This window comes from Rosa chinensis, chromosome 4 (assembly GCF_002994745.2).
Source record: "Rosa chinensis cultivar Old Blush chromosome 4, RchiOBHm-V2, whole genome shotgun sequence".
In the NCBI taxonomy this organism is placed as follows: Eukaryota; Viridiplantae; Streptophyta; class Magnoliopsida; order Rosales; family Rosaceae; genus Rosa; species Rosa chinensis.
In genome coordinates, this window is record NC_037091.1 from 16,543,475 (window position 1) to 16,687,653 (window position 144,179).

At 38.1% G+C, this 144,179-nt stretch overlaps 8 protein-coding genes across 11 annotated transcripts; 3 read left to right on the top strand and 5 right to left on the bottom strand.

Moving 5' to 3' along the window:
• Nucleotides 1–22,559: 22,559 nt before the first annotated feature.
• Nucleotides 22,560–47,653, bottom strand: LOC112200915 (AP-5 complex subunit zeta-1). 2 transcript variants are annotated; one of them, XM_024341926.2, is made up of 17 exons: nt 47,546–47,653; nt 30,288–30,401; nt 30,034–30,177; nt 29,471–29,562; nt 28,612–28,708; nt 27,961–28,004; nt 27,490–27,578; nt 26,591–26,682; nt 26,360–26,506; nt 25,665–25,812; nt 24,979–25,055; nt 24,201–24,272; nt 23,927–23,989; nt 23,724–23,851; nt 23,447–23,606; nt 23,052–23,262; nt 22,560–22,789 (listed from the first exon to the last, which is right to left on the bottom strand). In XM_024341926.2, the coding sequence occupies exons 2-17, from the start codon at nt 30,399–30,401 to the stop codon at nt 22,743–22,745; spliced, it is 1,725 nt and encodes a 574-aa protein (XP_024197694.1). In that variant the 5' UTR covers nt 47,546–47,653; the 3' UTR covers nt 22,560–22,742. The 2 variants fall into 2 exon arrangements, with proteins under 2 accessions (XP_024197694.1, XP_040375170.1); XM_040519236.1 differs by lacking the exon at nt 47,546–47,653 and having other exon boundaries at nt 30,288–30,464.
• Nucleotides 47,654–54,283: 6,630 nt separating this feature from the next.
• On the top strand, nt 54,284–55,369 carry LOC112198894. Its single transcript, XM_024339989.1, has one exon. The coding sequence runs from the start codon at nt 54,284–54,286 to the stop codon at nt 55,367–55,369; it is 1,086 nt and encodes a 361-aa protein (XP_024195757.1).
• Nucleotides 55,370–57,514: 2,145 nt separating this feature from the next.
• LOC112198895 (probable polygalacturonase At3g15720) lies at nt 57,515–65,323 on the top strand. The gene is made up of 10 exons (XM_024339990.1): nt 57,515–57,739; nt 62,241–62,387; nt 62,659–62,787; nt 63,060–63,230; nt 63,464–63,493; nt 63,578–63,785; nt 63,884–63,965; nt 64,115–64,226; nt 64,318–64,440; nt 64,991–65,323. The coding sequence occupies exons 1-10, from the start codon at nt 57,515–57,517 to the stop codon at nt 65,321–65,323; spliced, it is 1,560 nt and encodes a 519-aa protein (XP_024195758.1).
• Nucleotides 65,324–68,953: 3,630 nt separating this feature from the next.
• Nucleotides 68,954–79,614, top strand: LOC112198896 (probable polygalacturonase At3g15720). Its single transcript, XM_024339991.1, has 10 exons — nt 68,954–69,103; nt 76,531–76,677; nt 76,950–77,078; nt 77,351–77,521; nt 77,755–77,784; nt 77,869–78,076; nt 78,175–78,256; nt 78,406–78,517; nt 78,609–78,725; nt 79,282–79,614. The coding sequence occupies exons 1-10, from the start codon at nt 68,954–68,956 to the stop codon at nt 79,612–79,614; spliced, it is 1,479 nt and encodes a 492-aa protein (XP_024195759.1).
• A 34,030-nt stretch (nt 79,615–113,644) lies between these two features.
• On the bottom strand, nt 113,645–114,926 carry LOC112198897 (protein fluG-like). Of its 2 annotated transcripts, XM_024339992.2 has the most exons (4): nt 114,633–114,708; nt 114,089–114,245; nt 113,899–113,994; nt 113,645–113,754 (listed from the first exon to the last, which is right to left on the bottom strand). In XM_024339992.2, exons 1-4 carry the CDS (start codon nt 114,647–114,649, stop codon nt 113,665–113,667), a joined length of 360 nt encoding a protein of 119 aa, XP_024195760.2. In that variant the 5' UTR covers nt 114,650–114,708; the 3' UTR covers nt 113,645–113,664. The 2 variants fall into 2 exon arrangements, 1 of the variants encoding a protein (XP_024195760.2); XR_005809164.1 differs by lacking the exons at nt 113,645–113,754; nt 114,633–114,708 and adding an exon at nt 114,810–114,926 and having other exon boundaries at nt 113,787–113,994.
• A 17,508-nt stretch (nt 114,927–132,434) lies between these two features.
• On the bottom strand, nt 132,435–133,811 carry LOC112198899 (aspartic proteinase nepenthesin-1). Its single transcript, XM_024339993.1, has one exon. The coding sequence runs from the start codon at nt 133,809–133,811 to the stop codon at nt 132,435–132,437; it is 1,377 nt and encodes a 458-aa protein (XP_024195761.1).
• Nucleotides 133,812–135,086: 1,275 nt separating this feature from the next.
• On the bottom strand, nt 135,087–136,543 carry LOC112197438 (macrophage migration inhibitory factor homolog). Its single transcript, XM_024338112.2, has 3 exons — nt 136,201–136,543; nt 135,844–136,044; nt 135,087–135,419 (listed from the first exon to the last, which is right to left on the bottom strand). The coding sequence occupies exons 1-3, from the start codon at nt 136,309–136,311 to the stop codon at nt 135,384–135,386; spliced, it is 348 nt and encodes a 115-aa protein (XP_024193880.1). The 5' UTR covers nt 136,312–136,543; the 3' UTR covers nt 135,087–135,383.
• Nucleotides 135,907–141,960, bottom strand: LOC112197437 (RNA-binding KH domain-containing protein PEPPER). 2 transcript variants are annotated; one of them, XM_024338111.2, is made up of 7 exons: nt 141,449–141,960; nt 139,935–140,193; nt 139,386–139,534; nt 139,052–139,306; nt 138,222–138,416; nt 137,722–137,946; nt 135,907–136,044 (listed from the first exon to the last, which is right to left on the bottom strand). In XM_024338111.2, exons 1-6 carry the CDS (start codon nt 141,833–141,835, stop codon nt 137,731–137,733), a joined length of 1,461 nt encoding a protein of 486 aa, XP_024193879.1. In that variant the 5' UTR covers nt 141,836–141,960; the 3' UTR covers nt 135,907–136,044; nt 137,722–137,730. The 2 variants fall into 2 exon arrangements, with proteins under 2 accessions (XP_024193879.1, XP_024193878.1); XM_024338110.2 differs by lacking the exon at nt 135,907–136,044 and having other exon boundaries at nt 137,379–137,946.
• Between the last annotated feature and the right edge of the window lie 2,219 nt (nt 141,961–144,179).

Consider the following 144,179-nt stretch of genomic DNA (forward strand, 5'->3'; position numbering starts at 1 on the left):
TAAGAAGTAAAACGATAACTCAACGGCGTGTCCCACACGCCAAAATTATTCTCGAGTCAATAATGATTCAGCAAGGAAGTTCAATAAGGAACTAATATTCCATCGAAATCCCATTTCAACAATCTTTTCAAAAATCTCATTAATAAAATAAATAGGAGAGAAATAAACATTTCAATGACGTGACCCCGCACGCCATAAAATCTTCAAATAATCATATAACCAAATCCATTTCCGAAAATAACCATATGCTCGAAAAAGTAAATTGATAAATAATTAGAGCATATTCAAATAAACAAATGCATGCATCATTTGCTTAAAAACAAAAGTCCACTCACAGTACTATTCCGGTGATCACGCATATGAGTTCCTTCGTCGAGCAATCGCTCGGTACGTCACCCTGTACATAATATATTCCGTGAATAATTATTCCACAAATTAATACAATTCCTCAAATCCATTCCTTATAATAACATCTCCACTTCTCCTCGGATGTAACCCAAAAGATACTACTAATACCAATTCGTTAATTTAAAGGTTCCAAGGCAGAACCGAGAGATATCCGACGGCCGGATTCTCGTAATTCGATAATCGAAACCCTAAACTTCAAAAATTCATAATTAATTCCAAGCTTCTCCAAAATTCACCAAATTTCATATACAAGCTCTACAATATTTATAGGATTTAATGAGCTAAAAACTGGAATTAAAACACAGCCCAACACGCCTCCACGCGCCGCCAACAGTGGCAGCGCGTGGGCCCCACTCGCCGGCGGCCACTACCTCCGATGGCCACCATATTTTGACAGCAGCACCTACTCAACACACTGATCGATTTTCTCAACTACAACACAACCCAATTTTACCTTTAAACAGTCGAAACCGGCTGGTGAAATTTTTCCAGAAAATCCCAAGAACCCTAGGATTTGAAATCTTCGATTCGACCTCCACACTGAAAATCTTCACTCGAGGATAGGGGCGAAATGATCCTTGGCAAAAACCGATCCTTCGACGCCAGTTTGGTGGCCGGAGATGGCCGGAATCGCCGGAAATCGACGAAAATCTCAAACTGCTACAGTAAACTTCTCGGCCTTGGTTCGCCGTTTTCCGGCCAAAACTCGACGATTCATCACCGCAGGCGCGTCCAGGAGGAGGAGACGAGTCTTCTGACACCAAGCTTGCACCACCAGGTGGCCGGAAAAGAAGAGAAGGCCGGAGCTGCAGATCGCCGAAGGAGAGAGGAAAACGCGGGGAGGAGGAGAGAGAGAGAGAGAGGAAAAGAAAGTTACCGGCCCCCAACAGTAAAAATTCAAATTTATACTTTCTACCAATAAACAGTAACTTTACTATTTCGCTTGTAACTTTCACATACGAACTCCGATTTTTACGTACCACATATGCACGCGCTCGGTTTAACGTTCTCTACAACTTTCATGAAGAACATTTTCTCAAATTTTGACCCGAACAAAAAGTCAACTTTTAGGGCCACTAAAAGTATTGAAACAAAGTAAAAAGTGAAAGTAATTGTCGTTTACCGTCCAAATGACTAGTAAACTGGTAAATTGAGGTACGGGACGTTACACAGCTAGGCGGACCTCACAGAGTTCAACTGAGCTCAACATTGAAAGAAAAACGAGTAAATTGATAGAGTACCAAAATGGAAGAACTTCAAGCAACAGGGACAGCAACACACGGACTCGGCCAACGACCCATTTCTAGTCTACATCTTCCGGAGTGAACTCATTGTAACCTGAAATGTAGGGGTGAGCATTTCGTCCTTGCTAGCCCAATAGGGGATCGATCCCCAACCTTAGTTAGGTTTGAAAACTAATAAGTAAAACATAGCTACTAGAATATAGATTGTGCGCATTCGTAAAGTCGTGTAAAACAAATGCAAACAAAAACAATCGTCGTTGTCCTTTTTTAGGAAATCATATACAACATGCTTCACACAACTTGGAGCTCCGAGATACTTACCTACCAGCTAAACTAAAACAATTGGTGACCGACCCGGTTCGTCATCCTTCGAGAACCGGCCAACTACTATGTAGTCCTTGTGAATACAAGTAGCAAAAGTGTCCATTTCATGGCCCTGAGTGTCCTATGACTGGTTCACCGTCGGTACTTGTGATAACCCAAATTTTTTTTAAAGAAATGTAATATAGCTTTCAAGAAAGTCCTTGAATTTAGAATTTAATTGGGGAAAACTAAAAATTGATTTAGTTTCAATATAATAGTAATAATTAAATAAATCAATAGTGTAAACGAAACAAGTAGCAAAATAGGAGATCATATGTTTGCTGACAAAAGAAAAGAAAATAACTAAATAAGAAATGAGTTTGCAAGAAAGGGCAGCATCTAGAGGAGATGGGAAGATTATAGAAAGAGGAGGTTCTAGAGAAGAGTCGAGAACGGTATAGAATTTGGGAGAAAAACCCAGAATTGTCTCAACTCCTTTGTCTCTTTCGGAACCGACTCATTCCTCCCTTATATTTTTTTTAAAAGAGTTGGGGGTACTCAGGGAAGGAAGAGAGAGAGAGGGGGGGGGGGGGGGGGGGGGGGGGGGGGAGAGAGAGCGAGAGAGAGAGAGAGAGAGAGGAATCTCGTGTTCTTCTCTCTTTCGATCTCTCATCTTGCTCCACAGCAATCCACCTCTATGCATGTCTTTTTATCATCTCGGGTTAAACAAGAAAAGGAAGAGATAGAACCTTCCCAATAGGGGTGAGGTGACGATCTGTTCAGGCGTGATCCTATGAAATTAGGGATAGCCTATGCTTCTCCTCCGATTGCAGTATTAGAATTGGGTAATTGCTTGTGTTCACCCAATTCCATTTTAATGGCTAGTAAGGTCTATACTTTACCTTGTGCTTATAATTATACAATTTTCATGTATGGGAACGTTTAATATGCAGAGTGATTATATAAATACGAATAGGATTGTTGTTATGTTAACAGGTTGTGAGAGTTGAAATGAAACTGAAATGGATTGAATCTTTGTGAATACTAATGAACTTAAATCCGGTTAGGCCTAGGATATAATTAAGGAGGGATCGAGTTCCCTTGGGTGAAAGACCCTAAACCTGATTGGGGCTTGTGGATTCGAGCGGATAATTAAGTAGGGATTGTGCCTCCCTAGGGTGAAAGATCCAAAACCCAATCGGGAATCCGCTTAGTACGGGGTGTCCTCAGTGGCCTTAATATGAGGTTGTCCACTTGTTCGGGGTGTTCTTGATGGCCTTAATTCGAGAGGTATTGGGTCTAATCGGGGCAAAGAGAAAACTAAAGAGATGTTGTTTGTTAATTTCGAAAAGCATGGTGACCTGAAAATGTTATGGTCCGAGTCAGTTAAGATAGTGATATGGGTGTATAATTTACTTGATTATTCATTAGTCACTTCCTAGGTCAGGGTGTGACAGTACTCACCTTTCCTCGACGAACATAGGAGCACATCCCCCTCCAGAGGTTCACGGTTATCGACACCGTGGGATCCCTAGGAATCAACGCGTCTAGGTCCCATTCACTTTTAGGTCACAATTACAAACGTACAATGGGTACAGTATCTCAACATGCAAGTCTAGCCTCGGTTTTCGCAATCAACAATTATCAGTTATGAAAACACAGGTATCATGAGGCATCGACTAATGAACAATAAAAAACGTACTTGTAGGCAACATACTATTATACTAGAGCATTCCACGTATATTGAAAAGCCTCTAACAAGGAAGGGACAGCTCACCCTACCTGGAAATGTCGGCGTATTCCACACTCTGGTGCTTTCCGCTTAAGCTTCCTTAACGATCGTGTTTCCTAAACCATTACTTAGTTTGTAAGTAATTATCCAGGTAAACAACATGACCAACTCTAAGCAATCGCGCATACTAAATCCTTTTTATTTCAATGAGGCCATTTATTATTTCTTTCAACTTTTACCAATTTGGAAAACTAACTTCTTTCTTAAAAAGGAAAATGTCTTTGTCGCTCCATTAAACTATCGCCAATCCGAGTGACCAAAGTCGAGTCGATCCTCTCGTTTTACAAGGTCGGTCAACCTTGGTCAACTCTCAGAGTTGACTTTTGACTTTGACTTCTGACTTTTGATCCAGTATCCATTTATTTACCATTATTTCTTATTTATTAAAAATAAATAAGTAAATAATTTTAAATAAAGTTTTACTTATACTTTTACCCCTTTTACTCCTCCTTTTCACTTTTTTACTTTTACCTTGATTTTTACCTCATCAATTTCACTTTTACCTTTTTACCGAATTTACCTTTACTTTCACCTTCTTCACTTTGTACCACTTTACCACTGTAAAACTCATTTAATCCAACTTTCACTTATTTCTTTATTTTTCTTTTTTCTTCCAAAAACAAAGATTTTCTTTTCTTCTCCCTTTTTCTTTTAACAAATTACATATAAGTTATTGACAAAAGATTACTTAACAAATACATCCTTTAAAGATTGAATTAAACATCTAAGGACTAAATCTTACAAATAAGGAAAATCTGCTCTCCACTTACCACATGTCATGAGTTAATTTACTTTTTTACCCTTAACTACTTCTTTTGACTTATAATCCCTTTATAAGGACTAAATCTTACAAATAATGACAATCTGCTCTCCACTTGCCACATGTCATGAGTTAATTTACTTTTTTACACTTAACTACTTCTTTTGACTTTTTTTTTGGCTGAGAATAATCATTTTATGTTATTATTATTATTATTATTATTATTTTCTGAGAATAATCCCTTTCTTCTTTATTGCTAAACTTATCCTTGGTTCAATAGCAGCTTCATTTGCAGTAACAGTAGCAGTATCAAGAGCAATAGCAGTAGCAGGAGCACTAGTAGACCTGTAAATGGACCGGATTTGGATCGGATCGACCTAAATCCAAACCCGTTTACTTAAAAAAAAAATTTGATCCAAACCCGCTTCGTTAACCCGGCGGATCATTGATAGCTCGATCCAAATCCGTATCCGCCGGATTAACGGATACCCGATCCGCTAATCCTACCCGTTTATAATTTCAAATATTTTAAAATTTTAAATAGTAATATTAAATTAATATCATGATACCTCATAAGATATTAATAAAATATTAAAACAACATGAAAAGTATCACCAAAAGTAGAATTACATTATCAAAATTCTTAATGCTTCTTCGAATCTTGGGTGATGGACTGTCCCTTAGATTTCTACAAAAAATTTGTATTAGAAATTCTTCATATTTTATATTTTATATTTAAAAAAAAAAGTATATTAATAAAAAATAATATTTTATTATTACAAAAAAGGGGCCGGATCATTAACGGATCGGATCGACTTAAATCCGTATTTGATCCGTTAAATAAACGGGTTAACGGATTCGGATCATTAACTGATCAACGGATCAAAATTTTCGATCCAAACCCGTCCAATAGCCACGGATCTGGAGCGGGTCCGGATCAAAATCCGGTCCATTTAGAGGTCTAAGCACTAGCCGTAGCAGTAGCAGTAGCATGAGCAATTAGATATGTCTATCCATGAATGACAGATCAATTCAATTTGAACACTAGCAGATCATATTATTGACAGTAGCCGATCATATCGTTGAACCAAATTGCAGATCATATCACTGAATAATAGCAGAGCATATCATTGACATAAACTATAAACTATATAGTAGCATAGCAATCCAATTTAGCAGATCATATCATTGAACAGTAGCACAACAATAGCATATCATTTACATAAACTATAATTGGCCTTTCAAAAATCCTTCCTAACTGAGGAGCCTTCCATAGAGTGGATTTGCTTTTAACAAATCTAAATGCATTTTTCACTTGGGGAATTGTAGACACGGTTGTATTAAGCATTTAACTTCATACTTAAGGTAATAATAATACAATACTGATGCAAACCTAATGATATAAACCTTGTCAGAAGTGGAAGATCTGAAAACTACATTATGGACGAGATTCGAATGGAATTTGGACATTATAACTATAGTGAAACTTTGAACTATAAGTCAACGCACACTTCATATATAGAAAATCTGGATCATTTATGTGCTTGTTTATCTAGGGAAGGACCGCAGGTATAGCATATCTAAAAGAAGGGGAAGAAACATTAAATAATTCAAGTTCTGAATTTCACTCGATTTTATTGAGAAACTTTTACTTCGAAACGGAATCAGTGACCAAAACATGAACTAGTTAAAAGATCTCATTGTTCAACTTTAAGTTCCCTTATAATTTGTATATACCATTGAGGACCTACAAGTACTTCAATTCTATTTTAAATAATTTGAACCATTCTATTAACAAAAGGCTCTATCAACGAAAGGCTCTTATTGTTCAACTTTCAGGTCCCATATATTCTGTATGTACCATTGAGGACCTGCAAGTATTTCTATTTAAAATAATTTGAACCATGCATTCTATCAACAAAAGGCTGTCATAGCATGGTAGAGTAATAGAATCTGAAGGTGCTATAGTTACCGTGATATATATATACACACACACACACACACACACACATACCATGTATTGTTTAATTTCCCACACTTCCTTAGCAAACAATTTAAAGATACTAATCAAAAGTGCAGAATTCAAGCATCACAGAGAAGAGATTTCTTCTGCACATATATGGCAGACAACGATCCAAGATGTGTCATCTCTACTAGATTAGATAAGTTAAACATCCAAGATGTGTCATCCCTTTTGGAGTTATATACTATAGTGCTATGCCTCTTGGCAAATTTCAAGCAATTTAGTATTGCTACTTTCAAAAGGAGAGGTCGAATAAATGTTCATACATATTTTCACAAACACTTGGTGTGCACACTTCAGTGCACAACATATTAAGCTAAGAGAAAAACCAAAAAGAAACTACATAGCTCTCGATTGAAATGCAGCAAGAACAAAGCGCTAGCAACAAGAAAGCAACACTAGCACCCATAAATCAATAGAAGTACAAGAATAGAAATGCAGTAAAATCACCACACAAATAATCAGACAAGCATTTTCGCTGCTACTGCTAATTCGAAGAAACATGAAGTAATGAAGGCAGTGAAATTGGAGTAAGGGCATACCTTCTCGACCTCTATTGAAGCCAAATTCGAGCTGAGCATAGATTTAATCGTAGCTGCTACTGCTTTGGCGTTGGGTTTTCTGTTTTGGCGTTGGCTCCATCGTTTGGTTTAGGTTTTCATTGGGTCAGTGGCAATACCCGTAAATTATGATGAAACTCAAGCATTTTAGTCATTTTTCATTAAAATTAGGAGTCAGGCCTGCATCATTTGGCTTTTGGGCCTGAGCTAATGTCCTTATTTATATAAATCTTTTTGAAGGTGGGTTTTCTGTGTTTATATCTTTGGTCAGGTGCTACTATGTAATTTTCTATTTTTCTTTTTCTTTTTGTCTAATTTACACAACAAAATCACCAAAATCTTCAACACCAATTTCCAATACTTTGAAAATTAAACCAATAAATTCCTACTAATTAAACCCTCCTCAAATATCCAATTTTCACAATTTTCCACCAACAAAAATAGCTCAACAAAATCAAAATCAACCAAACAAATTCCAAAAATTCTAGGGTTTGTCCAAAACCCATTCCTTACCCTTTCTTCTTCAAAACTCACGGCCTTTTCCTCCTCCTTGGCTTTCTTCACCTACAAATCCGTCCAAAAACAACATCACAACCAAAAACTCGAAACAAGGTTGCATGGGATAGATCCTTACCTCAAATCCTTGCCAAACCCGTAGCCTAGCCTCATGGTTTAAGGGAAAATTGGGTTCACGCACCAAAATCACAAATCAAAATCAAAAATTCAAATTTGGGATGAAATAAGTGTAGATCGGATGAATAGAGGCTAGATTAGGAGGAAGATTACCTTGATTTGAACTTAGAATGAAGAAATAAAAAAAAAACCCCAAAATTGGCTTCGGGTTCTAGGGTTCTTTTTGGAGGATTGAATGACCAAATTTAATTATTTTGGTTGGAGAAATGGGAAGAGGGAATGAAGAGGAGAAAATCTGGAAATTTTGGTGCGGATTGGGGTTCCGGTGACGGTGATGGCTTGCAGCGATGGCGTCCGACGGCGTCTGGAGAGAGAGGGAGTCGGATGAGAGAGAGGGAGAGAGAGAGAGAGAGAGAGAGAGAGAGAGAGAGAGAGAGAGAGAGAGAGAGAGAGGAAAGTGAGAAAATGATGTTTGAGGCTAGGGTTTGAGGGAGTGTGATGCTTATATACCTCCCCCCTTTAATGAGTGCGAAAAATCCAATTTGCCCCTCCTTTTGGGCCGAGTAGGCTTAGGCTGCTCCATTTTCATTTTCCTCTTAATTTCCCTCAAGCCCGCTCCGAAAATACAACTTCAAACATCCTTATTTCTCTGACACTTCACCGAATCCTTTTAGGAAAATTTTCCGGGCTTGTCCTAAACCTCGATACTTTAAAAAAAAGTTTCCTAGACCCAAATTGGATTTGCTCTAAATTCTTAATCCTTCAAAATAGCCTCAAAGTCTTAACCTAATCGTGAATACTTGTCTACCTTACGAATACGTAGTCTCATACATTATACGATAAAAATAAAATAAATAACAAAAAGTATGGGGGTCTACATTCAGCTAATCCTGTCGTCGATCGGTATTCTCCTCGTATGGAGACTCGTCTTGTCCTGTACAAATAGCACTCGTAAAAATATAATTGCAGGATGGGAATTTAAATTTACGATAATTAGAAATCTAAATTCTAAACATCTCCTTCAAACCCAACTCCTTCAATCTATGTTGAGAGGTGGACGACCAAGACTAGGCACAGGACCACCAGGGCATACCTTCAGTCCCAAGTAGACGACCAAGGCTACTCACGTAGTCAACTAATAGAAGGAAAAGATATGCCCACTTGAAGAAAACAACCCCACCACTTTATACTTGGATTTCAATGGAACTTCCGTTGACTCGTTGATGCCGAAATTGGCATCATCAAATGGCGCCATTTGTGGGAACCTTGAACGCTTGGCGCGTGTTCACTTGTTTAGTTAAGAATGAAGCGTATGGTATGCCGGAGAGACCTTCAACATCTAGAGCCTTACCTACGATGACAAATGAAAGACGAAAAAATGACAAATTGGGTAAGGGTGGACATCCACCTATGAGGACGAGCGCAAGGTCGAGTATACCATGCTTGCAAGGAATAGAAGAGAACAAGTCCACCAACCCTTACCACTACAAACCTCGGCTTCCACCTTCTACACCAACCGGAGCCTGGACACTCAATGTTCATATCTACAAATCTTTGTCCACATGTCTCCAGTTCAAGGAAGGTAGCCCACTCTTGAGCATGATGTTGTTGTTTGTGTACTCCCCCGACATGCCACTGATGAGGAGGCCAAAGGTAACCATCGTTGCAACGACAGACACTTTGATGATTTGGCAAATATGAAGCAACCATCACCACCCAACCATCGCCACGCAAGGCTGACGAACACAATTGATCATCATATCACCCCTGGTAATCATTATCATTACTGGAGGGTGACGACCTGATTATCATCGTTGGAGTACCACCACTTGAATTTAAGCTGGGAACTGATGATCATACAAAGTTTGTAGATTTGCTTAATGGTGTAGTCAAGAACTTCACATGCAGATCATGCACGCTACCTGGCATGGAGCATCTCTCTACTAGAAGTCCAGCAATGGCCCTACCTTCAACATCCAGGTCACTAGATGACGACCCACCAGTACGCGTAGGGACATCCAATGCGCTTCATCAATGCTGATATGCTTGAACCACGATGCTCACGTGCCACGGAGATTCAATTGACTCTCAAGAATGGACATGACTTAGCCTCACCCTCCACCTTTATTGGTAATTTCAGCATCCACCATCGTAGGCCTTAACCAACACCTAACGGGACAAGGAGACGATGGAAATACTATTGATGAGCATGTTGCTAAAAATTGATGTTATAGAATGAGGTGAGGACAAATCGAACCTTGAAGACATGAGGAGACAACTTGAGCCATGGACCAGACCCCTGGAGGTCCAACATAGAAAGACTATGTTTGCTCGTTGGATAAATAATCGATGTGGAGATCTCGTACACGATGCTCATCAACCCTAACAAGAAAGTTGCAAGTTTGATCAAAGACGATCGATCAACCTCATCAACACACCATCACCAACAATCCACAACTCTTACACAATGCTGGCATCAAGATTATGGGACTCCAGTCCACCATCCTTTCATGATCAGGAGGTTGAACTCAATTGGGAACACACCTATTTCCTAGACTTTGCTGGTATGCCAACTCCCTAAAAATCTTATGGCTGCACCACCAACGCAAAGATGTCGGAAAATGACGAGCTTCAAAGCGTAGTAATCCTTACTGTAGACTTGGCGATGTCTATCAAATGATGACCGCGCACTAGTGAGAGGATGCCATGCTGGTGTTCATTCGATGATCTCAACTATTTTACTAGGACTAGATGACGTTGATTAACCAGCACAAAGACCTTGAGCATCCACCGCCTGATCATATTTCAATGCTCGAATAATCTTGAAATTTGGCGCTGCTAGAGTGCCACCACACGAGCCGAACTCATAGAAGGATTTATGAGTCTTGCATGAATAAAAACAATACCCATTCACCAACATAGCGAAAAATCAGTGGCTAGGAGGGCCAACCCCAGAAGAAGAAAGAGCTTTCAACCCACCATCTTACTGCCCTTAGACCTGTACTCCCACCAAACGGGTCTCGACGTGCCACTACCCAACTGTTTTGTTGCCAAAAGCCTGCATCAAGAAAATGCCCACATGGAGACATCGTCCGCAACAAGTCACATTCAAAGGAGCAAGCTACACCTCAAACGGTACACCCTACTCTAAATTAATTATTAGTCTTATAAGAAAGCATGATCGCATGCACCCCTTATATCCTCTTTAAGGATTTCCTTGATATGCCGAGAGTGATGAATCTTCGAGCACCAATAGGATCACGTTAGCCCTAGAGAGCTGGGGGCTCAATTCTATTACGTGTTGATTTTTACATCTTATATGGCGTTCTATGTATCTACTATATGTATCTCTATGCTATTTTCATGCTATAAATCTTGTTGGGATCAGAATTTGCACAAACGGATTAGCTTGAAAATGTATCCATCTATTCAACAATTCGGCAAAGACCCCCGTGCTAAGCATATGACTACTTAACTTTGGTTACGTCAGCTCATTACTAATGAACCTGTGTCAATGCCCAGATGCGGACCAAGTGGGGTACCAGTTCCACAAATCTATCTATATATAAACTCCGAGAAATTTATTGGAACATAAAGGTATAGCTATCTCAACAGAAGTCCATCTAAGATAAAGGTAGTAGTAGTATGTATAATAGACATCCTTGGTATTCCAACACCCCAAGGAATTGAGCAACAGGATGAAAGAGTCTCGCTAGCCAAGATCAATTCACAGAGTGCCCTCAATATCCAACCCACTTGAGACACCAATGAAAGAGTCTCGCTAGCCGAGAACCAATTGACAGAATGCCCTCGAGCTCTAGCTCACTTAAGTCACAGGTGAGCAAGTCTTAACAGTAGAGACTAACACACATAGTGCACTCGAGGTCCAACTCACTTGAGTCGCCTGGTGAGAGAGTCTCAATGGTCGACACTCACACTGAACACTCAAGGTTGGTCGACTCCCAACCACCACCACTAGTTGTGGATACTTTCATATCAAACAATAGTTAGAGGTCTTACACTCCCTTATAAATATGCTAATAGTTTAGTTGGATTGGTAAAAGTAGGGACAATGCACTTAGGTGCAAAATTAGAGCCAATAGTTAGAGCTCAATGGGAAACAAAAGGAAGACATTTAACCTATCCTCACTTTTGTCAAGGATGTCACCCTTCTTTCTATTGGAGATCAGTCACCAATGAGTTCAGTCTCCTATTGTGGACCTTCGACATTCAAGGTTATCATCACCCCTAGTCGAGGATGTCGTCCTAACCCACTCAGGACCTTCATAGTTCAACCTTCAAGCTACAATGATGTTAATCTATCAACTATAGAAACACACATCCACACAACAAGGTTAACTTCTTTTGCAATCTACTCTTGAACTTTCACTAAAAACCACATACTCAAGCTTAGATTCATCAAATTCTTCCTCATATTGAGTTCCCTACCCAACATAAGCCTTGGCTGGCCAGGGAACTGGGGGCTTGTTGATGTCATAATTTGGTTCGACAAATACTTTTGACTTTTCAACCCATTCCATGTAGGACATGTTGAAATGTCAAAGAGTCCACATAGGAATCTGATCTTTCAACGCACTTAAACCTTTCATCTAGAAAGAAAAGAAATTCTTAGACATAAATAACCATGACTAGTGAGATTCCTAACCATGGTATTCTACGTCTTTAACTAAGGACCTCCATCTCTTAAATCTTGGACGGTCACCATGTGATCGACTCACCAGCTTAGATGACAAGGCAAAAGCATATCAGGACCTGACTACCAGAGAATCATAATCCAAAGTAATCAAGAGTTTCGACCCCCATGACCAAGAGTTCAAACCCCAAGCATAGAAGCCACGACCTCCAAGGTTAAGTCCTCGACTATCAGGATTACTCTTAGACAAAGATGTTGCAAAGGAGACATAATTAGCTAAAATCAAGGACCTCATCTTACCTACTAGGCCAGGTGTCATGCTCTGATGGCAAGTATGGTCCATGAGCATAGCCTATGAGTGATGTTAGGGGAAGAGACCACACAGTGGTGCAACCTGTCACCAACCTTGTCAAACCCATCATGGAGTGTCAGCAAGCACAGAGTAGGGGCTGACACCCCGATTTTATGGGATTGAGCCCATGCCTTTCCTTTCCACCTCAACCACTCTTCTCCTATAAATACCAATCCTTTACAAGCAGAAAGAGGGGACTTCAACTCTCTCTTCTCTCCCAAAGCTATGTCAAAATGCATAGTCTCTTCTCTCTCTTTCTCTATTGACATGTCAACTTCATTCTTATGTCAAAATACTTAAGCATTATTCTTTCTTCTCCAATGTCCATAAATGTTCAAACACACATATCTAACTTAGGCATCAGTGTGTGTTTAGCCGGCCTTAGGCTGGTCCTCCGATAACCTTCCATCTCTTCACATTTGCAGGTCATTTCCATAGAGGTCTGCCAACTCGAGGCAGTGGATGCCCCGCATCAGGTCGAAGATATTGTAAATCCAAACTGGATGCTTAATAGGAGCTTGAAATACGTCCAAGTCACAGATTGGATGCCCAATGTCAATTGGAGGAATTCCGTGACGTCAGGTGATGGGAGCCTGAGACCAAACTATCAGCTTCACCCAACAAGAGAGCTGTTATGATGAACCTCCTCCAACTTCAAGTGGTGGACGTCCAAAGTCATGAAGAAGACGATATAAGCCCGAGCTAGACTATCAGTTTCACCCAATAAAGGAGCATGGAGGCCCAACACCAGGTGAAAGAAGTCTGAGGTGAGGTTACCAGTTTCACGCAACCAAGGAGCAAGGAGGCTTAACATCAGGTGAAGGAAGCCCGAGGCGAGGCTACCAGTTTCACCCAACCAAAGAGCATGGAGGCCCAACATCAGGTAAAGGAAGCCCGAGGCGAGGCTATCAGTTTCACCCAACAAGGGAGTTGGACACCCAACGTCAAGTGGAGGAAGCCCAAGGCGAGTTTATTAGTTTCATCCTACAAGGGAGTAGACAACAAACGGTCATAATTCCATCTATTCTCAAGAAGGAATGGTAAAGGCCTTCCCGCCTCACTTAAGAAGAAAAGAGCGGTGTCCAAGGCCAAGTTTCCAATCTTACTCAAGGAGGTCAAAGGAAGAGGACCATCGAGGTCTTACTTCAGTAGTTTGGTTACAAGAGGTGGACGACCAAGACTAGGAACAGGACTACCAGGGCATACCTTCAGTCACAAGTAGACAACCAAGGCTACTCACGTAGTCAAACTAATCGAAGGAAAAGATAGGCCCACTTGAAGAAAACAACCCCACCACTTTATACTTGGATTTCAACGGAACTTCCGTTGACTCGTTGATGCTGAAATTGGCATCAACAAGGGTTTTGACATCTACGTTGTTTATATTTCAAGGGAAAATGTCTATTTACCCAAATTTGAGCTACACTAACCCCATTTACCCAAACATCTTACAAGATTGCCCACTTGCCCAACAAATTACTTATTTTTTGCCCTAATACCCAATTAAATTATTTTATTATTATTTTTGGGACAATTTTGCCCTCGCTCTCTTTGTCAATTAGAGAAAGAGACTTCGCGAGACTCCGGTCGCCGGTCACCTAAATCCGGTGACTGACCACGAGAATCAGATCATAGGCAGCTGGAATTCGGCAATCGGTGACCTGAGTCTGGCGTTAAGTTTTATTGCCCCCAATAAAATTTTATTTGGGGTTAATAAAAGTCTCCGATGACCTCTTTGCAAACTTCCCGCAACCTCCGAACCGGTGACCGGAGTCCGATGTTCTATTTTATCCCCCCCCCCCCCCCCCCCCAAAAAAATCTTTTTATTACCCCCCAATAATATCCAATAAACATTTTATTGCCCTCCAATAAACTTTATTGCCCCCAATAAAAATTTATTAGGGGGTAATAAAAGTCTCCAACAACCTCCGCCCGGTGAACAGAGTCCAACGACTGGTGGCCGGATTCCGGCAGCCGGTGACTGAATTTTGATAGTAGTATTTTAATGCGATGTTTTAATAGTTATTTCCTCATATTTTACTTAGTTATTTCCTTAAATAAATCAATTTTAATAAAGTCTCTATTTTTAGGTACCAAGGAGCAAATGGAGAAGAAATGAGCTTAAAGGCAAATGAGAAGCAAGGGAACGTTGAGAATGATGAAGGCAAGGCACGAGGGCTGCAGAAATGAGCTGAAATGAAGAAATGAAGTTTTCCTGGTCCAGCCAGGAAATCCTGGTCCGACTAGGAAACCCGATCAAAGTAGGAAACATGTTCGGAGAAATGAAGAAAAATGGCTAAAAATGCAGAGTCCTAGTTGGACTAGGAAACCTACTCCTGCCAGGAAAATGAATCCTAATGACACAAGGAGTCCTAGTTGAACTAGGAAAGCAAAAGAAGATTCCGGAAGGTTCAAGAACATTTCATGTGAAGAGTCCTCGTTGAACTAGGAGTCCTGATGACAATAGGATACCTGGGTGGACTAGGAGAGCCCAAGAACAAGCTCAAAATATCCTCTACAAAGGTGATATGGATTGGGAGTTATTTTTTACAAGAAAAGAAGGTTAAAAATCAAATTTGGAGTCTGTATTAGACATAGACTGATTTTGGCCGAATTTCAAGTATATATCTGGATAATGACATCTCAATTAAATCCTAAATGCATCTAGACATGATTGTGGCCAAAGGGAGACTTCTACATATAATGAAGGAGAATTTCAATGGATTACAACATGCAGAAAGGTTGAAAACAGGTTCAGATACATTCCTTGAATTCCACATTTCATTCTTAGCTGAAATTGAGGAGATAAATCAGAAAATAATCATGTATATTTTTGCATTTTGGAGGCTTCCCATTGGTTGGATGACACATGAAGGATGACGTGGAATTATCTGATTGGCTAATGATGTGTGAATCAATCAGATAATTCCTAGAAATTAAAAGAAGGATCCAGAAGCCCCAGACGTCTCCTATATATAGATGCACCCTGCAAGCCTCATACACCACTTCTCCCATAATTCACACACCAAAAATTCTCTCCATTCTCTAGTCTTCAGAAGCTCTGCGTCTCAACCAAGGAGGAGAAGAAGTCATGCAATACATCAAGATCCTAGCCGCCATCCACCCTTGTGTCGTCCCGAGAAGATTGCTTGCTTTCAAGGATCTTTAAGTTCTTCGTCTCAAGGCTTTGTCATTCATCTTCCACGGTGTATTTCATACTTTCTTTTTTTTTCATTTGTAGAGTTATGAATTCTAGTTAACATGACGTTAAGGGCAAAGTTTAAAGCTCGTTTATATGTTTTGAAATAAAGTTGTGATTTCTATTTTGCTTATGTGAGATTGCTTAATTGATTTTGGATTACAGAAAACTTTTGCATGTTTATGTTCTTTGATGGCCAACTTAGGATATATGCATGTAATTGGTGCTAGATTTAGGTAAACAATTCACCTAATAGTTTTGTGACTCTAAATCATAAGTAGTAAAGGCTTTCGACAAAAGTCGAAATCAATTCAGGAGGATATTGCAAATAGATGAACTTTTTCATACTAGGTTGTGCACTTTGGTTGACATCCTTTCTTTGTTCTTCATGCGTTGAATATGTTTTGAGTAGCTAACTTTTTAGACTATGATTGCATGTTCAATAGGTTTAATTTAGGTGCTTTCACTTAGATTAAATATTCAAGGAAGGTAAAAAATGGGAAATCGTTTGCTTATTAACATTTCACATAGTCAATTTTTTTCTCATAACATAGATAATCAACTATAGGAATTGTAATTGGATTTCATCTATATGATTGTGGTTTTTATCTTTATTCCTTGCGTTTCACCCCTTGTATATTTATTTTACATTTTTTTTTTGTTTTTTTTTCAATTTAAAAATCTAAAACCCCCTATTTGTGTTTACTTGTATATATTTCTATTTTTTGTTTTATTTTTGTAAATAATACTTTATACTTTTATTAATTATTTACTTGTTTATGCAATTACAAGTGTACTCTCAATCCCCGATTTGAACGATCCCTACTTATTCTATACTAACGATGACATTTTGCAGGGTTAAATTGTGTGCTACTTTTAGCATATCAAATTTCGGCTGCCGGTGACCGAAGTCTGACTAAGTCTCCAATGACTTTTTAATTATTTGAAGGGCAAACTTGCCTTTTCACATTAAAATTGGGTTAGTGGGCACACAAATATTTTAGTAGAGTAAATTGACATTTATTGGGCCCAAATTAGGTAAATTGTCAAGAGCCCATATTTCAAATGACAACTTAGCAATTTGTTACACCCCACATCCGATTTACCCTTTTTACTGAGTTACACGAATTTCTGTATGTTTACCATTCGCGGTTATAGTTTTAACGTTTAGGGGGTGGCTAAAAGTTGACTTTTTATGAGTTAATAATTTGAGAAAATTTCCTTCTTGAAAGTTGTAGAGGACGTTAAACCGAGCACGTACATATGTGGTACGTAAAAATTGGAGTTCGTATGTGAAAGTTATAGCTTAAAATGTGGAAGTTACTGTTCATGGTAAGAAAATATATATATGGAAAGTTACCACTGTAGGTTTCCATTTTCGGAAACCCACGGTAACTCTCCCTCTCTCCTTCCCCGACTTCTTCCCCTTTCGGCCTGATTTTTCTTCCATTGATTTCTTCCCTCTCCGGCCGACCCACGACAAAATCCGGCCATCCCCAAGCTCGTCTCCTCCCCCTTGACGCATTTGTGGTGGTATTTTGGGGAGATTTGGCCGGAGGAGCTCGATTTCATAATGGGAAGGATATTGTAGCAATTTGCGAGTTTTGCCGATTTCCGACGATTCCGGCCATCTCCGGTCACCAAACCGGCGTCGAAGGTCGGGTTTTTGCTGGAGATCATTTCCCCTAAGGCCTTGCATTCCAATTTGCAGTGTGGAGGTCGAATCGATCAAACCCGATCCTAGGGTTCTTGATTTTTTTCTGGAAAATTTTCACCGGCTTAATTGGAGCTATTCCAGGTAAAATTGGAACTTGTTGTAGTTGAGAAAGAGATTGGGTCTGTTGAGTAGGTGGTGCTGCCAAAATTTGGTGGCCATTGGTGGTGGTTTTCCGGTGGCGCGTGGAGCTGCAATTTATTTACTGCTTTGGCTCCATAAATCCCTTAACGATTGTAGAATTTTATACATGAAGTTTGGTGGAAATTGGAGGAATTACGAATTGTGTATAAATGGATAATAATCGATTTACGTGAATTCGATCGCCGAAATTCTTTCGAATTCACTTTAGAATTTATATATCGATGAATGAATGTTGTTGGAATATTGTGGAGGGATTCGTTGTGAATTAAGGAGTTGGACTTTGAAGGGGGACGTTTTGAATTTCAATTTCTAATAATCGTAAAGTTAATTTCCGTCCTGTAAAAATATATATTTATGAATGCTATTCGTACAGGACGAGAGGAGTCTTCGTACGAGGAAAATACCGAGCGACGTCAGGATTGACTACATACTGTGAGTGGACTTTTGTTTTTAAATAATGATGCATGCATTGATTTCTTAAAATAATGCCCTCGTTATTAATCATATTATATTTGAGCAAATGATTTGATTTTCGGAAATTGATTTCGGTTTATCTTGGGGATTTGTTTTCAATAATGAGTTTCAAAGGTTGGATATGATTTATTATATTATTTGACTAATTACTTATTTCCGAGATAAGAATCTATGATTAATTTCGGATATTATCTTTTTGGCTATGCGCGGATTCAGAATTTATATCCTACCTTATTTTCAAAATATCCGCCCAAGTGAAATATTGGTTGTTATGGATTTTTTCTTACTTACTATTTTGAGATTGAGAGAAACCTTGGCGTGCGGGGTCACGTCTATGCACACTTGGATTCTTATCTCGTGAGAATTGTGGGGAAGCTATACGGATTTTTGAGCTTTCGATGATGTTTTCCTCACCATACTCGGGTTATTCGTTTAGGTCTCCTCCTCACTTACTTTGTGTTTGTGAGTGGCAGTTGAGGTAGCCTTTCTCCTCCTCACGTGGGTGACAGTCGAGGTAATGTTCTCCTCCTCGCACAATCTATGTGAGTGGAAGTTGAGGTTATTAGTTCTCCTCCTCGCACAATCTATGTGTGAGTGGCAGTCGAGGGTAGGTAGAGCCTGAGAGGCTCCATTCCCGTATGGTGAACTCTCTTCCCCATATCCTTTTATTGTTGTTCTTGACTAGCGGGGCTAGTCGGTTTTTCTTGAGCGGAGCTTCTCGTGGTTTTCTTAATTATTGCATGCATCGGGAGTTTTATTGATATAATTGTGGAAAAGTATAAACTCCTTTTTCTTTTCAATTATTTATTTTTGTCCACTCACGCTAATGTTTTTATGTACTTTTCCCTGGGCCCTTCGGTTTCAAATGCCCAGATTGCAGTATTGCTGCTCGGCATACGAGAGTGAGCCATAGTGACCGCACCTGCTTCCGCCATCACATTCTGTAGGTTACCTGTTTAGCCTACTGTACTCCTTGTCCATTTACATTCCCAGAATGCTCTGATTACTATGGGATATGTGACCCAGACTTGTATGAATTATATTTGAGGTCTATGACCTAACTTTGGTGATTATGGTATCTTTTACCTTTTGGAGATTATGTGCGATGTTATTATCTTTGATATGGGATTTGTTGAATTATGGGAGCAGGGTGGCTCCAGGAGTTGTGGTTGGATCATTAGAAGTGAATTTTGGATTTCCGCAGGTTATTGGGTTGTCCATTTTTAGGGGAGGTTATGCCGAAATTTTCGGTAAACCTTCTTTAAAGGTGGGTCCCGCATGGCCACTTCGGATTCCAGGGTGGAATTCGGGGCGGACCCTGTCACAATTTGACCCTTTGATTGTTCACTGGCCACTTCTAAGCAGTGGACAGAAATGTGTGATGACCAAATTCTTATCTTGGCTTTGATCACTTATGCAGAAAACATCATTCAATAAATACATATGCTTACATTAGAACAAAAAGAAATATCTCTCAAACATCAATGGCTTCAATTGATGCAATGGCTGCTCGTCTTGCTTGCTCTCTTGCAATCGCTGAAGGGAAGAAATCAGTTGACCTGCGTCCGTCAAAGGGTTTACGATAACAAGAACCTTTCATGATTGGGAAGCTTCTCAGAATGAGGGACTATACATGTAGATCCTTTATGGGCATGTTCCAATATGCCTGGAGAATCAATGGAACACTGAGGGTTAAGGAGATTGGTGAAGATGACAGGGTCCTATTCTCTTTTTCAGATTCGACTGATAAGGCTAGGATTTGGAAGGGAGGCCCCTGGGGTTTTAACCAAGCCACGATTGCTTTAGCAGATTATGATGGAGTCGGCCAAGTTCGAGAGGTTCAGCTGAAATCATCCTCCAACTAGATGACGCTGCTTGGTGTCCCTCCGGCTATTTGATCTGAGTGCAAGTCTTATTTGGAGAACCTTGGGTGAGTTCAAGAAGTAAGACAGGTCTACATTTCGAACAAGAGTTTTGCACAACAAGAGAGAAGATGATGCCCAGCGAGATAAGAGGTCATACATCACGTACGGGAGGTTGTGAGATCATGTGAAGGAGGCCATGCATCACGTACGGGAGGCCATAAGATCTCGAACAGGAGGTCGTGAGATCGTGCAAAGGAGGTCATGCATCATGTATGAGAGGCCATGAGATCTCGCAAAGAGGCATTGAGATCAGGCAAAGTAGGCCTTAAGATCAGGTAGAAAAGGCTTTGAATCATGTACGAGAGGCCATGAGAGATCTCGAATGGGAGGCCGTGAAATTAGGCAAAGGAGGCTTTGAATTGCGTATGAGGGGCCATGAGATCATACAAAGTTGAGATCACGCACATGAGGTCCTGCATCATGTTGAGATCATGCAAAGAAGGCCATGCATCCGTATGAGAAGTCATAGGATCATGCCGAGAACGCCATGCATCACGTAAGGGAGACCATGAGATCTTGAACACAAGGCCCTGAGATCATGCAAACAAGGTTATGATATTAGGCAAAGGAGGACTTAAATACCATATGGGGGGCAGCCAGATCTTGCAAATGAGGCCCTGAGATCAGGCAAAGGTGGCCCCGAATCCCGTATGAAGGGCATCGAGATCTTGTAAATAAGAGATCATGCAAAGGTAGCCATGAATCCCATACAGGAGGCACCGAGATCTTGCAAAGGAGGCTTTGAGATCAGGCAAATGTGGCATTGAATTTCGTACGGAGGTACCAGATCTCGTAAAGGGGGCCTTGAGATCATGCCGAGGTGCCATGGTGTCATGCAAGGTGACCAAGAGAGTTGGGGCAAGCAACTTGACTTCATACATGTGATTCTCATAGACGGCACCAAATGTTTTTATTATAATCCGGAAATTAAGGAAGAAACATCATAGAAATAGATAGTGACACAAGAAGTATAATGGCCCATCTCATCCTAGAGGGAGACTTGTTCACATAGAATGTTTCACTAGAAGAGTGGCTAAATAGCCATTATAGTAATATAAGTGGAGAAAATTATATATCAAGCCTGCCTTTCTAAATATGGGAGGGTTCCTTTTTATTGGTAAGGGAGGTCCTCTCCCTCTTACATATTTCTTATGTGAGACGTAACAATAATATTACTTGTCTTGAAGGCATTTGGAGAACATGGGAGGGTGGCCTAATTCAAGGACTTTAAAATCGAAATTTTCGCCGAAATATCGGCGAAATTTTCGTTTTCTCGAGTTGGCGATATTTTCTCTAGATACCATGATAATTTCGTGCGATATTTTGGAGATATCGCGATATTTCCGGATATTTTGGAAATTTGGACGAAATTCACGAAATTTATCCTTTTGTTCCGTGGCCCAACAGCCCAAATTGGGCCCAATCTGCCAATTTGGAATCAAAATTCCGAAAAAAGGAACAAACCAACCTCAAAGAGGTTCGAACCTTGGTTGTGCCTCATACATTTAAACAAGGAAACCAATCCAGCTGGAGAAGGAACTTGTAATTATTGGAATATCGTTATATATATTTCTTCACAGATCTTATCTTTTTTTACCTTTCCCTTTTCAACAGTTTATTGGGTAGTTTATTTTATTGTAATTAATTAAATTTATTATTTTAAGTACTTTGTACATGAATAAACTACTAATTATTTTATTATTTTATGTACGAGAATTAGTAAAGTATCAAGATTATAAATATCCACTAAATTAAGTATCAATAAATGTCTACTCAATGTATAGTTGTGTACTAATTCCCTTTAAATTACATTAATTTATTATGTAATAATATATATTAGTAAAGTATCAAGATTATAAATATCCACTAAATTAAGTATCAATAAATGTCTACTCAATGTATAGTTGTGTACTAATTCCCTTTAAATTGCATTAATTTATTATGTAATAATATATGTTTAATATATAGTTTAAAAAAAAAAGATATTTATTCAGAAAAAAGAGAGTAGATAATTGATCAAATAGACATATTCTAAAGTTTCATTTATAATTTTTATGTTTTTCTCTAAGTTTTCATAGTTTCTATCGAATTTTTATCGATATCGATACTTTCTCGATGGAAATGGAAATTTCCATTTTTTGAATGGTCGATATTTCCTCGATCATCGATATTTTAGTCATTGGCCTAATTACAATTAATTACATATTGGCTTATTGTTTTAACAACCAGTTATTTTTGTAAAGTAAATAATGGATAGTCTTCAGCTCAAAAAATTTAAAAAAAGAAAAAAAAAGGTGTAAAAAGATTTGTACCCAGCACCCACAATAGTTACTATTTGGAAATCAAGTCTAATTGAGAAAGTCTTTAAAACAAATTAAAATGAATGCCAGTTACATCAAAGTACTTCTGTACACGCAAGTAATCAATATAGTCAATGTTATCTTTAATAAAGCAAGGTACTTCACAAGATAATATACAATAACGAAATCTATAAATTTGTATATTAAGACTGTCAATACATATCACAAATTCAATAAATTGCAAAATTAGGCACCATTCATCTTGTAAGAATATCTGAAAAGAAAAATTCATGGAAGGGTGGACCTGCAAGAAGGTAAAAGTGAAATCCATGATAAACAGGTGATGACTAGAATATCTTGGCAGCAGTCAGCTAATGGTGGATAAAATTAGTAACTCATGCTAGCTAGGATTTCTTTTATTTATATCAGCCTCGAGCAAATAGTTAAAGGTGCAGACCTATTAATCCAGAAAAAGATCAAAGAAAAGGTGACATATAGCATGTAGAATGCTTTCAACTATTTTAGAAGATTGAGTAAACTGAAAGGTTTTGATGAAGAATCCTGACCTTCTTGTTCACCAAGAATATAGAATGGAACATGTGCAATCATCTTTGTTGCGCCCTCGCTCCACTTTACAGTACCTGGCTTCTGCATTTGTCCATGTGAAGGTCGTGAAGGCCCCAAGACAGACGAGGAAATTGCGGGTTCATTTATTAAACCCAAATAATCACAAGCCCGTCTCCAGACCCTCACATCCGATATCCGAGACCTAACTACCTGATGATGCAAAACCATGCACTGAATATTAGCTGATGACAGTAACTTCTCCAGCATATTAGACTAGAAAGAAAGTTCAACATCCTCTCTACTACGGAAATTATATATTTTTGTAGCAGCAAATATAGAGGCACTATTCAGGTAGGGAAAAAGTTATCGCGTATGGTCAAAACTATCAATTAACCTTGCTCAAGGAAAAGCGTGCCCTGGGCAGCAATTCACGATGGTTGGTTGCCAGCTTTGCAATGGCTGTAATAACAAAACATAGAAGCCTCGACTGTGATGACTTTCTTGAAGTTTGGTTATCTGAGCTCAAGGCAGACTCTTGCCGTAGGCCTACACGACTTCAAAACAGAACACAGAAAAAAGAAAAAAGAAAAAGAAAAAAAAATCAGCAAATAAAGTACTCAGCAATGACAAGAACATATACCAGACATAAGCAAAGGCTGTTTTATCCGTACCTAGATGAAATGCTTTCATACAGGAGTAGCTCTAAACTCTCAAAGAGCTCACGAGCTGCATCTTTGTGAGATGGTCCACCCCCACCATGCTCTCCAATAGCCCAACACAATTGTAATGCCAACTCTTCCTATGATAAAGCAATAGCTTTAACAAAAAGTAAGATACCTGTTCACATTAGAGAACAGGGAGATTATCAACTGACCTTTTCAGGGCTGTCATAAGCTTGTCCACTATAAGCTTCTGCAAGCCTGTCCATTATAGGCTTCTGCAAGGATTGAAATCAAAGTGGAACTCTGTCAATGAAGAGATTTTTTCTATTACTTGGCAGTTTTCTATTTTGCCCTAACCAAAAAAATAGAAATCATTCCTTACAAGCCTTGAGAACCATGCCAATGGTTGCTAATAGTTGAAAGTAACACATACAGGTTAAAACAACTGGAACTGTTATGAAGCAGATATTGTGTTTCCAACACTACCTTCAAAAGCGCAATAAAATCTGGGGAGCGCTGAAAGGCGGCAAGCATGAATTCTAAAAGCCTCTTACGGACCTATAACAAAATTCATAATCTCACATAAGAATCTCCGTATCTTGGAAGCTCTCATATCTTATAAATTTATGATCATAATTCAAAGTGACAAATAAGAGAATAAGCATCTTGTGATTAGATTTTAAGCATTCAACCAAAAACATTCATGAAATAAAAGTACAAATGATTTCAATATACCAACTGGTCCCAATTACTTTCACAATTGGATCATCATTCTAAACCATCTTCCTGATTTGAAATACATAAATTTTTTGCACTCAAGATATGAACAGATTCTGGTCATAACATGTATATAATATGAAAATAAGTATTAAAGAAAAATACTAATAACGATTTTATACCAAGGTACCATCATGAACACCACTTAAACCAATAAATTGAAATGTAAGCAAAAAGGATAATGCCAATAAGTCGTTCATGTTCTTCCAATTAGAAAATCATGCTGAAAACAGGCTCCAATCATCATATTATGCCTAAAACGGGTCAACAGTCTCATGACCCTATCATGGAAGGCACTGTTGTGATGCCAGCCAAGGACCCTTAGAAGTTCAGAACAGCAAGTTAAATGAAGTTCATGAGACAATTAGTCTGTTTCAAGCATCAAAAGCATATGGTTTGTACACCAATAACTTACATAGAAAACCAAAGACTATTACCACAAGAACAACCTCAGAAGAACATATAAAACAAATATTTAAATACACACCTCATAAGAATAAACTTTGTCAGGAAATATTGTACCAGTCCTAGACATGAGCAGGGGAATCAATGCGCAGATCAAAGCTGGCATGAGAAAGAGAATTAAATATGAGGATAGCCATATGAAAGAAGTATTCTTCTACATAAGTATTCTGCAAATATTAGGTTTCCTAAATATTGATTGATAGCAAACTCAATTGTAGACTTGGAGCTATATATATATATATATATATATATATATATATATATATACGGAGGCGTTCCAAAGAGGACGTCCGCACTTTCGTTAAAGTGCGGACGGCGCTGCTGCAGCTCGGCTCGGGGCGCGACGGAGCAGCGAGGGTTGCCGGAAGGACGCCAGGGGTCGGGCGGAGCCGTCTGCAGTAGGTGGAGTCGCCGGCGACGTCGTTGGAGGGCTGCCCAGAAAACCTGCAGTTGCAGGTCGGGTTGCTGCCCAGAACCTGCAACCCCGACCTCCTCCGACCGTGAACACTGCCCAGAACAGTCCAAGATGCCTCTGGCCTCCCTCCTACAAGCCGCGCGCCGCCGCCGCCGCCGCCTGGAACGCCTCCGCTGCATCGCCGTCCGCACTTTAGCGAAGTGCGGACGTCCGCTTCAGAACGGGCCTCTATATATATATATATATATATATATATTTTAAATCCTTTGGTCTGAAGAGCTAGATTAACTTACAGTTATTGACATCACGCAATGCTATAGAAAAGTACAAATCAAGAAGCCGCGGTGCCATCTGAAGTATATATTTCAGTCTATCAGATCGAGGGGTATTTATTGCAGCCTGTAAGGCTGCGACTATCCCAGGAGAGGTCAAGTGGCGTTCCTGAAATGTAACAAAAACGTAATTTGATCATATTTTAGAAAATCCATATATTAATAATACCCCATCACTCAAGAAAGCATCAGTAAATCTTGATTTGGATGTTTCTCAGTGATTTAAAAGACACACGTTAATGGGGACTCCCATTTTCAACAAATATATATCATGAAAGTGTAAAAATTGTTGAAAATCATCCGCCACCCCAACCCCCCCTTAAAAGAGTCTTAAAGACCATGTCCACAACTTGACATAATTCCTTGTCATTACAAGAAGACCGTGATCTTATGAGGTCATCTTTCATTAGGATTTTGTTGAAGTCATAAAATGAGTCTAAAAGATCATTTCCACTACTTTACTTATTTCTTCTCACTACAAGGCAGGGCTTTTTGAGGTCATCTTTCATTCGGATTTTGTTAAAGTGATAAAAAGAGGCACATAAAACGCTGTTCTGCTTCAAAAGCATGTCAACATGCCTATTCTACCATTTAAGACAAGCAGATACCAATAAGGGGAATGCTGTATTGCTATCAAAGAGAGAGAAAACTCTTACAGCGATGCCATCATTTTCATCTTTTAAAAGGTCGAGGAACAGAGGGTCAGCAACATCTATTGCATTGGTGTCCTCTGACTCAGAGTCTCCCCCTCCATCTCCTATTGTTGAACCAGTATAAGCTTCGTCCATAAGCGCCAGCAGCATCTGCATTCACATAAGAGCAGGTATTGTTAATTGCATCATTTATGTGGATGTGGAAAAACTAATTTAACTTTGACATTCAATAACCTCAGGAGCTGAACTCTTTTGCATTGAAGCTATGCTGTTTCCAACTAATGATCCTGAGCTCCTTTCTACTTTCTCCAATGCCACTACCAAAACTACCATAGTTGAAACAAAAATCATCAATCTGAAGTTCCTTCAAGGAAAAACTCAGGAAACTAATTTATCATAAACTGCACCCACCCAAGACCAAAATCATGCTGATTCCAAAGAGCTTTATCCTTTAATAAAAGGGAGAAGGGAATTAAAAAAATTTTTAAAAATAAAAATAAAAATAAAAAACCTAGAAAAATGAATGATCTAAATGAGATTAAAAATCTGTAAACCCCAATCATTTCATCATTCTCCCAAGCATAATGAGCATTTGTGTATACAGTTATAATTTCCTTGGTGTATTCCTGAGGAGGATTAACTATATGATTCCAAATCATCAGAAGCAAAAGGACCGCATACTTCATAAGCTAAGTAGTCGGAACTTGCACTTCACATGTGGCTTGAGAACTCTAATTATTTTTGTTAGGGAAACACATGCTTGAGAAGTTCACAAGTATTTATGATAGATAGAAGTCACAGAACAAACTAACTAAATCACCTTTTTTTCATACATAGTAACAGCATTTGAAAAATGATAAGTTACGATTAAAATATCGGCGTTGACAACTCCATTGATGTATGTTAAATTTGACTGCCAATATTTCTTTCATGGCCAATATTTTGATCCTCAAAACAAGGGATTTGGGAAAAAGAACCAAATAACTCCACAAATTATAGAGAAAGCCAACAAAGAAAATATGCATTCATACATGATCCAACCACAGTGGAAGCTGTGCAAGATAAAATGAATCAATAGATAATGCACCATAAAAGAAATAAGAGGAATACGTAAGCAGAAAAATCAAACTCACTTGGCAAGTCCACTAACGATGGAAATAACGGAAGAAAAGACCCTGGGGACATCAATCCTGGAAACACCTTCAAAAATAATTTTTCTAACCTGCAAAGCAAACCCCATACATGACGATTATTGGTTTTTCTTTATGTAGATAATTACTTGGTAAAATCATCTATAAGCACAATTACTCTAAACGAGTTTATTCACTAATTTGTATACATGGATATTCACAAGTGTCTGCATCTAGGTGCCATCAAAGACTGACATCTTGGATCATTATAGGAGATGTGATACAACAATATTAAAAATAATAATTATATATATATAATATATATATAGAGGCCAGGTCTAGACTCTAGAGAGAACTGCACAGAAAATCTCTTTTGCGGATGTCCTGTGCAGAACTGGCCTATATGCATGTGTGTGTGTAACAAATAATATATCTTTCAGCACTAAATCAAATTAGATGTACAGAAGAACTCACCGTTCCCCATTCCATGCAATCAACTTTAGCATTAAGGGAAAGAACTGCATACACATTATTAATGTTAGATACACATTTGATAAAGCTATTTGACAACAATCTTCTATCTGATACTTGCTGATATTTAAAGAATCACATCAAGAGGCATAGCAGAATACAAAACAAATGATTCTCAAAAAGTAAATATAAAATAAAACAGGGAAAACAAAATAATATAAAAAACATAGATGCAATCATACAAGTGAAATATTTGACTATAGTGGCTTTGATGCTGTTTCAATACATTTGGATTTCGAGAAGATTTACAACGATGAGGCTATTGGGAAGCTGCAAGCATCATCAACTTAACAGATCCCTGAGCAACACATGTACGATACACCTTAAAAGTTTACATCAAAAGTTATGACCATGGTGCAACTGTTTATCTTTTATACTTTCGAGCACTAATGGAAGTATTGTGCCTTAGACATCTGTACACTTCAATTATTCGTTAATATAAGTATGACTTGCAAGTAGCTGCAAAACAACTATGCAAATGGTATTTCTGTCCACAAGTTATGCAGTGTCAGGAGATCGACTATACCGAAATCTATCTCATAGCTAATATGTACTACTTTCTTGTGCACAAAATACTATAGATTTGAATCATACCTGAGGCAGTAAGGTAGGGAAAGAAGTTAAGAGCTTTTTCTTGTTTACATTCAGAAAGTCAAGGGTTGCTTCTGCAACAACTGGATCTGCAAACTCACTGCAACCAAATTAGAAAATTTGAATGTCTGACAATCAACCTATCTGGAGCTAGATAATATATCAAAGAAATAGTAAATTACATAAGCAAGACAGGAACTCACTTCAACACAAAAATACCAAGTCTTACAGATGATACTTTAGTTAGCAATTTATTTTGAAGTTATCTAATTTTATCTTCCAATGAGCCAAAGAATCTAGAGAGTACTTTGCAGATCATTATGCTTCCTTGAGGACTTCCTCTTCCGCTGCCTGTTTTAACACTATAGACCCACACCATCTACCGAGGGATTCATAGTTGGGATCCCAACTGACATGGGTTCTTGGATGAGTATAGAGTTAAACGGAAATCTGCATTAATCATCGGCATTGAGATATGCAGAGAACATGTTGATTTAGGTGCATAAAGTATATTATTCTTCATTCATCACCATTATCAATTGACTCCGGTATTGGAGTTGCATAAAAGGGACTAATTTTAATGTTGGGGAAGTTTTGAACCATAAATGAATGCATAAGAATATTTCTTTTTCATTTTATCTTGCAGAATTTCTAGTTAGCAGAACACTGGGTTATGTTTCAAGGAACTTATTCTCCTCTTCTGGTAGCAAGTAGCAACCAACTGGTTACATAAGTCCAAATTTCCAGTCAATATAATAACAAGCTCATTTATCTGATAAGACTGAACAACAACTAATTACTAGATAAAATAAAATCATAATTTGCATTCAATATCATATCTGAAATGGAGAACATCATTTACCGGCTCAAGCATGAACGGAAAAATGTCCTGAGACTGGGATCAGCATCATGCAGAACCAAGTCTCCAAAATCAAGGCAAAATTGAAGAATGGCCTGGCAGAAAAATCAGGGGAAAAGATGTAAGCAAAGCATCCCAAGGAAAATGTTACATATATACTCGCAAAGGAAATAGCGGCACAGGGAAAAAATAAATGCAAGATGGTATATATTACACTGCACACTACGTTACACCTAATCGACACCGGAAGAAGAGGTCTATTATTTTATTGCCTACAAACATGCAATCCCAAGAGACAAACAACTTATTACTAAATCATCCAGAATGCTTCCGCGTCGGAAATTCAAATGAATATGAAACCTTAAGCATTCCATACATTTTCTGTATCGTCTAACCATTCCACAAATACTACTTCATATTGATCAACATGACACAATCGAAACCGAAGAGCCACATTTTCAATTTACCGTCGTATTGTTCCAAGTCTTAAACGAACAAAGTTACCACAGCAGTAGAAACAAGAATACACATAAAATTTAGGGGAAAAAAAAGAAAAAAAGACGAACCAGCAAGAGGAGGCCATAAGAGGTGGTTCGAGATTCAGAGAGCGAAGCGACGGAGCGTTGAAAGAGCTTGTTAATCTGCGGATAAACCCTAGCCACCAAATCCTCTGAATTCTCAGCTTTACACAATTCATATAGCTTCTTCACCTAAATCAAAATCCAATTCACCAATTCAGTTCATATCCAAGTCTCTCCCGACTGAGCTCATTACCGAGAAACGCAGAGAGAGAGAGAGAGAGTGCTGAAAGAGGACTCACGGATTGGAGAAGAGCGGGATCAGAAGCGGGATTGTTGGCGGCATTGGAGTCTCTGGCGCTGTTTGATAAGGTTCTCAGATAGAAATCCCACTCGCGGTTGTCTCTGTCCGCCATTTTCTTCTCAAAATCAAAAATCCAAAGCGTGCTTCTTGCTTCTCGCAAATCAGAAGTGGAACTGGCAATAACACCGACTTGTATTTGGACGGCAGGTCGTTTAAAACAGTGATTTAATTTCGAGCCGTCAGATAAAAATTGTTATGAAAAAAAAAAATTAACAATGTCACAGTATTCCAATAGATTTCTAGACTCAAGGACTAATCTATTTATGCATGTAAAATGCTATAACTATGCATTGCAGCACAATGGCCTAGCTTCTTTGATAACTTCTTGAGTCAAACGTGGTTAAATAGCTAACTCATGAAATTCTCAACCACTAGACCACTTACAGTGGTTCAATCCAGGATTTAAGAGTAAATAATTACAAAATTCTCAATAACCTGGTGATCGCGTGATCATGACCCGTTAGTTTAGAGTCGTGTTCACCAAAACACTAGGTTTAAGATTAAAATATTTAAAATTCATTTAAATCTCAATCTTTAATAATTTTTTTCATTTGTTTTCTTAAAGGGAGAATCTGTATGTGCTGGGGCCATTTTCTTCAAATAAATAACCATTAAACAATCACAAAATTATAGGTGGTTTGTTTTTATGTGTCACAATAGTTCTATTACTACAACTTTTTAATCTGTCTAGTCGAATGCAACAGAAGGATATGTAATGGTCATTTTGGCATGCATTAATGAAATCCACATTTCTTTCAAAAAAAAATGGGGTAATTCCCGCATACCCAAAAATCCTTGGTATTTTTCCCAACTGCCCAACACTTTGGTATTTCACTATTGACAAAAGACAAAGACTAACATGAATAGTTTTAACAAACAAATGCCCTCTGTATCCTATGTTGACCTTAGATTCTTCTACCGTTCTATTCAGTCAAAAGGAAACAATAAAAAACATTAAAACAAAAACAAGACTAGCCTTCAACATGCCACATTTCGCCTAACGACTTCCTGTCTAAACGGCTACTCACAGGGCGGAATCACTGCTGCTTGTCCTAATTTTTCTGTTTTGAAACTGATTCTTTTGGCTGAACAGTAAAGCTTTAGAACTTAAGCTTTCCATGGGATGCATGCATTCGAATATTAAACTTTGACATAGTAACTATGCATGATAAAGATGAATACGAAATGTAAAGATAATGACATAAATATTTTATAAGTTAAAGAAGTGGGTGAACATCCATCTGAATTTATTTATTCAAATCTACATACAAACTTTGAACAGTCAGAGCCTCATTCTCAGGTAAACAGCAAAAGCTGTTTAGTTATTCATAATAATGAGAACAGTTACTTACTTGTAATGGAAGCACACTACTTCACACCTAGATAGGAAGGGAAGCACACTGCTATTTTCCTATTTTTATTATCAGAGGAGTTTTTCTGATCTAAACTTCGAATGCCTTCTAAGAGAAGCTGAAGCTCCTTATATAGGGAGCGAAACTCAAACTAGAATTCAAAATACAAAAATGTACAGGACAACTCCGTGACTTCTGCTTTTCGTAGTGCTCCTGCTGGTGGAGGTCGGTCAGGGAAAAGCAAAAGGAAAAAGTGAAATGTTTTTCACTTAACCTTTTCTTTTTGAAAAGGAAAAAGCAAAAGTAGCTTTAGAAAAGTCTAAAGTTCTACAGTTGCTATTTTGGTGCTGATTCTTCACCTGTAGCTTCACATGTTCTCGTCCGTTTCAGAATGGTGGCCAAAGACAAAGGAGTTGTTGTCTGTCTGGGCCATGCGAGTTGTTGTTGCATTATCCTCGACGTCTGTATCAACATACATCTTGTAGTGGTTGTCATTTTCAAGCTTTTCCACCCAACGCATGCATGCCATTGTCGAGTCTATCTCTTTTCTGGTTAGAGATAGGAACATATCGCTGCTGACTACGTCAGGATGATCGTAAGCAGTGATAATTGTCTTTTCTCCTGCTGCCAGGAATGTGTTGTTGATGTCTTCAGAGATGATCTTTTTGATGTAGTCAAGAGCCATGGCCTTCATCCAGGGAATGCTAGAATTCGGTTGGCCGTTGTATGCTACACAGGCTGGTTGAAGATATCTTCTTTGAATAATTCTCACATAATGATATGGAGGAATATATTCAACTTCACCATCTGTCTTCTGGATCCATTCAGGAGGTGTGGATCTGAACTTCAGACGAAGCATACAGTTGTCTTTTCTGATGTTCTTGACCGTGTTGACAATAATAGGCGGCAAGCCTCTTAGATCATCATTAGTTTTAGTCCATAAATTATGGACAAAACCATTTTCAACAAGCCAGAGCTTGTGTTCTTGAGGATGTTCACTCTGAACATTTACCAGGTATCTTCCAACATATGGTCCTGAGACAATAAAGAGGGTTGGAGGAACTAGGTTTTCAGGATTGTGCCTTCCTATCAGATCATGGAATTCATACCAATCTGATTCATTGAGTGCTATGATAGGGACCCTAGCACTTTCTGGACTTTCAAGGAAGGATAGTTTTTCTTTCCTTACAGCACTCTGCTGTGTATGAAGCTCTTCACCTTGTGGTCTACCATTCTCGTAGAGTTCTTCAGCTAATGCAAACAGAGCTGGGAACATTAATCCACTGCTTCTTTCTTGAAAGGCAAATAAGAGATTATCCAGGATTGCCTTCTGGTGATATGCTAGTCTCCTGCCAGTTCTGAACACAGGAGTATCAAAAGTTCTTAATTCGTAATTAAAAACATTTATAACTCCACTAGGAGTTGGTCTGCTTTTTGGCAAAGCAGCAGCCGTCAACGGTCTTGATGTGCCTTTACCGTCTGCCGTTTGAGACGGGCTAGCCAATCCTTTACCCTGGGATTGATCAGTTGAGGCCAAGCCTTTTGAGCTTAGCAGAAACCTTTTAAGGATTTTCTCCTTGGTTTCTTTTGGATCTTCTTCAGATTCTTGTTCTTTCCCAGTCCTTCTGCTTCTGGGATTACGACCTTCGTCGTCTTCTCTTTGGCTGAACATTGCCAGTTCTCTGGTCAATGCGTCTGGAAGATAGTTCTTGTTTCCTGCAATTAATTCAACAGTATAATCATATTGGTTAAGAAACAATTGCCAGTTGGCTAATCTTCCTCTATCAGCAGCTTTGTCAAGTTTAAAATTTTTAAAATTCTTTACTCTAGCACAATCGGTGCGGACAGTAAAGGTTTTTCCCAGATAAGCTGGAGAATTTAAAATTGTTTTCTTGACAGCTAAAATTTCTTTTTCCCCTGTGGGATAATTCAGTTCTGCAGGGCTGAACTTGCCACTACAAAATTTGCAGATCTTTTCAATGTTAGTTCCAGGCGCTCTCGCCAGAACAACACCGGACCAGTAATTATCACTCGCATCTGTCTGGAGGATAATTTCATCATTCTCTTCTGGTTGTTGAAGAGGAGGGAGGTTCTTGCAGAGGTCTTTTATCTGCTTCACGATCTTTTCATCATCTTCTGTGAAGTTCCATTTTCTTTTGGAACTTGTCTTGGGAGACAACATTGCTGTTAACCCTGAGATTCTAGGGATGAAATCTCTCCCATAATTTATGACACCAAGGAATCTCTCTAGACTCTTAGCATCAGGGATTTTGTCTGGGAACTTCCAGATCTTTTCAAGGATGTGAGGTTGGAGCTTTATGACTCCATTCTTGATGTTTATTCCTAGGAAATCAACTTCATCGAGGATAAAGAAGATTTTCTTCTCTCCTAGGATAATTCCATGCTGGACTATCAGCTTTGCTACCTCGTGGAGGTGCTTCATGTGTTCTTCTCTGTTTTTGGAGAAGACCAGGATGTCATCTATGTAGACGACGCAGAACTCCGCTACATGCTTGAAGATGTTGTCCATCTTTCTTTGGAAGATTGAGGGAGCTTGCTTTAGACCAAAAGGCATTACCAGCCACTCGTAATGACCTTGTGGTGTTCCAAATGCAGTGAGAGGGATACTATCTGGATGCATCTTGACCTGCCAGAAACCCGACTTTGCATCGAATTTCGAAAAGACTTTAGCTCCTCTGAGCTGGTTGATCAGGACTCTGACTTGAGCGATCTGATATCCGTCTTTGACAGTCTTCTTATTGACATCTCTATAGTCAATAACCATTCTAGCTTTTCCTCTTAGATTCTCTGCATGATTTCTCACGTAGAATGCTGGAGCATGATGAGGGCTAGTGGAAGGTTGAATTAATCTCTTCTTCAGGAGATCTTCGATATCACTTCTGAATTCTTTTTGATCTTCCTCTTTGTACTGAGGAATGGCTTTGACATGGCAGATAGCATTCATGTCATGCAATCTCAATTCACAGACCACTGGGTCTTTTTCCCAAAACTTCTGAGGATTTGTATCCACATTCTGCTCGAGTAGTTTCTTGATTTTGTCAAGAGTGGGAGTTTGTTGAGACTCAAGCTTGTTCTGAAAGTGCTTGAGGTTGTGCTCGTGGATGAAACTAGCTTCTTCATCTTCACTAGCTTCTTCTTCTTCTTCTGAAGATTCTTCAACAAGCAGTTCTTCTTGTTGTTTGATTTGGAGTATGGGTTGAAATTTGGGTTTGTAGGGGGTAAGATCACCACTATTCTGTTGCGATCTCTGATACTGAGTAGTAAAACCGGGACCGGCCACACTGAATGCCTGTGTGAGGCGGTCAGCCCAGAACACCCGTTCTCCTTTTCTGAAGCCTATCGCTTCTTCATCCTGAATGAATCGTTGTTGGAGAATAAAATCATTGCCCAACAAGAAATCAGATCCTTGGCCTTCAGATTGCCAAACATTCTGGATGATAAATGTTCCTCCACCAATGGTGATATGAACATTTTTTGCTACTTTCTTCATGGTGAGATGACTTCCATCGAATGTAACACCAGTAGCTGACTTTTTCTTGTCTTCGTTCCAGAGTTCTTCTGGAATTGCAAATCTCTTTGCAACAGTAAAGCCTGATCCATTATCTACAAAAGCATGTAGATGATATTTCCTGTGATCAGGGAACTTGAGTCCGATCTCTATGTAGTTGCTGTATCTACTTGTAGAGACGACTTTCGATTGGTGAGGCTCATTTTCTTGAGCTTGTTCCGTTGGAATGAATGGTTTACATTCTTCTGGAACATTTTCCTGAGTGGGTGATTTGTCATCATCATCCCAGTCTGTAGGAGTTATTTCCTTGCTGTCTGGATTATTGAACTTGCCGGAAGGTTGGCCAAGTAGATCCCATGTACCAGTATCCGCAGCTATCTCTTGTCTTTCTAAGAGATGAACATTTTCTGGTATTTCAACCAGTTCAATATCTTCATCGATTGTTTCTTCACCGATGATTTCTTCCTTTGTTTCTGAGGAAAATGGTTGTTCCATAGTCGTTTCTTGGACTACAGTTGCTGCAACATTCTTTGTTTGTTCCATGGTTTCCTGGAACAGAGTTTCAACTTCTTTCGCTTTTTTCTCAGCGAAATACTCTTCATATTCTTGCTCAACCCATTGGCTGACAAGACCATTCTTGGTTTTTCTTCTTGCTTCAGCTATGAAGCATTCTTTGTGATAAGTCTTTTTAGACTCTTCGCAGAACATAGGGAGACCATTCTTCTCGTGACATAAGCAGTAGTCACAGACGAATGAACCAGGGTTGACCTGATAAGAAGACATGAAGGATTCTGTCTTGCTTTCTTCCCAGTTTTTGACTTTCAAAACGTTCATTTGTCTGGATTCGAAGTACTCTACTTCAGAATCTATCTCAGACTCTTCTGATGAACTTTCTTCTTCTTCAGACCAGGCAGAATAGACTGACCTGTCGTCATCTTCATCATCAGAATAGGCTATTTCGTAGCCTTTCATGTTTGCTACCTCTACTATTTGCTCATATTCTTTAAAGAGAGCTTTAGTAGATCTGTTACCCTTTTCCGGGCATTCATTGGCATAGTGCCCTTCAGCTTTACACAACCAACATCTGCAAGCTTTCTTGCTAGGTTGTTTATGCTGCTGAGTATTCTTCTTTTTCTTGAAGAATTTCTTTTTTTGATCTTCATCCTGTTGCTTCTTGTAATTGGAGCTTTTCTTGAATCTCCAATTCTTTTTCTGATTACTCTTTTTGAATTTTTTCGAGTAATACTTTTCTTTTTTCTTCTTTCTGTGGAATTTGGATTCATGACATCCCCAGTTTGTGGGCATATCCAGTATTCCGTAACAGAAATTTTCAACTCCTTTGAGTTGCTTCTTGGCCATCTTAGCTCTAAGATTGGCTTTGCATTGCTCCTTCAGTAGTTGCCGGATTCTGTCGGCAATTCCTCCAACTGAAAATCGTTCAATTGGTTTTTCAGCTATGCTTTCTCTCACAGCTGTTCTCCATGGTTCAGGGAGCTTTCTGTGCAACAGATTAACTAGATCAGTATTCTCTAGTTCACCAATTGTACAGTAATATTCCTGAAATTCATTCAGGTATTCTTCGAAATATCTCATGTCACAGATCTTGAGAGCATAGATATTCGACTTTGCCGTTTCTTTGGCTTTCTCACTCAGATTTGAGAGATCTCCACAGAATTGATCGTACAGGGGTACTGCAAAATCATACGGAGACTTTGAATTTTTTATCTCTTCAAGCCAGTCTCTTCCTCTGGTAGTTTCCTTGAAGGATAGGTAGTACTTTTTTGCTACGCCGGTGAGAGTAGTTTCATAGTACACCTGCAAATCTGGTGCTTCAAATTTTCCAAGGGTCAGTGCAGAAGCCATCATCAGGCTATCTACCCATTGGTCAATAGTTTTTCTTTTGTCTAGACTCTTGTCTAGATTCAGCCAGATGCCATAGTTTGTGATCGGAACTCTTGGCAGATTGTCCTCGGGGACGAATCTTTGAGAATTTCTCTCTCCTTTTTTACCCGTGGGGGCTTTCTGAACTGGGAGTTTTATTTCCCTTGTTTCTTTTTTTATGAAAGTTCTGGAGCTTCCTCCTTCTTCCATTTCAACATCTTGGTAAGGAAAGACTTTTCTCGTCTTTCTGCATTTGAATTCTTTCATTTCTTCGATTAGTTTTTCTAATCGTTCAGGACTTTCACAATTCTCAGCTTCTTTGTAAAGATCATAGAGCTTCTCAGCTCTGAGCATATGGACTGGTCTGCATAGATCAGCTTCCAAATCTTCTTCTGATATTGGTTCTTCAATAGTGGGTTTTGTACCACTGACACCGGCTTCTCTGGTGCTGTAGCTTCTCAGAAGATTGCTGTTTATCCTGATGTTTTCAGGACAGACATCACTTTTCCTGTGATCTTCAAAGTTGAGGCTGATTTCTCCAGTGCGTCTACTCTCGTAGATCTTTGCTTTTGCTCTTTCCGGCAGCTTTTTTGGACCGGACAGTTTCCATTCAAGAGGAAAAGTTACTTCATTCCAAGCAACCTTGTGAATCTGCTGTGAATGGTTCTTCTGGTTGGTGAGGAATCCAGTAGTGAGACCAGGGATGTTGGAGATCCTTGTCTTTGGTTCCACTGTGGTGCTCATCAGTTTATAGTATACTCTGTATACTATTGCCAATTCTTGCATTTCTTCTTTCATTGAGATCCCGTCTGTCTTGACTCTCAGTCTGAGGCAGTGGGCTGCATCTTTCAAGCTGGTTGAAAAGTTGGGGAAGCAGTTGAAATATGCTACCTGGTTGCATAATGACGCTTCTAAAGTCCCAAACAGACTAGCTTGGAAGTTTGTCAGTCTGTTGTCTTGCAGGACACATAGGACTGAACAGTTGATGCCTTCTCTTGCCAATAGTTTTATGCCGACTTGGACTGCTCCAATGTGCATAAATTGGTAATGCTTTGCTTGTGCTCTGGCAACTTCAGCAGGGGTGATCATCAAGAGATCTGTTTCTCCTGTTGTTGAGGGGGTTGTGAATTCAAGTATTTTGAAATGATGGCTGTCCATCAGGTCAAATGTTCCCCGTCGGTAGATCTGTTTGAAATCTAGCTTTGGAATTGAGGAGTTTTTTACCTCATGCTCGATTTCATTGTATTCAAATTCTTCAGAATTTAGGAGTTGAACTCCTTTCTTTTTTCCAAAGATGCTTAACATCTTCATTTCTCTTTTTTCTGTATTCTCCGGATTTTCATACCGGATACTAGTTTGACTAGTAGATGGTTCCAGAAAAATCATGTTAGGAACACGATTTGAGTCTGGTTTCTCTAATGGTTTGAACCCATTAGTCTTCTTTTTTACTGTAGGCAATTTCTTGTCCTTCAGTATAGATTCCAGCGTTTTTTGCTGTTCTTTGATTTTTCTACTGACACTTGTCAGTCTTTCTTCTTCCGTTTTTGGAAGATCTTTGATATAATCCAGTTTGTTTTCCAATCTTTCTAATTGGTGGATTATAGCAGGTATTGTTTCTAGTGTCGACTGACATCTAGATATTTCTAGTAACATCTTCTGATATTTCTCATCAGAAGCTTTTAGTAGAGAATTTATTTTCTCTAGTAACAATTCGGACATTGTCCCCATTAAGGAGGGGTTCTCCTTTGAGCCTTTTACAAGCTCTGATACCAGTGATGTGCGGATCTAACCAATGCTCAAATAATTCAGAGGTTTTTGTTCCTCTTCCAGAACATATAGGAGATTTTCTATCTCTTCTTCTATCTTATAGATATTCTAGTCTGAAGTCTATAAATAATATCCCAGTAATTGGGAGATTCTCTATCAAGGTTGTCCCGATAGGTTTTTAATTTTCTCAGTTTTTCTCTCTCTTTCTGCAGTTCTTTAGTAGTATGTTTGCATATAGCAACAAGCTCAAGTCTGTCTACAATTATGAATAGTAAATTGTACTGTTTACCTTTCGAATTAGAGGATGACTGTCAGCTTCATACATATATTCAAATGAAACAAACTCTGATGGGCCCACCACGTTTCTAAAACGACATATATAAATTTATGAAAGAGACATATGCAGATGCAGACTCTAACAAACCAAAACAACAAAGGGGTATTAATGGTAGGAATTTTGAAAAGACGGGTAGGTAGGAAAGAAAGTGAGAAAAGTTGTGTAAAAGGGAACAAAAATAATACACTGGGGTGTATGAGAAGTATTTTCCCAAATTTGGGGTGTATGAGCATTAACCCAAAAAAAATTCTATTATGATTCACCAACACTACTGCGATGGTGCATTTTGTTCAATTTTTTTCTTCTATTATGTATAGATCTTCTTCTTTTATCAATTGTGACTAATTTTTTTCATCAATCAAATCATAATTCGCTTTCATCTTAAATAAAATAATAAAATAAAAATAAACAGAGCAAAGGATTAATCTGTGTATTTTCTTATAGTAGCGTAAAACAGCATATTCCTTAATTGGTCAGTAGGGTTTCATGTTGTATATTTCATATAAGAATTTCCGCCAGAGCTTTAAGCTCTAGCTTGGTGGTGGTGGAGATCTAGAAGTATAACAATTGGGGGTGGTCTGGAATGGGTTCTCGGACCTGAGCTTAATTTTCCTTACTTTCTTGCCTGAGCTAAGGCAAGGGCAAAGATAGGGTAGATAGGGGCTTCGACCATAGAGTCTGGGCTCTTACCTCGGTTTATTTCCTTCTTTGTTCTTTTGGACTATTTTAGTAAATTAACATTTTTTCTTTTGCACAAACATATAAAATTGTTCCTCTTTTATGTCAATGGCAAGCCTCCTTCGATTTCTTATGTTGTCTCGATGCATTGGTGAGTTGACTACAGTCCACTGGGAGCTCATGTATTGGTGAATTAGTTGTGTATTTTTTTTTCTTTTTTTCACACTTATTGAATAAATATGCTATCAAGTCTGAAATAAATTTATTTAATAAGGACTTTCTCACTGTAGGTTGAAAATGCATGGCAGTCTGCTCTTTTGGGAGTCTAAACTCTTATATATGTAATTTTTTTTTCAATGACTCTGTGTAGTCGGCGAATATATGAATTTCATTCGGTCAAAAAACAGTATAAGGAATTAAATTCCAGAGAGTGGGTAACTAAAATTCCTCAATATGTGTAGTGTCTTTTAGAAAATTAAATGATAGAGAGCCACTTGACAATTGTTGGAACGAAAAAAATTTATGTCCAAGAAATTTTAATCCTCTCCATTGTAACAAAAATGCATAGATTACTTTGGCTTGAATGCTATGTAAAAACAAACAAAACAAAACAAAACAAGAGAATGTCCTACTTTTCAAGGTAACAAACTCTTTTTTTATAATTCTATAATTCTTTCAAAAACAAACAAAACAAATGTTTCTTCGTTTGTGAAAGTTACAACCAGATTCTAGAATGTATGCTATTAACAAACATGCCAACTCTATTCAACAATATTAGTTTAAATGAACGACTATTTAACATGTTCAACTCATCTATTTTGAAACACCGAACCCTCAAAGTACGATCAATTTTATTGTAGGGTGATTTAAACATAACGTATCACGTTTACATAGAATTATACTTTTTAGATATTTAGTTGCATGTCATTCGTTGTTAATCCCAGCAAAGTTGATTGTATACATGCATTGCCAACTCGAGTGAGATTATCAGAAGGCTACGAGGAACTAAGTGTCTATTGTATTATTGTCTAGTAAACTTGATCCTTTGGAGAACATTTACAATGGCATATTATTAGCAATAGCACGGACTATTTCTTTTACCTTCTTTCTAAACTAGTCCAAGTATATTAATAACATTTTCCCTTAATTTTTCTTTTTTACAGGGTCTATTTTCGCTACTTACCTCTGTGTTGTTTTCATGGATTGTTGCTTCACCTAGATTTGGCATTGGGCCATGTTATGGCCAAAATCGTACTCTTAACATACTTGATTTTAGTGCCTCTGGTGATGGCATATCAGATGCTACTGAGGTAACTAACTATCCTTTCATTAAACTCATCCTACATGTTATTATGTTGTTGTTTTTTTTTTTTTTTTTGCAATGAAACACATTAATTTAGAGTCACATATTACATATATTAGTATAATTAACGATTGACACATTACGTATAATTATCGATTGACACATTACGACTTGTGTTTTAAGTGGAGTAACATTTTCATTACCTTTTGTACAACTCGTGAACACATGATATTTATGCTAATTGCATTTCTAATTTATATACAGGCTTTCTTAAATGCATGGAAGACACTTTGCGAGACTGGCCAAACCCTAAACATCCCCGCAGGGAAGACCTTTGTAGTCAAACCTCTTCAACTTGTAGGTCCATGCAAATCTAATAATGTTGGAATTCAGGTAATTAAAGTGTGTGATTCGTATCTTTATTGTAATAATGTTCACACAGTCACCAATGACCCACCTTTAGATTTAATATCATGATTGACATTTAAAGAATAAATTTTAAATATTTTAATCTCAACGCTTAAAATCAAATCCAAATATGAGTGACCACAAAATTATTGGTCACTTGATAACAACGATGTGCTCATCATGGATCTTTATTCAAGTAATTATTTATTCTCAAAATTAAATTGCATGAATAATATTTTTACGATCCCTTGTATCAAATTGATGGGAATATTGTCGATCCATCCACTCTTAGCGAATGGGCAGACGCGGGCAAAATCGGACAATGTTGGCTATGCTTTCTAAATGTGAAGGGCCTCGTCATCAAGGGGAAAGGACTTATAAATGGCAATGGTCCAATTTGGTGGAAACAAGAAACCCAATCCATAAATGTAATAAGTCTATAATTTCCTAGTAGAAACCCAATCCATAAAAATTAAATCTTAGAGCTAAATTAACAAATTGATGTGTCATATTATAAAATAATATATGCCTATAATGGTACCACGGTCTGATAAAACTGTATAAATTTTATATGCAATTGCATGATATGCATTCACCATTTTGCCGTTATTTCTGCTGAAAACAAAAATGATTGAATGTTTGGTTTATTTGTTTATATCAGGACACTGACATGACTTGCAAACCACCTACGGTAATATTTTTTCTTCACAAATGATTGTGAATTTAGTTTTGGAGTTGTTAAGAATTATTGTAATAATATGTTTCTTCCTTGCAGGCTTTAAACTTCCACAAATGCGACCAACTTCAATTATCTGGATTTACTTCCCGTGATAGTGCGAGAGCCCATATATTTATACATAGCAGCAGTGGTGTACGTATCTCAAACATTCACTTGAGTGCACCGGAAAAAAGCCCGAATACTGATGGCATTGACATCTCTTTATCAAGCCAAGTGACCATACAAGACTCTTTCATCGGAACTGGTAATTCAAGTTGAAGTTACTCTGATTCTCCTCTTTATTGAATCAATAAGCTAGCTCAACTTAGATTATTATTTTGTTATTTCAATTAATTACTACAGGTGATGATTGCATTGCAATTAAGGGAGGCTCCTCTTTTGTAAACATAACTCATGTAACATGCGGACCAGGTCATGGCTTCAGGTAGCTAAAACTCCAGCCTCTTTTGTTGGTTATATTGGAAAGAATCGAACCTCTTGACCTAACCTAATCCTAAATGTAATGTCCCTTGAAAAAACAATGAGAATTATTTATTACATGTTTATGATTTTAACCCTGTGTGTTTTCTCTAGTGTGGGTAGTTTAGGACAAGATCCAGCTACTACAGATAATGTCGAACAAGTACACTTTCAAAATTGTATCTGCAACAAATCTACAAACTGTGCAAGAATCAAAACATGGATGGTACGTAATTCTATCAAATTCTTAATTACAAATCTCGTAGACATATTCTATATGTTTCTTTCTGATGCTTTCTTCATTGTTTTACTTAAAGGGTGGATCTGGATATGCTCGGGCGATTTTCTTCAGACAAATGATCCTTTAACAGTCACAAAATCCTATTATAATTGACCAACACTACTGCAATGGCGGACATAATTGCCCAGCTAAGGTAAAAGTTTCATATAGAGAAATGCTTGATTAAATTGGAATTAAATAATGTAAATAATTAATTTTAAAAATATATAATTTTATATAATTGTTGATATGATCAAATGGTAAAATTCTCCTCTTTTACCATTGTAAGTAAGATATTTTTTTTTCAATCTGATCATATATAGTTACCGTTCGTCTAAAATAAAAATGAAGCAAGGAATTTGTGTAGTTTCTTAAAGTAGCAGAACAATACATTCCTTAATTGGTCATTTACCACTAAAGAAAGCTAGTGGAATGATCTGAATATCTAATTGAAAAACTAAAACTAGAAGATCCCAATCGGAAACGTACATGTTATACGGGGTACATGCTTGTATTAGATATATGCATGTTCACCGCATAAAGCAAGAACTCATGTAAGGAAACATTTTGTACGAAAGAGGGTTTTAGTATCTATAAGTTATCCTAGCTTTCATTTTGATGGTACACTATCACAAACCATCACAAGTAATGATTGAGTTGCAGATCATCTCATGCTTTTTTTTTTTTCTTTTGTTATGAACAGACGGGAGCAGTGAAAGTTAGCAATGTAACATTCAGTGGCATTACCGGAACTTCATCAAGTGAGCAAGCAATAACACTGGATTGCTCCGACTTGGGTTGTACCGATATCTTGATGGATCATGTCAACATAACCTCCGCATCCGGACTGCCACTTCACTCTGTGTGCAACAAGGCCAGTGGGAAAGCTAGTTTTACTTCACCTCCAATTCCTTGCCTATCGTCGAATGGATCTTTGTCATCAGTGATTGCACCGATCTCGGTCAACTTATTAAAGCCAAACCATTCTTATTTGAGTTATATCGGAATTCATGCCCATAAAACAATCGAAGCTTAACTATACTACTAAATTTGAGGGTCATAGCCTAATATTTGAAACAGAGGGGTATCTTTTTTAAGTTTAATCTAAGAGTATAGTTTGTAGGAATGCAATTATGATTCCTGAACTTCATGTGTAGATGAACCAGAATGGTCATCTACCATATTTATATCCGTTGTATATTTCTTATGAGGGTTAACCTCTAGTAATAAAATGTTCAGTTCTGACCAAAAAAGAAATCTAATAGTATAGTTTTTCTTCTAGTTTGTCAGCGAATTAATATATTATACCCACTGTAAAAATAATTTTGATGCCATCAATAGTACAAGTGTTACTCTAATATTGAACTACTTTTGTGCATCGATATATAAAGAAATTTTCAAAACTTTATTGATTACTGAACCTTAACCATAGAGAAAAGAGTAATGCTAGGTGAACCGTCTTTTTGGGTACCACATTCATCCCACCTTATCTGGTGGCTAATACGTACAACACAAATCTTAACTAGTTTCATTAAATGATGTGGTCGTGCCACATTAATTAACTACCGTAAAAGATGGGATGCAGGTGGTAACTAGCATTATTCTAGAGAAAAAAATAATTCTATGCCAACCACTTTTTTGGGTACCACATGTATCCCACTCTATGTGGCAGCTGATGTAATAAAAAACCCTACCTATCGCAAAATATAATTAAATCGTTGTTGTGTCACATAAAGTGAAATGCATTTGGTATCTAAACAAATGATTTACCTAGTATTATTGTTGGAGTTGCTCTAAGAGTGTGTTTACTAACCTTGCTTCGAATTGAGAAGCAGTTGTAGAGAGAAAAGATAGGAAAATGATGAAAATGAAGTGAATATGCAAGTTACAAATTCCTCTTATATGTCATTGATCCAACAAATTTTAATCAATTTTTTTTTTGGATGACAATGAAACTCCCCACCCCACTCTTGATGTCAGTGAGATTTGAACTCATGACCTCCACGGTGTTAATTAGGCTTGCTAACCAATAGCCCACGGCTCACCAACCATCATCTTCACTGTAAAGAAAATATTGCATAGTTTTAATGGGTGGGAATAGGGTGCAAATTTCTTTTGCACAGGTAACCCTTTAAAAAGGGCTACAAATTTAATTGTGTAGGACCACTGTTGTATACCAAAAGATCAGCAAGCACAGAGTACTGACACCCCTATTTTATGGAATTGAGCCCATGCCTTTCCTTTCCACCTCAACCACTCTTCTCCTATAAATACCAATCTTTTACAAGCAGAAAGAGGGGACTTCAACTCTATCCCAAAGCTATGTCAAAATGCATAGTCGCTTCTCTCTCTTTCTCCATTGACATGTCAACTTCATTCTTATGTCAAAATGCTTAAGCAATATTTTTTCTTCTCCAATCTCCATAAATGTTCAAACACACTTATCTAACTTAGGCATCGGAGTGTGTTTAGCCGGCCTTAGGCTGGTCCTCCGATAACCTTCCATCTCTTCACATTTGCAGGTCATTTCTATAGAGGTCTGCCAACTCGAGGCAGTGGATGCCCAACATCAGGTGGAGGATATTGTATGCCCAAGCCAAAGTGGATGCTTAAGAGGAGGTTGATATACGCCCAAGTCACAGATTGGACGCCCAAGTCACAGATTGGATGCCCAATGTCAATTGGAGGAATCCCGTGACGTCAGGTGAAGGGAGCCTGAGACCAAACTATCAGCTTCACCCAACGAGAGAGTTGTTATGATCAACCTCCTCCAACTTCAAATGGTGGATGCCCATCGTCATGAAGAAGACGATATAAGCGTGAGCTAGACTATCAGTTTCACCCAATAAAGGAGCATGGAGGCCCAACACCAGGTGAAGGAAGCCCGAGGCGAGGCTACCAGTTTCACCTAACCAAGGAGCATGGAGGCCAAACATCAGGTGAAGGAAGCCTGAGGCGTGGCTACCAGTTTCACCCAACCAAGGAGCATGGAGGCCCAAAATCAGGTGAAGGAAGCCTGAGGCGTGGCTACCAGTTTCACCCAACCAAGGAGCATGGAGGCCCAACATCAGGTGAAGGAAGCCCGAGGCGTGGCTATCAGTTTCACCCAACAAGGGAGCTGGACACCCAACGTCAAGTGGAGGAAGCCCAAGGCGAGTTTATCAGTTTCATCCTAGAAGGGAGTAGACAACAAACGGTCATACTTCTATCTATTCTAAAAAAGGAATGATAAAGGCCTTCCCGCCTCACTCAAGAAGAAAAGAGCGGTGTCCAAGGCCAAGTTTCCAATCTTACTCAAGGAGGTCAAAGGAAGAGGACCATCGAGGTCTTACTTCAGTAGTTTGGTTACAAGAGGTGGACGACCAAGACTAGGCACAGGACCACCAGGGCATACCTTCAGTCACAAGTAGACGGCCAAGGCTACTCACGTAGTCATACTAATTGAAGGAAAAGATAGGCCCACTTGAAGAAAACAACCCTAAATCTGGTGACCGGCCACGAGAATCCGATCATCTACAGCTGGAATTTGGCAATCGGTGACCTGAGTCTGGCGTTAAGTTTTATTGCCCCCCAATGATACCCTATAAAATAGTAGGAATCTTGGGTCAACTAGGAAACATGTTCGGAGAAATGAAGAAAAATGCAGAGTCCTAGTTGGACTAGGAAACCTACTCCTGCCAGGAAAAAGAATCCTAATGACACAAGGAGTCCTAGTTGAACTAGGAAAGCAAAAGAAGATTCCGAAAGGTTCAAGAACATTTCATGTGAAGAGTCCACGTTGGACTAGGAGTCCTGATGATGACAATAAGATACCTGGGTGGACTAAGAGAGCCCAACAACAAGATCAAAATGTCCTCTACAAAGGTGATATGGATTGTTGACAAGAAAACATGGTTAAAAATCAAATTTGGAGTCCGTATTAGACATAGACTGATTTTGGCCGAATTTCAAGTATATATCTGGATAATGACATCTCAATTAAATCCTAAATGCATCTAGACATGATTGTGGCCAAAGGGAGAGTTCTACAGATAATGAAGGAGAATTTCAAAGGATTACAACATGCAGAAAGGTTGAAAACAGGTCCAGATACATTCCTTGAAGTCCACATTTCATTCTTGGCTGAAATTGAGGAGATAAATCATAAAATAATCATGTATATTTTTGCATTTTGGAGGCTTCCCATTGGTTGGATGACACATGAAGGATGACGTAGAATTATCTGATTGGCTAATGATGTGTGGATGAATCAGATAATTCCTAGAAATTAAATGATGTGTGGAATTATCTGACTGAGCTCATTACCGAGAAATGCAGAGAGAGAGAGAGAGTGATGAAAGAGGACTCACGGATTGGAGAAGAGTGGGATCAAAAGCGAGATTGTTGGCGGCATTGGAGTCTCTGGCGCTGTTTGATAAGGTTCTAAGATAGAAATCCCACTCGCGGTTGTCTCTGTCCGCCATTTTCTTCTCAAAATCAAAAATCCAAAGCGTGCTTCTTGCTTCGCCGGAACAAATCCAACTGGTTTTCCTACCATAAATCGAGAACGAAGCTCGAAAATTAGAAGTGGAACTGGCAATAACACTGACTTGTATTTGGACGACAGGTCGTTTAAAATTGTGATATAATTTCGATCCGTCAGATAAAAATAGTTATTAAAAAAAAAAAATTAACAGTGTCACAGTATTCCGATAGATTTCTAGACTCAAGGACTAATCCATTGATGCATGTAAAATGCTACAACTGTGCATTGCAGCACAATGGCCTAGGTACTTTGACAACTTCTTGAGTCGAACGTGGGTAAATAACTAAATCATGAAATTCTCAACCACTAGACCACTTACAGTGGCTCAATCCAGGATTTAAGAGTAAATAATTACAAAATTCTCAATAGCCTGGTGATCGCGTGATCATGACCCGTTAGTTTAGAGTCGTGTTCACCAAAACACTAGGTTTAAGATTAAAATATTTAAAATTCATTTAAATCTCAATCTTTAATATTTTTTTTCATTTGTTTTCTTAAAGGGAGAATCTGTATGTGCTGGGGCCATTTTCTTCAAATAAATGACCATTAAACAGTCACAAAATTATAGGTGGTTTGTTTTTATGTGTCACAATAGTTCTCTTACTACAACTTTTTAATCTATATAGTCGAATGCAGCAGAAGGATATGTAATGGTCATCTTGGCATGCATTAATGAAATCCACATTTCTTTCTAAAAAAAAATCTATTATGATTCACCAACACTACTGCGATGGTGCATTTTGTTCAATTTTTTTCTTCTATTATGCATAGATCTTCTTCTTTTTTTTCAATTGTAACTAATTTTTTCATCAATCAAATAATAATTCGTTTTCATCTGAAAAAAAAAAAAAAAAAAAACAAAGCAAGGATTAATCTGTGTATTTTCTTATAGTGGCATAAAACAACATATTCCTTAATTGGTCATTAAGGTTTCATGTTGTATATTTCATACAAGAATTTCCGCCAGAGCTTTAGGCTCTAGCTTGGTTGTGATGACCTGGATTTCTGTTATGTAATTTTGGTAATTAATAATGGATCAGTTGTACGAATAATTGTTTTTGTGCTTTATTCGTAGGTTGTATGTGAAGTGGAATGGTTTTCGTATGTGTAATTATTCAAATTTCACAGTTTAGGGGGTCGTGTGAAGTTTGACTTTTTATACGTCGGGATTCTCAGAAAACTTCCTCACGAAAGTTGTAGAGAGCGTCGATACGAGTTCGTGGATATGTGGAATGCGGGAATTGGAGTTCGTATGAGAAAGTTATGGCCATTGGAAGAAGTTTCCATTTCAGTATAATTAGAGAAAAATCAGAAATTCTTTCATAATTTCAAGTTTCCATTTCCGGAAACCTTTTTTTTCTCCCTCTTTTCTCTCTCGGTCGATACCTTCAGTGTCTGAGTTTTCCATCTGACCCGACCCGAACCCAGCGACCTGACCCGGCTTTTCTAGCGAACTGCGGCGGTCTCTGGAACTTGATCAGCTGGTTCGCCTCCTTCGTCTGGTCGTCCCTGTGGTGTTCTCTAGCGGCGATATCCATAGTGTGCGGCGCAGAAAGGCAGAGCAGGTTGGTGTTTTCGGACCCGATAGGAAAACGTAGCTCCAGCCACCGTACGGCTTCAAGTTTCCTTCCTTGGCTTCGTGGGGGTCGTCTGAGTCGATCTATGGTGTTTGTTTGGATCAATCTACGTGGAAATCGGTTCAACTCAGTTTGAGCAAAAATCCAAAGCTTGTGAGGTTGTTTTCGATCCTTTATGCTTGTTTTCTGACTTCGAGCTAGTTATGAGAATTCACAAGGATGCTTAGATGAAGCTTTTTTATGTTGGGAGTTTTGGGAAATATTGAGTTTTGGCTGGTGGAGGTGCGCCACCGCCTGTGGTGGAGATCTGGTGGCTTTCCGGCCATTTAGAGAACTGTTTTTGGTGTTATATATGTTCTACTCGTTGATACGAGCGTTTCGATATATAATACGCAAATTTTGGAGTTCGTATGGAATTGTTATGATTTTTGCAGTTTCATACCGATCGATTTATTTGATCCATGAGGATTCGAGCGTCCGATCAACTTGTGGATTGCTCACATCGATCGTGGACGTATTCGGGAGACTTTGGGAGGTCTCGGACGTGGTTTTGCCTCGATTGGCGCCACCATGGGGATTTTAGTTCAAAACAGGGGTTTCGAACTTAGATCAAATGTGAATCGTTACTAAGTTGGAACTGTATGTGATTAGGTACTTGACGAAGTATTTGGACGGTTATTTCATGGATTGGCTGCTTTGTGCTTTATTGAAGACGCAGCGGGAGTTCGAGGTGAGTAATCTCACGAAGTTCATTCACGAACGGGCTTACCATATCGTTTTGAGAGTTATTTAGTAACTACAAACTATAGTTGGTATTAGTAGGCATTCCTGAGCGGATGACTACATATATATATATTTATGTGAAATATATATGTTTTGGTGGTTTGTGGATTTATGAAAACAATATGCATGAATTGATGCTCTTTATTGTTTTGTGTTATGGCTTTTCAGAAAACAATGATTGTGGAAATGATTGATTTCGATTGTTTTGAAAAGTGTTGAGATTCGTGTAACATTTTGGGTCCAATGCGACTCCTTAAATGCTTAATTCCAAGGGACTGAAAAGTTCGAGGAACGAAGGTCTTTGACCTTGGGCAAAATATCAGGTAATCACGTCTTTGGCCGGACGAGTGGTTACATCTCAGTTAGAGCTCTAGTCTGTCTGCCATATAGGTAATTCATGGGATAACGAGAATTGGTTATTGATAACTCATGACATTACGGGTTTTTAAGGGGACAATGTGCAAGTTGTTTTCCTTATTAACTATTTGATAGAATTCAATTGTGAGTTGTTTTCTATGGTACGATTTTGGTACAATTGATAGAAATCAAGGAGTGAGTTGCTTTCTATGTTATATTGATAGAAATCAAGGAGTGAGTTGCTTTCTATGTTATATTTATAGAATTCAAGTGTGGATTGTTTTCTATGGTACGATTTTGGTACGATTGATAGAAACCAAGAAGTGAGTTGTTTTCTATGTTTTGTTTTAAAAGGAACCAAGGTGTATGTTGTTTTCTTTTATTTCGATTTGACAGGAAATCAAAGCGTGAGTTGTTTTCCTTATTTCTGGTGTGAGTTGTGTTAACTGTTTTGAGTTACTCATAAGGGCTTGCAAAAGCTTACCGGGTTATTTGTTGTGTGGCAGCCCGGTGCACCATTGAAACGGTGTAGGGGTTAATCCTGCAGGTCAAGAAAATCGTGGCTGAAGTTGGGGTTGCATACTTGCAGCGAAACGGTAGGAAGCCAATCTTGTGACTTTACCGTTATTTTGGACTTCCGTTGTAGTAAGCTCTGAGGAGCATTTACGTTTTATCTTGTTGTTGACAATTTAATTCGTAAGCTTATGTAATATATGACTCTGTGGTGTGGGTCAATATTGACATAGTAGGTTCAGGGCATCAATATGTGTGTAGGTAAAGGGAAAAAGTTTTCAGGTATTTTGTATTGATGGCTGAACGATCGCGCATGTATAATTATGGGATTATATATCCATTTTTATTTGTGTTAAAAGTTAGGGGCGTGACATATTGGTATCAAAGCTTAAGGTGCATATTCGGTGATAATCAATACTCCTCGAGTGATGGCCCGTCTGCAGCGGATCCCCATCTGATGCTCTTCGGTATTGATATAGTCATTGGGTATGCAGTGAATGTTGGAATGTGAGTCTTCAGGGTAGTGTTGGCTTAGTAAACAAAGTGTAGGAGCTTAAGGTAGCTTCTAGGAGTTAAAATCTTTTGAGGAATGAGGGCCTTTAGATTTAACTCTTATTTACGTAGGGGATAGAATTGTATCCTCTGACGTAGTGTTGTGGTTGATCGAGTCATAGCATTGATTTATACTTGTGTTTGAGAGTTATACAGGTATTAACCATATGCTGTTATGCTCCTTAGGTGATGGATTCTCAAGGAGGCAGAGCTAGGGGTCGAGGTAGACCCAGAGGCAGGGGTAGAGCCCGAGGTAGGGGCAGGATTCCTCCTCATATTGAGGAGATGTTCGAGAATGATATGGAGGCATCAAATGTTGAGCTGTCTGTTCCACCTGTTGTGGAGGTTGCAAATGTTGTAGATCCCACTCGTTTGTCAAAGTTAGCAAAGGAGATTTCGAGATTGGGAGGAGTCCCATTTCAGGGAGATACGGATCACATGTTGGCAGATCAGTGGATCGAGAACATGAAGACCTACTTCGAAATGGTCGTTTGCGACGACATTGAGAAGAGGAAGATTGCCACATTTATGCTCCAAGGCGATGCACGGGTGTGGTGGAATGGCACACAGAGAGTGATGGATGTGTCCACCTTGACCTGGGACGGTTTTGTGGAACTGTTCAGGAAGAAGTACTTTCCGCCTTCTCTGAGGGAGCAATTGGAAAGGGAATTTGTCTCGTTAGTCCAAGGGACTAAGAGTGTGAGGGAGTATCAGGCTGAGTTTGATAGGAGCATAAATGCGACAAATATAGTGTGAAATCCCTTACACTTTTCTTAGTTAATTCCTTGTAAAAGTTAGTTTTAACTTTGTTTTCTTTTTAGGTTGTTCGTGAATTGATTCAAGAGAAATAGGAGCTTATAGGGAGAAACTAAGCCATGGACCATGAAGTACTAATGCAGAGGACTAAGTTTGATCAACCTTTTAGCCAGAAATTACAAGGGAAGTCCACGGAAATCGTTGTGCAAAACAGTTGCTGCAAAGCAGAAAACTGTAGTTTCAGAATCAGCTTCTTGGAACGGTTTTGAGGAGCAATTCTTGCATCATTCCAGCTGCACCTATGCAGAAAGGGCCAGCGATTATTGAAGACATGATGTTATACTTCAACTAGAGCTAAAGAAATGGTCAGAAGCATCAACGAGACAGCAGGAAATCAAATTCAAAGTAGGCTTCCCAATAAGGCAGAAACTATCAGCTTTTCACGAAGGTTTTTGAGAGATCTTTTCCGGCTATTTAATTGGATTTTTTCCAGAAGGTTGTTGATCAATGTAGAATATATGATGTCATAGAACACGTGAGAGTCAAGAACCATCCAGAAACTTGTCAAGACGAAGTCGTTCCTTGTCCAAGAAGGAAGCTTCAAAGTCAGAAATTGAATCCTAGTAAAAACAGGACAGTTTGGCCGAAATCTTCTATGGACAGATTTCTTGGGCATTTTTGGAAGGTTATTGCAGCTGAAAATATGAAGGAGAGTCCTAGAATGATTCATCAAGAATTTGGGAAGATTAATGAGCCTTGAAAGTCATTTAATTGTGCACCAATCAGAGTAATCCTCAAGCAACTAGGGGAGGCTTTCAAAGCAGAATTGGAAAAGGAAACTTGGGCTGTGTATTCCACATATATAGAGGCTCTGAACACGTTGAAAATCATCATCCTATAGCGCTATCTTCTGCACACAAAGTCTAAAATTCCCAAGTCTTCAAGAAGAAAAACCGTGCAATTCATCTTCCATCTCCATCAAGCTTCTGCCGTGACCTATCTTGAAGGAGTGCTTGCATCTAAGGCTGCCTAAAAGTGAATTCGTGGCTCTCATATTCTCCGTTTTACGGTTTTTATCATCTTGTAATCTAATACTCATGCTTTTATTTGTTGAATTTAAGACGATGTGTGGCTAGTCACTTTTTGTTAGGGGCAAGGTTTGAAGCCCCAATTATGTAGAACATATATTTGTTTAAATTTAGTTTCTTGATCTTTGGTGTGGTCTGGTTGTTTATCTCTGATTGATTGAAGACTTTTACATGTGTTTGTTTTATGGTGGCCAACATAGGATTTATGCATGTAATTGGAGCTAGATTTAGAAAATAATTCACCTAATCGTCTTGTTTTCTAATCCACAAGTATGCAAGGCTTTGGACAGAAGCTGAGGTTTTAAACAACTAGAAGAGCATGTTAGGTAGGCGTTCCACACTAGACTGCAACTCTATAATCAATCGTTTCCATGAGATCTTAATGCTTCAAATATGTTGACACTATATGTGTTGTTGATAGGATAGCGTTCTATACCTTGATTGCATATTTGATAGGCTTAGCTATTGTGCGTTCACGTAGACTAAGTAATTAGGGAAACATTAATAAGGGACATGATCTGCTCCGACTTGTTTCTTGGTTGGTTTTTGTTTCACACCTTAGTAATTGAAACTAGGTTAACTTAACATTGTTCGAAAGTAATTGGTGGTGGATTTCCAAGTCTCTAACATGTTCTCCATCTTGTTTTTCTCAAAACCAAAAATTAAAATTGTTTTCTTTTTGTTTTCTCTTTTATTTTCGTAGGAACATAAAAACCCCAAAATATTGTTCTTGCTTAGGATTGCAGAGCCCCTTTCTATCCCCTTCTGTTTCCTGCCATATTTTTCTCTCTTTTCTAGTATTTGATGTTTTTGTTTTGTTTAGTTTCATATTTTATTTGTTTGATTTTTGTTTTAGTTAGTTTAAATTAGTTTGTTTTTATTTTGTGTGATTAATTTGTTACCCTCAATCCCCGGCTTGAACGATCCTTGCTTACTCTATATTGCTAACGACTACATTTTGCAGGGTTAAGATGAGCGCTTAATTTTAGAGTATCAGAGTTCTCAAGGTTGTATCGCTTTGTGAGGCAGATGGATGCTGAGAGCTTAGCTATGAAGTTTCAGTGGGGACTGGATGCTTCGATCCAGCGCGATGTCGCTGTTCTGGAATTGAAAATTGTGCAGCTTATTTTCGCTAAGGCTATGGCCATTGAGCAGGAAAACCTGACTTTCCAGGAACAGGAATCGGCCGAGAGGAATTTTCATAGAAAGGGAAAGGCAACTGTGGGGAGCAGTAAGGCATCTGGGAATCGAGGTGGATTCTGGAAGCGGCAGAGGACAAATCAACAGGCGCTGGCTAGGGCTGCACCTGCTAGGATTGCTAAGGCTGCACCTGTTGGGCAGGGAGCACCCTTGAGATGCTACAACTACAAGGAGTTTGGCCATACTACTAAGGCTTGCACAAAACGGAAGAACTTGGCGTGCTTTACTTGTGGCCAAGCGAGGCATTTCTCCAGGGATTATACCCAGCAGCAGGGTAGGGGACAAGGGAACCAGCAGAGGCAACTACCTCAGGGAAATGCGAGGCTGTTTGCTGTTGGTCAGCAGAATACCGGAGTGGAAGGTACATTATCCTTATTTGATTTCCTTGCTAGGGTGTTGTTTGATATGGGAGCATCCCACTCCTTCATATCTAGTTCTGTGGTTGATATGTTAGGATCGACTCCTAGGCCTCTTGCTAGACCCTTGAGTGTTATTTCTCCAGTTGGTGTTTCCCTTGAGTTGTGTATGTTTTGTGATGCATGCCCGATTTTGATTGGTGGTAGGGAGTTTACCGCGACTTTGATTGTGTTAGCAGATCATACGTATGATGTTATTTTGGGTGTTGATTGGCTGAGGCCAAATCACATTATGATTGATTGCTTTGAAATGGTAGTGTCATTTCATATGCCTGGACAGCCAGTGTTTCATTATCGGTGTCTTAGGTCAGACACTGGTTTGAGGGCAGGATTCTTAGCTCATGTGGAATCGGTGAGTTGTGCTACAATTTTGGCAGAGATTGATGTGGTCTCCGAGTATAGTGATGTGTTTCAGGAGATACCATGGTTACCTCCAAGGAAGGTAATGGATTTTGCTATCGATGTGATACCAGGTACTGCACCTGTATCCATGGCACCTTTTCAGATGGCACCAACATAACTTAAAGAGTTGAAGGATCAAATTGATGGTTTACTTGAACAATGGTTCATTAGACCTAGTACTTCTCCTTGGGGTGCGCCTGTGGTGTTTGCGAGGAAGAAGGATGGTTCACTACGGTTGTGTGTGGATTATCGGTAGTTGAACAAGGTGACGATCAAGAATATGTACCCTTTACCTAGGATTGATGACTTGTTTGACTAGCTTAAGGAAGCTACCGTATTCTCGAAGATCGATTTGAGATCTGGATATCACCAGTTGAGGGTGAAGAATGAGGATATTCCTAAAACTGCTTTTAGGACCAGGTATGGACACTTTGAGTTTGTTGTCATGCCTTTTGGTCTAACAAATGCACATACTGCCGTTATGGACTTGATGAACCGTATGTTCAGTCCGTACTTGGATAAATTCGTGGTAGTGTTCGTGGATGATATTTTGGTTTATTCCAAGTCGTTGGAGGATCATGATAAGCATCTGCGGACTGTGCTACAGATTTTGAGAGAAAAGAAGTTGTTTGCGAAATTCGAGAAGTGCAAATTTTGGCAAAGGGAAGTCAAGTTCCTTGGTCATGTAATTTCGAAGGATGGAGTCTCTGTGGATCCTTCTAAGGTGGAAGCAGTGATGAACTGGGGCCAACCCACTACGGTTACGGAGGTACGTAGTTTTTTGGGTTTGGCATGTTATTATCGGAGGTTCATTGAGGGATTTGCTAGTATTGCTTTGGATTTGACCAAGCTGACCAGGAAGGATGTCCAGTTTGTGTGGACTGAGGAATGTGAGTGAGCATTCAATGAGTTGAAGAGAAGATTGATCACAGCCCCAGTGTTGACTATTCCCACAAGTGGTGGAGGTTTAGTCATCTATAGTGATGCGTCTCATCAGGGTTTGGGGTGTGTGTTGATGCAGCATGGCGGTATTGTCGCTTATGGCTCTAGACAGTTGAAGGTGCATGAGCGTAATTACCCTACTCGTGATTTGGAGTTGGCTGTGCTTGTTTTTGCCTTGAAAATCTGGATGCATTACTTGTATGGAGAGAAGTTCGAACTCTTTTCGGATCATAAGAGTTTGAAGTACCTGTTCTCTCAGAAGGAGTTGAACATGAGACAGAGAAGGTGGATGGAGCTCATAAAGGACTATGATTTCACCTTGGAGTATCATCCAGGAAAGGCCAATGTGGTGGCGGATGCTTTGAGTAGGAAGCCCAGAGGTATTGTTGCTTCTGTTATGGTTCAGGAGTGGCTTATGTTGGAGACTGCATCTGAGTTTGACCATGTGCAAGCAAGAGTTGAGAATGGGAGTTTCCTTGGAAGTGTCACGGTACAGCCTACCCTAATTTCCAGGATCATCCAGGGTCAAACAGAGGATGAGTTCTCACGTGCGAAGTTGGCAGAGTTAGCTACGGATTCGTCCATTGGCGTTCCATCGGAGTGGTCAGTGGGAACGGATGGTGGTTTGCGGATGAACCATAGGTTGTATGTTCCGGATCATGTTGACCTCAAGGGAGAGATTCTTCGTGAGGGGCATCGATCGCGATATATTGTGCACCCTGGAAGCATTAAGATGTATCGGGATTTGCGAAGGCAATTCTTGTGGAATAGAATGAAAAGGGATGTGATAGAGTATGTTTCCAAGTGTCTTACTTGCCAACGTGTGAAGGCTGAACATCAGAGACCTGCAGGTATGTTGAAGCTGTTACCCATTCCCGTATGGAAGTGGGAGCAGATCTCAATGGATTTTGTCACTGGACTGCCTAAGTCTAAACGAAGTCACGATGCAGTGTGGGTGATCGTGGATCGTTTGACGAAATCGGCGCACTTTCTTCCGGTGTCAGTGAAGTATACTGTTGACACGTTGTGCGAGCTTTACATCGAGGTAATCGTGAAACTTCATGGTGTGCCTGTATCAATTGTTTCTGATCGTGATGCTCTGTTTACTTCAAAATTTTGGAGAGGTTTCCAAAAGGCCATGGGAACTTATTTAAATATGAGTACGGCATTTCACCCTCAGACTGATGGGTAGACTGAGCGAGTGAATCAGGTGTTGGAGGATATATTGAGAGCTTGTGTATTGGACTTCAAGGGAAGTTGGGAGGATCATCTGCCGTTGATTGCATTCTCCTACAATAACAGTTATCATTCCATTATTGGCATGGCACCATATGAGGCCCTATATGGTAGGCCATGTAGATCTCCGATCTGCTGGGCAGAAGCAGGGGATAAGGTGTTATTGGGTCCTGAGATTGTGCAAGAGACCACCGATAAGATTTCGATTATTAGGGTCAGGATTCGAACAACACAGAGTAGACAGAAGAGTTATGCAGATTTGAAGACGAGGCAGGTTGAGTTTAAAGAGGGTGATCATGTGTTCTTGAAGGTTTCACCCATGAAGGGTGTGGTGAGATTTGGCAAGAAAGGGAAGTTATCACCAAGGTTTGTCAGACCTTTTGAAATTTTGGAAAGGGTAGGAGATTTGGCTTATAGGCTTGCCTTACCTCCTAGTATGTCTGGTGTGCATAATGTGTTCCAAGTGTCTATGTTGAGGAAGTATGTCCAGGATGAGTCACATGTGATCGATTATGGCACGATTAAGGTGCATGCGGATACGACCTTTGTTGTTGAACCTGTTCGTATTTTGGATAGGTCAACAAAGCAACTTCGAAGGAAGGAAGTTGACTTGGTCAAGGTATTGTGGAGTCACCATGATGAGGGTGATGCTTCTTGGGAGTTGGAGTCGGATATGAGAGCGAAGTACCCACAGTAGTTTGTTGATGAGCAAGCGTGTTAAGGAAGGTAGACTGTCATGACCTGGATTTCTGTTATGTAATTTTGGTAATTAATAATGGATCAGTTGTACGAATAATTGTTTTTGTGCTTTATTCGTAGGTTGTATGTGAAGTGCATGGAATGGTTTTCGTACGTGTAATTATTCGAATTTCACAGTTTAGGGGGTCGTGTGAAGTTTGACTTTTTATACGTCGGGATTCCTGGAAATCTTCCTTCACGAAAGTTGTAGAGCGCGTCGATACGAGTTCGTGGACTTGTGGAACGGGGGAATTGGAGTTCGTATGAGAAAGTTATGGCTATTGGAATAAGTTTCCATTTTAGTATAAATAGAGAAAAATCAGAAATTCTTTCATAATTTCAAGTTTCCATTTCTGGAAACCTTTTTTTTCTCCCTCTTTTCTCTCTCGGTCGATACCTTCAGTGTCTGAGTTTTCCGTCTGACCCGACCAGAACCCGGCGACCCGGCTTTTCCGGCAAACTGCGGCGGTCTCTGGCCGTGAAACTTGATCAACTGGTTCGCCTCCTCCGTCTGGTCGTCCCTGTGGTGTTCTCTAGCAGCGATATCCACCGTGTGTGGTGCAGAAAGGCGGAACACGTTGGTGTTTTCGGACCCGACCGGAAAACGTAGCTCCGGCGACCGTACGGCTTCAAGTTTCCTTCCTTGGCTTCATGGGGGTCGTCTGAGTCGATCTATGGTGTTTGTTTGGATCAATTTACGTGGAAATCAGTTCAACTCAGTTTGAGCAAAAATCCAAAGCTTGTGAGGTAGTTTTCGATCCTTTATGCTTGTTTTCTGACTTCGAGCTAGTTATGAGAATTCACAAGCATGCTTAGATGAAGCTTTTTGATGTTGAGAGTTTTGGGAAATATTGAGTTTTGGTCGGTGGAGGTGGGCCACCTCCTGTGGCGGAGATCTGGTGGCTTTCCGGCCATTTAGGGAACTGTTTTTGGTGTTATATATGTTCTACTCGTTGATACGAGTGTTTCGATATATAATATGCAAATTTTGGAGTTCGTATGGAATTGTTATGATTTTTGCAGTTTCATACCGATCGATTTATTCGATCCGTGAGAATTCGAGCGTCCGATCGACTTATGGGTTGCTCACATTGATCGCGGACGTATTCGGGAGACTTTGGGAGGTCTCGGACGTGGTTTTACCTCGATTGGCGCCACTTTGGAGATATTAGTTCAAAACAGGGGTTTCGAACTTAAATCAAATGTGAATCGTTACTAAGTTGGAACTGTATGTGATTAGGTACTTGACGAAGTATTTGGACGGTTATTTCGTGGATTGGCTGCATTGTGCTTTATAGAAGACGCAGCGGGAGTTCGAGGTGAGTAATCTCACGAAGTTCATTCACGAACGGGCTTACCATATCGTTTTGAGAGTTATTTAGTAACGGCAAACTATAGTTGGTATTAGTAGGCATTCCTGAGCGGATGACTACATATATATATTTATGTGAAATATATATGTTTTGGTGGTTTGTGGATTTATGAAAACAATATGCATGAATTGATACTCTTTATTGTTTTGTGTTATGGCTTTTCGGAAAACAGTGATTGTGGAAATGATTGATTTCGATTTGTTTTGAAAAGCGTTGACATTTGAGAAAAGCGTTGAGAATTGGGTATGAAAACAATATGCATGAATTGATGCTCTTTATTGTTTTGTGTTATGGCTTTTCGGAAAACAATGATTGTGGAAATGATTGATTTCGATTGTTTTGAAAAGTGTTGAGATTCGTGTAACATTTTGGGTCCAATGCGACTCCTTAAATGCTTTATTCCAAGGGACTGAAAAGTTCGAGGAACGAAGGTCTTTGACCTTGGGCAGAATATCAGGTAATCACGTCTTTGGCCGGACGAGTGGTTACGTTTCAGTTAGAGCTCTAGTCTGTCTGCCATATAGGTAATTCATGGGATAACGGGAACTGGTTATTGATAACTCATGACATTACGGGTTTTTAAGGGGACAAGTTGCAAGTTGTTTTCCTTATTAACGATATGATAGAATTCAATTGTGAGTTGTTTTCTATGGTACGATTTTGGTACAATTGATAGAAATCAAGGAGTGAGTTGCTTTCTATGTTATATTGGTAGAAATCAAGGAGTGAGTTGCTTTCTATGTTATATTTATAGAATTCAAGTGTGGATTGTTTTCTATGGTACGATTTTGGTACGATTGATAGAAACCAAGCAGTGAGTTGTTTCTATGTTTCGTTTTAAAAGGAACCTAGGTGTATGTTGTTTTCTTTTATTTCGATTTGACAGGAAATCAAAGAGTGAGTTGTTTTCCTTATTTCTGGTGTGAGTTGTGTTAACTGTTTTGAGTTACTCATACGGGCTTGCAAAAGCTTACCGGGTTATTTGTTGTGTGGCAACCCGGTGCACCATTCAAACGGTGTAGGGGTTAATCCTGCAGGTCAGGAAAATCGTGGCTGAAGTTGGGGTTGCATACTTGCAGCGAAACGGTAGGAAGCCAATCTTGTGACTTTACCGTTATTTTGGACTTCCGTTGTAGTAAGCTCTGAGGAGCATTTACGTTTTATCTTGTTGTTGACAATTTAATTCTTAAGCTTATGTAATATATGACTCTGTGGTGTGGGTCAATATTGACATAGTAGGTTCAGGGCATCAATATGTGTGTAGTTAAAAGGAAAAAGTTTTCAGGTATTTTGTATTGATGGCTGAACGATCGCGCATGTATAATTATGGGATTATATATCCATTTTTATTTGTGTTAAAAATCAGGGGCGTGACATTGGTGGTGGTGGAGATCTAGAAGTATAAGAATTGGGGGTGGTCTGGAATGGGTTCTCGGACCGAGCTTAATTTTCCTTACTTTCTTGCCCGAGCTAAGGCAAGGGCAAAGATAGGGTAGGTAGGGGCTTCGACGATCTCGACCATAGAGTCTGGGCTCTTACCTCGGTTTCTTTCCTTCTTTGTTCTTTTGGACTATTTTAGTTAATTAACATTTTTTCTTTTGCACAAACATGCAAAATTGTTCCTCTTTTATATCAATATGGCAAGCCTCCTTTGATTTCTTGTGTTGTCTCGATGCAGTGGTGAGTTGACTACAGTCCACTGTGAGCTCATGTATTGGTGAATTAGTTGTGTATTTTTTTGTTTTTCTTTTTTTCACACTTATTGAATAAATATGCTATCAAGTCTGAAATGATTTTATTTAGTAAGGATTTTCTCCCTGTAGGTTGAAAATACATAGCAGTCTGCTCTTTTGGGAGTCTAAGCTCTGATATATGTAATTTTTTTTTCAATGACTCGGTGTAGTCGGAGAATATATGAATTTCATTCGGTCAAAAAACAGTATAAGGAATTAAATTCCAGAGAGTGGGTAACTAAAATTCCTCAATATGTGTAGTGTCTTTTAGAAAATTAAATGATAGAGAGCCACTTGACAATTGTTGGAACGAAAAAAAATTTATGTCCAAGAAATTTTAGAATTTTAATCCTCTCCATTGTAACGTAAATGCATAGTTTACTTTGGCTTGAATGCTATGTAAAAACAAACAAAACAAAACAAGAGAATGTCCTACTTTTCAAGGTAACAAACTCTTTTTTTATAATTCTATAATTCTTTCAAAAACAAACAAAACAAACGTTTCTTCGTTTGTGAAAGTTACAACCAGATTCTAGAATGTATGCTATTAACAAACATGCCAACTCTATTCAACAATATTAGTTTAAATGAATGACTATTTAACATGTTCAACTCATCTATTTTGAAACACCGAACCCTCAAAGTACGATCAATTTTATTGTAGGGTGATTTAAACATAACGTATCACGTTTACATAGAATTATACTTTTTAGATATTTAGTTGCATGTCATTCGTTGTTAATCCCAGCAAAGTTGATTGTATACATGCATTGCCAACTCGAGTGAGATTATCAGAAGGCTACGAGGAACTAAGTGTCTATTGTATTATTGTCTAGTAAACTTGATCCTTTGGAGAACATTTATAATGGTATATTATTAGCAATAGCAAGGACTATTTCTTTTACCTTCTTTCTAAACTAGTCCAAGTATATTAATAACATTTTCCCTTAATTTTTCTTTTTTACAGGGTCTACTTTCGCTACTTACCTTTGTGTTGTTTTCATGGATTGTTGCTTCACCTAGATTTGGCAATGGGCTATGTTATGGCCAAAATCGTACTCTTAACGTACTTGATTTTGGTGCCTCTGGTGATGGCATAGCAGATGATACTGAAGTAACTAACTATGCTTTCATTAAACTCATCCTACATGTTATTATGTTGTTTTTGTTTTGTTTTTTGTTTTTGTTTTTTTTTTGCAATGAAACACATTAATTTAGAGTCACATATTACATATATTAGTATAATTAACGATTGACACATTACGTATAATTATCGATTGACACATTACGACTTGTGTTTTAAGTGGAGTAACATTTTCATTACCTTTTGTACAACTCGTGAACACATGATATTTATGCTAATTGCATTTCTAATTTATATACAGGCTTTCTTAAATGCATGGAAGACACTTTGCGAGACTGGCCAAACCCTAAACATCCCCGCAGGGAAGACCTTTGTAGTCAAACCTCTTCAACTTGTAGGTCCATGCAAATCCAATAACGTTGGAATTCAGGTAATTAAAGTGTGTGATTGGTATCTTTGTTGTAATAATGTTCACACGGTCACCAATGACCCATCCTTAGATTTAATATCATGATTGGCATTTAAAGAATAAATTTTAAATATTTTAATCTCAACGCTTAAAATCAAATCCAAATGTGAGTGACCACAAAATTATTGGTCACTTGATAACAACGATTTGCTCATCATGGATCTTTATTCAAGTAATTATTTATTCTCAAAATTAAATTGCATGAATAATTTTTTTATGATCCCTTGTATCAGATTGATGGGAATATTGTCGGTCCATCCACTCTTAGCGAATGGGCAGACGCGTGCAAAATCGGACAATGTTGGCTATGCTTTCTAAACGTGAAGGGCCTCGTCATCAAGGGGGAAGGACTTATAAATGGCAATGGTCCAATTTGGTGGAAACAAGAAACCCAATACATAAATGTAATAAGTCTATAATTTCCTAGTAGAAACCCAATCCATAAAAATTAAATCTTAGAGCTAAATTAACAAATTGATGTGCCATATTATAAAACAATATATGCCCATAATGGTACCACTGTCTAATAAAACTGTATAGATTCTATATGCAATTGCATGATATGCATTCACCATTTTGCTGTTATTTCTGTTGAAAACAAAAATGATTGAATGTTTGGTTTATTTGTTTATATCAGGACACTGACATGACTTGCAAACCACCTACGGTAATATTTTTTCTTCATAAATTATTGTGAACTTAGTTTTGGAGTTGTTAAGAATTATTGTAATAATATGTTTCTTTCTTGCAGGCTTTAAACTTCCACAAATGCGACCAACTTCAATTATCTGGATTTACTTCCCGTGATAGTCCGAGAGCCCATATATTTATACATAGCAGCAATGGTGTACGTATCTCAAACATTCACTTGAGTGCACCGGAAAAAAGCCCGAATACTGATGGCATTGACATCTCTTTATCAAGCCAAGTGACCATACAAGACTCTTTCATCGGAACTGGTAATTCAAGTTGAAGTTACTCTGATTCTCCTCTTTATTGAATTAATAAGCTAACTCAACTTAGATTATTATTTTGTTATTTCAATTAATTACTACAGGTGATGATTGCATTGCAATTAAGGGAGGCTCCTCTTTTGTAAACATAACTCATGTAACATGCGGACCAGGTCATGGCTTCAGGTAGCTAAAACTCCAGCCTCTTTTGTTGGTTATATTGGAAAGAATCGAACCTCTTGACCTAACCTAATCCTAAATGTAATGTCCCTTGAAAAAACAATGAGAATTATTTATTACATGTTTCTGATTTTAACCCTGTGTGTTTTCTCTAGTGTGGGTAGTTTAGGGCAAGATCCAGCTACTACAGATAATGTCGAACAAGTACACTTTCAGAATTGTATCTGCAACAAATCTACAAACTGTGCAAGAATCAAAACATGGATGGTACGTAATTCTATCAAATTCTTAATTACAAATCTCGTAGACATATTCTATATGTTTCTTTCTGAATATTTCTTCATTGTTTTACTTAAAGGGTGGATCTGGATATGCTCGGGCGATTTTCTTCAGACAAATGATCCTTGAACAGTCACAAAATCCTATTATAATTGACCAACACTACTGCAATGGCGGACATAATTGCCCAGCTAAGGTAAAAGTTTCATATAGAGAAATGCTTGATTAAATTGGAATTAAATAATGTAAATAATTAATTTTAAAAATATATAATTTTATATAATTGTTGATATGATCAAATGGTAAAATTCTCCTCTTTTTCCATTGTAAGTAAGATATTTTTTTTTCAATCTGATCATATATAGTTACCGTTCGTCTAAAATAAAAATGAAGCAAGGAATTTGTGTAGTTTCTTAAAGTAGCAGAACAATACATTCCTTAATTGGTCATTTACCACTAAAGAACGCTAGTGGAATGATCTGAATATCTGATTGAAAAACTAAAACTAGAAGATCCCAATTGGAAACGTACATGTTATACGGGGTACATGCATGTATTAGATATATGCATGTTCACTGCATAAAGCAAGAACTCATGTAAGGAAACATTTTGTATGAAAGAGGGTTTTAGTATCTATAAGTTATCCTAGCTTTCATTTTGATGGTAAACTATCACAAACCATCACAAGTAATGATTGAGTTGCAGATCATCTCATGCTTTTTTTTTTTTTTTTTTTCTTTTGTTATGAACAGACGGGAGCAGTGAAAGTTAGCAATGTAACATTCAGTGGCATTACCGGAACTTCAGCAAGTGAGCAAGCAATCACACTGGATTGCTCCGACTTGGGTTGTACCGATATCTTGATGGATCATGTCAACATAACCTCCGCATCCGGATTGCCACTTCGTTCTGTGTGCAACAAGGCCAGTGGGAAAGCTAGTTTTACTTCACCTCCGATTCCATGCCTGTCGTCTAATGGATCTTTGTCATCAGTGATTGCACCAATCTCGGTCAACTTATTAAGGCCAAACCATTCTTATTTGAGTTATTTTGGAATTCATGCCCATAAAACAATCAAAGCTTAACTATACTACTAAATTTGAGGGTCATAGCCTAATATTTGAAACAGAGGGGCATCTTTTTTAAGTTTAATCTAAGAGTATAGTTTGTAGGAATGCAATTATGATTCCTGAACTTCATGTGTAGATGAACCAGAATGGTCATCTACCATATTTATATCCGTTGTATATTTCTTATGAGGGTTAACCTCTAGTAATAAAATGTTCAGTTCTGACCAAAAAAGAAATCTAATAGTATAGTTTTTCTTCTAGTTGGTCAGCCAATTAATATATTATACCCGCTGTAAAAATAATTTTGATGCCATCAATAGTACAAGTGTTACTCTAATATTGAACTACTTTTGTGCATCGATATATAAAGAAATTTTCAAAACTTTATTGATTACTGAACCTTAACCATAGAGAAAAGAGTAATGCTATGTGAACCGTCTTTTTGGGTACCACTTACAACACAAATCTCAACTAGTTTCATTAAATGATGTGGTCGTGCCACATTAACTACCGTAAAAGATGGGATGCAGGTGGTAACTAGCATTATTCTAGAGAAAAAAATAATTCTATGCCAACCACTTTTTTGGGTACCACATGTATCCCACTTTATGTGGCAGCTGATGTAATAAAAAACCCTACCTATCGCAAAATATAATTAAATCGTTGTTGTATCACATCAGCTGCCACATAAAGTGAAATGCATTTGGTATCTAAACAAATGATTTACTTAGTATTATTGTTGGAGTTGCTCTAAGAGTGTGTTTACTAACCTTGCTTCGAATTGAGAAGCAGTTGTAGAGAGAAAAGCTAGGAAAATGATGAAAATGAAGTGAATGCAAGTTACAGATTCCTCTTATATGTCATTGATCCAACAAATTTTAATCATTTTTTTTTTTGGATGACAATGAAACTCCCCACCCCACTCTTGATGTCAGTGAGATTTGAACTCATGACCTCCACGGTGTTAATTAGGCTTGCTAACCAATAGCCCACGGCTCACCAACCATCATCTTCACTGTAAAGAAAATATTGCATAGTTTTAATGGGTGAGAATAGGGTGCAAATTTCTTTTGCACACGTAACCCTTTAAAAAAGGCTGCAAATTTAATTGTGGAGGACCACTGTTGTATACCAAAAGATCAGCAAGCATAGAGTACTGACACCCCGATTTTATGGGATTGAGCCCATGCCTTTCCTTTCCACCTCAACCACTCTTCTCCTATAAATACCAATCTTTTACAAGCAGAAAGAGGGGACTTCAACACTCTCCCAAAGCTATGTCAAAATGCATAGTCGCTTCTGACAGGACCCGCCCCGGATTTCACCCTGAAATCCGAAGTGGCCCTGCGGGGCCTACCTTAGAAGAAATTCTACCAAAAATTTGGCGAAACTTCCCCTAAAATGGGCTACCCAAAACCTGTAGAAAGCATTTACACTTCTAAATCAAATCATCCTTATGCTTCTGGAGCCACCCTGCTCCCCAACTCAACATCAATCTCCAATTCACAAAACATAAACCTCAACTTGAAAAACATAAATCCCATAGGTAATCAGAGCAATTCTAATAGAAAGGTAAATAAGGACAACCTAACTCAAAGGCAAACGCGGAACCATGCTGTTGACTATGCCTCAACTCCGTGTACGCCCGACCTCACTAATTCGCCTGCAAACTGGGCATTTGAAACCAAAGGGCCCAGGGGAAAGTATTGAAAACACGTTAGTGTGAGTGGACAAAAATAAGCAATTTTAAACAAAAGAGATTTTATACTTTCCCACATTTAATTTATTAAAAAAAATCTCCCGATGCATGCACTGATTTAGGAAAACGAAACAAAAGGAGTTCCGCTCAAGAAAACCGACTAGCCCCGCTAGTCCCAAACAACTGAAAGGAAGGATGGAAACTCCGATACTCAACAGAATAAGACCAGCCCCGCTGGTTAAACGGAAATCAGACTAGGCCCCGCTAGTCAAGTAATGATAGGATATGGGGAAAAAAATATCACCATACGGGTAATGGAGCCTCCCAGGCTCTACCTACCCTCGACTGCCACTCACACATAGATTGTGCGAGGAGGAGAACTAATAACCTCGACTTCCACTCACACATAGATTGTGTGAGGAGGAGAACATTACCTTGACTGCCACCCACGTGAGGAGGAGAATACGTCACCTCTACTGCCACTCACCAACACAAAGTAAGTGAGGAGGAGAATAAGCTACCTCAACTGCCACTCACCAACACAAAGTCGGTGAGGAGGAGACCTAATCACATGACCCGCGTATGGTGAGGAAAAATCATCGAAAACCAGTAAATCCATGTAGCTTCCCCACATTTCTCACGAGATAGAAACCATGTATTCAACGACGTGACCCCGCACGCCAAAATTACTCTCAATCTCAAAATAAATAAGTGAGAAATAGAAATAAATCGACGACGTATCCCACACGCCCAAAATATTCTCAAATCCGTAAAGGAAACCAGAAATTAGTATAAGCAAATCCTATTTCCAAAAATCTCTCAAAATCTCCAAGAAACCAACCAAATCCAAAATCTTTAATTAGGCATTCCCGATGCCAAAACCGAAAGTCAATAAATAATTTAGAAAATCCAACTCCATCGAAACTCATCTCGAGAATCTTCCAGGAACTTAAATCGCCAATTAGAAATATACTTAATTCCGGAAAATTACCTCGGAAATAATTCGTCGAAAATCAACGTCAATTATAAATTCGAATCCGAGCATAACAAATTAATATCCGAAATTCACAACCGGTAAAAATCATAAATACTTCATGAAAATCATTATTGAAAGCAAATCCACGAGATAAATCGAAATCAAATTCCGAAATCAATTCATATGCTCGGAAAGTAATATGTTAATTAAATAAAGCATTAATTCAAGAAAATAAATGCATGCATCATTACTTAAAACAACTTAGAATTACATATGCACGCGCTCGGTTTAACGTTCTCTACAACTTTCATGAAGAACATTTTCTCAAATTTTGACCCGAACAAAAAGTCAACTTTTAGGGCCACTAAAAGTATCGAAACAAAGTAAAAAGTGAAAGTAATTGTTGTTTACTGTCCAAATGACTAGTAAACTGGTAAATTGAGGTACGAGACGTTACAGCTTCTCTCTTTCTCTATTGACATGTCAACTTCATTCTTATGTCAAAATGCTTAAGCAATATTCTTTCCTCTCCAATCTCCATAAATGTTCAAACACACTTATCTAACTTAGGCATCGGAGTGTGTTTAGCCGGCCTTAGGCTGGTCCTCCGATAACCTTCCATCTCTTCACATTTGCAGGTCCTTTCTATAGAGGTCTGCCAACTCGAGGCAGTGGATGCCCAACATTAGGTAGAGGATATTGTACGCCCAAGCCAAAGTGGATGCTTAAGAGGAGGTTGATATACGCCCAAGTCCCAGATTGGACACCCAAGTCACAGATTGGATGCCCAATGTCAATTGGAGGAATCCCGTGACGTAAGGTGAAAGGAGCCCGAGACCAAACTATCAGCTTCACCCAACGAGAGAGTTGTTATGATGAACCTCCTCCAACTTCAAATGGTGGATGCCCAACGTCATGAAGAAGACGATATAAGCCCGAGCTAGACTATCAGTTTCACCAATAAAGGAGAATGGAGGCCCAACACCAGGTGAAGGAAGCCCGAGGCGAGGCTACCAGTTTCACCCAACCAAGGAGCATGGAGGCCAAACATCAGGTGAAGGAAGCCCGAGGCGTGGCTACCAGTTTCACCCAACCAAGGAGCATGGAGGCCCAACATCAGGTGAAGGAAGCCCGAGGAGAGGCTATCAGTTTCACCCAACAAGGGAGCTGGACACCCAACGTCAAGTGGAGGAAGCCCAAGGCGAGTTTATCAGTTTCATCCTAGAAGGGAGTAGACAACAAACGATCATACTTCTATCTATTCTAAAGAAGGAATGATAAAGGCCTTCCTGCCTCACTCAAGAAGAAAAGAGCGGTGTCCAAGGCCAAGTTTCCAATCTTACTCAAGGAGGTCAAAGGAAGAGGACCATCGAGGTCTTACTTCAGTAGTTTGGTTACAAGAGGTGGACGACCAAGACTAGGCACAGGACCACCAGAGCATACCTTCAGTCACAAGTGGACGACCAAGGCTACTCACGTAGTCAAACTAATTGAAGGAAAAGATAGGCCCACTTGAAGAAAACAACCCCACCACTTTATACTTGGATTTCAACGGAACTTCCGTTGACTCATTGATGCCGAAATTGGCATCAACAAGGGTTTTGACGTCTGTGTTGTTTATATTTCAAGGGAAAATGTCTATTTACCCAAATTTGAGCCACACTAACCCCATTTACCCAAACATCTTACAAGATTGCCCACTTGCCCAACAAATTACATATTTTTTGCTCTAATACCAAATTAAATTTTTTATATATTATTTTTGGGACAATTTTTCCCTCGCTCTCTTTGTTAATTAGAGAGAGAGACTTCGCGGGACTCCGGTCGCCGGCCGTGGGACTCCAATCACCGGTCACCTAAATCCGGTGACCAGCCACGAGAATCCGATCATCGACAGCTGGAATTCGGCAATCGGTGACCTGAGTCTGGCGTTAAGTTTTATTGCCCCCCAATGATACCTTATAAAATTTTTATTGCCCCCCAATAAAATTTTATTTGGGGGTAATAAAAGTCTCTGATGACCACTTTGCAAACTTCCCGCAACCTCTGAAATGGTGACCGGAGTCCAACCTTCTGTTTTATTGCCCCCCCCACCCCCTAAAATAATCTTTCTATTACCCCCCAATAATATCCAATAAACATTTTATTGCCCCCCAATAAACTTTATTGCCCCCAATAAAAATTTATTGGGGGGTAATAAAAGTCTCCTGCAACCTCCGGCCGGTGCCCAGAGTCCAACGACTGGTGGCCGGATTCGGGTAGCCGGTGACTGAATTTTGATAGGAGCATTTTGATGCGATGTTTTAATAGTTATTTCCTCATATTTTACTTTGTTATTTCCTTAAATAAATCAATTTTAATAAAGTTTCTATTTTTAGGTACCAAAGAGCAAATGGAGAAGAAATGAGCTTAAAGGCAAATGACAAGTAAGGGAACGTTGAGAATGACATAGGCAAGGCACGAGGGCTGCAAAATAAGCTGAAATGAAGCTTTCCTAGTCCAGCTAGGAAATCCTGGTCAGACTAGGAAACCCAATCAAAGTAGGAATCCTGGGTCAACTAGGAAACATGTTCGGAGAAATGAAGAAAAATGCAGAGTCCTAGTTGGACTAGGAAACCTACTCCTGCCAGGAAAAAGAATCCTAATGACACAAGGAGTCCTAGTTGAACTAGGAAAGCAAAAGAAGATTTCGGAAGGTTCAAGAACATTTCATGTGAAGAGTCCACGTTGGACTAGGAGTCCTGATGATGACAATAAGATACCTGGGTGGACTAGGAGAGCCCAAGAACAAGCTCAAAATGTCCTCTACAAAGGTGATATGGATTGGGAGTTATTTTTGACAAGAAAACATGGTTAAAAATCAAATTTGGAGTCCGTATTAGAGATAGACTGATTTTGGCCGAATTTCAAGTATATATCTGGATAATGACATCTCAATTAAATCCTAAATGCATGTAGACATGATTGTGGCCAAAGGGAGACTTATACAGATAATGAAGGAGAATTTCAAAGGATTACAACATGCAGAAAGGTTGAAAACAGGTCCAGATACATTCTTTGAAGTCCACATTTCATTCTTGGCTGAAATTGAGGAGATAAATCATAAAATAATCATATATATTTTTGCATTTTGGAGGCTTCCCATTGGTTGGATGACACATGAAGGATGACGTGGAATTATCTGATTGGCTAATGATGTGTGGATGAATCAGATAATTCCTAGAAATTAAATGATGTGTGGAATTATCTGACTGAGCTCATTACCGAGAAATGCAGAGAGAGAGAGAGTGATGAAAGAGGACTCATGGATTGGAAAAGAGTGGGATCAGAAGCGGGATTGTTGGCGGCATTGGAGTCTCTGGCGCTGTTTGATAAGGTTCTCAGATAGAAATCCCACTCGCGGTTGTCTCTGTCCGCCATTTTCTTCTCAAAATCAAAAATCCAAAGCGTGCTTCTTGCTTCGCCGGAACAAATCCAACTAGTTTTCCTACCATAAATTGAGAACGAAGCTCGAAAATCAGAAGTGGAACTGGCAATAACACCGACTTGTATTTGGACAACAGGTCGTTTAAAATTGTGATTTAATTTCGAGCCGTCAGATAAAAATAGTTATTAAAAAAAAAATTAACAGTGTCACAGTATTCCGATAGATTTCTAGACTCAAGGACTAATCCATTGACGCATGTAAAATGCTACAACTGTGCATTGCAGCACAATGGCCTAGCTACTTTGACAACTTCTTGAGTCGAACGTGGGTAAATAACTAAATCATGAAATTCTCAACCACTAGACCACTTACAGTGGTTCAATCCAGGATTTAAGAGTAAATAATTACAAAATTCTCAATAGCCTGGTGATCGCGTGATCATGACCCGTTAGTTTAGACTAGTGTTCACCAAAACACTAGGTTTAAGATTAAAATATTTAAAATTCATTTAAATCTCAATCTTTAATATTTTTTTTCATTTGTTTTCTTAAAGGGAGAATCTGTATGTGCTGGGGCCATTTTCTTCAAATAAATGACCATTAAACAGTCACAAAATTATAGGTGGTTTGTTTTTATGTGTCACAATAGTTCTCTTACTACAACTTTTTAATCTATATAGTCGAATGCAGCAGAAAGATATGTAATGGTCATCTTGGCATGCATTAATGAAATCCACATTTCTTTCAAAAAAAAAATCTATTATGATTCACCAACACTACTATGATGGTGCATTTTGTTCAATTTTTTTCTTCTATTATGCATAGATCTTCTTCTTTTTTTCAATTGTAACTAATTTTTTTCATCAAACAAATAATAATTCGTTTTCATCTATAAAAAAAAAAAAAAAAAAAAAACCAAAGCAAGGATTAATATGTGTATTTTCTTATAGTGGCATAAAACAACATATTCCTTAATTGGTCATTAGGGTTTCATGTTGTATATTTCATACAAGAATTTCCGCCAGAGCTTTAGGCTCTAGCTTGGTTGTGATGACCTGGATTTCTGTTATGTAATTTTGGTAATTAATAATGGATCAGTTGTACGAATAATTGTTTTTGTGCTTTATTCGTAGGTTGTATGTGAAGTGGAATGGTTTTCGTACGTGTAATTATTCGAATTTCACAGTTTAGGGGGTCGTGTGAAGTTTGACTTTTTATACGTCGGGATTCTTGGAAAACTTCCTACACGAAAGTTGTAGAGAGCGTCGATACGAGTTCGTGGACATGTGGAATGCGGGAATTGGAGTTCGTATGAGAAAGTTATGGCCATTGGAAGAAGTTTCCATTTTGGTATAAATAGAGAAAAATCAGAATTTCTTTCATAATTTCAAGTTTCCATTTCCGGAATCCTTTTTTTTCTCCCTCTTTTCTCTCTCGGTCGATACCTTCAGTGTCTGAGTTTTCCATCTGACCCGACCCGAACCCAGCGACCTGACCCGGCTTTTCTAGCTAACTGCGGCGGTCTCTTGTCGTGAAACTTGATCAGCTAGTTCGCCTCCTCCGTCCGGTCGTCCCTGTGGTGTTCTCTAGCGACGATATCCACCGTGTGCGGTGCAGAAAGGCGGAGCAAGGTGGTATTTTCGGACCCGACCGGAAAACGTAGCTTCGGCGACCGTACGGCTTCAAGTTTCCTTCCTTGGCTTCGTGGGGGTCTTCTGAGTCGATCTATGGTGTTCTTTTGGATCAATTTACGTGGAAATCGGTTTAACTCAGTTTGAGCAAAAATCCAAAGCTTGTGAGGTAGTTTTCGATCCTTTATGCTTGTTTTCTGACTTCGAGCTAGTTATGAGAATTCACAAGCATGCTTAGATGAAGCTTTTTGATGTTGGGAGTTTTGGGAAATATTGAGTTTTGGCCGGTGGAGGTGCGCCACCGCCTGTGGCGGAGATCTGGTGGCTTTCCGGCCATTTAGGGAACTTTTTTTGGTGTTATATATGTTCTACTCGTTGATACGAGCGTTTCGATATATAATATGCAAATTTTGGAGTTCGTATGGAATTGTTATGATTTTTGCAGTTTCATATCGATCGATTTATTCGATCCGTGAGGATTCGAGCGTCCGATCGACTTGTGGGTTGCTCACATCGATCGTCGACGTATTCGAGAGGCTTTGGGAGGTCTCGGACGTGGTTTTGCCTCGATTGGCGCCACCTTGGGGATTTTAGTTCAAAACAGAGGTTTCGAACTTAGATCAAATGTGAATCATTACTAAGTTGGAACTGTATGTGATTAGGTACTTGACGAAGTATTTGGACGGTTATTTCGTGGATTGGCTGCTTTGTGCTTTATTGAAGACGCAGCGGGAGTTCGAGGTGAGTAATCTCACGAAGTTCATTCACGAACGGGCTTACCATATTGTTTTGAGAGTTATTTAGTAACTGCAAACTATAGTTGGTATTAGTAGGCATTCCTGAGCGGATGACTACATATATATATTTATGTGAAATATATATGTTTTGGTGGTTTGTGGATTTATGAAAACAATATGCATGAATTGATGCTCTTTATTGTTTTGTGTTATGGCTTTTCGGAAAACAATGATTGTGGAAATGATTGATTTCGATTTGTTTTGAAAAGCGTTGAGATTTGAGAAAAGCGTTGAGAATTGGGTATGAAAACAATATGCATGAATTGATGCTCTTTATTGTTTTGTGTTATGGCTTTTCGGAAAACAATGATTGTGGAAATGATTGATTTCGATTGTTTTGAAAAGTGTTGAGATTCGTGTAACATTTTGGGTCCAATGCGACTCCTTAAATGCTTTATTCCAAGGGACTGAAAAGTTCGAGGAACGAAGGTCTTTGACCTTGGACAGAATATCAGGTAATCACGTCTTTGGCCGGACGAGTGGTTACGTTTTAGTTAGAGCTCTAGTCTGTCTGCCATATAGGTAATTCATGGGATAACGGGAACTGGTTATTGATAACTCATGACATTACGGGTTTTTAAGGGGACAAGGTGCAAGTTGTTTTCCTTATTAACGATTTGATAGAATTCAATTGTGAGTTGTTTTCTATGGTACGATTTTGGTACAATTGATAGAAATCAAGGAGTGAGTTGCTTTCTATGTTATATTGATAGAAATCAAGGAGTGAGTTGCTTTCTATGTTATATTTATAAAATTCAAGTGTGATTTCTATGGTACGATTTTGGTACGATTGATAGAAACCAAGCAGTGAGTTGTTTTCTATGTTTCGTTTAAAAGGAACCAAGGTGTATGTTGTTTTCCTTTATTTCGATTTGACAGGAAATCAAAGCGTGAGTTGTTTTCCTTATTTCTGGTGTGAGTTGTGTTAACTGTTTTGAGTTACTCATACGGGCTTGCAAAATCTTACCGGGTTATTTGTTGTGTGGCAACCCGGTGCACCATTCAAACAGTGTAGGGGTTAATCCTGCAGGTCAGGAAAATCGTGGCTGAAGTTGGGGTTGCATACTTGCAGCGAAACGGTAGGAAGCCAATCTTGTGACTTTACCGTTATTTTGGACTTCCGTTGTAGTAAGCTCTGAGGAGCATTTACGTTTTATCTTGTTGTTGACAATTTAATTCTTAAGCTTATGTAATATATGACTCTGTGGTGTGGGTCAATATTGACATAGTAGGTTCAGGGCATCAATATGTGTGTAGTTAAAGGGAAAAAGTTTCCAGGTATTTTATATTGATGGCTGAACGATCGCGCATGTATAATTATGAGATTATATATCCATTTTTATTTGTGTTAAAAATCAGGGGCGTGACATTGGTGGTGGTGGAGATCTAGAAGTATAAGAATTGGGGGTGGTCTGGAATGGGTTCTCGGACCGAGCTTAATTTTCCTTACTTTCTTGCCCGAGCTAAGGCAAGGGCAAAGATAGGGTAGGTAGGGGCTTCGACGATCTCGACCATAGAGTCTGGGCTCTTACCTCGGTTTCTTTCCTTCTTTGTTCTTTTGGACTATTTTAGTTAATTAACATTTTTTTGTTTTGCACAAGCATGCAAAATTGTTCCTCTTTTATGTCAATATGGCAAGCCTCCTTTGATTTCTTGTGTTGTCTCGATGCATTGGTGAGTTGACTACAGTCCACTGTGAGCTCATGTATTGGTGAATTAGTTGTGTATTTTTTTGTTTTTCTTTTTTTCACACTTATTGAATAAATATGCTATCAAGTCTGAAATGATTTTATTTAGTAAGGATTTTCTCCCTGTAGGTTGAAAATGCATAGCAGTCTGCTCTTTTGGGAGTCTAAGCTCTAATATAAGTAATTTTTTTTTCAATGACTCGGTGTAGTCGGAGAATATATGAATTTCATTCAGTCAAACAACAGTATAAGGAATTAAATTCCAGAGAGTGGGTAACTAAAATTCCTCAATATGTGTAGTGTCTTTTAGAAAATTAAATGATAGAGAGCCACTTGACAATTGTTGGAACGAAAAAAATTTATGTCCAAGAAATTTTAGAATTTTAATCCTCTCCATTGTAACGTAAATGCATAGTTTACTTTGGCTTGAATGCTATGTAAAAACAAACAAAACAAAACAAGAGAATTTCCTACTTTTCAAGGTAACAAACTCTTTTTTTATAATTCTATAATTCTTTCAAAAACAAACAAAACAAACGTTTCTTCGTTTGTGAAAGTTACAACCAGATTCTAGAATGTATGCTATTAACAAACATGCCAACTCTATTCAACAATATTAGTTTAAATGAATGACTATTTAACATTTTCAACTCATCTATTTTGAAACACCGAACCCTCAAAGTACGATCAATTTTATTGTAGGGTGATTTAAACATAACGTATCACGTTTACATAGAATTATACTTTTTAGATATTTAGTTGCATGTCATTCGTTGTTAATCCCAGCAAAGTTGATTGTATACATGCATTGCCAACTCGAGTGAGATTATCAGAAGGCTACGAGGAACTAAGTGTCTATTTTATTATTGTCTAGTAAACCTGATCCTTTGGAGAACATTTACAATGGTATATTATTAGCAATAGCAAGGACTATTTCTTTTACCTTCTTTCTAAACTAGTCCAAGTATATTAATAACATTTTCCCTTAATTTTTCTTTTTTACAGGGTCTACTTTCGCTACTTACCTCTGTGTTGATTTCATGGATTGTTGCTTCACCTAGATTTGGCAATGGGCTATGTTATGGCCAAAATCGTACTCTTAACGTACTTGATTTTGGTGCCTCTGGTGATGGCATAGCAGATGATACTGAAGTAACTAACTATGCTTTCATTAAACTCATCCTACATGTTATTATGTTGTTTTTGTTTTGTTCTTTGTTTTTTTTGTTTTTTTTTGCAATGAAACACATTAATTTAGAGTCACATATTACATATATTAGTATAATTAACGATTGACACATTACGTATAATTATCGATTGACACATTACGACTTGTGTTTTAAGTGAGTAACATTTTCATTACCTTTTGTACAACTCGTGAACACATGATATTTATGCTAATTGCATTTCTAATTTATATACAGGCTTTCTTAAATGCATGGAAGACACTTTGCGAGACTGGCCAAACCCTAAACATCCCCGCAGGGAAGACCTTTGTAGTCAAACCTCTTCAACTTGTAGGTCCATGCAAATCCAATAACGTTGGAATTCAGGTAATTAAAGTGTGTGATTGGTATCTTTGTTGTAATAATGTTCACACGGTCACCAATGACCCATCCTTAGATTTAATATCATGATTGGCATTTAAAGAATAAATTTTAAATATTTTAATCTCAACGCTTAAAATCAAATCCAAATGTGAGTGACCACAAAATTATTGGTCACTTGATAACAACGATGTGCTCATCATGGATCTTTATTCAAGTAATTATTTATTCTCAAAATTAAATTGCATGAATAATTTTTTTATGATCCCTTGTATCAGATTGATGGGAATATTGTCGGTCCATCCACTCTTAGCGAATGGGCAGACGCGTGCAAAATCGGACAATGTTGGCTATGCTTTCTAAACGTGAAGGGCCTCGTCATCAAGGGGGAAGGACTTATAAATGGCAATGGTCCAATTTGGTGGAAACAAGAAACCCAATCCATAAATGTAATAAGTCTATAATTTCCTAGTAGAAACCCAATCCATAAAAATTAAATCTTAGAGCTAAATTAACAAATTGATGTGCCATATTATAAAACAATATATGCCCATAATGGTACCACTGTCTGATAAAACTGTATAGATTCTATCTGCAATTGCATGATATGCATTCACCATTTTGCTGTTATTTCTGTTGAAAACAAAAATGATTGAATGTTTGGTTTATTTGTTTATATCAGGACACTGACATGACTTGCAAACCACCTACGGTAATATTTTTTCTTCATAAATTATTGTGAACTTAGTTTTGGAGTTGTTAAGAATTATTGTAATAATATGTTTCTTTCTTGCAGGCTTTAAACTTCCACAAATGCGACCAACTTCAATTATCTGGATTTACTTCCCGTGATAGTCCGAGAGCCCATATATTTATACATAGCAGCAATGGTGTACGTATCTCAAACATTCACTTGAGTGCACCGGAAAAAAGCCCGAATACTGATGGCATTGACATCTCTTTATCAAGCCAAGTGACCATACAAGACTCTTTCATCGGAACTGGTAATTCAAGTTGAAGTTACTCTGATTCTCCTCTTTATTGAATTAATAAGCTAACTCAACTTAGATTATTATTTTGTTATTTCAATTAATTACTACAGGTGATGATTGCATTGCAATTAAGGGAGGCTCCTCTTTTGTAAACATAACTCATGTAACATGCGGACCAGGTCATGGCTTCAGGTAGCTAAAACTCCAGCCTCTTTTGTTGGTTATATTGGAAAGAATCGAACCTCTTGACCTAACCTAATCCTAAATGTAATGTCCCTTGAAAAAACAATGAGAATTATTTATTACATGTTTCTGATTTTAACCCTGTGTGTTTTCTCTAGTGTGGGTAGTTTAGGGCAAGATCCAGCTACTACAGATAATGTCGAACAAGTACACTTTCAGAATTGTATCTGCAACAAATCTACAAACTGTGCAAGAATCAAAACATGGATGGTACGTAATTCTATCAAATTCTTAATTACAAATCTCGTAGACATATTCTATATGTTTCTTTCTGAATATTTCTTCATTGTTTTACTTAAAGGGTGGATCTGGATATGCTCGGGCGATTTTCTTCAGACAAATGATCCTTGAACAGTCACAAAATCCTATTATAATTGACCAACACTACTGCAATGGCGGACATAATTGCCCAGCTAAGGTAAAAGTTTCATATAGAGAAATGCTTGATTAAATTGGAATTAAATAATGTAAATAATTAATTTTAAAAATATATAATTTTATATAATTGTTGATATGATCAAATGGTAAAATTCTCCTCTTTTTCCATTGTAAGTAAGATATTTTTTTTCAATCTGATCATATATAGTTACCGTTCGTCTAAAATAAAAATGAAGCAAGGAATTTGTGTAGTTTCTTAAAGTAGCAGAACAATACATTCCTTAATTGGTCATTTACCACTAAAGAACGCTAGTGGAATGATCTGAATATCTGATTGAAAAACTAAAACTAGAAGATCCCAATTGGAAACGTACATGTTATACGGGGTACATGCATGTATTAGATATATGCATGTTCACTGCATAAAGCAAGAACTCATGTAAGGAAACATTTTGTATGAAAGAGGGTTTTAGTATCTATAAGTTATCCTAGCTTTCATTTTGATGGTAAACTATCACAAACCATCACAAGTAATGATTGAGTTGCAGATCATCTCATGCTTTTTTTTTTTTTTTTTTTTCTTTTGTTATGAACAGACGGGAGCAGTGAAAGTTAGCAATGTAACATTCAGTGGCATTACCGGAACTTCAGCAAGTGAGCAAGCAATCACACTGGATTGCTCCGACTTGGGTTGTACCGATATCTTGATGGATCATGTCAACATAACCTCCGCATCCGGATTGCCACTTCGTTCTGTGTGCAACAAGGCCAGTGGGAAAGCTAGTTTTACTTCACCTCCGATTCCATGCCTGTCGTCTAATGGATCTTTGTCATCAGTGATTGCACCAATCTCGGTCAACTTATTAAGGCCAAACCATTCTTATTTGAGTTATTTTGGAATTCATGCCCATAAAACAATCAAAGCTTAACTATACTACTAAATTTGAGGGTCATAGCCTAATATTTGAAACAGAGGGGCATCTTTTTTAAGTTTAATCTAAGAGTATAGTTTGTAGGAATGCAATTATGATTCCTGAACTTCATGTGTAGATGAACCAGAATGGTCATCTACCATATTTATATCCGTTGTATATTTCTTATGAGGGTTAACCTCTAGTAATAAAATGTTCAGTTCTGACCAAAAAAGAAATCTAATAGTATAGTTTTTCTTCTAGTTGGTCAGCCAATTAATATATTATACCCGCTGTAAAAATAATTTTGATGCCATCAATAGTACAAGTGTTACTCTAATATTGAACTACTTTTGTGCATCGATATATAAAGAAATTTTCAAAACTTTATTGATTACTGAACCTTAACCATAGAGAAAAGAGTAATGCTATGTGAACCGTCTTTTTGGGTACCACTTACAACACAAATCTCAACTAGTTTCATTAAATGATGTGGTCGTGCCACATTAACTACCGTAAAAGATGGGATGCAGGTGGTAACTAGCATTATTCTAGAGAAAAAATAATTCTATGCCAACCACTTTTTTGGGTACCACATGTATCCCACTTTATGTGGCAGCTGATGTAATAAAAAACCCTACCTATCGCAAAATATAATTAAATCGTTGTTGTATCACATCAGCTGCCACATAAAGTGAAATGCATTTGGTATCTAAACAAATGATTTACTTAGTATTATTGTTGGAGTTGCTCTAAGAGTGTGTTTACTAACCTTGCTTCGAATTGAGAAGCAGTTGTAGAGAGAAAAGCTAGGAAAATGATGAAAATGAAGTGAATGCAAGTTACAGATTCCTCTTATATGTCATTGATCCAACAAATTTTAATCATTTTTTTTTTTTGGATGACAATGAAACTCCCCACCCCACTCTTGATGTCAGTGAGATTTGAACTCATGACCTCCACGGTGTTAATTAGGCTTGCTAACCAATAGCCCACGGCTCACCAACCATCATCTTCACTGTAAAGAAAATATTGCATAGTTTTAATGGGTGAGAATAGGGTGCAAATTTCTTTTGCACACGTAACCCTTTAAAAAAGGCTGCAAATTTAATTGTGGAGGACCACTGTTGTATACCAAAAGATCAGCAAGCATAGAGTACTGACACCCCGATTTTATGGGATTGAGCCCATGCCTTTCCTTTCCACCTCAACCACTCTTCTCCTATAAATACCAATCTTTTACAAGCAGAAAGAGGGGACTTCAACACTCTCCCAAAGCTATGTCAAAATGCATAGTCGCTTCTGACAGGACCCGCCCCGGATTTCACCCTGAAATCCGAAGTGGCCCTGCGGGGCCTACCTTAGAAGAAATTCTACCAAAAATTTGGCGAAACTTCCCCTAAAATGGGCTACCCAAAACCTGTAGAAAGCATTTACACTTCTAAATCAAATCATCCTTATGCTTCTGGAGCCACCCTGCTCCCCAACTCAACATCAATCTCCAATTCACAAAACATAAACCTCAACTTGAAAACATAAATCCATAGGTAATCAGAGCAATTCTAATAGAAAGGTAAATAAGGACAACCTAACTCAAAGGCAAACGCGGAACCATGCTGTTGACTATGCCTCAACTCCGTGTACGCCCGACCTCACTAATTCGCCTGCAAACTGGGCATTTGAAACCAAAGGGCCCAGGGGAAAGTATTGAAAACACGTTAGTGTGAGTGGACAAAAATAAGCAATTTTAAACAAAAGAGATTTTATACTTTCCCACATTTAATTTATTAAAAAAATCTCCCGATGCATGCACTGATTTAGGAAAACGAAACAAAAGGAGTTCCGCTCAAGAAAACCGACTAGCCCCGCTAGTCCCAAACAACTGAAAGGAAGGATGGAAACTCCGATACTCAACAGAATAAGACCAGCCCCGCTGGTTAAACGGAAATCAGACTAGGCCCCGCTAGTCAAGTAATGATAGGATATGGGGAAAAAAATATCACCATACGGGTAATGGAGCCTCCCAGGCTCTACCTACCCTCGACTGCCACTCACACATAGATTGTGCGAGGAGGAGAACTAATAACCTCGACTTCCACTCACACATAGATTGTGTGAGGAGGAGAACATTACCTTGACTGCCACCCACGTGAGGAGGAGAATACGTCACCTCTACTGCCACTCACCAACACAAAGTAAGTGAGGAGGAGAATAAGCTACCTCAACTGCCACTCACCAACACAAAGTCGGTGAGGAGGAGACCTAATCACATGACCCGCGTATGGTGAGGAAAAATCATCGAAAACCAGTAAATCCATGTAGCTTCCCCACATTTCTCACGAGATAGAAACCATGTATTCAACGACGTGACCCCGCACGCCAAAATTACTCTCAATCTCAAAATAAATAAGTGAGAAATAGAAATAAATCGACGACGTATCCCACACGCCCAAAATATTCTCAAATCCGTAAAGGAAACCAGAAATTAGTATAAGCAAATCCTATTTCCAAAATCTCTCAAAATCTCCAAGAAACCAACCAAATCCAAAATCTTTAATTAGGCATTCCCGATGCCAAAACCGAAAGTCAATAAATAATTTAGAAAATCCAACTCCATCGAAACTCATCTCGAGAATCTTCCAGGAACTTAAATCGCCAATTAGAAATATACTTAATTCCGGAAAATTACCTCGGAAATAATTCGTCGAAAATCAACGTCAATTATAAATTCGAATCCGAGCATAACAAATTAATATCCGAAATTCACAACCGGTAAAAATCATAAATACTTCATGAAAATCATTATTGAAAGCAAATCCACGAGATAAATCGAAATCAAATTCCGAAATCAATTCATATGCTCGGAAAGTAATATGTTAATTAAATAAAGCATTAATTCAAGAAAATAAATGCATGCATCATTACTTAAAACAACTTAGAATTACATATGCACGCGCTCGGTTTAACGTTCTCTACAACTTTCATGAAGAACATTTTCTCAAATTTTGACCCGAACAAAAAGTCAACTTTTAGGGCCACTAAAAGTATCGAAACAAAGTAAAAAGTGAAAGTAATTGTTGTTTACTGTCCAAATGACTAGTAAACTGGTAAATTGAGGTACGAGACGTTACAGCTTCTCTCTTTCTCTATTGACATGTCAACTTCATTCTTATGTCAAAATGCTTAAGCAATATTCTTTCCTCTCCAATCTCCATAAATGTTCAAACACACTTATCTAACTTAGGCATCGGAGTGTGTTTAGCCGGCCTTAGGCTGGTCCTCCGATAACCTTCCATCTCTTCACATTTGCAGGTCCTTTCTATAGAGGTCTGCCAACTCGAGGCAGTGGATGCCCAACATTAGGTAGAGGATATTGTACGCCCAAGCCAAAGTGGATGCTTAAGAGGAGGTTGATATACGCCCAAGTCCCAGATTGGACACCCAAGTCACAGATTGGATGCCCAATGTCAATTGGAGGAATCCCGTGACGTAAGGTGAAAGGAGCCCGAGACCAAACTATCAGCTTCACCCAACGAGAGAGTTGTTATGATGAACCTCCTCCAACTTCAAATGGTGGATGCCCAACGTCATGAAGAAGACGATATAAGCCCGAGCTAGACTATCAGTTTCACCAATAAAGGAGAATGGAGGCCCAACACCAGGTGAAGGAAGCCCGAGGCGAGGCTACCAGTTTCACCCAACCAAGGAGCATGGAGGCCAAACATCAGGTGAAGGAAGCCCGAGGCGTGGCTACCAGTTTCACCCAACCAAGGAGCATGGAGGCCCAACATCAGGTGAAGGAAGCCCGAGGAGAGGCTATCAGTTTCACCCAACAAGGGAGCTGGACACCCAACGTCAAGTGGAGGAAGCCCAAGGCGAGTTTATCAGTTTCATCCTAGAAGGGAGTAGACAACAAACGATCTTACTTCTATCTATTCTAAAGAAGGAATGATAAAGGCCTTCCTGCCTCACTCAAGAAGAAAAGAGCGGTGTCCAAGGCCAAGTTTCCAATCTTACTCAAGGAGGTCAAAGGAAGAGGACCATCGAGGTCTTACTTCAGTAGTTTGGTTACAAGAGGTGGACGACCAAGACTAGGCACAGGACCACCAGAGCATACCTTCAGTCACAAGTGGACGACCAAGGCTACTCACGTAGTCAAACTAATTGAAGGAAAAGATAGGCCCACTTGAAGAAAACAACCCCACCACTTTATACTTGGATTTCAACGGAACTTCCGTTGACTCATTGATGCCGAAATTGGCATCAACAAGGGTTTTGACGTCTGTGTTGTTTATATTTCAAGGGAAAATGTCTATTTACCCAAATTTGAGCCACACTAACCCCATTTACCCAAACATCTTACAAGATTGCCCACTTGCCCAACAAATTACATATTTTTTGCTCTAATACCAAATTAAATTTTTTATATATTATTTTGGGACAATTTTTCCCTCGCTCTCTTTGTTAATTAGAGAGAGAGACTTCGCGGGACTCCGGTCGCCGGCCGTGGGACTCCAATCACCGGTCACCTAAATCCGGTGACCAGCCACGAGAATCCGATCATCGACAGCTGGAATTCGGCAATCGGTGACCTGAGTCTGGCGTTAAGTTTTATTGCCCCCCAATGATACCTTATAAAATTTTTATTGCCCCCAATAAAATTTTATTTGGGGGTAATAAAAGTCTCTGATGACCACTTTGCAAACTTCCCGCAACCTCTGAAATGGTGACCGGAGTCCAACCTTCTGTTTTATTGCCCCCCCACCCCTAAAATAATCTTTCTATTACCCCCCAATAATATCCAATAAACATTTTATTGCCCCCCAATAAACTTTATTGCCCCCAATAAAAATTTATTGGGGGGTAATAAAAGTCTCCTGCAACCTCCGGCCGGTGCCCAGAGTCCAACGACTGGTGGCCGGATTCGGGTAGCCGGTGACTGAATTTTGATAGGAGCATTTTGATGCGATGTTTTAATAGTTATTTCCTCATATTTTACTTTGTTATTTCCTTAAATAAATCAATTTTAATAAAGTTTCTATTTTTAGGTACCAAAGAGCAAATGGAGAAGAAATGAGCTTAAAGGCAAATGACAAGTAAGGGAACGTTGAGAATGACATAGGCAAGGCACGAGGGCTGCAAAATAAGCTGAAATGAAGCTTTCCTAGTCCAGCTAGGAAATCCTGGTCAGACTAGGAAACCCAATCAAAGTAGGAATCCTGGGTCAACTAGGAAACATGTTCGGAGAAATGAAGAAAAATGCAGAGTCCTAGTTGGACTAGGAAACCTACTCCTGCCAGGAAAAAGAATCCTAATGACACAAGGAGTCCTAGTTGAACTAGGAAAGCAAAAGAAGATTTCGGAAGGTTCAAGAACATTTCATGTGAAGAGTCCACGTTGGACTAGGAGTCCTGATGATGACAATAAGATACCTGGGTGGACTAGGAGAGCCCAAGAACAAGCTCAAAATGTCCTCTACAAAGGCGATATGGATTGGGAGTTATTTTTGACAAGAAAACATGGTTAAAAATCAAATTTGGAGTCCGTATTAGAGATAGACTGATTTTGGCCGAATTTCAAGTATATATCTGGATAATGACATCTCAATTAAATCCTAAATGCATGTAGACATGATTGTGGCCAAAGGGAGACTTCTACAGATAATGAAGGAGAATTTCAAAGGATTACAACATGCAGAAAGGTTGAAAACAGGTCCAGATACATTCTTTGAAGTCCACATTTCATTCTTGGCTGAAATTGAGGAGATAAATCATAAAATAATCATATATATTTTTGCATTTTGGAGGCTTCCCATTGGTTGGATGACACATGAAGGATGACGTGGAATTATCTGATTGGCTAATGATGTGTGGATGAATCAGATAATTCCTAGAAATTAAATGATGTGTGGAATTATCTGACTGAGCTCATTACCGAGAAATGCAGAGAGAGAGAGAGTGATGAAAGAGGACTCATGGATTGGAAAAGAGTGGGATCAGAAGCGGGATTGTTGGCGGCATTGGAGTCTCTGGCGCTGTTTGATAAGGTTCTCAGATAGAAATCCCACTCGCGGTTGTCTCTGTCCGCCATTTTCTTCTCAAAATCAAAAATCCAAAGCGTGCTTCTTGCTTCGCCGGAACAAATCCAACTAGTTTTCCTACCATAAATTGAGAACGAAGCTCGAAAATCAGAAGTGGAACTGGCAATAACACCGACTTGTATTTGGACAACAGGTCGTTTAAAATTGTGATTTAATTTCGAGCCGTCAGATAAAAATAGTTATTAAAAAAAAATTAACAGTGTCACAGTATTCCGATAGATTTCTAGACTCAAGGACTAATCCATTGACGCATGTAAAATGCTACAACTGTGCATTGCAGCACAATGGCCTAGCTACTTTGACAACTTCTTGAGTCGAACGTGGGTAAATAACTAAATCATGAAATTCTCAACCACTAGACCACTTACAGTGGTTCAATCCAGGATTTAAGAGTAAATAATTACAAAATTCTCAATAGCCTGGTGATCGCGTGATCATGACCCGTTAGTTTAGACTAGTGTTCACCAAAACACTAGGTTTAAGATTAAAATATTTAAAATTCATTTAAATCTCAATCTTTAATATTTTTTTCATTTGTTTTCTTAAAGGGAGAATCTGTATGTGCTGGGGCCATTTTCTTCAAATAAATGACCATTAAACAGTCACAAAATTATAGGTGGTTTGTTTTTATGTGTCACAATAGTTCTCTTACTACAACTTTTTAATCTATATAGTCGAATGCAGCAGAAAGATATGTAATGGTCATCTTGGCATGCATTAATGAAATCCACATTTCTTTCAAAAAAAAATCTATTATGATTCACCAACACTACTATGATGGTGCATTTTGTTCAATTTTTTTCTTCTATTATGCATAGATCTTCTTCTTTTTTTCAATTGTAACTAATTTTTTTCATCAAACAAATAATAATTCGTTTTCATCTATAAAAAAAAAAAAAAAAAAAAAACCAAAGCAAGGATTAATATGTGTATTTTCTTATAGTGGCATAAAACAACATATTCCTTAATTGGTCATTAGGGTTTCATGTTGTATATTTCATACAAGAATTTCCGCCAGAGCTTTAGGCTCTAGCTTGGTTGTGATGACCTGGATTTCTGTTATGTAATTTTGGTAATTAATAATGGATCAGTTGTACGAATAATTGTTTTTGTGCTTTATTCGTAGGTTGTATGTGAAGTGGAATGGTTTTCGTACGTGTAATTATTCGAATTTCACAGTTTAGGGGGTCGTGTGAAGTTTGACTTTTTATACGTCGGGATTCTTGGAAAACTTCCTACACGAAAGTTGTAGAGAGCGTCGATACGAGTTCGTGGACATGTGGAATGCGGGAATTGGAGTTCGTATGAGAAAGTTATGGCCATTGGAAGAAGTTTCCATTTTGGTATAAATAGAGAAAAATCAGAATTTCTTTCATAATTTCAAGTTTCCATTTCCGGAATCCTTTTTTTTCTCCCTCTTTTCTCTCTCGGTCGATACCTTCAGTGTCTGAGTTTTCCATCTGACCCGACCCGAACCCAGCGACCTGACCCGGCTTTTCTAGCTAACTGCGGCGGTCTCTTGTCGTGAAACTTGATCAGCTAGTTCGCCTCCTCCGTCCGGTCGTCCCTGTGGTGTTCTCTAGCGACGATATCCACCGTGTGCGGTGCAGAAAGGCGGAGCAAGGTGGTATTTTCGGACCCGACCGGAAAACGTAGCTTCGGCGACCGTACGGCTTCAAGTTTCCTTCCTTGGCTTCGTGGGGGTCTTCTGAGTCGATCTATGGTGTTCTTTTGGATCAATTTACGTGGAAATCGGTTTAACTCAGTTTGAGCAAAAATCCAAAGCTTGTGAGGTAGTTTTCGATCCTTTATGCTTGTTTTCTGACTTCGAGCTAGTTATGAGAATTCACAAGCATGCTTAGATGAAGCTTTTTGATGTTGGGAGTTTTGGGAAATATTGAGTTTTGGCCGGTGGAGGTGCGCCACCGCCTGTGGCGGAGATCTGGTGGCTTTCCGGCCATTTAGGGAACTTTTTTTGGTGTTATATATGTTCTACTCGTTGATACGAGCGTTTCGATATATAATATGCAAATTTTGGAGTTCGTATGGAATTGTTATGATTTTTGCAGTTTCATATCGATCGATTTATTCGATCCGTGAGGATTCGAGCGTCCGATCGACTTGTGGGTTGCTCACATCGATCGTCGACGTATTCGAGAGGCTTTGGGAGGTCTCGGACGTGGTTTTGCCTCGATTGGCGCCACCTTGGGGATTTTAGTTCAAAACAGAGGTTTCGAACTTAGATCAAATGTGAATCATTACTAAGTTGGAACTGTATGTGATTAGGTACTTGACGAAGTATTTGGACGGTTATTTCGTGGATTGGCTGCTTTGTGCTTTATTGAAGACGCAGCGGGAGTTCGAGGTGAGTAATCTCACGAAGTTCATTCACGAACGGGCTTACCATATTGTTTTGAGAGTTATTTAGTAACTGCAAACTATAGTTGGTATTAGTAGGCATTCCTGAGCGGATGACTACATATATATATTTATGTGAAATATATATGTTTTGGTGGTTTGTGGATTTATGAAAACAATATGCATGAATTGATGCTCTTTATTGTTTTGTGTTATGGCTTTTCGGAAAACAATGATTGTGGAAATGATTGATTTCGATTTGTTTTGAAAAGCGTTGAGATTTGAGAAAAGCGTTGAGAATTGGGTATGAAAACAATATGCATGAATTGATGCTCTTTATTGTTTTGTGTTATGGCTTTTCGGAAAACAATGATTGTGGAAATGATTGATTTCGATTGTTTTGAAAAGTGTTGAGATTCGTGTAACATTTTGGGTCCAATGCGACTCCTTAAATGCTTTATTCCAAGGGACTGAAAAGTTCGAGGAACGAAGGTCTTTGACCTTGGACAGAATATCAGGTAATCACGTCTTTGGCCGGACGAGTGGTTACGTTTTAGTTAGAGCTCTAGTCTGTCTGCCATATAGGTAATTCATGGGATAACGGGAACTGGTTATTGATAACTCATGACATTACGGGTTTTTAAGGGGACAAGGTGCAAGTTGTTTTCCTTATTAACGATTTGATAGAATTCAATTGTGAGTTGTTTTCTATGGTACGATTTTGGTACAATTGATAGAAATCAAGGAGTGAGTTGCTTTCTATGTTATATTGATAGAAATCAAGGAGTGAGTTGCTTTCTATGTTATATTTATAAAATTCAAGTGTGATTTCTATGGTACGATTTTGGTACGATTGATAGAAACCAAGCAGTGAGTTGTTTTCTATGTTTCGTTTAAAAGGAACCAAGGTGTATGTTGTTTTCCTTTATTTCGATTTGACAGGAAATCAAAGCGTGAGTTGTTTTCCTTATTTCTGGTGTGAGTTGTGTTAACTGTTTTGAGTTACTCATACGGGCTTGCAAAATCTTACCGGGTTATTTGTTGTGTGGCAACCCGGTGCACCATTCAAACAGTGTAGGGGTTAATCCTGCAGGTCAGGAAAATCGTGGCTGAAGTTGGGGTTGCATACTTGCAGCGAAACGGTAGGAAGCCAATCTTGTGACTTTACCGTTATTTTGGACTTCCGTTGTAGTAAGCTCTGAGGAGCATTTACGTTTTATCTTGTTGTTGACAATTTAATTCTTAAGCTTATGTAATATATGACTCTGTGGTGTGGGTCAATATTGACATAGTAGGTTCAGGGCATCAATATGTGTGTAGTTAAAGGGAAAAAGTTTCCAGGTATTTTATATTGATGGCTGAACGATCGTGCATGTATAATTATGAGATTATATATCCATTTTTATTTGTGTTAAAAATCAGGGGCGTGACATTGGTGGTGGTGGAGATCTAGAAGTATAAGAATTGGGGGTGGTCTGGAATGGGTTCTCGGACCGAGCTTAATTTTCCTTACTTTCTTGCCCGAGCTAAGGCAAGGGCAAAGATAGGGTAGGTAGGGGCTTCGACGATCTCGACCATAGAGTCTGGGCTCTTACCTCGGTTTCTTTCCTTCTTTGTTCTTTTGGACTATTTTAGTTAATTAACATTTTTTTGTTTTGCACAAGCATGCAAAATTGTTCCTCTTTTATGTCAATATGGCAAGCCTCCTTTGATTTCTTGTGTTGTCTCGATGCATTGGTGAGTTGACTACAGTCCACTGTGAGCTCATGTATTGGTGAATTAGTTGTGTATTTTTTTGTTTTCTTTTTTTCACACTTATTGAATAAATATGCTATCAAGTCTGAAATGATTTTATTTAGTAAGGATTTTCTCCCTGTAGGTTGAAAATGCATAGCAGTCTGCTCTTTTGGGAGTCTAAGCTCTAATATAAGTAATTTTTTTTCAATGACTCGGTGTAGTCGGAGAATATATGAATTTCATTCAGTCAAACAACAGTATAAGGAATTAAATTCCAGAGAGTGGGTAACTAAAATTCCTCAATATGTGTAGTGTCTTTTAGAAAATTAAATGATAGAGAGCCACTTGACAATTGTTGGAACGAAAAAAATTTATGTCCAAGAAATTTTAGAATTTTAATCCTCTCCATTGTAACGTAAATGCATAGTTTACTTTGGCTTGAATGCTATGTAAAAACAAACAAAACAAAACAAGAGAATTTCCTACTTTTCAAGGTAACAAACTCTTTTTTTATAATTCTATAATTCTTTCAAAAACAAACAAAACAAACGTTTCTTCGTTTGTGAAAGTTACAACCAGATTCTAGAATGTATGCTATTAACAAACATGCCAACTCTATTCAACAATATTAGTTTAAATGAATGACTATTTAACATTTTCAACTCATCTATTTTGAAACACCGAACCCTCAAAGTACGATCAATTTTATTGTAGGGTGATTTAAACATAACGTATCACGTTTACATAGAATTATACTTTTTAGATATTTAGTTGCATGTCATTCGTTGTTAATCCCAGCAAAGTTGATTGTATACATGCATTGCCAACTCGAGTGAGATTATCAGAAGGCTACGAGGAACTAAGTGTCTATTTTATTATTGTCTAGTAAACCTGATCCTTTGGAGAACATTTACAATGGTATATTATTAGCAATAGCAAGGACTATTTCTTTTACCTTCTTTCTAAACTAGTCCAAGTATATTAATAACATTTTCCCTTAATTTTTCTTTTTTACAGGGTCTACTTTCGCTACTTACCTCTGTGTTGATTTCATGGATTGTTGCTTCACCTAGATTTGGCAATGGGCTATGTTATGGCCAAAATCGTACTCTTAACGTACTTGATTTTGGTGCCTCTGGTGATGGCATAGCAGATGATACTGAAGTAACTAACTATGCTTTCATTAAACTCATCCTACATGTTATTATGTTGTTTTTGTTTTGTTCTTTGTTTTTTTTGTTTTTTTTTGCAATGAAACACATTAATTTAGAGTCACATATTACATATATTAGTATAATTAACGATTGACACATTACGTATAATTATCGATTGACACATTACGACTTGTGTTTTAAGTGAGTAACATTTTCATTACCTTTTGTACAACTCGTGAACACATGATATTTATGCTAATTGCATTTCTAATTTATATACAGGCTTTCTTAAATGCATGGAAGACACTTTGCGAGACTGGCCAAACCCTAAACATCCCCGCAGGGAAGACCTTTGTAGTCAAACCTCTTCAACTTGTAGGTCCATGCAAATCCAATAACGTTGGAATTCAGGTAATTAAAGTGTGTGATTGGTATCTTTGTTGTAATAATGTTCACACGGTCACCAATGACCCATCCTTAGATTTAATATCATGATTGGCATTTAAAGAATAAATTTTAAATATTTTAATCTCAACGCTTAAAATCAAATCCAAATGTGAGTGACCACAAAATTATTGGTCACTTGATAACAACGATGTGCTCATCATGGATCTTTATTCAAGTAATTATTTATTCTCAAAATTAAATTGCATGAATAATTTTTTTATGATCCCTTGTATCAGATTGATGGGAATATTGTCGGTCCATCCACTCTTAGCGAATGGGCAGACGCGTGCAAAATCGGACAATGTTGGCTATGCTTTCTAAACGTGAAGGGCCTCGTCATCAAGGGGGAAGGACTTATAAATGGCAATGGTCCAATTTGGTGGAAACAAGAAACCCAATCCATAAATGTAATAAGTCTATAATTTCCTAGTAGAAACCCAATCCATAAAAATTAAATCTTAGAGCTAAATTAACAAATTGATGTGCCATATTATAAAACAATATATGCCCATAATGGTACCACTGTCTGATAAAACTGTATAGATTCTATCTGCAATTGCATGATATGCATTCACCATTTTGCTGTTATTTCTGTTGAAAACAAAAATGATTGAATGTTTGGTTTATTTGTTTATATCAGGACACTGACATGACTTGCAAACCACCTACGGTAATATTTTTTCTTCATAAATTATTGTGAACTTAGTTTTGGAGTTGTTAAGAATTATTGTAATAATATGTTTCTTTCTTGCAGGCTTTAAACTTCCACAAATGCGACCAACTTCAATTATCTGGATTTACTTCCCGTGATAGTCCGAGAGCCCATATATTTATACATAGCAGCAATGGTGTACGTATCTCAAACATTCACTTGAGTGCACCGGAAAAAAGCCCGAATACTGATGGCATTGACATCTCTTTATCAAGCCAAGTGACCATACAAGACTCTTTCATCGGAACTGGTAATTCAAGTTGAAGTTACTCTGATTCTCCTCTTTATTGAATTAATAAGCTAACTCAACTTAGATTATTATTTTGTTATTTCAATTAATTACTACAGGTGATGATTGCATTGCAATTAAGGGAGGCTCCTCTTTTGTAAACATAACTCATGTAACATGCGGACCAGGTCATGGCTTCAGGTAGCTAAAACTCCAGCCTCTTTTGTTGGTTATATTGGAAAGAATCGAACCTCTTGACCTAACCTAATCCTAAATGTAATGTCCCTTGAAAAAACAATGAGAATTATTTATTACATGTTTCTGATTTTAACCCTGTGTGTTTTCTCTAGTGTGGGTAGTTTAGGGCAAGATCCAGCTACTACAGATAATGTCGAACAAGTACACTTTCAGAATTGTATCTGCAACAAATCTACAAACTGTGCAAGAATCAAAACATGGATGGTACGTAATTCTATCAAATTCTTAATTACAAATCTCGTAGACATATTCTATATGTTTCTTTCTGAATATTTCTTCATTGTTTTACTTAAAGGGTGGATCTGGATATGCTCGGGCGATTTTCTTCAGACAAATGATCCTTGAACAGTCACAAAATCCTATTATAATTGACCAACACTACTGCAATGGCGGACATAATTGCCCAGCTAAGGTAAAAGTTTCATATAGAGAAATGCTTGATTAAATTGGAATTAAATAATGTAAATAATTAATTTTAAAAATATATAATTTTATATAATTGTTGATATGATCAAATGGTAAAATTCTCCTCTTTTTCCATTGTAAGTAAGATATTTTTTTTTCAATCTGATCATATATAGTTACCGTTCGTCTAAAATAAAAATGAAGCAAGGAATTTGTGTAGTTTCTTAAAGTAGCAGAACAATACATTCCTTAATTGGTCATTTACCACTGAAGAACGCTAGTGGAATGATCTGAATATCTGATTGAAAAACTAAAACTAGAAGATCCCAATTGGAAACGTACATGTTATACGGGGTACATGCATGTATTAGATATATGCATGTTCACTGCATAAAGCAAGAACTCATGTAAGGAAACATTTTGTATGAAAGAGGGTTTTAGTATCTATAAGTTATCCTAGCTTTCATTTTGATGGTAAACTATCACAAACCATCACAAGTAATGATTGAGTTGCAGATCATCTCATGCTTTTTTTTTTTTTTTTTCTTTTGTTATGAACAGACGGGAGCAGTGAAAGTTAGCAATGTAACATTCAGTGGCATTACCGGAACTTCAGCAAGTGAGCAAGCAATCACACTGGATTGCTCCGACTTGGGTTGTACCGATATCTTGATGGATCATGTCAACATAACCTCCGCATCCGGATTGCCACTTCGTTCTGTGTGCAACAAGGCCAGTGGGAAAGCTAGTTTTACTTCACCTCCGATTCCATGCCTGTCGTCTAATGGATCTTTGTCATCAGTGATTGCACCAATCTCGGTCAACTTATTAAGGCCAAACCATTCTTATTTGAGTTATTTTGGAATTCATGCCCATAAAACAATCAAAGCTTAACTATACTACTAAATTTGAGGGTCATAGCCTAATATTTGAAACAGAGGGGCATCTTTTTTAAGTTTAATCTAAGAGTATAGTTTGTAGGAATGCAATTATGATTCCTGAACTTCATGTGTAGATGAACCAGAATGGTCATCTACCATATTTATATCCGTTGTATATTTCTTATGAGGGTTAACCTCTAGTAATAAAATGTTCAGTTCTGACCAAAAAAGAAATCTAATAGTATAGTTTTTCTTCTAGTTGGTCAGCCAATTAATATATTATACCCGCTGTAAAAATAATTTTGATGCCATCAATAGTACAAGTGTTACTCTAATATTGAACTACTTTTGTGCATCGATATATAAAGAAATTTTCAAAACTTTATTGATTACTGAACCTTAACCATAGAGAAAAGAGTAATGCTATGTGAACCGTCTTTTTGGGTACCACTTACAACACAAATCTCAACTAGTTTCATTAAATGATGTGGTCGTGCCACATTAACTACCGTAAAAGATGGGATGCAGGTGGTAACTAGCATTATTCTAGAGAAAAAAATAATTCTATGCCAACCACTTTTTTGGGTACCACATGTATCCCACTTTATGTGGCAGCTGATGTAATAAAAAACCCTACCTATCGCAAAATATAATTAAATCGTTGTTGTATCACATCAGCTGCCACATAAAGTGAAATGCATTTGGTATCTAAACAAATGATTTACTTAGTATTATTGTTGGAGTTGCTCTAAGAGTGTGTTTACTAACCTTGCTTCGAATTGAGAAGCAGTTGTAGAGAGAAAAGCTAGGAAAATGATGAAAATGAAGTGAATGCAATTTACAGATTCCTCTTATATGTCATTGATCCAACAAATTTTAATCATTTTTTTTTTTGGATGACAATGAAACTCCCCACCCCACTCTTGATGTCAGTGAGATTTGAACTCATGACCTCCACGGTGTTAATTAGGCTTGCTAACCAATAGCCCACGGCTCACCAACCATCATCTTCACTGTAAAGAAAATATTGCATAGTTTTAATGGGTGAGAATAGGGTGCAAATTTCTTTTGCACACGTAACCCTTTAAAAAAGGCTGCAAATTTAATTGTGGAGGACCACTGTTGTATACCAAAAGATCAGCAAGCATAGAGTACTGACACCCCGATTTTATGGGATTGAGCCCATGCCTTTCCTTTCCACCTCAACCACTCTTCTCCTATAAATACCAATCTTTTACAAGCAGAAAGAGGGGACTTCAACACTCTCCCAAAGCTATGTCAAAATGCATAGTCGCTTCTGACAGGATGATCCGCTTTGAGCAAGCGCATAATTTAACCCTGAAATGTCATTAGTAGTACGTAATAAATAGGGATCGTTCTATTCCGGGGATTGAGGGTACACCTGTCATTGTCAAAAAATTAAACAATTAAAATTAAAACTAAGTATAATATTCACAAAGATATTCACAACTATAAACATTGTACACGAAAAGGGGGGATTTTGTTTTTGGTTTTTTCGAAAATAAAACTAAGTTAACAAAACAATTAAAATGCAAAAACATAAAAATACGAATGGAATGAGAGAACAAAGATCAAAATCGAAACATATGATTAAAATTGACTCAAACCCTAATATTGTTCATCTAAGTCATGAGAAAGGAGTCGATCATGTGAAACGTTCGAAAGCAAACAATTCCCATTTTTTACTTTTCAATGCTAATTAACCTAAGCGAAAGCACCTAGATTAATCCTATCAAACATGCAATCAAACCCTAGAAAGCTAGTCAATCATGTCATGTTTAACGCATTACACATAGAGAAAGGCTATCAACTCAAGTGTACAACTTAGTATGGAAAAGTCCACCTAATTGCAATCCTCGTTAATTAAATTCGATCTTTGTACAAAACCTTTACTACTTTGATTCAAGTTTACACAAAACGAAAAGTCGATTTCATGTTCTTAAACCTAGCACCAATTATATCGAAACCCTAAGTGTTTGCAACCACATAAGATTAAAATACAAAAGTTATCTATAACGCAAATTTAATTAAACAAACCCACATAAGCAACTCTCGAATCACAATAATATGAATCTGAAAATTCTCAATTAATCATAAAAATTCCAGAAATTAATATTTGTTCAAACACATATGTCAACTAGTTCATAACCAACAAAATTCAAAGCAAAGGTTACAAAGGAGAATCGGATTACACCGTGAGATGGAGATGGTGATGAACGATTGATTGATGTTGTGGTCTCTTGAATCTCGAAAGCAAGCTTCAAGGTTGGAGATGGATGATGGATGATCACGGCTATGCTTCTTCTCCCTTGGCCTTGCTTGAACTCATGGAGATGACTAGAGGATGGAGAAACTCACAGCTATGCTAAGAAGATTTTCTGATTTTTTTCTAAAGTGTAAATTGTATGGGGGAGAGGAACCCTTGACGTTGAGAAAGGGGGAGTTTTATATAGGAGCATGGCTAGGGTTCACAAAGCAATCAGAATTTTCCACAGAGCTTCAACCAATGATAATTCGCCAAGTAAGCTTGTGATGTGGTCCAACCAATCATAGAATGCCAAGTAAGCCTTGTGATGTGTTCCAACCAATCATAATTCTCTAAAATACCTCCCTAATATTTAATTGCCGAATTTCCTTGAAATTATTCTGATTTTCTTCATGAATTTCGGCCAACATTCCTTTAGGGAATTTAGGGATGAATCTAGACGCCTTTTTAGCTTTTCCTTGGTGCACACATATTTTCCTTCCATAAATATCTCCCTTGAATCTCTCTTGGCGTCATCTCCTTGATTATTTCTGATTTTCACGTTGGCAATCACACCAAATTATTCCTCCAACAATATTTCTTTCCATAAAAGTCTCCCAAGAAAATCTCTCCTTCAAATCCTCAATCAATCATCTTCAATTCCCACGTTGTCACCTTGTTTTTCCTTAAGTATTACACGGCAAATTTAATCCCCAAGGAAAATATATTTTCCTTTTTTTAATAAAACTCTTCCTTGATTCTCTCCTTGCCATGTCATCTTCATGAAACTTCTCGTTCCATTTATGAACTCAATTCTGCTTATTTATTCCAAAAACCTGAAAATAGAAGCTTTCTAAAATAAGAAATGGAAACTTTCTTAAACTAAAATGGAAACTTTCTAAAAATGAAAAATAGAAACTACAAAACGGAAACTTTCTACAATTAGGAACTTTCCCATTCGAAGAATGGAAACTTTCCTAAACAGAGTTTTATTAAGGAAATAATGCAGAAAATATAGGGAAATAACAGTTAAAATGTCGCATTAAAATGCTCCTACCACAGGACCCGCCCCGGATTTCACCCTGAAATCCGAAGTGGCCCTGCGGGGCCTACCTTAGAAGAAATTCTACCAAAAATTTGGCGAAACTTCCCCTAAAATGGGCTACCCAAAACCTGTAGAAAGCATTTACACTTCTAAATCAAATCATCCTTATGCTTTTGGAGCCACCCTGCTCCCCAACTCAACATCAATCTCCAATTCACAAAACATAAACCTCAACTTGAAAAACATAAATCCCATAGGTAATCAGAGCAATTCTAATAGAAAGGTAAATAAGGACAACCTAACTCAAAGGCAAACGCGGAACCATGCTGTTGACTATGCCTCAACTCCGTGTACGCCCGACCTCACTAATTCGCCTGCAAACTGGGCATTTGAAACCAAAGGGCCCAGGGGAAAGTATTGAAAACACGTTAGTGTGAGTGGACAAAAATAAGCAATTTTAAACAAAAGAGATTTTATACTTTCCCACATTTAATTTATTAAAAAAAATCTCCCGATGCATGCACTGATTTAGAAAACGAAACAAAAGGAGTTCCGCTCAAGAAAACCGACTAGCCCCGCTAGTCCCAAACAACTGAAAGGAAGGATGGAAACTCCGATACTCAACAGAATAAGACCAGCCCCGCTGGTTAAACGGAAATCAGACTAGGCCCCGCTAGTCAAGTAATGATAGGATATGGGGAAAAAAATATCACCATACGGGTAATGGAGCCTCCCAGGCTCTACCTACCCTCGACTGCCACTCACACATAGATTGTGCGAGGAGGAGAACTAATAACCTCGACTTCCACTCACACATAGATTGTGTGAGGAGGAGAACATTACCTTGACTGCCACCCACGTGAGGAGGAGAATACGTCACCTCTACTGCCACTCACCAACACAAAGTAAGTGAGGAGGAGAATAAGCTACCTCAACTGCCACTCACCAACACAAAGTCGGTGAGGAGGAGACCTAATCACATGACCCGCGTATGGTGAGGAAAAATCATCGAAAACCAGTAAATCCATGTAGCTTCCCCACATTTCTCACGAGATAGAAACCATGTATTCAACGACGTGACCCCGCACGCCAAAATTACTCTCAATCTCAAAATAAATAAGTGAGAAATAGAAATAAATCGACGACGTATCCCACACGCCCAAAATATTCTCAAATCCGTAAAGGAAACCAGAAATTAGTATAAGCAAATCCTATTTCCAAAAATCTCTCAAAATCTCCAAGAAACCAACCAAATCCAAAATCTTTAATTAGGCATTCCCGATGCCAAAACCGAAAGTCAATAAATAATTTAGAAAATCCAACTCCATCGAAACTCATCTCGAGAATCTTCCAGGAACTTAAATCGCCAATTAGAAATATACTTAATTCCGGAAAATTACCTCGGAAATAATTCGTCGAAAATCAACGTCAATTATAAATTCGAATCCGAGCATAACAAATTAATATCCGAAATTCACAACCGGTAAAAATCATAAATACTTCATGAAAATCATTATTGAAAGCAAATCCACGAGATAAATCGAAATCAAATTCCGAAATCAATTCATATGCTCGGAAAGTAATATGTTAATTAAATAAAGCATTAATTCAAGAAAATAAATGCATGCATCATTACTTAAAACAACTTAGAATTACATATGCACGCGCTCGGTTTAACGTTCTCTACAACTTTCATGAAGAACATTTTCTCAAATTTTGACCCGAACAAAAAGTCAACTTTTAGGGCCACTAAAAGTATCGAAACAAAGTAAAAAGTGAAAGTAATTGTTGTTTACTGTCCAAATGACTAGTAAACTGGTAAATTGAGGTACGAGACGTTACAGCTTCTCTCTTTCTCTATTGACATGTCAACTTCATTCTTATGTCAAAATGCTTAAGCAATATTCTTTCCTCTCCAATCTCCATAAATGTTCAAACACACTTATCTAACTTAGGCATCGGAGTGTGTTTAGCCGGCCTTAGGCTGGTCCTCCGATAACCTTCCATCTCTTCACATTTGCAGGTCCTTTCTATAGAGGTCTGCCAACTCGAGGCAGTGGATGCCCAACATTAGGTAGAGGATATTGTACGCCCAAGCCAAAGTGGATGCTTAAGAGGAGGTTGATATACGCCCAAGTCCCAGATTGGACACCCAAGTCACAGATTGGACACCCAAGTCACAGATTGGATGCCCAATGTCAATTGGAGGAATCCCGTGACGTAAGGTGAAAGGAGCCCGAGACCAAACTATCAGCTTCACCCAACGAGAGAGTTGTTATGATGAACCTCCTCCAACTTCAAATGGTGGATGCCCAACGTCATGAAGAAGACGATATAAGCCCGAGCTAGACTATCAGTTTCACCAATAAAGGAGAATGGAGGCCCAACACCAGGTGAAGGAAGCCCGAGGCGAGGCTACCAGTTTCACCCAACCAAGGAGCATGGAGGCCAAACATCAGGTGAAGGAAGCCCGAGGCGTGGCTACCAGTTTCACCCAACCAAGGAGCATGGAGGCCCAACATCAGGTGAAGGAAGCCCGAGGAGAGGCTATCAGTTTCACCCAACAAGGGAGCTGGACACCCAACGTCAAGTGGAGGAAGCCCAAGGCGAGTTTATCAGTTTCATCCTAGAAGGGAGTAGACAACAAACGATCTTACTTCTATCTATTCTAAAGAAGGAATGATAAAGGCCTTCCTGCCTCACTCAAGAAGAAAAGAGCGGTGTCCAAGGCCAAGTTTCCAATCTTACTCAAGGAGGTCAAAGGAAGAGGACCATCGAGGTCTTACTTCAGTAGTTTGGTTACAAGAGGTGGACGACCAAGACTAGGCACAGGACCACCAGAGCATACCTTCAGTCACAAGTGGACGACCAAGGCTACTCACGTAGTCAAACTAATTGAAGGAAAAGATAGGCCCACTTGAAGAAAACAACCCCACCACTTTATACTTGGATTTCAACGGAACTTCCGTTGACTCATTGATGCCGAAATTGGCATCAACAAGGGTTTTGACGTCTGTGTTGTTTATATTTCAAGGGAAAATGTCTATTTACCCAAATTTGAGCCACACTAACCCCATTTACCCAAACATCTTACAAGATTGCCCACTTGCCCAACAAATTACATATTTTTGCTCTAATACCAAATTAAATTTTTTATATATTATTTTTGGGACAATTTTTCCCTCGCTCTCTTTGTTAATTAGAGAGAGAGACTTCGCGGGACTCCGGTCGCCGGCCGTGGGACTCCAATCACCGGTCACCTAAATCCGGTGACCAGCCACGAGAATCCGATCATCGACAGCTGGAATTCGGCAATCGGTGACCTGAGTCTGGCGTTAAGTTTTATTGCCCCCCAATGATACCTTATAAAATTTTTATTGCCCCCCAATAAAATTTTATTTGGGGGTAATAAAAGTCTCTGATGACCACTTTGCAAACTTCCCGCAACCTCTGAAATGGTGACCGGAGTCCAACCTTCTGTTTTATTGCCCCCCCACCCCCTAAAATAATCTTTCTATTACCCCCCAATAATATCCAATAAACATTTTATTGCCCCCCAATAAACTTTATTGCCCCCAATAAAAATTTATTGGGGGTAATAAAAGTCTCCTGCAACCTCCGGCCGGTGCCCAGAGTCCAACGACTGGTGGCCGGATTCGGGTAGCCGGTGACTGAATTTTGATAGGAGCATTTTGATGCGATGTTTTAATAGTTATTTCCTCATATTTTACTTTGTTATTTCCTTAAATAAATCAATTTTAATAAAGTTTCTATTTTTAGGTACCAAAGAGCAAATGGAGAAGAAATGAGCTTAAAGGCAAATGACAAGTAAGGGAACGTTGAGAATGACATAGGCAAGGCACGAGGGCTGCAAAATAAGCTGAAATGAAGCTTTCCTAGTCCAGCTAGGAAATCCTGGTCAGACTAGGAAACCCAATCAAAGTAGGAATCCTGGGTCAACTAGGAAACATGTTCGGAGAAATGAAGAAAAATGCAGAGTCCTAGTTGGACTAGGAAACCTACTCCTGCCAGGAAAAAGAATCCTAATGACACAAGGAGTCCTAGTTGAACTAGGAAAGCAAAAGAAGATTTCGGAAGGTTCAAGAACATTTCATGTGAAGAGTCCACGTTGGACTAGGAGTCCTGATGATGACAATAAGATACCTGGGTGGACTAGGAGAGCCCAAGAACAAGCTCAAAATGTCCTCTACAAAGGCGATATGGATTGGGAGTTATTTTTGACAAGAAAACATGGTTAAAAATCAAATTTGGAGTCCGTATTAGAGATAGACTGATTTTGGCCGAATTTCAAGTATATATCTGGATAATGACATCTCAATTAAATCCTAAATGCATGTAGACATGATTGTGGCCAAAGGGAGACTTCTACAGATAATGAAGGAGAATTTCAAAGGATTACAACATGCAGAAAGGTTGAAAACAGGTCCAGATACATTCTTTGAAGTCCACATTTCATTCTTGGCTGAAATTGAGGAGATAAATCATAAAATAATCATATATATTTTTGCATTTTGGAGGCTTCCCATTGGTTGGATGACACATGAAGGATGACGTGGAATTATCTGATTGGCTAATGATGTGTGGATGAATCAGATAATTCCTAGAAATTAAATGATGTGTGGAATTATCTGACTGAGCTCATTACCGAGAAATGCAGAGAGAGAGAGAGTGATGAAAGAGGACTCATGGATTGGAAAAGAGTGGGATCAGAAGCGGGATTGTTGGCGGCATTGGAGTCTCTGGCGCTGTTTGATAAGGTTCTCAGATAGAAATCCCACTCGCGGTTGTCTCTGTCCGCCATTTTCTTCTCAAAATCAAAAATCCAAAGCGTGCTTCTTGCTTCGCCGGAACAAATCCAACTAGTTTTCCTACCATAAATTGAGAACGAAGCTCGAAAATCAGAAGTGGAACTGGCAATAACACCGACTTGTATTTGGACGACAGGTCGTTTAAAATTGTGATTTAATTTCGAGCCGTCAGATAAAAATAGTTATTAAAAAAAAATTAACAGTGTCACAGTATTCCGATAGATTTCTAGACTCAAGGACTAATCCATTGACGCATGTAAAATGCTACAACTGTGCATTGCAGCACAATGGCCTAGCTACTTTGACAACTTCTTGAGTCGAATGTGGGTAAATAACTAAATCATGAAATTCTCAACCACTAGACCACTTACAGTGGTTCAATCCAGGATTTAAGAGTAAATAATTACAAAATTCTCAATAGCCTGGTGATCGCGTGATCATGACCCGTTAGTTTAGACTAGTGTTCACCAAAACACTAGGTTTAAGATTAAAATATTTAAAATTCATTTAAATCTCAATCTTTAATATTTTTTTCATTTGTTTTCTTAAAGGGAGAATCTGTATGTGCTGGGGCCATTTTCTTCAAATAAATGACCATTAAACAGTCACAAAATTATAGGTGGTTTGTTTTTATGTGTCACAATAGTTCTCTTACTACAACTTTTTAATCTATATAGTCGAATGCAGCAGAAAGATATGTAATGGTCATCTTGGCATGCATTAATGAAATCCACATTTCTTTCAAAAAAAAATCTATTATGATTCACCAACACTACTATGATCGTGCATTTTGTTCAATTTTTTTCTTCTATTATGCATAGATCTTCTTCTTTTTTTCAATTGTAACTAATTTTTTTCATCAAACAAATAATAATTCGTTTTCATCTATAAAAAAAAAAAAAAAAAAAAAAAACCAAAGCAAGGATTAATATGTGTATTTTCTTATAGTGGCATAAAACAACATATTCCTTAATTGGTCATTAGGGTTTCATGTTGTATATTTCATACAAGAATTTCCGCCAGAGCTTTAGGCTCTAGCTTGGTTGTGATGACCTGGATTTCTGTTATGTAATTTTGGTAATTAATAATGGATCAGTTGTACGAATAATTGTTTTTGTGCTTTATTCGTAGGTTGTATGTGAAGTGGAATGGTTTTCGTACGTGTAATTATTCGAATTTCACAGTTTAGGGGGTCGTGTGAAGTTTGACTTTTTATACGTCGGGATTCTTGGAAAACTTCCTACACGAAAGTTGTAGAGAGCGTCGATACGAGTTCGTGGACATGTGGAATGCGGGAATTGGAGTTCGTATGAGAAAGTTATGGCCATTGGAAGAAGTTTCCATTTTAGTATAAATAGAGAAAAATCAGAATTTCTTTCATAATTTCAAGTTTCCATTTCCGGAATCCTTTTTTTTCTCCCTCTTTTCTCTCTCGGTCGATACCTTCAGTGTCTGAGTTTTCCATCTGACCCGACCCGAACCCAGCGACCTGACCCGGCTTTTCTAGCTAACTGCGGCGGTCTCTTGTCGTGAAACTTGATCAGCTGGTTCGCCTCCTCCGTCCGGTCGTCCCTGTGGTGTTCTCTAGCGACGATATCCACCGTGTGCGGTGCAGAAAGGCGGAGCAAGGTGGTATTTTCGGACCCGACCGGAAAACGTAGCTCCGGCGACCGTACGGCTTCAAGTTTCCTTCCTTGGCTTCGTGGGGGTCTTCTGAGTCGACCTATGGTGTTCTTTTGGATCAATTTACGTGGAAATCGGTTTAACTCAGTTTGAGCAAAAATCCAAAGCTTGTGAGGTAGTTTTCGATCCTTTATGCTTGTTTTCTGACTTCGAGCTAGTTATGAGAATTCACAAGCATGCTTAGATGAAGCTTTTTGATGTTGGGAGTTTTGGGAAATATTGAGTTTTGGCCGGTGGAGGTGCGCCACCGCCTGTGGCGGAGATCTGGTGGCTTTCCGGCCATTTAGGGAACTGTTTTTGGTGTTATATATGTTCTACTCGTTGATACGAGCGTTTCGATATATAATATGCAAATTTTGGAGTTCGTATGGAATTGTTATGATTTTTGCAGTTTCATATCGATCGATTTATTCGATCCGTGAGGATTCGAACGTCCGATCGACTTGTGGGTTGCTCACATCGATCGTCGACGTATTCGAGAGGCTTTGGGAGGTCTCGGACGTGGTTTTGCCTCGATTGGCGCCACCTTGGGGATTTTAGTTCAAAACAGAGGTTTCGAACTTAGATCAAATGTGAATCGTTACTAAGTTGGAACTGTATGTGATTAGGTACTTGACGAAGTATTTGGACGGTTATTTCGTGGATTGGCTGCTTTGTGCTTTATTGAAGACGCAGCGGGAGTTCGAGGTGAGTAATCTCACGAAGTTCATTCACGAACGGGCTTACCATATTGTTTTGAGAGTTATTTAGTAACTGCAAACTATAGTTGGTATTAGTAGGCATTCCTGAGCGGATGACTACATATATATATTTATGTGAAATATATATGTTTTGGTGGTTTGTGGATTTATGAAAACAATATGCATGAATTGATGCTCTTTATTGTTTTGTGTTATGGCTTTTCGGAAAACAATGATTGTGGAAATGATTGATTTCGATTGTTTTGAAAAGTGTTGAGATTCGTGTAACATTTTGGGTCCAATGCGACTCCTTAAATGCTTTATTCCAAGGGACTGAAAAGTTCGAGGAACGAAGGTCTTTGACCTTGGACAGAATATCAGGTAATCACGTCTTTGGCCGGACGAGTGGTTACGTTTTAGTTAGAGCTCTAGTCTGTCTGCCATATAGGTAATTCATGGGATAACGGGAACTGGTTATTGATAACTCATGACATTACGGGTTTTTAAGGGGACAAGGTGCAAGTTGTTTTCCTTATTAACGATTTGATAGAATTCAATTGTGAGTTGTTTTCTATGGTACGATTTTGGTACAATTGATAGAAATCAAGGAGTGAGTTGCTTTCTATGTTATATTGATAGAAATCAAGGAGTGAGTTGCTTTCTATGTTATATTTATAAAATTCAAGTGTGATTTCTATGGTACGATTTTGGTACGATTGATAGAAACCAAGCAGTGAGTTGTTTTCTATGTTTCGTTTAAAAGGAACCAAGGTGTATGTTGTTTTCCTTTATTTCGATTTGACAGGAAATCAAAGCGTGAGTTGTTTTCCTTATTTCTGGTGTGAGTTGTGTTAACTGTTTTGAGTTACTCATACGGGCTTGCAAAATCTTACCGGGTTATTTGTTGTGTGGCAACCCGGTGCACCATTCAAACGGTGTAGGGGTTAATCTGCAGGTCAGGAAAATCGTGGCTGAAGTTGGGGTTGCATACTTGCAGCGAAACGGTAGGAAGCCAATCTTGTGACTTTACCGTTATTTTGGACTTCCGTTGTAGTAAGCTCTGAGGAGCATTTACGTTTTATCTTGTTGTTGACAATTTAATTCTTAAGCTTATGTAATATATGACTCTGTGGTGTGGGTCAATATTGACATAGTAGGTTCAGGGCATCAATATGTGTGTAGTTAAAGGGAAAAAGTTTCCAGGTATTTTATATTGATGACTGAACGATCGCGCATGTATAATTATGAGATTATATATCCATTTTTATTTGTGTTAAAAATCAGGGGCGTGACATTGGTGGTGGTGGAGATCTAGAAGTATAAGAATTGGGGGTGGTCTGGAATGGGTTCTCGGACCGAGCTTAATTTTCCTTACTTTCTTGCCCGAGCTAAGGCAAGGGCAAAGATAGGGTAGGTAGGGGCTTCGACGATCTCGACCATAGAGTCTGGGCTCTTACCTCGGTTTCTTTCCTTCTTTGTTCTTTTGGACTATTTTAGTTAATTAACATTTTTTCTTTTGCACAAGCATGCAAAATTGTTCCTCTTTTATGTCAATATGGCAAGCCTCCTTTGATTTCTTGTGTTGTCTCGATGCATTGGTGAGTTGACTACAGTCCACTGTGACCTCATGTATTGGTGAATTAGTTGTGTATTTTTTTGTTTTTCTTTTTTTCACACTTATTGAATAAATATGCTATCAAGTCTGAAATGATTTTATTTAGTAAGGATTTTCTCCCTGTAGGTTGAAAATGCATAGCAGTCTGCTCTTTTGGGAGTCTAAGCTCTAATATAAGTAATTTTTTTTTCAATGACTCGGTGTAGTCGGAGAATATATGAATTTCATTCGGTCAAACAACAGTATAAGGAATTAAATTCCAGAGAGTGGGTAACTAAAATTCCTCAATATGTGTAGTGTCTTTTAGAAAATTAAATGATAGAGAGCCACTTGACAATTGTTGGAACGAAAAAAAATTTATGTCCAAGAAATTTTAGAATTTTAATCCTCTCCATTGTAACGTAAATGCATAGTTTACTTTGGCTTGAATGCTATGTAAAAACAAACAAAACAAAACAAGAGAATTTCCTACTTTTCAAGGTAACAAACTTTTTTTTTATAATTCTATAATTCTTTCAAAAACAAACAAAACAAATGTTTCTTCGTTTGTGAAAGTTACAACCAGATTCTAGAATGTATGCTATTAACAAACATGCCAACTCTATTCAACAATATTAGTTTAAATGAACGACTATTTAACATTTTCAACTCATCTATTTTGAAACACCGAACCCTCAAAGTACGATCAATTTTATTGTAGGGTGATTTAAACATAACGTATCACGTTTACATAGAATTATACTTTTTAGATATTTAGTTGCATGTCATTCGTTGTTAATCCCAGCAAAGTTGATTGTATACATGCATTGCCAACTCGAGTGAGATTATCAGAAGGCTACGAGGAACTAAGTGTCTATTGTATTATTGTCTAGTAAACCTGATCCTTTGGAGAACATTTACAATGGTATATTATTAGCAATAGCAAGGACTATTTCTTTTACCTTCTTTCTAAACTAGTCCAAGTATATTAATAACATTTTCCCTTAATTTTTCTTTTTTACAGGGTCTACTTTCGCTACTTACCTCTGTGTTGATTTCATGGATTGTTGCTTCACCTAGATTTGGCAATGGGCTATGTTATGGCCAAAATCGTACTCTTAACGTACTTGATTTTGGTGCCTCTGGTGATGGCATAGCAGATGATACTGAAGTAACTAACTATGCTTTCATTAAACTCATCCTACATGTTATTATGTTGTTTTTGTTTTGTTCTTTGTTTTTTTTGTTTTTTTTTGCAATGAAACACATTAATTTAGAGTCACATATTACATATATTAGTATAATTAACGATTGACACATTACGTATAATTATCGATTGACACATTACGACTTGTGTTTTAAGTGAGTAACATTTTCATTACCTTTTGTACAACTCGTGAACACATGATATTTATGCTAATTGCATTTCTAATTTATATACAGGCTTTCTTAAATGCATGGAAGACACTTTGCGAGACTGGCCAAACCCTAAACATCCCCGCAGGGAAGACCTTTGTAGTCAAACCTCTTCAACTTGTAGGTCCATGCAAATCCAATAACGTTGGAATTCAGGTAATTAAAGTGTGTGATTGGTATCTTTGTTGTAATAATGTTCACACGGTCACCAATGACCCATCCTTAGATTTAATATCATGATTGGCATTTAAAGAATAAATTTTAAATATTTTAATCTCAACGCTTAAAATCAAATCCAAATGTGAGTGACCACAAAATTATTGGTCACTTGATAACAACGATGTGCTCATCATGGATCTTTATTCAAGTAATTATTTATTCTCAAAATTAAATTGCATGAATAATTTTTTATGATCCCTTGTATCAGATTGATGGGAATATTGTCGGTCCATCCACTCTTAGCGAATGGGCAGACGCGTGCAAAATCGGACAATGTTGGCTATGCTTTCTAAACGTGAAGGGCCTCGTCATCAAGGGGGAAGGACTTATAAATGGCAATGGTCCAATTTGGTGGAAACAAGAAACCCAATCCATAAATGTAATAAGTCTATAATTTCCTAGTAGAAACCCAATCCATAAAAATTAAATCTTAGAGCTAAATTAACAAATTGATGTGCCATATTATAAAACAATATATGCCCATAATGGTACCACTGTCTGATAAAACTGTATAGATTCTATCTGCAATTGCATGATATGCATTCACCATTTTGCTGTTATTTCTGTTGAAAACAAAAATGATTGAATGTTTGGTTTATTTGTTTATATCAGGACACTGACATGACTTGCAAACCACCTACGGTAATATTTTTTCTTCATAAATTATTGTGAACTTAGTTTTGGAGTTGTTAAGAATTATTGTAATAATATGTTTCTTTCTTGCAGGCTTTAAACTTCCACAAATGCGACCAACTTCAATTATTTGGATTTACTTCCCGTGATAGTCCGAGAGCCCATATATTTATACATAGCAGCAATGGTGTACGTATCTCAAACATTCACTTGAGTGCACCGGAAAAAAGCCCGAATACTGATGGCATTGACATCTCTTTATCAAGCCAAGTGACCATACAAGACTCTTTCATCGGAACTGGTAATTCAAGTTGAAGTTACTCTGATTCTCCTCTTTATTGAATTAATAAGCTAGCTCAACTTAGATTATTATTTTGTTATTTCAATTAATTACTACAGGTGATGATTGCATTGCAATTAAGGGAGGCTCCTCTTTTGTAAACATAACTCATGTAACATGCGGACCAGGTCATGGCTTCAGGTAGCTAAAACTCCAGCCTCTTTTGTTGGTTATATTGGAAAGAATCGAACCTCTTGACCTAACCTAATCCTAAATGTAATGTCCCTTGAAAAACAATGAGAATTATTTATTACATGTTTCTGATTTTAACCCTGTGTGTTTTCTCTAGTGTGGGTAGTTTAGGGCAAGATCCAGCTACTACAGATAATGTCGAACAAGTACACTTTCAGAATTGTATCTGCAACAAATCTACAAACTGTGCAAGAATCAAAACATGGATGGTACGTAATTCTATCAAATTCTTAATTACAAATCTCGTAGACATATTCTATATGTTTCTTTCTGAATATTTCTTCATTGTTTTACTTAAAGGGTGGATCTGGATATGCTCGGGCGATTTTCTTCAGACAAATGATCCTTGAACAGTCACAAAATCCTATTATAATTGACCAACACTACTGCAATGGCGGACATAATTGCCCAGCTAAGGTAAAAGTTTCATATAGAGAAATGCTTGATTAAATTGGAATTAAATAATGTAAATAATTAATTTTAAAAATATATAATTTTATATAATTGTTGATATGATCAAATGGTAAAATTCTCCTCTTTTTCCATTGTAAGTAAGATATTTTTTTTTCAATCTGATCATATATAGTTACCGTTCGTCTAAAATAAAAATGAAGCAAGGAATTTGTGTAGTTTCTTAAAGTAGCAGAACAATACATTCCTTAATTGGTCATTTACCACTAAAGAACGCTAGTGGAATGATCTGAATATCTGATTGAAAAACTAAAACTAGAAGATCCCAATTGGAAACGTACATGTTATACGGGGTACATGCATGTATTAGATATATGCATGTTCACTGCATAAAGCAAGAACTCATATAAGGAAACATTTTGTATGAAAGAGGGTTTTAGTATCTATAAGTCATCCTAGCTTTCATTTTGATGGTAAACTATCACAAACCATCACAAGTAATGATTGAGTTGCAGATCATCTCATGTTTTTTTTTTTTTCTTTTGTTATGAACAGACGGGAGCAGTGAAAGTTAGCAATGTAACATTCAGTGGCATTACCGGAACTTCAGCAAGTGAGCAAGCAATCACACTGGATTGCTCCGACTTGGGTTGTACCGATATCTTGATGGATCATGTCAACATAACCTCCGCATCCGGATTGCCACTTCGTTCTGTGTGCAACAAGGCCAGTGGGAAAGCTAGTTTTACTTCACCTCCGATTCCATGCCTGTCGTCGAATGGATCTTTGTCATCAGTGATTGCACCGATCTCGGTCAACTTATTAAGGCCAAACCATTCTTATTTGAGTTATTTTGGAATTCATGCCCATAAAACAATCAAAGCTTAACTATACTACTAAATTTGAGGGTCATAGCCTAATATTTGAAACAGAGGGGCATCTTTTTTAAGTTTAATCTAAGAGTATAGTTTGTAGGAATGCAATTATGATTCCTGAACTTCATGTGTAGATGAACCAGAATGGTCATCTACCATATTTATATCCGTTGTATATTTCTTATGAGGGTTAACCTCTAGTAGTAAAATGTTCAGTTCTGACTAAAAAAGAAATCTAATAGTATAGTTTTCTTCTAGTTGGTCAGCCAATTAATATATTATACCCAACTGTAAAAATAATTTTGATGCCATCAATAGTACAAGTGTTACTCTAATATTAAACTACTTTTGTTCATCGATATATAAAGAAATTTTCAAAAATTTATTGATTACTGAATCTTAACCATAGAGAAAAGAGTAATGTTAGGTGAACCATCTTTTTGGGTGCCACATTCAACCCACCTTATCAGGTGGCTAATACGTACAACACAAATCTCAAGTAGCTAGTTTGATTAAATGATGTGGTGGTGCCACATTAACTACCGTAAAAGGTGGGATGCAGGTGGTAACTAGCCTTATTCTAGAGAAAAAAATAATTCTATGCCAACCACCTTTTTGGGTACCAGTATCTCACCTTATGTGGCAGCTGATGTAATAAAAAACTCAACCTATCGCAGAATATAATTAAATCGTTGTTGTGTCACATCAGCTGCCACATAAAGTGAAATGCATTTGGTATCTAAACAAATGATTTACCTAGTATTATTGTTGGAGTTGCTCTAAGAGTGTGTTTACTAACCTTGCTTCGAATTGAGAAGCAGTTGTAGAGAAAAAAACTAGGTAAAATGATAGCTAAATTTATAAGCTATTGATTTTCCTTATTCTCCTGCAAATATGTCAATTGTAATATAGGGAAATAAGGGTCTCCCGCAGAGGATTAAGTTAAACTAAATGCTTCAACAAAAGTCACAAAACGCGACTGCAGTTCCTACTGAACAGAAGTCGAAAAACAAACTAAAAACCTAACCAAAACAACCCAGAAAAATATGAAAATTTACAGAGATGTAATAGACACACAAAGCGTCCAGCACACAAAATTTGGAAATTTTTAGAGTTCGTTTACTATGAGAATAAAATACGTCAAAACAGAGAACAGAAAGAAAAACGAAACTGGAACAGATTTGAGATTGGTTGATATCAAGATGATGAAACTAGCTAGGAAGGAAGTATCCACCTCCAACAATCACACACAACACACTTTGTCCAATTTACTTCCAATTGACTTAGTTGAAGACACTCATATTGGCTCGGTACGCTTGAACACAACCTATTACTCTTTCTTACTTTGTACGCTAGGCAGGAAGTGCTCTACACCTAGACTATTCCCAAGCAATGCAACCTAAAGGTATGCTTATTAGATTAAACATGCAGAGATCATTAAGTTTGAAAATAGTTTGAGCAATCACTAGGCATCGCAAATAACTTAGAGCCTTGCTAAACCTAGGGTTTTGTTTACTTGCTAGTGAAAACTACCAATTACTTCTCTAGACAATTTGAGGAATCCAACTATTGATCCAGGCATCAAACAATCAAAGTATTAGAACCCTAGCATGCATACTAAGTAGGCCTCCAAAGCACACAAACATAGAATTCATCAATGAGAAATCGGTAAACAAAACCTCAATTTTATTAATTGGAAAACAAATTGAATATCAAAGCATGTTATGGATCATGTCTAGGGGTTTCAACTGCCCCCTAACTACTGAAAATTTAGTTACACATAATGGGAATAAAAAAAAAAACACAAAATAATGAAAAAGGGAGGAAGAAGAAGAGAGAGAGAGCTGCTGCAGATTGATCTCCTTTTATATGCTTAGAGGTTAGGAAATCCAAAACCTAAAAGAATTAGGGTTCACGTGCTTAGGTGGAGTTTTCCTATTGGCGTTTGAACTTGATGACTCGTTCTAACCATTCACATCGTGCCATTTGTCCATCATGAGTCGGAATATGAAGCACAAACTCGTCCTCGGGCTTCTTGGTGTGATTTGGGCCTCGAAACATAAATTCCCGTCCAACCTCAGATTCACGCGCAGCCTGACCTCTTGTACTAAATCGGCCATAACTTTCTCTAGAAAAATGATATTGATAAGCCGTAAAAAGATCTGGAAACTAGACATCCAAGGCTTTCCATCAATATAAATATAATCATCTGGATCATTGTGAGATGGTCTCAGTGATCTGTCGAAGTTGACTGATATGCACAGGCAGATTTGCTGATTTTGCTTTTTAATCCCTCTTTTACTTCTTTTCTCCTTCTTTGCTCCAAGATACCTATAAAACAAATAAACAACGTAAATAACTAGAAAATACACTAAACTAACAAAGAAAGTATGGAGATTAACGCTATTAAAATCGCACAAATATGCTCTTATCATAAAAGATGAAAATGAAGTGAATGCAAGTTACATATTCCTCTTATATGTCATTGATCCAACAAATTTTAATCATTTTTTTTTGGATGACAATGAAACTCCCCACCCTACTCTTGATGTCAGTGAGATTTGAACTCATGACCTCCACGGTGTTAATTAGGCTAGCTAACCAATAGCCCACGGCTCACCAACCATCATCTTTATTCACTATACCACAAAGTTAATCAGACAACTGTCGAACGACTGTTGTCTGAATAAAAAACCTGCTGTTGTCTAGTAGCCTGATGTCTGATTGACTTTATTTAGACAACTGTCGATAACAGTTGTCTGTTTCTCAGTCACACAACACATATAAGTAAATATTTGTTGTCTGAATTTATCCAAAATCTAATGTGTGTTGACTTAGACAACAGCTTGTTATTTTGGTGTTGAGTGAAATTACTTTAGGACAACTATTTCCTGAATATTGTGTTGTGTCTGATGAATCTCCAACAACAACAATATGTGAATGTTGTTGTCTGAAATGAACCTTAGACTACACATACTTTTTTTCTGTTGTCTGAAATGTCTTTAAGATAACAGGTTGCTAGATGTAAATGTTGTCTGAAAGCATTTAAGATAACAGTGTGTTGGATGCATCTGTTGTCTTGAATGAACCTCAGACAACACGTAATTTTTGTTTCTGTTGTCTGAAGTTCATTTAAGATAACATGTTGTTGGATGATAATGTTGTCTGAAATTCCATTAAGATAACAATGTGTTGGATGCATGTGTTGTCTTGAATAAAACTCAGACATCAGTGATAGTTTGGTTATGTCGTTGCAAGGAATTGCACGAATTGCACACAATGTCTCCTTTATTAAAACTGTTGTCTGAATGTTCCTCATACAATAGATATTATGTGTTCGTAAATTTATGTGTTGTCTGATGATATTGCACTACCACAGTTAATAGCCTTATATATGTTGTTTGAATTGAATAAGCACAACTAATTTCTGGAAATAGGCAAATATGAAATACAAATTAGTTCAAATGTCATTTACTGGCACATCATTGTCATACATTGCCAAAACACACCGAAACTACAAATAGGGTACCCAATTGTATGAAGTATTTATTACATATCAATTCAAAGTACTAGCTATTTCTTACATATCAATTCAAAGTACTAGCTATTCATGTCCAACCAAAACGTAACCACAAACTTTGAAGAAGCTGAAATCCCCAAACTGAACTAATTCTCTAAGTCTCTGTACTGTTTCCTTGAAATAAGAGAGAGCAAATTTTAGTCTTGAGAAACCAAGTATAGTAAGGTATAATAAATTTTCATTCAGATATGCATTGAAGAACCAGATGCATTCTTGAAAGAAAAGTAACTAACAACTGAAAACCAGATATACTGTTACCTTCTTAATTGGAGCAAGCTCCAAAAGTTCTTTTAGTGAAGATACCATCCCTTGGACATTGAGCTTGGGTATAGCCAAGCCAAAGTCGAGGTAGACCTGTATGTGAAAATGCTTATCATCCTCAATGACCTGCCAATTTACATTCAATGCCTAAAAGACTATTTTAATTCAACGAAACTGCAAATATCACCTGGGGATAAACAGAGGCTAGATATGATGCTTCCTTTGAAAACGGGTAGGATGCATGTAAAAGAACAATGCGGCTTTTAGAAAATCTCTTGGCCTCAAGCACAGCCCGGAGATGAAGGGGATTGGATAACCTCAAGTCCAAATCTTTGTCGCCAAAACTAGTTACAGGTCAAAAGTGTCAATCAATTATATCCAAAGAACATACAACTTTGAACAATCACAGAAGCATACAGCTCACCTATAAACTTTTGCATCCTAGTTGAAAATAGGTTGTAGAATTAGTACTAGTACTTAGAATCATAAAATTTGGTTTGCAACTCCTAAAAATGGATAAGCCTGTGAATCTATTTCCTTCACATTTCATTTCAGCATTAGTGTTTTTCTAAAATTGACCCAAGTTTCTAACATGAAAGAATTAATCAGCTAACAAGAGAAGTATTCCTTCAAATAAACAAAAAAAAAAAAATCCAGATTTTTCTATTATATTAGCAGTAATCATTCCAACAATGCAAAACCAATTTGATAATTGCAATACTCTCCATTACCCTGTATGTATCTGCATTGGCAAGTCAAAAAGTAGAGCAACCTCCAAACTACGAGTGAAAATATAGTCGATAAAACTTTTATTTGATATATGAACAGGCTTTATAGCTGCAGAGACAGAATAATTAGCATACATTCCGGTTAACAAAGATAAAACATCATCTAAATGCAGTACTCACCCTGTATGACCTCAGAAAGACCTTCCTCAACATCTTTCCTAGTGACATGTGTACTAATTTCCAGACCGCTGCGATATGCAGCTATACTTTTCAAGCCAAAAATCTTATCAGCAAATGTAGCATAGGTGTTAAGAAAATCAACTCAACCGGGGAGTTTATTTTTATATCATTCTAGGAAAAAGTTACAGAAAAAAATATACCATAAGCTAAATGAAAGGATATGACTTCAACTTTCCAACAAATGCTTCAGTGAACACATCCAATGTCCAAGAAGATCCACCCGGCAACTTCTAAAAGAAACACAAAACAACAAAAACTCGAAAATGAGTATCACTTGTAGTCCAGCCTCCACAGAATAAACACCTCATAAACACAAACCATACAATCCTCGGCGCAAATGACGCCTCATTCGCAACTAGATTTCCGAAAGAACTACTAGGACTGAAAAGAGTTAATATTTTACAGAAATCATATTTAATTAACAAAACAGAAGTATAATACGAGATTTCAGGGTCTTCAAACCAGATGCTTCTGGGACTTCTTTCTCCTCCTTGCTAAATTTATCCTTCAACGATTTCAGGGTTCCACCAGATTGCTGACCCCCTGTTTGAGGACTACTTGCCTAAAACAAGACAACTATAAGCATAGGCAAGCAGGGTAGATAATTAAAGTCTGTGACGGTCAAATTCACATACCCTGTTCATTACTGATTGCTCTGCCTCTTGTCCTTTTCTCGAGGATTGAGTTTTGACTTCTTCCTCTTTACACTGCCTCTCCATCCTACCACAAACCAGTAAATGATAGCTCATGTATTAAGCTCATATACATACATATAATATATATATATATATATATATCCTATTAACACAAGAGAAACCATTTAATACGAAAGATTACACAGGGACAAAATCCTCCAAAGCTCGTGCAAAAGTGCACACACATATCACCTACACTCTGAATCGCATGGGGATTGGTGCTCATTTGAAAATGCAACAAACTACTAAATGTGTCATATTGGCACTATGTTTTACGAAGTTGAACAAAGAATAGAGACTACCTCATCTGTCGAAAAAAAGTGAATTTCTACTTACAAGGTTCTTTTGTCAAGCTTGCAAAGTCTTGGCCACTAGTACTTTTGTATGGATTCTAGCACTGGGTACGTACCTATGAAAACCCAATCAATACACCCAATTATATCAATAAACCCAATCGAAACCCAATGAAAAAATGGAGAACTGAACTAAATCTTAAAGAGGAAGAACTTACAAGGAGAAGGGGGGGGGGGGGGGGGGGGACAGCAATATCCGACTTAGAAACGTGAACAATTGCAGCAACCATCCAATTTCAAAATTCAAAGTAGCAACAATCCAATTTTGAAATTCAAAGTATCAATCGATCTCAAAAACCCAATAAATAAGAAATAGCAATATCCGAAAATCAATCATATCAGAACTCAGAAACTCAATCAAAATCCAATGAAAAGAAAACGAAAAACTGAATCTGATTGAGAAGTAAGAGATAGAGAAGAAGAACAAGGAGGGAGGGAGGGAGAGAAGAGAGTCGCGACTGAGAGAGACTGAAGGAGAGAGAACCTGCGGTGGAGAGAGAGGCGCGGGCAATAGAATTGAGAATGTCAATTATAGAATTGAAATTACTGCAATAGCTGCACACCAATATCACAAAACCCAATTTTTTTTTTCGATTTGAAAAATTGAAGAACATGAATCTTATATTGAAGTAAGAAAAACCAAGAAGAACTTACGAGAGAGAGAGAGAGAGAGAGAGAGAGAGAGAGATGGAGGTTAAAGACTAAAGTCAGTCTAGATTGACAGAGACAGCCCATTGAGAGTGTATCGACTGAGACTGAGAGCTACAGTGAGTGAGAGAGAGGCTGAGAGCGATTTGGGAGGGAGAGTGACCTAAAATTTTAGCCAAGGGAGGGAACACGGGTTTTTCACAAAGGCTGCTAGGTTTTGAGTGTTTTGAGTTGGAAAAAAATAAATGTAAATTAAATTTTGTTTGTTTTTTTTTTGTTTTTCAGACAACATATATCCTTGTTAGTGTTGTCTGAAATCTCTCAAATTTACCAAAGGATCATGTGTTGGATGAGTAGAAGTGAGACGACAGGTTTAAAAAATCTGTCGTCTGACTAACTCAGACAACAGCAAAAACTCATGTGTCGTCTGATGGCTGTCGTGTGATTGAGTTATTCTAGTAGTGATTGTAAAGAAAATATTGCATAGTTTTAATGGGTGAGAATAGGGCGCAAATTTCTTCTGCATAGGTAACCCTTTAAAAAAGGCTGCAAATTTAATTGTGTAGGACCACTGTTGTATACCAAATGATCAGGGAGGCCTTGGCTAGTGGCGGAAGCAAACAGAAGGTTATATGGGTTGCAGCCTAGACAATATTTTGGGCCAAGAACCCCTAAGTATATATAAATATATCTATATATATATATATATATATATATTTACCTTCAGGCCGTGGCGGAAGCAAACAGAAGGCAGAAGGCTACATGGGCTGCATCCTAGATAATATTTTTGGCCAAAAACCCCTAAGTGTATATATATTTACCTTCAACCCATAGTAGACCAAAGAAAAAAAAATTCCGTAGGAAGTCGTACTCCCACAGTAGCTCGCTAATCAGTAGGTCGCGTACTCCCACAACAGATCGCGTACTCCCAATCTCCCACAAACCCCTGCTGGAAATTACTAGGAACCCAATCCGATTTGGGGATCCCTACTTCACAGGTACAATTCTTGCCAATTTGGGGAAATCCCATTAATCTACTCTAAATTTCAATTTGAGGAAATCCCATGAATCTACTCTAAATTCTTATTTGTGCGTTTCGATGGAGGTTAGTGGCTAACTTGCTGGTGGTTGCTGGCTTGCTGCTACGTGGGATTGTTTAATTTGGAAAATTGGAGTTGCTGTTGTGATTTTGGGTATCGAATTTCTCAACAGCAGGACAGGAGTAGAAGTGAGTGCTTCAGGTTCAGAAAGAAAGCTTCGACGCTCTCAACCTAGTTTGGATCGTTTGACTATGGCTCCACGTTCTTTACAATCATAAGCTCGATCATGAGGGTCCAAATCAGGGTCTCCATCTCACCCTATTAAAACGGCCAGACTCTAGTAGCCGGTTTACTGGAAGACTTGCTGAAGAGCTTAGTGCAAGAGAGACCGAGCAAGTGGGAATAAGTTCTTCCAACAGCATAGTTTGACTATATTTGCCTATAAAAACGATGTGAATCAGCCTATGTTAAGTAAGGGGGAAATAACCATTCGAAGTGGTGTATGGTAAGTTTTCTATGTGGATAGGATGGATCAAATCTTCATCCCATCTTTTAAAGGAAATATATAAGAAAAAAAGGTCGGATGGCCGAAGATCAAAACCTAAATATGTCAGGGTGGACGATGAAGGAATTTGAGGGCTGATGTAGCTAACAGCCGCCTTCATAGTCAATTCATTAGGGTCGTCACCTTCTACCGAAAGTATCCACCCTTTTCTTTGTCTGTTAAGCCTCACAGCTATGGGACTTCCTAAAGAAAACTGCAATCGTAGTTTATCAACCACTCACAAGACCACCGAGATCTTCGACTTAGCTCCCAAAGGTAATCCACCCGGCCCTTACCCAACCGGGAGTGGAAGATAACTAAAGGGAGACAAAGTCCTAACTAAATCATAACACAAGAACCTCAGTCTACATCAAAACACAAGCTACGTATTCAGTCGAGTCGATCCTATTCGTTCTTATCTATAGATAGCGCAAAAGATAACTTATGACTTCACGGATGGAGAGGGATTCGAACCCCGGTATTCCTATCAATACTTTGGTTTTCAAGACCGACTCTTTCAACCGCTCAGACATCCATCCTCTTCACGCTTCGCTTGCCCTATCTATTCGCGCGTTGCGCTGGCAGGTAGGGGCTTATCTATGTGATTTGCTACGCTTGCTTGCTACTTGACCATTTATGTTTCGAATTCCTTCATATATCTCTATGGCTTTGAACCAGAAGTCCAGAACATGCAGATGTGTCCATGATCAAGTAAAGGTGGAGCATGCGCCCAATAGACTAGTACCAATGTAAGATATCCTAACACGTATATCCAACATCTAGCATATGAAGAAGTAAACTGACTGACGACATAGATAGTATATTTTTGTTTTGATAAATAGCATTTGACTACATTGACCATTATAGATTCAATACATATACTATCAATTCTTAACTGCACCCTGGGAGAATAGCAAACCATAAATCGCTCAAATATAGTTTTGAAAACGAATATGATACCACCACTAGTTTCTACGATTTATAGATTTATTTGTCTTGTGCTAGCTCTGCTAGTTTCTACAGCAACAACAGAGATAGCATTCATAAAAAACAAACTTCGAAATAAGATGGAAGATGAGTTTCTTGATGATTTGATGGTTCTCTACTTCAAAAAAGAATTTACCGGTAGCATTAATAATGATTCTGTGATTGCTGAGTTTGAAGTGAGTGGGCCTCAAAGGATACGATTTAGTTAGTTTATTGTTGTTTCACAACAAATGTATGCTTATAATTTATAATTTACGGAGTTTGGTTTTATGTCCCCACCATTGTATGTTTTGATTGAAAATAATAAAGGCATGAGGATGAACCTCCCACTAGGTTCTAAACCTCTCCAAAAAAAAAAATGTACTTCTAATTAGCCTAGATGACTCTCGGATCCTGAATCTGCCACTGGCCTTGGCCTTAAAAATATCTTAAATCTTAATAGGGGCCTTCTGTTGAAATGTTGTTGGGAGATAGTTGCAGGCAACTCTACTTCTGTCATTTTTCTTAAGAGCAGATTCTTAAAACAAGGCATAATCCCATGCTCTTACTAAAAAAAGTTGTCAGTGTGGACTGGTTTGAAAAACCTTTGGCATCATATCCTTTCAAATTTATGTTGGTTGATCGGATATGGTGAAAATGTTTTGTTTCGGACAGACAGCTGGTTGGGGGAACCTATCTGCTCCATGTATAATTTAATATGGATGCTCTGCCTTTTCTTCATGATCGGATAAGTACATTCATTTATGATAATCATTAGGTTAATCCTCCTATTTTTCTTCTTCCTTCCTAGTTGCATCTGAGTTGATTGAAGGCATTATTATCCCATCGGGATCTGAAGTGTTTAAAGCAGTTTGCTCTTTAAACTTTTCTAGGCAGCTCAATGCTAGAAAGGTGTAATTTTATTATTCCTCCTGGCATTCCGGTAAATTGGGATTCTTTGATTTGGCATAAATCTATTCAACCGATGAGAAGTTTGGTGGCCTGGAAGGTTTAACAAACTTTTATCTACAACACTGCTCTTTCTGCTTTAGAGATTCTGAATCAGTCTTATATCTAATCTGGGTTGTGATGTTATTCTTCAAGTATGAGTATGGACTTTCTCACTATTTCATATTCTCCCTCCACAAGTCCACATGATGCTCCACTGCATTCCATTTTATCTTTAGAGTTAGTGAGCCATTTTTCAGTAGCTTCATGTGAGCTATGGTGCATTGCAGTTTGCACACTCCTATGGTCTATATGGACAGAATACAACAAGGTAAGAAACAGTGAATTAGAGTTCAATTTCGTACATTTCCAACATTCTTTCTTCTTGCTTTCAAGAAGGAGCACAGTTAAGTTTCAAGCCTTGTTTGTCTTCATATAATACTCTACCAGCTTTCAAACTTTTGGGGCCTTCACCCTCGCACTGTACTGCTCCCATTTTTAAATTGGTAAAATGGCTGTCTCCTCCTGAGCATTGGTTAAAGGTAAATATTGATGGGTTCTTTAGGAACCTGGGGTTACGTGGCTTCGGAGGTATTTTAAGAAATGCTAATGGCTAATTTTTTGGTGCTTTCTCTTTTAATGTTGATGTGCCAAGCGCCATTAATGCTGAGGTATTGGCGGTGATTAAGGCAATCCAGGAGGGTTGGGTCAGAAATTGGACACACATATGGTTAGAAACTGATTCAATGCTGGTAGTCAATTATTTTCGGTCTCCGAATCTTATTCCTTGGAGGCTTCGTAATTATTGGTTAAACAGTGTCCTCACCAGGCTAGTTAATTAAATTTTCATGTTTCTCATATTTATAGAAAAGGTAATGCAGTTGCTGACAAGCTAGCAAAATTTGGTGTCTCCAACGAGGGTGCCATTTGGTGGCTCACCATCCCATTCTTTTTGAAAGAGTCTTTTGAACATGATCTATCCTCAAGAATTGTCTATCGATTTTCTTATGGCATGTTTACTTACTTAGAATGGAAATATTCATGAATCGGAGACAATTGGAATGGGAGAAGAAATAAATCGGTATTGATTCCAGGGGAGTTGATTCCTAAACCCATCTCCCCCTTTCGGAATCAAATTCCTGAGTATTCAGGAATCGATTCCTTATAAAGAGGTGGGACCTACACCCATTCTGATTTATTCATGTGTTAGTAAACGCAGGAATACTTTTACCCGGAATCATTCTAATTCCTTTATGTGTTAGTAAACGCATGAATAAATTTATCCTGGAATCATTCCCTCCCATTCCAAGTAAGTAAACATGCCCTAAGTTATCTTTTTGTTGCGGGCTCATTTTTCGGATGGTTCTAGTTAGATCTCTCAATTTGCTATTTAGATCTCTTATAATTTTTGTAAAATTTTATTTCCTATTTTACCCACTAAGAAAATGAGAAGAAGAGAAAGAATTTCCTATTTACAAACCCAAGCCATTTGATCTTCTCCGCGATGAGACATGAAAAAACAATAAGAATAGGTCTTTGGCAATGGATCCGGGTAGCCAAACCTCCCTTCTGAGTAGCAAAATGAGCAAAGAATTCATCAAATCATGCTTTCATACTAAATATTTTCTTTCTGCGCATAACCAATTCTCTATTTCATTCCAATTTAGAGAAGATCATCATCATCATCAAAACTGCACCTAACTCCCTCCAAAAATGTTCAATCTTTGACTCATTAAACATTATTGATGTACCAAAAAATCAGAATAAAGACCAATTCTTTGGGCAAAGCGACCCGATTTTGGTACCTCTCACTTTCTCAGATCTAGAAAGTACATATCTCACTATACCCAATTCAATATCATGTTTCTCTCCGACTATAGTTCGTTTCAACTTATATAAAGTTATAAATATCGATTTGGCTAGCCTTCAATTTAAATATCAACCCAGCCACGTACTTAGCTGCTAAGTCTCAATTCAATCTCAAAACTAAAATAAGTAATCAATGCTTATGGAAGTCGTTGTTGGTTATATAGAGCTTGGGTGAAAAAAGAATGAAAAATAAAACTTGTTGATCAATCTCCATGGCCTTATATTAAAAGAATAGAGAACCGTAATGGGTTGAACAAATGAAAGATAGAGAACTTGACTATGATGAGGAGAACACACGATTAAAAGAGGCCTTTTTTTTTTTAATTAAAGAAGGTGCAAAATAGGAAAAAAGAATTTACAAAAATTAGAAGAGGTCCAAATAGAAAATTGAGAGATTTGAATAGAACCACCCTTTCATTTTCTCAGTTTCAATTGTACTTTCCTCATTTTGGTTTGTGTCGTCTCTTTTGTTTGTAAAAACAGTTTTACGCCCCCCACTTTATTACTCTTGTATTACCTTTCTTTTTTATTAATAATAATTGGAACTAGGCTTGGGGATGAGCCCCCAAGTTACATTGGGTTCCAAACCTTTAAAAAAAGATGGGCGAGAATGCTTTGCATTCACTTGTTATGTCATATGTTTGAAAATTCAAAACATGAGAAGGTTTCATTTTGCAACACTATTTAAGTTTTGGTAGGTAATTATCACACTTCTTTTCCAATTTTTTTTTTTTTTTGAATCAAGCCCACGGGGCGAAATAGTAAATTCATCACAAGCCAGAATAGGCCATTACATACCCTTCTGCTGTCATTTAAGGACATAGACAGACAAGGTAGTGGTAGTACCCACAGTGGTACATAGAAATAGATCCACTCGTTATACATTTCAGACCATAGAGATACCGGAGATCCTCCTTTGGTACTATGCCGAATGTGCTAAAATTCTAGGTTCCTAATACAAGGAAACTTATTGTAATTAGAAAAAAAAAATCTAAAAACATAGGTTTGGGCCAATAGCTTAAACCCTAGCCCAAATTTAGAAGCTAATGGACTAGGATAGAACTCCAGCCCAACAACTAAGCCCAATAGGGTGGTCACCAAGGAGAGCACTCCAGGCACAACAGCCTGATTCTGGTCTAGTCCACCATCTTCCCCGTCTCCCTCGTCATACGTCACCCGCCGGCTGAGTTCAGTCCCACTCACGCCGCCATGCTGCTGACCCACGTCGTCCTGAGCCACACGCGAACCTGCGCCACCATGGAACACCACCATCCCTGATCTGGGTCCTCACAACCCCACACCACCATCGATCGAAACCCTAAGCGGTGCCGACATTTCAAGAAACCCAATGCACGGACCAATAACTAACCTGTAACAGCACGACCATCGCCTCTGCCACCAACCCAGCCAAACCAAACTGACAAAACCATGGAACACAGCCCCTTCGACAAAGTCCTATAGGCGGTAGATATCGATCTCCCGTCCAGCAGCAACCCCATGACTACGGCAAAGCCAGAGGCCACCTAGATATTGGGGCGCCGCCGAACGAGGACAATTTTGCAAACGAAGAGCGCCCAGCTTTGGGGTTTCTCAAGGTGAAGGGAAAATCCGATCCTCACTTCTTTTCCAATTCAATCAAAAACAACAAAACAAACGTTTATTTGTCAAAGTCATATTTTGTATTTCGACCAAGTATGCCAATTTACTCTATTAAGTACATTTATGAATGTATAGCTATTAACAAACATGATACTTTATTCCATAATTTTCTCTTTAGAATGACCGACTATTAAATACGTTAAACACATCTATTTTGAAACACCAAACTTTCTATGTACGATCAATTTTATTGCGGCATGGTTTAAGGTCAACCATTATGAATAAATGCAATCAAAAGTATCAAGATGCAAAAATTAATTGACCAATTACCTTTCAAAATAAAAGTGAAGAGAATAAAATTTAATGGTTCTAGACTATTGCAGGGGAAGAAAAAAAATTAAATTAATTAAAGGAACCAATTAGCAATAAGTACATGCATATCATATGGACTAATAATATTAACACGAACCACCACGTGTATTATAATTCAGGATCATAATTTTTCAAGTGAAGATTAAAAGTCTTCACTTGAAAGTAGGGTGGCCTAATGACACATTTTCTTTTTTTATAAAAAGGAATTAGCCATGTATGTTCTATATAATCCCTTGGGATGGGGGAGAGTGTGGGGATCATTTGGTTTTGATTAGGTCAGAGGTTCAATCCCTTACAGTACGGAAAAAAAAAAACAAAGATATTAATTAAATTCAAAATTGCATTTGTCCCCATGGTTGCTACCTCCCATTAGTTTTGAGGTTAATTCCTTATAAGGCCATTTGATGCCCATCATTAAGGCCCTGTTTGGGATTATTTCGCTTAAAAAAAAAAAATCAGTTTTTGTTTAAAATTTTAAATTTTATTGTGTTTGGTAAATAGATAAAAAACAGCTTTAATTGAAAATTATCGGTCACTGGCAACCGAATTTAGAAGCAGCTTAAATGTTACTTTTAGAAGCTATTGTGGATCAAAACACGCTCTGAAGTTGTTTTATGTACTGACAACAATTCACAGCCGATTATTGTCACAACACAGCAAGAACAATTTTTAAAAAAAAAATCACAGCAATCCCAAACTAACCCTAACTAATCTGGTCCATATGTCATTATTGGACACCAATTATTTTTTGAGACCTTTTTTCTATATATATTTATTGTCACGCCCCTGATTTTACACACATGATAATTATACATGCGTGAACGTTCAGTCATCAATACAAAATACCTGGAATCTTTTTTCCCTTAAACCAAGTACAGACTGATGCCATGAACCCTCATAGTTAATATACACTCGCTCCAAAGAGTTATATATTACACAAGCTTACGAATTAAATTGTCAACAACAAAATAAAACGTAAATGTTCCTCAGAGCTCACTACAAGCGGAAGTCTTAATAACGGTAAGGTCACAAAATTGGCTTCCTACCGTAATGCTGCTAGCTCGCTGCCTCAGTTTTCAGCCCCGATTACCCTGACCTGCAGGATTAACCCCTACACCGTTTGAATAGTGTACCGGGTTGTCACACAACAAACCCGGTAAGCTTTTGCAAGCTCGTATGAGTAACTCAAAACAGTTAACACAACTCACACCAGAAATAAGGAAAACAACTCACGCTTTGGTTCCTTAAAACACGAAATAAAGGAGAATAACTCACACTTTAATTTCCTTTCAAATCAAAACATAGAAAACAACTCACTCCTTGGTTCCTATCAATTATACCAAAATTGTACCATAGAAACAACCCACACTTGAATTCTATCAATAAAACATAGAAAACAACTCACGCCTTAAATTCTATCAATAAAACATAGAAAACAACTCACATCTTGAATTCTATCAATTGTACCATAATCGTACCATAGAAAGCAACTCACACCTTAATTTCTATCAATAAAACATAGAAAACAACTCACACCTTGATTTCTATCAGTAAAACATATAAAACAACTCACACCTTGAATTCTATCAGTTGTACCATAATCGTACCATAGAAAGCAACTCACACCTTGATTTCTATCAAATCGTTAATAAGGAAAACAACTTGCACCTTGTCTCCTTAAAAACCATTAATAAGGAAGCAACTCACACCTTGTTCCCTAAAAATACGTAATGTCATGAGTTATCAGTAACCAGTTCCCGTTACCCCATGAATTACCTATATGGCAGACAGATTAGAGCTCTAACTGAAACGTAACCACTCGTCCGGCCAAAGACGTGATTACCTGATATTCTGCCCAAGGTCATAGACCTTCGATCCTCGGGCCGCACAGTCCTTTGGAGCAAATCATTAAAGCAGTCGCACAAGACTCAAAAACATTACACAAATCTCAACGCTTTTGAAAACAATCGAAATCAACATTTCCATAATCATTGTTTTCCGAAAAGCCATAACACAAAACAATAAAGAGCATCAATTCATGCATATTGTTTTCATACCCAAATCTCAACACTTTTCCCAAGGTCATAGACCTTCAGTCCTCGGGCTACACAGTCCCTTCGAACAAAACATTTAAAGGAGTCGCACTGGACCCAAAATGTTACACAAATCACAATGCTTTTTAAAACAAATCGAAATCAATCATTTCCACAATCATTTGTTTTCCAAAAGCCACAACCCAAAATAAGAAAACGCATCAATTCATGCCTATTGTTTTCATAAATCCACAAACCACCAAAACATATATATTTCACGTAAATATATATCTATATGTAGTCATCCGCTCAGGAATGCCTAGTAATACCAACTATAGTTTGCAGTTAATAAATAACTCTCAAAACAATAAGGTTATTCCCGTTCGTGAATGAACTTCGTGAGATTATTCACCTCGAAACTCTCGCTGCGTCTTCAATACAGAACAAGACAGCCAATCCACAAAATAGCCGTCCAAAGAGTACTACATCACGTACCTAAGGAATTACAGCTCTGATTCAATCAACGAATCACAAGGAATAACGCTTCGAAACCCTAAATCGAACCAAAATTCCCAAGGTGACGCCAAAAGAGGCGAAACCACATCCGAGACCTCCCAAAGTCTCCGGAATACGTCCACGATCGATGTGACCAAACCACAAGTCGATCGGACAATCGAATCCTCAAGGATCAATAAATCAACGATATGAAACCGTAAAAATCATAACAAATCCATTCAAACTTCAAAATTTGCATATTATATATGGAAACGCTCGTATCAACAAGTAGAACATATATAATACCAAAAACAGTTCCTTAAATGGCCGGAACACCGCCGGAACGCCGCCGCAGGCGGTGGAGCACCGCCGTCGGCCAAAGCTCAATATTTCACAAAACTCCCAACATCAAAAAGCTTCATCTAAGCATGCTTGTGAATTTTCATAACTAGCTCGGAGTCAGAAAACAAGCATAAAGGATCGAAAACTACCTCACAAGCTTTGAAATTTTGCTCAAACTAAGTTGAACCGATTTCCACGTAAATCGATCCAAACAAACACCAAGGATCGATCAAGGAGGCTGCTCTAAGCTCAACCAAGAAGACTTGAAGCCTCGCCGACATCGGAACAAGGATTTCCGACCGGATCTGAAATCCTCAAACTACACCGCCTTGCAGCGCTGCCGTGGAGGAGAATCGGCCCTAGAGGACACCAGAGGGACGACTAGACGGAGGAGACGATCCCATCTGGAAAGTTTCTTCGCCGGAGACCGCCACAGTTCACCAAAAAAGTCGGGTCGGGTCAGTCACAGGCGAGGAGAGAGAACAGAGCGTTTCTGATTTTTCCGGAAATGGTAAATGTGAAATGTAAATAGTAAGTTTCCGAAAATGGAAACTCCTATTTATAGAACTTTCCCAAAACTTCAAATGCTCATAACTTTCTCATACGAACTCCGATTTCTGCGTTCCACATGTCCACGAACTCGTATCAACGCGCTCTACAACTTTTGTGAAGAAAGTTTTCAGAGATTCCCAATGCACAAAAAGTCAACCTTTGACAACCCCCTAAAACCAGATTCTTCAATTAATTATTCGCCCAAAACACTTCCGCTCCATCCATGAGCCATGAAACCATCCAATAACCACAATTTAAATCCGGAAAATTCTCGGAAAATAAATACGAATTTCCGGGGCATCACATTTATACAACAAGAAGTCCAAATATATCAACTAATTTGGTGTAGCTCATATAAATCTTTGGATATTAAGATTCTAGGTTCGACTCTTGGCACCGGAAAATCCTTTTTTATTTTTTGAGAACTTTTTTCTATATATTTATACAACAAGAAGTCCAAATATATCAAGTAATTCGGTGTAGCTCATACAATCTTTGGATTTTGAGATTCTATGTTCGACTCTTTGCATTGGAAATTTTTATTTTATTTTTTGAGACCTTTTTCTTATATGTATTTATACAACAAGAAGTCCAAATATATCAACAAATCTGGTGTAGCTCATACAATCTTTGGATATTGAGATTCCAGGTTCGACTCCTAGCATTGGAAAATCTTTTTTAATTTTGAGACCTTTTTCTTTTATGTATTTATACAACAAGAAGTCCAAATATATCAACAAATCCGGTGTAGCTCTAGCTCATACAATCTTTGGATATTGAGATTCCAGGCAAATGGATTTTATTAGGTCGGTTTCATTGATAAAGTAATATAGGGTTCACATCCAAAACTAATTGGTTATGGATGGAGCGGTCCAAACCCTTATAAATCCATAGGCAATGTCCCATTTTTCCCATGTGGGATGTATATATTCTCAACACGCTCCCGCACGTGTGGCAAATTTACGTGGACAACTTTGGGTGACGTGGAGCCCGTGTGGCCATGAGGCATGCACATGTGGGTAACCCGCTCTGATACCATGATAAAGTAATCTGGAGTTCACATCCAAAACCAATTGGCTATGGATGGAGTGGTCCATACCCTTATATACCCATAGGCAAGGTCAAATTTTTTCCATGTGAAATGTATGTATTCTCAACACATTCCATTGCTTATCGATCTTTACATGAAGTACCGGTATATTCATGTATTGTAGATGAACCCTACATTAATAAGAAATCACAAGATCGAACCCTATATGCACCTTCTTTGTGATGCTTAATCTCGAGATACCAATTCACCTAATATCCGCCCTTAAAAATGTAAACAACCCCTTTTCGAGTTTATCCTTAGCACAACAACAAAAATTAATGGATGTTAGCAATTTCCTATATGGCAGAAAAATAATACATATATATATAGGGTACGTTGTAATGTTGCGAGGGTACTTTTAGGTTGATAAAACACAATAATTAATAAATAAAAAATTGAATATCGAGGATACAAAAGAAAATTGATCGAGACAGTGGGGAAGCACATGCAATTTTATCTTACCAAATTAAACAAATTTTAGTAGCTATAAGATTCAATCCAAAAGAAGAACAATTCTAGTATGTACATTTGACCGAAGAAACGTCTAATTAAGGATTTTAGACTAGTTAACTAATGTTTTTTTTTTAATGAATGTACGAATTTTATTGAAAGAGACTAAAAGTAGTATGAGCAGAGTCATACTGCAGTACATCGAGTATAAGACTAGGAGGTTGATGGAACCAGACCTCTTGCTGGAAAGTTTCAAAAGCAGTAGCAGCAAGTCTGTGCTACTAAATTACATGAACGAGGAGCATGAACAAGTCTTGCTCCTGGAATCTCCTCTATAAGAAGCTTGATATCATCCAACAGAGCCCCGTTTTCATCTAGGTCATGGTCTGCACTGCTAATCAGCCGAACTGCTTCCAAACAATCACTTTCAATGGTGACATTTTGCAGATTCCAAGACTTAGACAAGTCCAAACCCTTCCTGATGGCAAGAAGCTCCGACTATTGTGGTGAGGCAACATGCTACACAGTGTGGGCAAAGGCTGCCATAAAACTTCCATGAGAGTCACGAAGCACCCCTCCGATTCCTCCCCTAGTTATCTGAGGCACAAAAGCGCCATCCACATTTAATTTGCACCTATCCTCACATTTCGGCTTCCAGCGCTGTTTTGGACCCCTAACACCATGACCGGCAGTTGTGTTTGTGTTCCTGGCTTGGTGGAATTCATCTAGCCATGCCATAGAGAAGAGAAGCATGCTGGATGCAGTCTGTGTTACCCCATTCCATAGTTGACTGTTTCGATTTTTCCATAAAGCCCACAGAAACATTATCAATTTTTCAAAAGTAGCCAAGTTGAGATGCATTGCACGCTCTAACAGCCACTCTTTAAAATCAATAGAGGGTAGTAATGATGCTTGCAGATTTAGATGAGGTGTAGATAACAGCTCAACTGCAACAGGACATTGACAAAATAAGTGGGATGTATCTTCTAACCTGTAATTACAGAGCAGACAATTGGCATTCCCTGTATAACCCTTGTTGAGCAAACTGGCCCGAGTTGGTAACAAATTATTTGCAGCCCTCCAGATGCAAATCTGCACTTTACCCGGTACTCGAGCTTTCCATAAAGTTTTCCAAAGCATGGCAAAGGGGTCTCCACTTGAGGTACTTGTTAAGACATCACCTATCACCGTCTCATGTGCAATCCAATAAGCAGACTTTACTGTGAATCTACCTCATTTGTCAGGACTCCAACTGAGACGATCACTTTTCACACTCCGACTTAGAGGTATAGAGAGAATCCGACTAGCAATTTCCGGATTAAAAAGAGAATTAACTCAACAAAAGAATGGAACTATTCTTATTAGATATTTAATTATCATTGATGAGAACTATTCCCGGAAATTGCTAGCCGGGTTCTATTTTGTTTGTTAACTAATGTATTTTGTATACATAGAACTATTCTTATTAGATATTTAATTATCATTAATTGTTAATCCCAACAAAATAGACTAAATACATGCATGGTCAAGTCGAGCGAGACCGTATATAAGAAGGCTAAGAAGACTTTTGATTCTTTGGAGAACATTTACAATGGTATACTATTAGCACTGGCATTACTACTTGTATATCCTTTACCCACCAATTCAAGAATATTAACAATATTTCTTCTTATTTTACTTTGCACAGGGTCTTCCTTCATTGGAGAGACCCAGAATGGTGTTTTCTTGGTGGAGAGACCCAGAATGAAGTTATGCCAGTTGGGTCATTTATGAATTACAAAATCTGGCACCTAAAGACTTAAAAGAATGATTTCTGATTTAAGGGATTATGTTCCATGATCTCTTTTCATCAAAAACAATCTTTGAGATACGGCGATCAATATGAAATGAGTGTGTCAAAAAAAAACTACTTTTGTTTTTATCTGGATATAAAAGTTAATTTAGGATTATATTAAGAGTAATGGTGCGAATAATGATGAGAGTTAGAGACTTCATAGATTATAGGAGTCGGAAGTTTTAAGGTTTACAATGACGGTCTAGTACTTATATTTATTGTAATTGTCATAGTTATGCCATTGTTTAATGTATGCCTATAAATAAGTAGGCTAGTCTAGTTGAGTAAGAGAGCAATAGAGACATTTGAGAAGTATTCATCAGAGAAAATTTCTATTATCATTAGGTATTTTGAGTGTCTCTCTATATCTCTCTCTAGGAACTAGGTACATGCTTATGGGATGTACATCTTCTAAATCGTTTGTCATTTATGCATTATACCCCTATCTCCCTATCCAAATTATTTCATATTTATGCTTCTGTTAATATCAAATAAAATGGTCTCGGAGCCTTAGACTCGAACTTTTGCGTATAGTGAAAAATTGTTCAAGCGTATGCATGGGTATAATGGCATCAAGTGTGCTAGCTTGGAGCTAATTTTGAAAGAACAATAAAAATTATTCAAGAAAACATGATGCTGGAATGTTGATAATTGTTATTATTTATCGGGAAATAATAATTGGAGGTAAAATATGATAGAAAGTTTCACATGAATTAGAGGAAAGAGTAGATTGTTTTTGGAGGGAAAATAAGATAGAAAGGAGAGAAGTGTGTTTATCCATGTCATATGAGGTTATGATAGTCATTTTAGTGGTCAATTTAAGTGAAATGTCTGAATTACTCATGTACTTAACGGAGGGATAACATAATATAGACAGAAAATTTAGGTACTTATTTGATCAATTTAAAAGTTTAGGTAACATTCTCTCCGGTCTGAAAAAGTTCAGACCCCATATATCATAAAAAACTTTCCTCAAAAACTATCTTTTGAGTCCGCACTGCACCTTCCACAACCACAAGCGATTGCCTAATTGTACGTGTTCCTTCATTACCAAATACCAATTCTACCACTGAATAATGCAAGTACATTATATACATTATCCTAATTGTGGTCAAATGAATTTGAACCAATAATGGTAGAACAGGAGTGCCCCTGCTCCCAGTTCAGATTCAATATTTATAACGCCTTGCTAGGTTAGCCGTAATCTAACCACTGCAAGTGGCCTAGTGGTTCTTGTCTAGTTGGGTGTGCTCCCCAACCTAGGTTCGAATCCCGAAACTGTCAAAGTGGTCAGACACTGTGCTGGAGCATTTCACATGCGCCGAAGAGGTTTATCTTGGGCCTAGGAAGCCTTTGGGTTCCCCTTGACAAAGTCAAAAAAAGGTTAGCCATAATCTGAGCATTAGTTTACAACTGGCCGGTGGCATTGTTTTCCCATCAGATCAGCTTGGCCAAATTAAAGATATAATGGAGTTTGCCAACTAGCATATAGTCTAGTGGTTAAAACATTTTTCTCCAAGAAAGTTTTGAAAATGTCTCAAATTCGTTTCTTCCCTCGCCTATATATGATCCAAAATAAAAAGGGACAATGGATCAATCAAAGACAGAATGTTGCACACAATATAATGAACAAGCAAAACTTTGTTCCAAAATCTTCAACCCATCAAATTATTCATACTTGAGAGTTACACACCCCAAACAAAGAGGAGAATAAATGAATAGATCGAATCCAATGTTAAACATCATAAGAACAAGTCTCAACAGAGAATTGGAGTGAGTTAATGTTGCCATCGTACGTCACCCTCATATTTTGCTGATGCCAGGCTCCAAGTATACTCTTCCCATTTCCAGGCAACAACGCAACACAAAAGTAGCCTCCCTGCTGATCATAAAAATTCACATATTTCGGATCCACAATATAATCCGCATCCTCAAAATGATATGTCATGCTGGTAAATTGATTAAAATCTTGAGGATACTTGTAACACAATGCAAACCCTTGAGGCACTTTACCAATCCTCGTAAGCTGCTGGAAAGAATTATAATAGCTCTGAAACGCAGACATCACCTGCCTGTAGGCGTTGCGTCCGCCTTGGGCATTTTGATCGATCTGAGGTATCAGTGCACCGGAGTCAACGATGCAGCCGCCTGAACCATCTGGCCTCTCCGTAAAGGTACCTGGGGGAAACCCTAGCTTGCGAAATCCGACACTTATGTCCAACAAATTTAATTGAAAGTAATGGGATCGGGGTGTTGGTACAAAAGGAGTTGTCTGAATATTCGAGGATGGGTGGGGAATATCATCCCCAAACCTTACCAGACTTGGTGCCTGCTGTGCTTGAGTGAAAGGTACCAAGCAATATGAGAAACGTTTGTGTGTCACATCAGACAACTGTGAAGCCAATGAATCTGGAGACAAGCTCAATCCCATGACCCCTGAAATGACACCACCTTTTGCAAATTGAACGTTTCCGCTATACTTTGAGCATCCAAAAACAATTTGACCAATTCGAGTAGTAGTGGCGGTGTCGACTGGAAATGTGAATGTTTCCATGGAAGCGATGCCTGCAGTGGATGCCCCTCCACCGTAGTTAATGTTGTAGACACACTCATCATTGACACATATGTAGAGGGGACGGTCGCCTTGACAAAAAGGGTGGCTGCAAGGAAGCTTTTGATAAGTGCTGGATTTACTCGAATCGAACATGGGAGTTCTTTGCGGATAGCAATTTAAGCAAGGTAGGCACTGCGTCCAGATTAGGCCACCGCCAGTGTCTAGAAGCAGGAACACTCCTGTGGCTGGAGTTCCAACACCTACCTGCACCGTGTAGAAGAAGTTATCACGAAGCAAAGTGAGACGTATGTTTTCGGGGTACAAGATGGTTGCATTTGGAGACGAAGTTAGTTCCACATAGCGAGCCCTGGCTCGGGAGAACTCGATCAATCTTTCGATTCGTTCAAGTGTAGTGAGATTTCCTGGGTACAGAGGAGACTGGGGGGAGTCTCTGGGGATGAGCTTGAGGCTGAAACCATTAGGTTTCGAAAGTGTTTGATGGAACGCAGAGACTGCAATGAGGAAAAAGATTAAAACGGGTTGGGAAGCTGCTGCCATTTTCGAATCTCAAAGAGCAAATCTGTGAAAATGAAGCATTTGGGAAATGGTTTATATTAGATCACTAGATGCCTATCTGAGGTCCTGCAAACATCATGATGTCTTTTTCCTTTTTGGTTTAAACTGTGTAAAAGCTATGAAAATTTACCATTTTAAAAATTATTCGGTAATAGGTAACAGCTGAGATATTTAATACGTTAGATTTTGCTATTTATGTCCTTTTGCGATGCACGTACTTTCGAAACCATTATGTCCTTTTGCATGCACATACTTTTGTTTCCTTTTGTGCCTCTGAGGAATTAATTTTGGTTTTCTTTCTGTATCTGAATCGGTCATTGTGTCAGTGCTCCATAACAGTCAAATAATATGCTTAAAGAATTTTTCTGTCACTTTAATTAGGTATTTAATTTAGAGGAGAAATTAGAGCATTTCCAATCACTTCTCAAAAGTTAAATCTCCATAAGTTTTCTTCTGTGTTTTGTTTGTTTGAAGCAATATTATGAAAATATATTAACGGCATTGCTGTTGATGGCCGTTAACTACCAAAAAAAAATACTTCGGCAAAAAGATAAATAAACAAATTCAAAGCATATGCTCATCCATTCCTAATGAAGCCGTTATTTGCTTGTTGAAAGCTTTTGATTAGAAAGTTGACTTTTGAGTATGGCAATTAACATGTTATTACATTTCTTATGCTCGCACTTCTCTTAAAAAGAGTTAATTTTTATATTCAACTATTCAATTACACTCGACCATTTTAATAAGTTGAATGATAAAAAAGCATCTCTCTTTTACATAACACAATTGATGGCACTATTAATTTTCTGATTCACTGTCCTTTTAGGTTTAGCTCTCAAGTTTTGAATTCCCAGCCCTGGGTTCCAATCACACTAACATAGCTTAAGGGATAGGTAATACCCAAAAAGCCTTCGTACACAGGCTCCTGCAATGATGGCTTAACACCTACCTAGTTAACCAATGGGATATGGGGCATTGTCAAATTACCACAGGCAGTTCGAGTGGATGATCAAAAATGGTTTGCTCTTGAACCCTAATGGTTTTGGAACTAGTTAGGTATAGACATTGAAAAAAGTAAAGAAATTGTTAAGCGTATATAGTTTTCTGGTGACTCTGGTCATACTAGGGAGGATAAAATTTTCAAGAACCGAACAGTTGAAACATAAAACTTTTTTTTTTTTAATCTCAACCCTTTTTTATTAGAAACATTTATTTAATCTCAGTCCTCGATACTAAATCTAAAGATTGCGCTACGACTTATGACCATGAATTCTTGAGCACATTTCTCATTCCATAAGATATTTACAAGCAAAAGTGTTGACTCGAGGCATCCCAAACCTCGTGTCAACGCTTTTCCTCTTCACCAAATGTCACCACGGCAACTAGTAAATAATAAAGCTCAGATGAACTCTTTCTGATAAAAATAACTGTCAAATAACCACATCCAAGAGTAGACATAAGAGTTCTATCTAGAGAGAAATGCTGAGGGTAAGAATAAGCCATTGGCCAATCAGTCTTCAAAATGTAATGAATAGTCCCCCAAGACCGTCGTGATCAGAATGTTGAGCCGTTAAAGCCGAAGAATGGCCGCTGAAACAGAAAAGATGATCGCATAAACTGATTAGTAAACAATAAGAGCAAATCATTACTGAATAAGCATTGTTGAGATAAGAGCCAGGTAATAACTTTCACATACTACTACCAAAGACACTCAAAAACCATATTTACTGATTAGAATGTAAACGGAATCAAATATAGACTGATGTAAGTGATCTATATTAATTCGTTCGATTAGCGCATTAGGATTATATTCTGATTATCAGATTGGAAAGCAACATCCATATCCAGAAAACCTGTCTTTGAAATTTAAACTAGTTAGCACCAAAACGATGCAGAAAACAGTATTTGCAAGGCCAGATACGAAGCATCAAATACTGAAGACTAGTGGAGTGGAGTAGCAAAAGTTGTATGTGCCTATAAACTGATTCTAAAACAAAACAATGATGGTACTGACCTGAACGTCATAAAATTTGATGTAGAAGCGGGAGCTATCTATGGAAAGCTTGGTCTCCAGAATCTCCGCAATAGTTGAACTCAGCTTCCCATTAACACTGGGTCCAATACCCCCAATGGAGATCAACTCCCCATACGCAGCGGGCTCTTCCGTGCCGGCAAACGCAATCGGCACGCTCCCATTGAGCAAAATCATCACATACTGAAGAAAACAGAGAGTAAACATGAATATGATTGAACTGCAGAAATTACTCTACCATAAATTGGTTCAGTACTTTCATCGAACACCTTATGTGCACACCCAGAACAAGAGAAAAGATAGAAGACGGGAAAGAGTGAGGAGAGGGAGAGACTTAACGGACTCGGGTTTGCCGATGATTTTGGCGACGGCTTTGGTGGCGTCCTTGAGAATGTCAGAGGCTATCACTGCATCCACTGGGACATTCGTGAACAGGTTCAGCGTCGGCATCTTTAGTTTTTCTTTTTTTTTTTTGGGTTCTTTTGAATTCGAAAATTTGAGAGCGGAGGAAGAAGAAGAAAGCTTCGTGTGTTTAAGAATGGGTGGTTTCAAAAGAGCGGCTTGTAGATAACACCATATATATTATAGTCTCAGGAAGAGGAGGAGCCGAGTGTAGTCTTCTTCAGTCACAACGGTGCTGGTTTAATTCTTATCTTGGCTTCTTCTGCTATCCCGGCCGTTATTGAGGTTTTAGTCTTAGCAAGAAAATGTCACTTTTTTTTTTCTTTTCCTTTTTTGATGTATTTGTAAAATATATTGAACTGAAAAAAAAAACACAGATTTTCCATCGCAGTTTTAATAGTTTTTAAGAAAGAAAACAGTTTAAGCCAAAAAATTGAACCAAAACAAAAATCTTGAAATGGAATAATTAAGGCGTATGTAACCAAATCATTTGGTTAATGGTGTAGTTCTTACAAAGTCGTTAAATTTTTATGTCTAAATTTAGTGCCATTCAATTTTTTTTCCAATGAAGTTTCAACGAGGCCTCACATAAATATTGATTATCCACATTTTTGAAATAGTGAATTGAGTTTGGCGTGTAAGAATATAGCTTTAAAAGTATAGAAGGTTCTCTTTCTCTGGGAATATTAGATTTTTGTCCCAAAAAAAACAAGATTGGATTGAGTAATTTCATCTTCCACCATTTGATTAAGTTTATTATATTAAAAATTGAGTTCAATAATATGCTTTTCTTTAATAAGAATGCATTACTTATGACCTACTACAATAATGCATTTCTTGTTAATTAGACAACAGGTAGCTTCCAATAATCTTCTACATTTTATTATATTAGTCCCCGAGACTTTTCTACATCTTATTATATTAGAATTTAATTATTTGATCTCATTTATAATGACAATTACAACATTCAAAACGCGCATCCATCTTCCTTGATTATTCATGGTGGAGTTTAAAGGAATTATTAAAATTCAGGAGTATTAACAAATGTTTTTTTAATAAAGATTATAGGAATTTAAAATGAATCTAGATGAAATGAGTTCAGAGGGTGGCAAAAATTCAGCAAATATTCAAAAGAACAAGTTGGAAGCCAAAGTTTGATTCAATTAAAGAAAAAACATAACTGCAAAATGCTCACTCCCATCCTAATGCACAAATTTATGAAACATAAAGAAAGTTTCTACTGTTTCATTACAATTTTTTCTTTTATCCCCCCTTCAAGATTAGCAACCTGAAAAGCTACCAACAGATCAAATCTGATGATATGAGGTCACTTAAAGGGATCCCGCCCCGCTCTGACACTTTACAAATACTACACCAAGGTGCATTAAATTTTCTCTAATCAGAATTAATTGGAAATAATTAGTCCAAGTAGAGAAGCCACCATTGGTGTTTGATTACCATTTTTATTCAAAGCCGGAATGTGCTGTAGCCTCCTCCTAGACCGGAAGATCCATAAGGTTGTTGTGAAGGTATTGAATTTCCATACGCATCATAAGGTAGCGAGGATACTGAAGAGGAAGGGTAAGATATAGAATCTAACTGAGAGTAGGATGACCTCAATCCGGTATCCATCCTGCCATAGCTGCTTGGAATTTGATCCTTGTTGCTGGTTGCTATAACTTCCTGAAAATATAGAAGAAAAGAATAGTGTGTTTAAACTCGAATCTTTTCTTACTAAAGATATTACTCAAATAAATTTGTTGTTTCAAACTTGTCAAAGACTTAACTCAGATACTGATATTTGATAGAAAAATATAAATTCAGTGAACCACATATTTATAAACCCAACTGATAGTAGTGATATAAGTGCTTTCACAAGCAATTATATGAAATTAATAATATTTCATCCAAAAAAAAGGAACAACAAATGAAACCACATATTCCTTTGGCAAGCATACCTGAATCAGTTGTTGAGCCGCCTGAACCTGTGATGAGGTGCCTTTTATTTCCACTGTAATTTCATCAGGTAGTCCCCTGCTCTCTTGTACAGTTAACAAGGCTCCACTACTACGACGAATAAATTCAATACTCCTCCCTTCAACTCCAATAATGTCCTCAGCATACGACAGAGGAATTTGCATTGTTTGCGTAATCTGATTATAGAATGCAGCAGAGAAAATACTGTTAACATAGAACAGAAAAATACCCCAATGATGTCCTCGGCATAAGACAAAGAGGATTTGCATTGTTTGGGTAATCTCCCTATAGAATGCAGCAGAGAATATATTGTTATCAAGAATTCATACATAGAACAACAAAATACAAGACTGAAGCAGAATCAATCTCAAGATTACAGGTTTCTTATTTCTTGTGTAGCCCTATTCACACTAATAGTTGTTTCATGAACAACAACAGAAATTCAGAGTATATATAGAGAAACTGGCATATGCAACACAGCCTGACACATTCTGGCACTATAGGTTTCCAATTGACAACAATGTTTCACAATATGCCCTACATCAAGACATTTGTTCTCAAATACACCGAGTCCTTTTGTAAAACATACAACTTCATAGTGAGTGCATGACCTCAGATTTAGAGCTTAAAACATGACACATATATTACTAATGATACCATGTAAATCAGGTTTAGGACTAGAAAAGCCAAAGGTAAGAGAATAAAGTCGACCGTGGTTGTGTGTTATAGTGCAAGTCAAGACATAAATGAGCTTTGTTACTGCAACGTAAGAAGTATAAGCTAAAAGGATGAAACAGTAAGAAAGACGAACCTGAGTAACAATAGGAGCACCAGGACGGCCAAGTCCTGAAGAACGTATTGAAGAAAGAGAAGCCTCTTGTCCATAAATGGAAAGTCCAGAGGATGGGAGTTGTGATTCCAATTGCGTCTCACGGCTGAGAAACAAAGATTCCCGCGTAGCTGTGAGAGGATAATTAGTGCTACCTCCAGTTTGAGTTGCAGTATGAAGCAACGACTTGTCAGCCCAAGGATCTGGTTGGCGTTCTTGAGAAACTGGAGCAGTGTACTGAAGATGCACCCATAGTCAATAAACAACAATGCGAAGAAATTAAATCACAGAAAACATCAGCAGAATTTAAGCTTACAGTTTTCTCAAAAAGAGGAAGAACACTATGATCGACCAAAAACTTCCTCAGGTGAGACACTACTGCTTCTAGAGCTTTGAGCACCTTTAAGGTTTCTCCCTGCATTTCAATAATCCTCTCATCAGCAGCAGCATAGAATGGAACCTCTTCTGCCAGAACAAATATTAGGTATCAGATGCCTTGTTTAGAGAAGTAAGAATATCATTCATTCGAAGAGGCAAATGAACTTGAGAACAAACGACAACTAGGGATAACAGGTATAGAAAGTACTGGAATCTAGATCACCGATTGCAAATCTAAGCTTTAAAAGTAAAGCACAAAAGAAAAGAATGGAAACTTAAATACAAGAATCATTTTAGTTCTAAATTTCTGTCAGTGACTCCTTGCTAATTTGAAACGGTTATAACCGCATAAAATAGCTACATGAATCTGCATTGGAGAAAAAAGGATAAGACTTGAACACTGGTAAGACAATGAAAATAAGATACGGAAACCACTAATATTTTACTGATTAGAGAAAATCAATACTGTGCCACACTAAAAGCATACCTCCAGACAATACTCGCACAGAAGCAGCGGTACTCTCCTGTATAGATTTGATTAATGATCCTTGTTTTCCAATTAAATTAATCGCTTGTGTGGATGCTACCAACAAACGGATGGAACAGAATGCAACTCCAGCAGCACCAGACAACTCTGCCTCACCTGCACTCTCAGATAATCCAGCGACACGTTTGAATACTCTTATTACAGCATCCATTGCAGGGGAAAGAGGAGCCTCTGGCTCTTCCCTTCCGGAGATCAGCACCTAGGTAAACAGATTGTATCAGAAATGTTGTGACAAAGAATGATACCAATGTAGACATTTAAGTCAAATTGCTAGTTGAGGTGACATGTATCCGTGGAAGGTTGCTAACGTGTCAATCTCAGACGCAGGGCATGAAAAGCATTCAATACATGCCCTTATTAGTTTTCTAAACTCTTGAAAAGTGCAACTAGAGAATTGCAGACTTGTCAAATCTACAACAGAACTGCGAACTGTAACTTTTAGAGGTCTCTCCTAAACTTACTAATATCTTGTTTTCAAGTAAAAAAGTTGATATAACAAATAATTATGTAAGCTAAATAACCTGTTCAAAATCAGATTTATGTTATACCATTTTGGAGTACTAATATAATTTGATGATAAAGCCAAAAGTAAATACATCATCGGTTAACTAAGCAACCAGCAAACCAACTAACCAACAAATGAAATCACACACAATTGCATCTCAATTCCCAAGCAAGTGCAAAGAACAACTACAGCCAGAGAAACAGTGATAGGACCACATTGAGATTAAGGAATTAAGTTTCCCATGGGAAAAGAAGTATAAAGCTAGAGATTAGCTCAAGTCTTTAATCATGCAATAAAAAGGGATGCTGGTTGGAAAATTAATCATGGCTGCTGCTTTGGTAAAGGAGTTACTTTGGCTACACACAGTCGACAGCCATGACAAATCTCTTATCAAGGCATTAAATCTTATTATTATCAAACAGATGGAGTTAAAAAAAAAAACAGATTCATCGGTAGTCACATGTCTTATGCCCTTTCATGTGCAGAATGCAAAGAATTTCATGGAACAATGGCACATCATCAAATCACAGATAGCCATTGCTTTCCTAGTATTTCATAAGCAAGCATCTAATAACCAAACACCAGAATTCGATCAATTTTGCAGTTTGGGTTTTTACTACCTTAAGAGACAGCTAGTGAATTCCAATCATTCAAATTTAAATCTTCGATATTATGTATGTGCTCAGACAGGTTAGCACCCGCAAAGCAAAGTATAGACCCTTAAGAACCATTAGACTAAAAAATTTCCACCAATCCTAGTATAGTTGAAAGCTTCATCCTGGCTAATAAATCTTCATACTTTCTAAGAACCCAAAACTAAATTCAACAACTTTACTCTATTTTCTACTTATTTCATTCTTTAGAGCTAAGCAGAGCACCTGGTAGCATTTAAAAGAAGCAATTGAAAAGAGCAAACCCTAAATAAAGAGAAAAGGGAAGCACGACTTACGATGCGATCAGTAGTCCCTGCGGCGCCGTCAAGGACGCGAATGCGAGCTCTTGTCTCCTCACACATCTTCTTAATGAGCTCGCCTTTCCGGCCGATAATGCTCCCGACCTTAAGAACCGGCACAATCAGCCGGAAAACACAGTCGCCGGGCCACCCCGGCCATCTTTTATCGGCGGCGGACACGGCATCGCTGCTGGAAGTCATCGCCGGAGCCTCGGAAGGAGCGGATTCGGAGTCGGGGTTCCGATTTTGGTTGTTATCGATTGTAGTGGTGGACGGGTCGGAGTGGGGCGCGGCAGTTGTGGCGGCTTCGGTGACGGGTTCGGGTCGCGGGTCGGGTTCCGGAGCCTTGGCGGAGCCGTTCTCGGAGGGTTGGGCGGTGGCCATATTGGGGAGAGAAGGGTTAGGGTTAAAGGTGGACAGTGAGAGATGGGAGAAAACAGAAAAAGGGTTTTGGTGAAGACCAGTATTTGCAGAAAGAAAAGACTATATGCCTTGTAGGAGAAATATGCATAGACACAAATAGCACTCTTTTATACCGACTTTTCTTTTTTGGGTCATGTCCTATGATGGTTTGGAAGGATTTGCTTAATTGTTTTCAATTTATAGTTGGAAAAAATTAAATTATAATAACTAAACTATTGTTCAAGTAAACCATAATTTGTGTTTGGGCCAAACTCTAGATTACTTGCTCTTGTGGTAATAGGATTAAATTAGAAGAATCTAGATTCCTATGATCAATGTACGATTAATTTCCTTGTATGATTGAGATTCTATGCATTGTAATCCTCTATATAAATAGACCCCTATTATCAATAAGAATACACAGCAAATTCCTCTCAAATTCAATTTCTCTAAAACACGTTATCAGCACGAAGCCCTAACCCTGAAACCCTAAATTCATAGCCTTCAAATCCCAGGAACCACTGCCGCCCACCTTGAAGTTTTCACCTCCAAGAGCCCAGAACCGGCCAGAATCGACCTGAACCGGCCACCGGAAGAGATCAAACCGGCCTCCCAAGAAGGATCCGAGATCTCCTGCCTGGTTTGCCACCTTCCAGTCCACCTTGCATTGCCATCTTTTGTCAATAGCTTAACCTCGTCCCCAGACTCCGGGAACCGGAAAAACCATCACCGGAACCACCCTGGAAACAGCCGAACCGCCCACCTGAATCTGCCGCACCTTTGAACCGCCGTCTGCCTCTCCAGCCTCTACCTTCAGCCCCCTGTGAAGCCCAGCCCAGAGTCAGACGAAGCTCTAAGCCTAGAAGCACAGAAGCGACTCGGCCCAAAGACAAAAGCCCAGAAGCCCAGCAGCCTAAAGCCCACTGACGTCAACCCTGCGTCTTCAGCCACGTCAGCATCCAGTCAGCGCCTAGTCAGCCTGCCACGTCAGCTTCAGAGCACCATGTCAGCACCCGGCAGCTACGTCAGCACCTACGATCAACGACCGATCAACACTTTTCCTGCGACTTTTCCGGCCACTTTCCGACAACATTTTTCAGTTCAACTTTTTCGGTCAAAATTTCCGGCAATTTTTCAAGGTAAACTTTTCTAAAAGTTCCCGTTTTTGAAGTTTTTATTACTTTTCTCTTCTTTTTATCGGGGACTTCCAACATCCCTTCTCCTACCCCCCTTTCTTCTTCATAGGGGAGACTAAAAAGCCGAACTGTGGGGGTTCGTGCTTACTCCAAGCTTAGAGCTTGTAGAGTTCTCCAAACTTAGAGCTTGTTGAGAAGAAAACAATCGACCACATACATCGTTGTTTAAATCTAATCCAAAACCCCTCTTGGAATCAGATTTTCTTGAAAGCGACTACGCTAAAAAAATCCTTAATTTCTCGGAAAGCGATTACGCTCAGAAATTTTATAGTTTTTCATGGTAGCCCTTTTCGCTCCGAAACTAACCCTATTTTCTTGTTGTTTTTCAGGATGAGTAACCTGAACAAGTTGAGCTTCGCTCCACTAGAGACAACAGGCGCAGGATACCACAAGTGGGTCCGTGATGTGCGCCAGCATCTTAAGGCTGATGGGATCCTGAGTACGATCCAAGAGCCAAGTCAGGACGTGCTTACTCCTCAACAAATTGTTGCTTTTGAAGCAAATAGAGCTAAGAGAGAGGCGAATGAAGCTAAAGCCATCATTCTCATGACAAGGCACATGAATGACGCGGTCCAAAATGAGTACCTCAATGAGGAAGACCCAAGAAAACTATGGGTAGAACTCGAGCAGCGTTTTGGCAACGTCCATGATTCCCTGCTTCTAGACTTAGAAGTGAGATGGCATAGCCTCCGCTTCTGTGATTTCAAGTCTGTACTTGACTACAATTCAGAAGCACTTCGTATCAAGTCTATGATGGAATTCTGTGGACAGAAAATCACTGATACGATGTTGATCGAGAAGACTCTCTCCACCTTCCCTGTCTCTGCGTTGATGATAGCTGAGAACTATCGGATTGATGTCAATGCTAGATGCATAACAAGATTTCATGAGCTAATTGGTGCCATGAACGTAGCTGAAAAGCACGACAACATACTTGTGAAGAACTATAACTCTAGACCCGTGGGAACCAAGCCAAATCCGGAGTCTAATTATAGTCGCGCCTCTAAGGGAGGACGCAAGGAGCGAAACCCTAAGAGTAGGGATAATTCTGAACGTTCTGGTCCATATTCTCGTCTAAAAAGGAAGGAAACCGCCAAGATAGGCGTGCACGAAACCGTGGAGGTAAATGT

What these genes read in the sequence shown, in the direction of transcription:
- LOC112198895 (XM_024339990.1), top strand. Translation starts at nt 57,515, where the DNA reads ATGGCACCATATGAGGCCCTATATGGTAGGCCATGTAGATCTCCGATC. An exon ending in CCAATAACGTTGGAATTCAG is followed by an intron (nt 62,788 to 63,059) that starts GTAATTAAAGTG and finishes CCCTTGTATCAG; the next exon opens with ATTGATGGGAATATTGTCGG. An exon ending in AGACTCTTTCATCGGAACTG is followed by an intron (nt 63,786 to 63,883) that starts GTAATTCAAGTT and finishes TAATTACTACAG; the next exon opens with GTGATGATTGCATTGCAATT.
- LOC112198897 (XM_024339992.2), bottom strand. An exon ending in TAGCCTCTGTTTATCCCCAG is followed by an intron (nt 113,995 to 114,088) that starts GTGATATTTGCA and finishes TTTCACATACAG; the next exon opens with GTCTACCTCGACTTTGGCTT. An exon ending in AGCTTGCTCCAATTAAGAAG is followed by an intron (nt 113,755 to 113,898) that starts GTAACAGTATAT and finishes TCTTATTTCAAG; the next exon opens with GAAACAGTACAGAGACTTAG.
- LOC112198894 (XM_024339989.1), top strand. Translation starts at nt 54,284, where the DNA reads ATGAAGTTTCAGTGGGGACTGGATGCTTCGATCCAGCGCGATGTCGCT.
- LOC112198896 (XM_024339991.1), top strand. Translation starts at nt 68,954, where the DNA reads ATGGAGGCCCAACACCAGGTGAAGGAAGCCCGAGGCGAGGCTACCAGT. An exon ending in GCATAGCAGATGATACTGAA is followed by an intron (nt 76,678 to 76,949) that starts GTAACTAACTAT and finishes ATTTATATACAG; the next exon opens with GCTTTCTTAAATGCATGGAA. An exon ending in AGACTCTTTCATCGGAACTG is followed by an intron (nt 78,077 to 78,174) that starts GTAATTCAAGTT and finishes TAATTACTACAG; the next exon opens with GTGATGATTGCATTGCAATT.
- LOC112200915 (XM_024341926.2), bottom strand. Translation starts at nt 30,401, where the DNA reads ATGGCGGACAGAGACAACCGCGAGTGGGATTTCTATCTGAGAACCTTA. An exon ending in AAAAGAGTTCAGCTCCTGAG is followed by an intron (nt 26,507 to 26,590) that starts GTTATTGAATGT and finishes ATGTGAATGCAG; the next exon opens with ATGCTGCTGGCGCTTATGGA. An exon ending in ACAAAGTTTATTCTTATGAG is followed by an intron (nt 24,273 to 24,978) that starts GTGTGTATTTAA and finishes ATTTTGTTATAG; the next exon opens with GTCCGTAAGAGGCTTTTAGA.
- LOC112197438 (XM_024338112.2), bottom strand. Translation starts at nt 136,311, where the DNA reads ATGCCGACGCTGAACCTGTTCACGAATGTCCCAGTGGATGCAGTGATA. An exon ending in TCATCGGCAAACCCGAGTCC is followed by an intron (nt 136,045 to 136,200) that starts GTTAAGTCTCTC and finishes TGTTTTCTTCAG; the next exon opens with TATGTGATGATTTTGCTCAA. An exon ending in TCAAATTTTATGACGTTCAG is followed by an intron (nt 135,420 to 135,843) that starts GTCAGTACCATC and finishes TTTCTGTTTCAG; the next exon opens with CGGCCATTCTTCGGCTTTAA.
- LOC112197437 (XM_024338111.2), bottom strand. Translation starts at nt 141,835, where the DNA reads ATGGCCACCGCCCAACCCTCCGAGAACGGCTCCGCCAAGGCTCCGGAA. An exon ending in CAGGGACTACTGATCGCATC is followed by an intron (nt 140,194 to 141,448) that starts GTAAGTCGTGCT and finishes CTGTTTACCTAG; the next exon opens with GTGCTGATCTCCGGAAGGGA. An exon ending in TTCCTCTTTTTGAGAAAACT is followed by an intron (nt 139,307 to 139,385) that starts GTAAGCTTAAAT and finishes GTGCATCTTCAG; the next exon opens with TACACTGCTCCAGTTTCTCA.
- LOC112198899 (XM_024339993.1), bottom strand. Translation starts at nt 133,811, where the DNA reads ATGGCAGCAGCTTCCCAACCCGTTTTAATCTTTTTCCTCATTGCAGTC.